The 121896-nt window shown below is 44.0% G+C and overlaps 1 protein-coding gene across 7 annotated transcripts; it reads right to left on the bottom strand.

Moving 5' to 3' along the window:
• Positions 1–1512: 1512 nt before the first annotated feature.
• On the bottom strand, positions 1513–70787 carry ACSL1 (acyl-CoA synthetase long chain family member 1). 7 transcript variants are annotated; one of them, XM_012784942.3, is made up of 21 exons: positions 70647–70787; positions 48711–48937; positions 34704–34818; positions 29884–29948; positions 26929–27030; positions 24312–24411; positions 23910–24088; positions 20178–20210; positions 19956–20007; positions 19349–19422; positions 16516–16593; positions 14059–14193; positions 12534–12668; positions 11400–11495; positions 10367–10439; positions 8333–8421; positions 7482–7598; positions 5661–5804; positions 4166–4267; positions 3976–4047; positions 1513–3200 (listed from the first exon to the last, which is right to left on the bottom strand). In XM_012784942.3, exons 2-21 carry the CDS (start codon positions 48903–48905, stop codon positions 3060–3062), a joined length of 2097 nt encoding a protein of 698 aa, XP_012640396.1. In that variant the 5' UTR covers positions 48906–48937; positions 70647–70787; the 3' UTR covers positions 1513–3059. The 7 variants fall into 7 exon arrangements, with proteins under 7 accessions (XP_012640396.1, XP_012640395.1, XP_075866796.1 ...); XM_012784941.3 differs by lacking the exon at positions 16516–16593 and adding an exon at positions 16368–16445; XM_076010681.1 differs by lacking the exon at positions 70647–70787 and adding an exon at positions 53755–53995.
• Between the last annotated feature and the right edge of the window lie 51109 nt (positions 70788–121896).

The following is a 121896-nucleotide window of genomic DNA, read 5'->3' as shown; positions in this document are numbered from 1 at the left end:
CCAACGGGCTGCCAAGACCTTCCCTCTATCCACTTGCTCTGCTCCTGTGACGGGGACAGACTGGCAGACTTCTCTTATGCTTATGCTGCCATGAAAGGAAACAGAAGCTGGAGATGTGGATTAAAACATAAAATGGACATTCCAGAGTCCCTGGCATTTATCTTCTTTCCTGTTATGCCATGACCCACTTAAAACTGCAAGCAGGTATGTCTGCAATGGAAAGTTTAACTGCACCTGAGGACTGGCTAATTAAGAAAACGTATTCAACAGTGACCGGATGCTCAGGGCACTGGGCATCACAGCATAGAGGGGAAGGAACAGCAAAAATGGTGACCTAGGCTCGGAGTCCAGCAAAATCCAGCTCAGCCACTTACTAGGCATCTGAACTTGGGTAATTAGCTGATCTCTCCAAGTTGTCATTTCCTCATCCATGACAAGGAGATAATATTTAGCCGAAAAAATAGAAGTATTCTGATAGAAACTCCCTAATCTTCCCATCCCAATCACCACGGGCCTACCTGCATCTAATGCACATTTTCCACCCCCTCTCCTGTTGCAACTCAAGTGTCTTATCAGTGGCCAGTACCCCACTTAACTTAGGTTCTAACCCTCCCACCCTCTCCAGACAGTCATCTTTCCCTTCTTTCCCAAATCATCACTTTCTCTCTCTCTGGATGGTTCCCATCAGCATGTCATTATGCTCTAGTACCTCCCATCCTAGAAACCACCACCACCTGCAAGGAAAACTCACCTCTCAGCCTCACCTCTCTCCAGTTACCACCTGTTCATGAGCTTCCTTCATAGTCAAAAAGAGCTGCCCACCCTTCTTCCAGACTCCCCTGGAGTCAAATAGGCTCCCTACCCAGCTAAGATAAGGATCTTAATAAATAAAAAAGGCAGAATGGACTGGACGCCTTACTGGAGATACTGCATGTACACAGGGCTTGGGCTTTGGAAGAAGAAAACAAACATCACCACATCAAACATAAATTTAAGAGATGACAACAGATCTAACTATGACAGGCTTGGAAGAAAGTGGGGAATTGATTAACACCTATGGAAAAAAAATCTTTAAAATGATAACATGAGGAGTAGCATAGGGATAGAGGAAAAGAAAACATTGGCTACTATAAATGAGACATCATCTAAAAACAGTTTTATGGTAAGAGAATTACTAAGATATAGAATTAAGTCTACTGTAGAACCACCAATTATAGCCAATGTCTCCTGAAATGTAGCTTTCCAGCAAAGAAGATGCATTTTTAGGACAAACTCTATTATTTACACCATGATTTTCTTCTCCATAAAACATTAGGACTGTTGCCAGAGACACCTGGTGGGAGTCTCGGGTCAGTGTCTGTTGGTGTCAGAGATGACCGAGTAGGAAGAGGATGACCTAAGTAAGGAGAGGACACAGTTGGGAAGACCTGGAGGCTGAGGGCCACTCTTGCTCTTTGTGCATGTCACAGGCTGTCTGGAACATTAAACCTGACATTAAAAGAGATGCTTCACTCACTCGAAATGCAGAAATATTTATTTTGGTTTCCTTCATTGTTTTTGGAAATTCTGTTTTGGTTTATAAAACATAGAAATAGCCAACACTTAAAGCAAACATTCAAAACCCCAATGTGACAAATTATTGACTTTTGTGCAATTAAGAATACATATGAAGTTAGGCTACCAAATAGTGTTATTACAATGACAATTCTTTAGTGCAAACCCTGTTGTGCTTGTATAATACATGTACTCTCACATATCTAAAAACAGTTGCTGTAAATGTATAAATGACAGCTCAATTCAGTCAAATGTGGCCAAGACTCGAAATAAAGTGAAACGCTGTTAATTTCCCAAATTAACGTAAAAAAAAAATCCCTTGAGAAGTTAATCCCAGGAAATGATCTTTTCATATTTCTACATCCTAGAATTTTGGCTTGTCAAATACATTTCATAGAAATCAGGTAGCATTATGCTATAAGAACATTTGTTTATTTCAGTCCATTTCAATAAGTACCCGAGTATATCTACTCCCTTAATATTTTTAAAGACATGCTTTGCCTGAGAGTTTATTTTGGGGGGGGGTGGGGGGGGAGAAAAGCAAGTTATTCACAACACGATCTTTTGATATGAAAACCACATTAAAAATCCATTGGCCGTTACGAACACAGAGTGAGTGGTTCAGTGAAGATAAAGTAGACAGTTTATTCAGGCATCACAGTTGAGCATGGTTCACCCAGGTGATTCTTTCCTTCTTGAAATGCTTGTCTTCACTGTTGAGTCTAAGGCAGATTTTTAAATAATCCCTGGGAAGGGATGGAGGGATTCGGGTCTGGAGAACAGAGTCTGAGAGCATTCTGCTGAGAGTGGGAATCTGTCGGAGGCTCCGTCCCTGCACTGTTCTGAGTTGGATCTGTCCTCAGGTTTACTGGAAACCTTATGCTCCAACAGGAACAAGACGGGACTGCGGGGAAGAGCATGAGTGTAATAACCCTACGAGCCGAGCCGGAAGGGCTGCGTGAGTGCCTGTGAGATGGGGAAGGGTCGGTGGCAGGGATTAAAAAAAAATCTCTGGTCCGCTTGTGACATTCTCCAGCCGGGACAGTTGTTCTTGTTTTTAAAGGGACAGCTTCCCTCCAGTGCACTGTACTCTGTAGAGCAGCAAAGGACTGCAGCGTTTGCAGCAAGTAGCAGACAGCTCAGAGATAGCAAAGTCCTAACCCCTTGGTTAGAAAAACAGGGAGACAGAAGTTTTAAAACCCGCCTTTTTAACTGAGGAAGTCTCAAATAACTTAACACATTTATAGTTATTTCCTTTACAATTTTTAAGGCTCATTTTGGGAATCGTATTTCACCATAAACATGGTCTACAACACGAGGTGACTATAAGGCAGTGTTCCATTACCTCTAATATTCCTATGACAAGAACCCCGAGTAGACAAGGTAAACGTGCACGTTTCCTTCCCTATGCTTGCTGTCTGTCGTCAAAATTACCAACGCGAAGGCCCTCAGCAGAACGGGAGACTGTGGAGGCGTGCCGTTTCTTCTGAGCGCTCTTCCTCACGTTAAACCTTGATGGTGGAATACAGTTCGTCTATCTGTGACCTGAAATAGTTCCGCAGCTCTGGCCTTTTCGCCTTCATTGTTGGAGTCAGGAGGCCATTGTCAATAGAAAATAATTCAGTGTGTATTGCAATGCCTTTGACCTGCAAATAAACAAGGGTATTAGCAGAGGAAACAGGGCATAGGCGACCCAGTCTAAAAAGCATGTAAGCCCCAGAGGGGATCAAGACCCTCACGGGCCATCCAACCCATCCTCTGGGTTCAGCCAAGCTGCGCTTTCTTTACAAAGGACGAGCAGCCTACTCTTAGGACAGAATGCAGGACTGTATCCTGACCTCCACAGGAAAACAGAATTCATACCCTTGGTTAAAAAAACTTTCCTTTATCAAACCATTCCATTTCTCATGCATGCCTGCCTGCCTGCCTGCCTGCCTGCCTGCCTTCCTTTCTTCCTTCCTTCCTTCCTCCCTCCCTTCCTCTCCCCCTCCCTTCTTCCTTCCCTCCCTCCCTCTCTCTCTCTCTTTTCTTTAGACGAGTCTTGCTCTGTCACCCCCCAGGTGCAGTGGTCATTGTAGCTCACTGCAGCCTCAAACTCCTGGACTCAAGCCATCCTCCTGCTTCAGCCTCCCAAGTAGCTGGGACTACAGGTGCACACCACTATGCCCAGCTAATTTTTCTATGTGTAGTAGAGACGGGGTCTCGCTCTTGCTCAGGCTGGTCTGGAACTCCTGACCTCAAGTGATCCTCCTGCTTCAGCCTCCTGGAGTACAAAGGATTACAGGAGTGAGCCACCGTGCCTGGCCTATTACTCATGTATTTCTTTAGGTCATCTCATCTGCTTATAGAATCTACTTATAAAAAATCTTCAATTCAAAAGTTTGTTTTACAGGAATTCATGCACTTGGATGAAAATCATACCTGTTCAAATGGTTTTAGACCAGAATCCTTCCCAACTCTCACCATGTCTTCTAGGATAGCTTTTTTGACATCCTAATAAAAAAAATAAATAAATAAGATACTTCCTCTGTTGAGGGTAGCTGCATGATCTTAGGTACATTTAATGCAGAGTTGAGACACAGAAGACAGACTGGACCCTTCAGAACCTTACCTTATTTCTGCACAATTCCTCAAAAGTCCCATCAAAGCCTTTCTTTCGGGCCCAGGAACATAATGTCTCAACATCCGGCACCACAACTGCTATGAGAAACGCCTTGAACACAGACAAGTGAGTTATTACATGGCTTGATCCAAATGCTCTAAAGTAGTGGTTCTTTATTTTTATTTATTTATTTTTTTGTATGGACCTCTGGGAGAATCTGATGAGAGTTACGGCCCCTTTCTTCAGAACGTACTACTCCCCTTGCCCAGGAGGAGTTCATGGAACCCTGATTAAGAACTGCCTGGCTCTAAAATATAGGTGGCTTCAGGAATTTTGCAATTAATGTTTTTTAAAGAACCACTAGAAATCAAAATCTAACCAAACTCTAATTTTTATTGACTTTTCTGTATATTTATTTTTATAAAACAGGGTCAGATAAAATAAACAAGGTGATAGATATAACTGCTTTAAAAAAAGGAAAGAAAATTATACAGATTCATTTTTTTAAATCTCTACCTTACTCTTGCCTGGTAAGATTCTAGATCAAAGAAAGATGGATACAATCTCAAAGAAAAATAAGTACACTTCCTTTATAAGATAATATGCTTCTAAAATAATTTCAAAATCTCTAGATTTGTCAAAAGATGAACTTGTAGGAAACTAGACCCCTTCTCTTCCTTGCCACCAGCTGCCCAACATTTGGGCCAGTTCTGTACATGTTTCACTGCAATATTGATTTTGATTTTCAACTTTGAGTATTCTTGGTTCACAACCACAATTTGCTCAAAAATGATTAGAAGGCACATCATAAATAAGCTAGGTTTAATGTCTAGAATTTTCAACATTCTTATAATCCATGTGCCAATATTTTCCTTCATAATTAAATTATGAAATACATAGCACCAACCCCAATATCTTTATTTTTTTTTTTTTGAGACAGAGTCTCGCTTTGTTGCCTAGGCTAGAGTGAGTGCCATGGCGTCAGCCTAGCTCACAGGAACCTCAATCTCCTGGCTCAAGCAATCCTTCTGCCTCAGCCTCCCAAGTAGCTGGGACTACAGGCATGCGCCACCATGCCCGGCTAATTTTTTATATATATATATTAGTTGGCCAATTAATTTCTATTTATAGTAGAGACGGGGTCTCGCTCTTGTTCAGGCTGGTTTCGAACTCCTGACCTGGAGCAATCCGCCCGCCTCGGCCTCCCAGAGAGCTAGGATTACAGGCATGAGTCACCACGCCCGGCCCAATATCTTTATTCAACTTTCCTTGGTACACCAGACCACTCCAGGTAAAATAAAAACATGGAATTAAAGCGAACAAACTTTTCCACGTAGGAAATGCCAAGCAGCGAAAACCAACAGTGGGTCGATGACATTCCAGCATGTTAGACATGAAAGCCAGTTTATGCTCGTCTCAAACTTTCAATCGCATTTACAGCCCCCAGAGTCTAAGGCACTAGCAATGCTTATGAACTGATTCTCACAGCCCAGAAAGCACATACCTGCAAGCTTTCTCCGTGGACAAACACCTGAGCAATAGGCTCACTTCGCACGTAGATATTTTCAATCTTTTCAGGCGCTATGTATTCTCCTTGTGCCAGCTTAAATATGTGCTTTTTTCTGTCAATAATCTTCAAGGTGCCATTCTGTTTATCGGAGAGGAGGGGGCTGTGAATGGGTCTATGGCTGGTTTCTACCCAGGATCAATCACAATACGGCACATGATATCTGATATGCACTATCATTTAATAACATCTCAGAGAGGCTGGTTATCATTCCATTTTACAGGGAGGGAAACTAAGGCTTAGAGAGACTAAGTAACTTGTCTAAGGCCATTCAGACAAGTACAAAGACAGAGAAAGGGCCCCAGAGCCCACGCTCATTCAGCTGCACCGCTTGGTGCCAGCGAGCAGAGCTTTGCTTCCTGCATCTCAGCCCACTTTGTGCAGTCTCCTATCTGGACTAGGCACACATGCCTCTGGCTCACCACATGGGGGCAGGGACACAGACTTTTCCTCCCACAGTGCTCTGCACAGAGTAAGGGTTCAGGAAATGTTTGCTACACAAATCCTTCAGCATTGTTTGGAGGGGGTGCTCCCGGCCCTTTGGGAAGAGTCAGTCACCTGCCTCATGCAGTAGCCATGAGATGCTCACTAGCATAGTCCTGCTTGCCTCGGTGAGCAAAACCCCATGCCCACCCTAGGGCCATTCTCATGCCTCCAAAAGTCATCTGTCGGAAAGTTTCTAGGGTTTTCTCATTCCACACCAGATCTCCATTTTCCAAAGGAGCAGACTGAGGCCCAGAGAGATTGTGAGATGTGTTCATGAGAGCCCAGAGCTAGAGTTAGAACTGATAGTTCAACCCTGCTGAACTTGAAGAGAGGGATTTAATTTCTTTCATTCATTTATTCTTTTTTTTTTGTAGAGACAGGGTCTTCCTATATTGCCCAGGCTGGTCTTGAAGTCCTGACCTCAAGCAGTCCTCCTATGTCAGCCTCCCAAAGTGCTGGGATTATAGGTGTGACCCACTGTGCCTGGCTTTTGTTTCTAAATAGCTTGGGTATTATGTAATCCGAACTAATTTTGAAAGGCATTTTTCTAATCAATAAACATTCCAGAGAATTAAGCATACTTATAGAATTAAATCTAAAAGAATCAGACAATAAAAATTATATTAACCATTTTTAGTGCTTGTAATTTAATAGAGTACTAACTTAGAAAAAGCAGTTGTTGTTATCACAGTAAATAAAATTGATCAAACCTATGGGTATGACAGACAAGGCTTCTTGCACAAGTCTCTCACTCCCAAGATAGACTCTTTGGAATTTCTCTACAGTAAATGATTCCAAGACTAAATTCAAGGAGTTGGTCTAATCCAAGAAACACTGTATTTTTAATGAGATGACAAACCTAAGGAACACATTTATTCCCGAATTCTTGCCCACTCTACATCCCTGGCAGTCTACCACAACTTCCCCCAGACCTTGTTTAACAAAGACCCCAACATCAGGGCACAGCATTGATATTGCAAAGAGCCCTAGTCTCTTTGGATTCCAAATGGGAAACAGCAACCAGAATTGATATTAAGCATCAAAACAAAACATATTTGCTAAAGTGAAAGTGAAAACCCTAAGCAAGTATGCAAAGAGTATAAACCTATCCCTGGCAGGAAATGGGAGTCTACATCCCACCACTCAACAAGGAGAAAGGGAAACAGAAAACTCGGGGTGCCGCTGCCACGTGGCAGCTGCATGCAGAGGGGATATTTTCTTCCCTACAGCAGTGGAACAAAACCGTTGTAGAACAGGGAGGCAACAACTTACCGGTAACCATTTCCCAATGTCCCCTGTGTGTAACCAGCCGTCTTTATCCAAGGCTTCTGCTGTTTTTGCGGGGTCATTCAAGTAGCCCCGAAATACATTTGGCCCTTTCACACACACCTAAAGAAAAGAAGACCATCTGTTAATGGCATTTACTGGGGTTTCGCCAAAGAAAACTGGCGTGCGTGTGTGTGTGTATGTGTGTGTGCGTGTGTGTGTGTGTGCGTGCGTGTGTGTGTGTGTGTGTGCATGCAGGAGCATGTCTCAACCTTTAGCTAGGAGGCCTGAATTCCATGATCCAGAGGGACTTACCAGAGCCCCTTTTTAAAAACAAATTTAATAGTATTATAAATTTTACTTAATTATAATTCTTCTTTACTTTTTTTGCTAGAGATTCCGTTTGTAAGAGCCCTTTCTTAATTACCTCGGCTGCAGTCAAACTGTAGGGCTAACATTTGCCTTGGGTTCCGGCTCAAAGCTGCCAGAAACCCCACAGGGGACGAAATCACTTGTAAGCAATGAGGCTCTGTCCAGTAGCCGGGGGCTCCCTGACAGCTATCCAGGGCAATTAGCAGCCGGAAGGGGCTCCCAGGGGGAATTAGGCAGTCAGAGCTTCACATACTCTTGGGCCCAAACCCCTCCCCTGCCAGGCAGAGGGAGGCAGGCTTCCGCATCCCTCCACCCCTCCTCTCGAGAGCAGCACGTGAACGATTTTCAGAAAGAAGCCTGTCTGACTTCAGGATCTCCTGGATGGCTTTAGTGAGCCGTGCTTGGGACGTGGCACAGCGCTCGCAAGGGCCAGCCATCAGTGGGGAATGGCAGTAGGGTTAAGTGACTAATGGGGTTTCGCTCACCTCACCCTCGCCCTTGGCAGCCATGTAATTCATTTCTTCCACATCGACGAGTTTTATAAAGTTGCACGGCATCGGGGCACCGACGTGGCCTGTGTATCAAATGAGCAAATGATCATCCCCAAGGGGGCTACCAATAACCCCAGGTCAAACTATTTTTATCACAAACACGTCTCCTCATAATAAGAACATCTGGTATAAACTGCTGGTTTCTGCAATCGCAGCCATTCTCTCCCTGATAAAATAATTTAAGAGAGCTTATTCCTAGAATAGAGACAAAAATATAACTCTCTGTAGGACCCCTCCCAAGTTTGATGCTCTGAATTATTTGTAAATAATTTGGCCTCTGATTTGGAGGGTCACTACAAACACCTGGAAGCAAGCTTTCTAAAACTTTTACCCGGCTTCTGCGATCTGACAGCCCTGTGGGTTTACTTGCCACTGCTCCCAGATACAGACTGCTTAACGCCCCTGTCCTCTGCAAGGAGAGAGAGCACATGTGGCTCTGCGGACCTCATGCTCCACCTGGTTCTTTTTTTTTTTTTTTTTTTTTTTTTTGAGACAGAGTCTCACTTTTGTTGTCCAGGCTAGAGTGAGTGCCGTGGCGTCAGCCTAGCTCACAGCAACCTCAAACTCCTGGGCTCAAGCGATCCTTCTGCCTCAGCCTCCCGAGTAGCTGGGACTACAGGCATGTGCCACCATGCCCGGCTAATTTTTTTTTTATATATATATCAGTTGGCCAATTAATTTCTTTCTGTTTATAGTAGAGACGGGGTCTCGCTCTTGCTCAGGCTGGTTTTGAACTCCTGACCTTGAGCAATCCGCCCGCCTCGGCCTCCCAAGAGCTAGGATTACAGGCGTGAGCCACAGCGCCCGGCCTCCACCTGGTTCTGATCAATGTGACCCTGGTTTCCTTAATGAATGAGCATGTTTTATATCTCAGCTTAGTGAGATAAGACAGTGCTTATTCCCACAGCTAACTTAACTCTCTTGCCAAAGTGCATTAAAACTGGGTTGTCCTTTCTAAAAACAAAAATAATATATTAGGTATGTTTTAAGTATCACAAGTGACCCTTCCTGTGTTTTCATAATTTGAGCTTATAGCGATCCCTACCCCAAATTCTGTGGCTGTTAAGGAACCTGGAGTTAAAAACTGCACATGATGAAGAAGATTAATAGACTATCTGTGTCAATCCCAGGAGAGTTATGTTACTAGATAATGCTACGTACTAGAATTTAAGTTACTAGATGGTGCTAATATTTATGATACACTAAGGTGGTCAGGGAAGTCATCTATGACAGCACAGAATGTACTACTAACGTGGCACAGAGGAAGCACAGAAGTTTTGCAGTCAGACCGGGCTGAAATCCTGGCTCTGAAGCATAATGCTGTGCAAACTCTTATACATCATTTACATGCTATTAAAGCAACGATCTATAATCTCCTCTCAGAGGTACCAGGACTTGTCTGGCAGGGATGTGGCTGCGATTACATTGTAAGCACCCATCATACACACGACAGGTGGACAATCAGCTATTTGTGTTTGTTCTCCCCCTTTGTCCTTTTGTGGAAAAGGACTTATATCTATTCCTGTCTATAATCCCAACAGCTAGCACAGCACACAGTATAAATTTAATAACTATTTGTGGATTAAGATTACCAGCAAATAATGAGACACTAATCAATCACTGGGAAGCTCTACTGGGCCAGGCATTCCCAATCTGGCACGCAGGGCACCCTCTCCCAGATGTCGCCATTAGGGTCTAGCAAATCTCTACGGCCACGACGCTTCACAGTCAGACCCCCAATTCCACCACCCTCAGCCACAAGGGGCATTTTCCCTACAGCGCCCTGATTTATAACATTGCTTGCCTCAAGGCCTAATTATCTGAGACACAGCAGTTATTTAAGTTATTAATGTTATTAAGTTATTTCAGTTGATTAATGAACCAATCAACGACTAACTCAATTCCTGTAACTCTAATAACCCAATGCAATTAATAAGACTCCAAAAAGGATCCCTGTGCCACTCATACCTGCCGTCCAGTCTCCAGGGAGGGTCAGGCAACACCCGGCAGAGCACTCAGTCTGTCCGTAGCCTTCATAAAACTGGGCACCAAGAGATGGACATTATTAAGGAGGGCACTGTCACACCTTTGCTGGAAGTGCACACTATAATCAAGTCCCACTAATTCCTGAATCATGGCTGACTCTGGTGCAATCTCGTTTCAAATGGTCCTTTTAGTAATTTCGTTCGATGGTCCGACATGCATTTGCACCTCCATGCCAAACGCCCACGTTCGCTTTCTACCTAACTTCCTGTGGACAAGCAAGGGAGAACCCCTACATGACAGGTCACCACCCACCCGGAGTGTACTTGCTCTGGCTGTTCAGGGGTGAGCCCCACCCACGTCCTGTCTGCCACCAAGTCTCCTCTGCCCACTTTAAAAATAGGTTCTCAGTGTGGTCTGCAGGTAGGTGTAGCACCTGTGGGCCATTCACCTGCATGCTTGACTCTAGAAATGCATCTTGTGTCTTACCCTAGAGAAAATCACATAAACGGTGACACAAACTCACATATCCCTGCCTGAGTCGCAAGCATACACGCTTCCTTTTCTAGGCAGCCTAGTGATCACGTATCATCCAAACAAAAATAAGACACACATGCAAAATATCGGGGATTGGGAGCATGGGGGGGATGTTGGTCAAAGGACACAAAATTTCCGTTAGGAGGAATAAGGTCGGGTGACCTATTGCCCAAGATGGTGACTATAGTTGACAGCAATGTATTGTGTACTTGAAAGTTGTTGATAGTGTAGATCTGAAGTGTTCTCATCACAGGAAAATGAAAAGCGTGTGAGGTAAGGCATATGTCAGGTAAGGCATATGTCAGTTTGCTTAATTCAGCCATCCCACCATGTAGACCTATACCAACACAGCATGTCGCATACCATAAATATATACAATTTTGTCGATTAAGAAGAAGACACCCAAAGAGAATAAAAAATGGATTTTAAGGGGACTTAGCACCCTAAATCTGGGGAATCCGGGGACATGAGGCTGCCTCACCTGACAGCCAAGGGCTGCTCTCAGAAACGTCAGCACGGTGGCAGACACGGGCGCGGCTCCTGTCACCATCAGCCGGACTTTTCCTCCCAGGCTTGACTTGCAAGGCAGAGAGAGCGGGAGGAAGCGAGGGTTACACATCTGGAAGTTGGTGGGCCCTTTAGGCAAGGACACCTGCTTGGGACCCCCGAACCCTAATCCCCCAGCTCCTCTGCAGGCCACATCAAATGCACTCTCGGGACAGCGCACAGAGAACGCACACCGTGTTCGTTCCTAACAGTGACACAGGGCTGGAGCGTGTTTCCACCTGCAGCTACCTCATTCCCTCTCAGCGGGCATGGACAAGCCGGCACCTCCGCTGACAGGCATTTTAGGGAATTAGAACAAGACCACGGTGGCTTTATGGCAATTACCACAATTTTGGCATTTTGGGGGGACATATTATTATACATCCTCTATCATTCATGCTTCAAAAAATTACCTCAAGAGTGACATACTTGTTCCAGAAAAGCTAAGCAAAATGGAGAATTATAAAGGCTGTAATACCCTAAATCCTTTAGCTATTGCTACAATATTGTTCAGATTTATCTTGGAGACTGAAGTTTGCTTAATGGCTTTGTCCTTTATCTTTAGACACGTGCCAGGATTATTATTATTATTTTTCTTTTTTTGAGACAGAGTCTCGCTTTGTTGCCCAGGCTAGAGTGAGTGCCGTGGCGTCAGCCTAGCTCACAGCAACCTCAAACTCCTGGGCTCAAGCGATCCTCCTGCCTCAGCCTCCGGAGTAGCTGGGACTGCAGGCATGCGCCACCATGCCCAGCTCATTTTTTTCTCTATATATTGGTTGGCCAATCAATTTCTTTTCTATTTATAGTAGAGACGGGGTCTCGCTCTTGCTCAGGCTGGTTTTGAACTCCTGACCTCGAGCAATCCGCCCGCCTCAGCCTCCCAGAGAGCTAGGATTACAGGCGTGAGCCACCGCGCCCGGCCCTATGGGCCAGAATTAAATCAAACGTGCCATTCTCTCCCTTACCTTCATATCCCTCTTCAGACAAAAAAAAAAAAAAAGGCCTCATAGAAACCCTGTAACCTAAATTAGTCTACATGAGAAATGGCAGCTGTGAGTCTATTTGTCACCTGTATTTTGTGGAAGATCAGTTTGTCCCACAGGCTGTTGTTTCTGATGATGCCGCTGCGAAGCTCCGCCTCTTTCCTCTTGGAGGCAAAGTCCAAGAGCCATCGCTTCAGCGTGGTGTTGGCTTGTCCAAAAATCTAGGAAGGCAAGAAGTAAGAATGCTTCCGCCCCTGCGAGGACGGCTAGAATCAAAGGTCAGACGGTGGTCAGTGTGGTGGGGATGCGGAGACGCGGGAACCCTCGTCCGCTGTTGGCGGGAGGTTAAACGGCGTGGCCTGGCCGTTCCCCTCACGGTTCACACAGCTGTCCCAGGACCAGCGGCTCCTCTCCTGGGCACGCACCCCGCAGAAACGACAACACACGTCCACACGGAAACGTGAAGCGTTATTAATAATAGCCAAAAGCTAGAAACCAAAAACCACCCAAATGGCCATCAATGAAGGAATGGATAAATAAAATGTGTTATATACACACAGTGGAAGATTACTTGGCTATTAAAAGGAGTGAAGTACTACATGCTACATGGATACGTGCTACATGGATGAACCTTGAAAATATGTTCATGAAAATGGACAGTCGCGGAAGAACACAGGTGGCATGACTCCATTCGCATGGAAGCCCTGAATGGAGAAATCTATAGATTCCGAGTCGAGATCAGTGGTCGCCTGGGCTGCAGGGGATTGGGGGATGGGAGGATAGCTGAAGGGCAGGTAAAGGGTTCTTTTTGAGGCGGTTAAGATGTCCTAAAACGGCCTGTGGTGGTGGCTGCAGAACTGCGAAAGTATTAAAAACCTTTGAGTTGTACACTCTAAGTGGGTGAACTGTAGACAGTGTGAATTATATCTCAGTAAAGATGTTTAAACTTTAAAAAAAAATCAAAAACCATTAAAAACAATAAGAAGGTTCTAAGAGATAACAGAAGCACTGCCTCAAAATAAAGAGTATCAATACTGCCCCGTGGAAACTCATGTGGAGACCGCCCAGGCCACACGCAGGCGTGGCTCAGCCGTGTGGTCCACACTGCGACACGCCACCGTGGAGGCGCTGGCCTTCTCTCGGGCCCACGTGGCCACGCGACTCTGTCAACACGGCTAAGTATCACTTACTGTGTTTTACACGTGCATGGAGATTTACGGTTAAGAAAGCCATTCCACAGTCGTTATTCTTACTTGGTTTCCATTAGTGACTTTAAGAGACAGGCAGCAGGGACAAGAGGGGATAGTCCACTTTGTGGATTGAGAAACAGGGGCTCAATGCATTTCTTGTAAAAATAAAATGCCCCACCACCTTACACTGTAGCGTGCCTGCAGCTTACAAAGCGTGCGCGTGCCTTTTCTCCGCCGATCCTTACCGACGACCCTGTGAGGCAAAGGTGCCCTCACTGTGCAGAGGCGTAAACGGAAGCTCCGCAGGGGTGAGAGGCCTGTGCAGGGTCACACGGGTGGCACACCGCCAAGCCCAATCCAAACCCAAGCCCCTGCCTCAGAGTCGGCAGTCTGTCCCCACACTTTGCCGCTTAGAACTTACTCGATCAAACATGCGGTTCAGCAGCCTCGGAACCACAGGAAAGATAGTGGGTTGAAGCACCTTGAGGTCATCCATAAGCAGCCTGATATCTCCTTGGAAAAACCCTATTTTAGCTCCATGACACAGCATCACACACTACAGAGGTGAAGAGAAACAACAGTTTATCTCTGCAGCACGGCAGACGGGCAAGCAACACACAAGACTTTGGTTTTAGCATTTCAGGCCAGTTTCCAGAAATCTTAAAAGTTCCTAAATGCATGTAGCTTTTAAAAACATGCATGTGCATTTACTGGTCATTGTACCACACGGAGATGTGGGATTTCTCTTGACCATCCTGAAGATACCAGAGTTAGTGTGAAACTAGGCTATGTTGCTTTTAGTGATGATCACAGAGGTTCTACTAATTCAGCTTCGCGATAAAAATTGTTGAATGAATGATGCAGTATTATATGCTGCAAATATTTTTAGCCTCCCAAAAACTTTAGATCTAACTTATTTTCAAAATAAAAACTTAACTCCTTGCTACCATCCCAGCTCATTAAAGTCTCATTTTCTTTTATTTGAATCTAACTAAAAATTTCTGAAAAGCCACTGAACATAAAGAAGTTGAGACCCCAGAATATTTAATGATGCCACAGTGGCTGGTTGTTCAGCTGTAATATGTGATGTTTTTTTTTTTTCCTGTCTAGCATTAACTGTACTGTTAAGCCATATGGACTTGATAGTTCACCATGGATAGAGTGCAGTGGCATCATCGTAGCTCATTACAACCTCAAACTCCTGTGCTCAAGAGATCCTCCTGCGTGAGCCTCCTGAGTGGCTGGGACTATAGGCGTGTGCCACCATGCCCAGCTAATTTTTCTGTTTTTTTGTAGAGACGGGGCCCTGCTCTTGCTCAAGCTGATCCTGAACTCCTGAGCTCAAACGATCCTCCTGCCTCCAAGAGTGCTGGTATGAGCTACCACACCCAGCCAATTGCCTACTTTCAATTTTAAAAAGAAAAGAAGATTCAAAAGATAACATGATGGAAGTACAAATGTTCTCTGGCTTGAAAGCAGAAACCATAAGAAAGGTACACCATGGGTCACTGTTTACAAATTAAAGCTCAGGAGGCTTTTGTTCGGTGTGGCCTGCCTCCTAGGCACACCTCTAAAACTAGTCAGGTACACAGGTCCATGAGCAACTCATTTGAGATTGCTTTATACACTCAAAAGATCCTGAGCTATGCCAGGAGCAGAAGCAACAAATGGAAGATGGGATCTAACCACCCTTGATCCTTTAGGGGTAAGTGAACCCTCCAGGGCAGTGGCCACCCAGTGTCGGCTGGCTGTCAGTCACTTCTGTCTCCAACACCCAGCGTGGCACCTGGCATACAGCCGGTGCTCAATAAATAGTTGCTAACTCAATGAATGGTGTCCATTGTTTTTCCTGCAGTATAAAATCCAAAATTGCCCAAGAAGGAAAAAAGGTGGTTCTTGGTCAGTTTTTAAATTAGTCGAACAGTTGTGCGACTAATACAGGGAGCCCAGGCAAAGGTCAACTAAAAGATCATCCTCCTTTTCCAAGGTCACTTAGCATACTGGTGAAAAAATTAGTCTTATGCCAACTTGTGTACTATGAACAAGCACAATCAAAAATGGAGACTTTTAAAAAAAATGTTTTTGTTTTCCTTTGCTTTTTTTTTTTTTTTTTTTTGAGGCAGAGTCTCGCTTTGTTGCCCAGGCTAGAGTGAGTGCCCTGGCGTCAGCCTAGCTCACAGCAACCTCAAACTCCTGGGCTCAAGCAATCCTGCTGCCTCAGCCTCCCGACTAGCTGGGACTACAGGCATGCGCCACCATGCCCGGCTAATTTTTTCCTATATATATTAGTTGGCCAATTAATTTCTCTCTATTTATAGTACAGACAGAGTCTCGCTCTTGCTCAGGCTGGTTTTGAACTCCTGACCTCGAGCAATCCGCCTGCCTTGGCCTCCCAGAGTGCTAGGATTACAGGCGTGAGCCACCGCGCCCGGCCTCCTTTTCATTTTTTAAAAACAGAAGACTTCTTACAGAATAGAAGCCTCACTAGGTTTTGTAGGATTGAATTAATAAAAATTTTACTTTTACAGTCAATCTTACTGGAATCATGCCCATAATTAGTATCCTTCAAAAGTTTGAGATTCTAATTTTAAACCAGATGATTAAAGTTCAAGTATCCAGTTCAGACCCAGGAAAAGAATATATACTCTTTCAAATAGTTTGTACCATTTCTAAAATGGGGCTGAGCAAATATTTTACCTATGGGGACGACAGTGTGCACATCAAACTTACCAGCATGAGCTGCTCATACATGTGTGCAAGTGGTAAAAACGAAATGTGTGTGTCACTGGCATTCAAGGCAAGTGCTTTCTGTAAAACACAACAACTTAGCAGAACACAAACAAACAGGCAAGCAAGGAAAACAAAACTAAATGCCTACCTCTACAACTGTCTCAAACATATGGGCCAGAGGTAAGAAAGATATCAAAATATCGTCTGGGGAAGGATTGACTGTATTCTGTAAGCAAAGACACCAGCAAAGCAAAAAGGCATTAAGATTCCCAGGAACTTTCCATTTTATTTCAGAGCACATAGTACCTCAACACTACGGAGAAACAGCTTTGGCTTATGGTGCGCAATTTTTTCTGGCCGAAGAATGAAATGAAAAGCAATACTTTAATTATTCAAATAGAGTGAAAGTCACTCCCCAGTGACAAAGTAAATCCACTTCAGGACTTTCATCAAAAGAAAACAGATCTGGCTCAAATTGAAATGTTAAGGGATTATGTGCTCTAAACAGTATTTCAGATTTATAGCACCCCGCTACCCAGCAAGTTCAATTCCACCTTAAGATAAGAGATATAAGATCCATTCCAACATAAGATAGCATATTATGTTCCAAAGGGAAAGGAGAGAAGATAAATTAGATTTCCAAGATCTTGATATTTATAGTATAAATGTATCTTGAATATTTGAGTTTCATCAACACTTTTACCTTAAAGCCTTACATTACTCCACAAAAAAATATCACATTTTATTTAAGACAACCTCAGATCTAGCACCAGGGAATTTGCTCTCCCATGAAATGCTAATCATGATGGGTCCAGAGGCAGATTAAATTTGGACATCTGGTTTCCCTTAGAACGGGCCTTACTTGGTGGCGGGCACAGTGAGGGTTTGCATGGACTGTTTGTGTTATTAATATAAAGCATTCTGGCCAAAACAGGGGGTGTCCAATGGCAGCTGTACTCCACTAAGAAACGAGGGCACTGTCAAGTTACGTAGGGGGTGATGGACTTATTTCTCAGCCGTGCCCTCCCTCTCCCCAAAGCTGGGTCACCCTTAATAATAATGCAACAATGGATAACAGTACCAGTCCTGGGCAAACACAGCTGCACCAGAAGTGTTGGACATAGGCTGAGCATGCTATAATCTTAGCTTGACTTTGTTCAAGTGTGACCTGCATCCTAACTAGTACTTCTCAGTATGAAACTGTTGTATAGTTAGGAAATCAGATTTGATAATACCTATACTTCTCAATTTTCTGATTTAGTACAAAGTTTATATCCATTATTATGATTAGAAGTTTTACAAAGTTAAGAATGCCCCTTGATATCATAATTGATTTTTTTAGGCCCCTGTTTTTTATACTGATTAATTGATTTTAAACAAAGTTCTGTAATTATTTGCCTCAATGAGCCATCAATGCATTTTAAGTTTTCTTTGAAGGCCAAATAGGAAATTAAAATTTCACTTTGGCAAGGTACCACATATTGAGCTGTTTACAAAGCACACACCTCTAAAAAAGGTATTTGGAACTAAGAAAGTGTGAGTGGAGTAAAGTAAGTGGCAAGATTCTCCAAAGATCAATCTCTTTGCAGCCAACAAAGATGTTCATTCCCCCAAATCATCAAGCACAGGCACCTGCCACAAAAATTAGGGCTACAGAATACTCCCAAAAGATTGCAAAAGCAAATTATGTTAAACGTGAAAAGAGTATGAGGGAAAGGCATTATATTGGTCAAGTACCTTATTTATTTAAAAAAAATTTTTTTTAGAGATGGTCTTGCTCTGTCACCAAGACTGGAGTACAGTGGCACAATCACTGCTCATTGTAGCCTCAAACACCTGGGCTCAAGTGATCCTTCCTCCTCAGCCTCCCAAGTAGCTGGGATTATAGGCATGTGCCACCATGCCTAGCCAATTCTTTTTTTTTTTTTTTTTTTTGGTAGTGATAGGGTCTTGCTATGTTGCTCAGGCTGGCTTTGAACTCCAGACCTTAAGCCATCGTCCTGTCTTGGTCTGCCAGAGGACTAGGATTATGAGCCACTGTGCCCAGCCTCAAGTACCTTTTTAAAAGGCAAGTTTGAATATAGTCTTGGGTTATGGACTGAATTATGTCCCTTTCCATCTTTTAAATTCACATGTTGAAGTCCTAACTCCAAATGTATTTGGAGATAGGGCCTTTATCTGACCATATTTGAAGGTGGATCCTGATCCGACAAGGCTGGTATCCTTAAAAGAGGAGGAAGAGTCACCAGAGCTTACTCTCTCTGTACATGCCCAGAAGAAAGACCACGTGAGGACACAGCTAGAAGGGGGCTGTCTGCAAACCAGAAAGAGAGCCCTCACCAGAAAACAAATCTGCTGACAGTCAATCCTGGACTTCTAGCCTCCAGAAGTGTGAGAAAATAAACATCTGTTGTTTAAACCAGCATTCTGTGGCATTCAGTTATGGCAACCTTTATAGACTAGGACACTGGGATAGCAAACTTTAAAATTATGGCAAATTAATTTAAGTTTGGGGCTTTAATCCTCCTCCTATGATGGGAGTCCAACTGACCACAATAAATAATAATTATTCAAAAACCTTCAGCAGCTTTTAACATTTCATCGACAATTTAAATTATTTTTCCAACACTGGGACAGTGGATAAAAGCACAAGAGAGTCCATCTCTTCTCTGTCCTTTCCTGAACATATTTATAGGGGAGTATCCAAATAAAGTTTTACTATATAAAAGCTGTAGTAAATTCCATCTGTCAATTCATCTTAATGGTCATAAACAAGAGTTGGAGATTAGGTCCACAATGAAAACCATTTGAGAGAAGGTGACCTCAGGCTGTATTAAAGTTCCAACTGTAATTCTATATTTCAAATAGTGTTTAAATAAAACATGGACCTCGCACAGTGGTGCTGCCTTGTCACTTTCATTCTCGAGGCCTAACGTCAACCAATGAATAGCAATAAAGATGGTAATACCCCAAAAAGTTACCTCTGTCATTTTCACAAAAGCTGAACAATCGCTCACTATATTTCGATGAGTGATCAGTGCTCCTTTGGGGTTGCCTGTGGAGCGCACACGAAGCAGAACAAAGTTAGAGTGCAGAGACTCCATCAAAGAAAGGCATACATGAAGGAATCCTGGAAACCCTTATAATTAGGGCCACAAAAACTCTACTGTTAGACACACCCGTGAAAGCCAAATGTTGAGTGACACCAGATTCCTAAGCAACCTGCAACCCTTCAATGACTTATCTTAAAATTATCTTAAACAATCTTTATTAACACAGCCAAATTTTAGAGGGTGCATGTAGCAATAAGAAAGGAAAAAATAGGAAATTTTCTTCCTGGGAACCACTGAGATAGTTTGCCCTAGGAAGATGGGTGAATCTAATGTCATCTTCAATTGAATGAGGACACATATGTCACTCTCAGATTCTGAGAGTATCTTACAGAGCACCAAGACAGCACTTGAATCACTTCCATTTCTTCTGCTTTCAGTCCATCTACAGTTAGCTAGTAAGTCAGCCAAAAACGTGGGCGGAGTGGGGTGGACTTCCAGAGAACACGCACGAAAGCAATTCAATTTCAAAATTTACCTGTAGTTCCACTTGTGAAACAAACTACTGCAAGATCTTCAGGTGCTGGAGGCTAAAGAATATTAAAAAGAAACAAAAAGTTGATATAAATGAGAACAGAAAAAGAGAACTATACGCCACAATGCATCACCCAAGATTTCTACTAGTCTCTGATCCAATATGACGAGATGTTGCAAACTGCGAAGAGGGTTGGTTGAGCAAGGCCTGACACAGTGTGCTTACCTTGGGCTTCTGCCTGTTGGCTCTTCCCAGGTCCTTAATTAGAGGAGAGAAAGAGAGAAAAAAATCTTAAATGGAAACATTATTCTAACTGTAACATCCAGTCAAATCACATAAAGCTGACTCTATTGTGAGGATCGCTCACAGCTGGCATAATTTTCAAATTAAATGAACTATGGCAATTTTAATTAACCAGAACCAAAATATTTATTGTTATATATATTGTTCTAAGAAGCCATGTTCCAGTTACCTCCTATCTAAAACTATGTAAGTGGTATTAGGACTGGCCTTTGAAATAGGATTTATTCAAAAGACAGCAATCAAGGGGGAAGGGGGAATGGGTAACACTTGTACCCCCATAATACGCTAAAATAAAAATAAAATAAAACAAAACAAAAAAGATAGCAATCAGTCTTTCACAGTGTATTTCTGGTCCCCACTCCCACTTGCAGTTCAGGTTGTTAGCAACACCCTGCTCTTAACCCCAGCCAGATACTGCAGACACTCTGCAAGCCTCCAATCCACGCACAGCGCCGGCTGGTCACCAGCTCTGCACACCTAAGGAGAAAAATCAATCTCTCCCAGATTCAAATGCGCCATTTTAGAGAGGCTCAAATATCTGCACTGCCCACAAAGAGTAGAGAAAGGACTTGGGAAGCCTCCAATTGTATAATAAAACAAGCCACCATAGAAGACGTAAGACCTCTTCCTACATGGACATACAGGTTAAGAATGGCAGATTCATTTCCAAGGGGCAGCATTTCCCAGCAGCAGCTTCAACTTACTACCACTGATGTGGTTCAGTTTTACTGCGTTACAGCAGTCTTGGTGACCACATTAATATACATTAATTTTTAAAAATGAACTATTTATACTCTTTTCTTGCTAAAATTGAAAAGCGTGAGTGAGCATATGGAATGAACATGCTTGAAATTAAATGGAAATGAGATGAGTGTGTTCGGGGCTCAGTGAATTTCTGCCTAACATATAGTTTTACACAGTTTTTTTTACTCTTATTCACATTTAAACCACACATGACAGACCACTGATTAAAAACGGGAATGTCGATGACTAATTAGAAGTCAACTAAGAATCAAAGCAATGATAGTTCTGCACATTTTTTTTCAAAATAATCTTTATTAACACCAAATGTCTACTCATCTGTTCAAAATTCTTGCCTAACTTCTGGAGATCTCCAATTCTTCAAAAATTAATGTTAAATAAAATAAAGCAATACCTACACGCAATTTGGCTTTTAATTTACTGGGAACAAACATTACCCAAATTAGTGCACTATTTGTCACGAAACTTTCACAGCCTTCAATCTGTCTTATCTTTCCACTTAGAAAAAATATGGCAATTATTTAAAAAAAAAAAGTTGTTTTAAAAACAACAAGTTGCCATCTTTGTTCCAAAAAAACAAAAAATAAAAAAAAATTATGAACAAAAACTGAATTCTGGTTAATGATAAACACACTAATGTGTTATTTATTTTGAAATCTTCAATTTATAGAAAATGCATCACAACAATAAGATGGATTAATAAATGGAGGGACAGAGTGATGGATTAATATGTGATAAAACAAATATATTTAAACATTAGACTCTTGGTGGTGGGTATATAGCCATCTATTATACAATTCTTTCAGGTGTTTATATTTTTGAAAATTATCATAACTAAAATATTTTTTAAAATGCAAATGTTCCAAATACCAATGTTTCTATTTTTGATCCTGTAAAAATATACATTAATATAAACTTGGATCACAAAATCAACCACATTGCTAATTTTAAACTCATTTCTTTAAGCCTTCATCTTTTGCTCACAACACTTTCACAAACTAAGTGTGAATTATATTAAGCAGGTATGTGTAAAACAATGTCTTTTTTAAATTAAGATTTTAACATAAATTTTATATTATAATCTTCAATCACTTATTCATCTGAATAATTTTTTAATTTTAAAAATAAATATAATACAGTAGTCAACAAAGACAGAATATTCCTCAGTATTTATGGAGGGGAGGGGAGAGAAGAAGTGGGGAAAGAGATTACATTATTGTGAAAGGGGATTATGAATGAAAAAAGAAAAGTGAGGAAATGCCAGGTAAAAAGCTAGCTAAAATCCCAATTTAACAATGACGCACACCCATTTGCGTTTGTGAAATCATGGTCTATGTTACTATGTGTGATGCATGACAAAAGGTTTTGTTAGGCTGGGCGCTGTGGCTCACGCCTGTAATCCTAGCTCTTGGGAGGCCGAGGCGGGCGGATTGCTCAAGGTCAGGAGTTCAAAACCAGCCTGAGCAAGAGCGAGACCCCGTCTCTACTATAAATAGAAAGAAATTAATTGGCCAACTGATATATATATAAAAAAATTAGCCGGGCATGGTGGCACATGCCTGTAGTCCCAGCTACCCGGGAGGCTGAGGCAGAAGGATCGCTTGAGCCCAGGAGTCTGAGGTTGCTGTGAGCTAGGCTGACGCCACGACACTCACTCTAGCCTGGGCAACAAAGCGAGACTCTGTCTCAAAAAAAAGGTTTTGTTAGAACAAATGACGGTTTCCCTATGACTACTAGGTTCCTTAGGAAAGGGTCTATAGATCCCTACTTGTAGCCTTAAATTCCTTAGAAGAGGAGAACTATAAATAAAAATTTAAAACCCTATTTATAAAAAAGTTTCAGAAAAGTATTCACGACTTCTTCAGAAAGAGAATGACTTACTACTGTACTTAGCCTACAAAGTGTACGTGAAAAGATTCTCCTCTCGCTAGCTTCCTTGGATTGAACCCTAACCCACGCCTACCCAGGGGTGGCAGCTTCTTACATCGTCTGACATCAAACAACCAATTTAAATATGGACCACACTCATTTGTAGGAAAGATTAGTTGTGATTAATGTGAACGCTAAGAAATTTAATATGGAAAGAAACCAAATCAAACACGTACTCTGGAAATTCTTCAGGACTCTACAAAAGCAACCTGAGAAAAAGAATGAGGAGGCAGATTTCTATACCGGGCTGAGTTTTAGAGACAAATTGGTAAGTAAAAGAGATCAAGGCCTAAAGAGGACACAGGAACTTAAATTTCCACCTGCGTGAAGCTGAAATTCACATTTCCGACGCTTACTGGCCTGGCCTGTCAGTACCCTGGAATAAATACATGAGCAGGGCAACTCACTTTACGAGAAAGTACCTCTGTAAGATATTAACACGTGGCATGCATGAAGAATTCTTTCCAGTAATAAGACGGGAATTTCTGCTTTGTGTCTTTTTTTTTTTTTTTTTTTTTTTGAGACAGAGTCTTGCTTGTTGCCCAGGCTAGAGTGAGTGCCGTGGCGTCAGCCTAGCTCACAGCAACCTCAAACTCCTGGGCTCAAGCAATCCTCCTGCCTCAGCCTCCCGAGTAGCTGGGACTACAGGCATGTGCCACCATGCCCGGCTAATTTATATATATATATATTAGTTGGCCAATTAATTTCTTTCTATTTATAGTAGAGACGGGGTCTTGCTCTTCCTCAGGCTGGTTTCGAACTCCTGACCTTGAGCAATCCGCCCGCCTCGGCCTCCCAAAGTGCTAGGATTACAGGCGTGAGCCACCGCGCCCGGCTTGCTTTGTGTCTTTTATGGCTTGCCGAGATGACAGAGTCGGCATTGCTGGTGGCACTGAAGATGACATCTGAGCCACAATGGCCTCAGGGGAACCTTCGGGGAAGTGTGCAGGGCAGATGACTCACCTCCATCGCCTTCATGCTGATAATTTCCACCCCACACTTCTTGCCTCGTTCCACCAGATCGCTACCGTAGGTGTCCATGACAACTATGATTTTAAGGCCCGGTGTTAACTTATTTTCTACACCCTCTAATAAGATCCTGGCCTTCTCTGGCTTGTCAACAAAAATCAGAGAGAGTTCGGCTGTAAATGAAGAGACACAATGAAGAATAAGCTCTGGGATACTAAAAGCTTGGCTCTACAATATCTGACACAAGGATATTTTAAGTACTACATTCTGTGACTAGAATGGTAGATAGATACATGTTTCAGCCTAAACCCCCTATCAAGTCAAAAATTAGCAAACGTAAAGTCACCGACCCCGAGGATAACGAGGCCAGCATGCACGCGAGGATCACAGACGTACCTTTGTTGACTATGAACGTGATGGCTTCGGCTCCCAGGGTGTCGTAAAGAGGGACAATCACCATGGAGTAGGTAAAGCATCCCTGTTCGATAATCACCCACTGCACAAACAGGAGGGGTGGGGAGGGGTAGAAAATGTCATATGGAAACACAAACAGAACAATACCCTAAGAGAGATGCAAAGTGAAAACATTTGACGTAGCAAGATTAACATTTATGTGTCTACTACTCTGTGCCAGGTGCCACGAGGGGCTCGTAATGAGAACAAAACACTCACCCCCTTCTTAAAAACAAAATATGCCTGAAGAATTGAGGTAAATACATGAAAAGATAATTAACAATGCAACAGTGGCTGATTATTAACAGTGGCTGATAATTAACAGTGGCTGATTCCGAGATGGGAGGGGCCAGCACGGGCTGAGGTGGCTGCGGATTCCTTTGACAGGGAGGAAACTGAGCTTGCCCCTTTTGCAAGAGAAGTACAATCTGGACAGAGAGAGGGAGCGAGACAAAGGCAAGGGGATTCCAGCAGAGGGGACAGGTCTGTGAGCAGCCTGGCCGGTGCAGAGGGCTCCCGCTGGGCAGTGGGGAACAGCCCCCGCGGGTTTCCAGGCAAGGCAGCGGCTGCTGCGGGATGTGAGGACCGGTCTGCAGCAGGCGCTGTCTGGCCTGGGAACAGGGAGGAAGGGAAGATATCCGGCTACTAGCAAAGTTGTTTTGGCAAGATCTTCCCAGAGAAGTGACCCAGCAACTGGTTACCTTGCCACATAGCGAGGCGTGTCTGAACTCATGGGCTGCCCAGCCACTGACCTACATGCAAGACAAACGTGGCAGGATCACTCTTACGCTCATGATCCCTCCTGCGCACCTCGCTGGCTCCCGCTGCACGTTTCAAACCAGCCTGCCCGCAGGACTCTGGCACCCGGCACAGCCGAGGGAAGGGAGCACAACCCACTCTGCCCAGAGGTCGGGCCCAAGCTCCTCAGCGGGGTAAGTACAATGTATAAGGCCCTCTCTTTCCTGCCACTCCATGCTCAACCACATTAAAATGCTTTATTTCCAGACACAGACGTGCTGTTTGACGAGAACATGTGGTTGCTCTTGGCATTTCCTTGGGCTCCCCACCTCTGTTTCCTCTGAGACCATACTTAGGTGTTGCCTCCAGGAAGCCCTCCTTGACTGGGTTCCCATAGTCCTTCTGCTCTGCACCCACACACCGACCACTTTACAGAAAAAGCATCAGATGTGGGGTCTGTCTTCCCTTACATGGTACCTCAGAAAGAGGGTCCAAGTCACTGTGAGCTTTGGTGCCCTGCACAGTGCCAGGCAAACAGTAGGTGCTCAACAAACTGCTGTTGCACTAACTCATAAACAGAGGAAGACATCTACTTCAAGTAAGGAATGTGTGTGGCAGTTATAGATAAAAATTTCGGATGTGTTCATTTGGAAGGAAAGGAACTAAATTCCACAAGCCCGGTCACAGTCTAGCTGTGGAAAATGCTCTTTTCCCCTTAGCAGAGCACACAACTCTAAGAGGCCACTACGATTTATAAAATAGTCAGTAGCACAAGGATTGAGCCAACATGTCTTTTGGACACATGTAGGTATAAGAATAAATTTTATTTCTTCAAGACACATGCTTGAATTTTTCCAAGCCAATTATACCACTGACCAGCTGACGAACATGCAAGCAATACCTCCAAAACAGCTCCCCGTCCCCATTCCCTTCCATACGCTGGTTTACAGCAGCACTACAGTGGGCTTAGAAAGCCAAAGAACAGATTGTCTAGACTGTCATGAAGGCTGTCTCATGGAGAGGTACCTTCCCCATTGCTCAAGGTATTTTAAACTTTGTAATCCAACCAGAGGGAAAGCCTCATACATTTCAGAAAGAGAAGAGCCTCTTTGCTTTGTTTTTTTTTTTTGAGGCAGAGTCTCACTCTGTTGCCTGGGCTAGAGTGAGTGCTGTGGCGTCAGCCTACCTCACAGCAACCTCAAACTCCTGGGCTCGAGCGATTCTTCCGCCTCAGCCTCCCAAGTAGCTGGGACTACAGGCACGTGCCACCATGCCCAGCTAATTTTTTTTCTATATATTTTTAGTTGTCCAATTAATATATTTCTATTTTTTAGTAGAGACGGGATCTCGCTCCTGCTCGGGCTGGTTTCGAACTCTTGGCCTTGAGCAATCCACCTGCCTCGGCCTCCCAGAGTGCTAGGATTACAGGCATGAGCCACCACACCCAGCCAAGAGCCTCTTTCTATTAACAAAATATACCTAAGTTTCTCTATAATTCATTGATGCTATTTTTTAAATCATAGAGGTAGCACTCAAAGTGATATGATTTCTGTGTTAGTTACTTGCTCTAAGGATTTTGTTTGGGAACCTGGTTTAAAAAAACTAAAACTAATAACGTAAAAAAAAGTGATTTTTTTTTCTCCTAAGGGCTAAGAAGGCCCTGGTTCAGGTTTTTATACACGTGTAACATGAAGCCATAGTCCTGGCAGGAATCAGACCACAAAATCTGGTCTCCAGCAGAAGTCAGAAGTGGACTGATTGGCTCTTCTATCCGAGAACTCTCAAAACCTCGTACAGACAGAAAGGGCCTAATGGTTAATACCTCAGGTCTATTTTGAGCAAAGATGCCAATGAATTGATCTGGGGCAGTCCTGAAGCCCTTCTGGATCAGTGCTGAGCCTATGCACTCTGCCAAGTCTTCAACCTAAAACGGGAAGGAAAAAAATCAGAAAGAAGATCAGGCCCCATCTCAAGGATCAACGCTTACCAGATGACAAGCTAGTGTCTTGGCCAGCAAGTGCTGCTGCACACAGAAGGGAAGAAGGAACAAGCAGATATTCCTGTATTTATACATTTTTGTAAAACACACAGTTTTATTCGCCGGAACTCAATGTTAAGAGAGAACTGACTGGAGGGTTCCTTCCACAAAGCAAATAAATCTCATCCCAACAGCTGCAGGTCACAGATGATTATAGGTCACAGTTTCTTACACATTTATTTTTTCCATTTTAGTTTTCTACAATTATAAAAGTAATACAGAGACGTAGATTTTTTTTTTTTTGTATTTATAAAGAGCAGCAAAGTGGCACGAACTTGTCATTTTGTATAAACACAGAAACAGCAAGTTTTTTGAGAGACCTTTCAAAAAATAAGAGCAGGCTCTTATTAGGCTCCACAATTCCATTCTTGAGAATTTATTCTTAGGAAACAATTCAATCTCAGAAAGAGGTTTTTAAAAGTCTATGTGCAGTAAGTCTATATGTATATTTTAAAATTATCTAAAGTCGAAAATCTCTAGGGGAAAAAAGACCAGTGGCTGGGTAGCTGAGTAAATGATGGTAAACCTCTGAGAAAATGCCACACGGTTGATCAATATTACAGTGATGAAAACCACATCACACAGGATAATATTATTAACAATAAGTAACACATGTAAATATAAAAATGCATATGATTATAATAACTAAGTAAAAATAGGTAGATTCACAAAATTAGGCAGGGCTATACACTCATCCCTATCCTCTCCCCGCTCCTACCCCAAATTAACTGAAATTTTAAAAAACTATTAAACTTTGGAGTTCTTTTCTTTATTCTCAGTTGGTGAATTCTCAAGAGTAGTCTTAAAGCACACCTGCACCCGCAGAAAGTAAGCCACACCTATCCCTGGCCTGGAACCCTACTGTTTTGGCACTGGGTGCGCTCCAGGCCCTGCCTAGGGGGACCAGACTGACCCTGGCGAGGTGACATCCGGATGACGTCAACAGGCGTATGACCCTACTCCATGGACAAGTTCACAACTCTCGGTTGCATTTAAGAGATCAGAATCTGAGAAAGGCCTGCAACTGTTTGCAGAGCTTATTGGATAACATGCATATATTTATAGCTCTCGAAAGACAGTTCATATTTTTCTTTAGAAAAAGCCTCAAAGGGATTCCTAGCACCCAAAAGGTCAGATTCACTGGCAAGTAAAAAAACCAAAAAGATTTAAATGTGCAAATTCAAAGTTGGCTTCAGTTAAGTCTAGTTTTATATCTTTGCCAGCCTCTGCCTGAAATGTACAAACCATAGGTTCACACCTTAAGAAACACCGGTAATTTTTAATCTGCCTTGAAAACTCCAATCTGCAATGGATGCATCCTCTCTCTTCCAGCCAATACACATCACAAGTAATCTGGAAAGAACCGGATGATTCCATGAGGCCTTAGGACCATCATGCAATGTTATATGCGCCCAACAGACACAAACTGTTTTTACACCACATGTGAAAATGAGGGATCTTGGAAACTACTATTTGGATAGGAAGTGACCATTTGGCTTTGGTGGGGCAAACTAAAAAAGGGGAATTCCCCACCGTCAGCTGAGCCACAGCCCATTACTCCTTCTGCAGGCAAGGTATAAGAAGTCACTTCACACCTTTTTACGCTCTTGCACTACTTAAGCAAAGACTTTTGCACTCTGTCAACCCTCAGAGGGCGGAAGGGAAGAAATCATGTGTTTCAGTCCAAGAACCAACAAGCCCTATTCCACAAGTGTGGCTCTGTGGCTCCAAATGACAATTCCCTTCACAGACACACCCCACAAATACACCAGCTACTAAAAGCACCTTTCATACAAAACATACAAGGAGGAAGTCATTTGTATTCACGAATGCCACAGGACAACTGCCCCTAGAGGGGCACGGCGCCTGTTCTGGACAGCTGCACTGGATACAAGAGGCAGCAAAGCAAAGTGACGTGCCCAGCTGTGCCTGCCTGCCCTCAGGGTGCCACCTGGACTGGGGAGAAGCAATGGCATCTAGATTTGTTGTAATCGTGATAAAAATAAAAATGAAAATCACTGTCTCCTTGCTCTGCTACCTACTTTTCACAAACTGCTATTTAAACAGGGGCAGACATTGACGGGTGGAGACCAGATCCCAGTTCCCCTTCTGTTTATACGGTACGCTTGGCAGCATCCTCTTGGAATATCTGTGCTCTTCCCTACACCTGCCCTGGGGTTAAATGCCACACAGGTGGTGAGTCGGCCAGGACAGCTTTGAGGATCTGCAGGGCACAACAGAAGAGCGAGAGGCTGCAGGTCCTGGCTCTGACCACTGCCACTAACAAGCGGTGACCTTGGACGGGTCACGTCCCTCCCTACAAAATGTTTTCCTCATCTACAAAATGAGAGACGCTTGATGTTCCTGCTTCTACGTTTTTCTAGGAAAACTCAGGCAGAGAGGCATAATCCTACCCCCAAACCCCCGAGGGAGAGGAGTCACCAGCTTCAAGCAGTTTCTAGTATTTTATTTTAAAAATTATACTTGACTCTACAATGTATCCACATCAGTTTTAAAATAAAAAGTGCTTTGAACTGCCAGTTAAATCACCTAACTTGTTCCCCCCAAATCCTCACATCAAGTCTCTCCATTTGGATGCTCCATGTCTATGGCAATGCTCTGAGCTAGTCCGGCACATACACTCTGTAGAAACCTCCCGGCCCAACATTCAAGAGCTCCCGGAACTGACACGTGCAAGCCTCCTGCAGCTCCATGGGTCCAGGGAGCCAGGAAACTCACCTGCTTGTATGAAAGCCATTCATAGGGCTGGTTTGGCTTCCGAGAGCCCAAACAAGGGCCATTATCTAAAAAGAGAAAAAAACAAGGATGGGCTTAATGTGTATAAATACCCCTAGATTTTAATTTCTATTCCACCTTATTCTAAAAACATCAGGTAGATTCTTACTTTCTCTCTCAGATTAGAAATGATGAGTTTCAGATTAGAAATGTTTTCTCCCTGGATTTTGGTCTGATTTTTTTTTTTGAGACAGAGTCTCACTTTGTTGCCCAGGCTAGAGTGAGTGCCGTGGCGTCAGCCTGGCTCACAGCAACCTCAATCTCCGGGACTCAGCGATCCTACTGCCTCAGCCTCCCGAGTAGCTGGGACTACAGGCATGCGCCACTATGCCCGGCTAATTTTTTGTATATATATATATTTTAGTTGGTCAATTAATTTATTTCTATTTTTGGTAGAGACGGGGTCTCGCTCAGGCTGGTTTCGAACTCCTGACCTTGAGCAATCCGCCCGCCTCAGCCTCCCAAAGTGCTAGGATTACAGGCGTGAGCCACCATGCCCAGCTGGTCTGATTTTTTGTTTGCTTATTTATCTCTGTTTTGTTTCTTCAATGGGGCAGGAGAGGAGGATAGAGAGAGAGGAGAAAAGGCAAATGAGACTTTGAAGGACAACAGCTCATTTGTGCATTCCTCTCCAACACCCTGCTGGAGTAGACCAGGCGTCAGCAGCTGAGAGGTGAGGAGCTGCTCAGGCTTTCAGAAAGAGGGGTTCCTCAACATTCCTGAAGAAGTTTAAAGCATTCTCACTCAGAAGACGAAAAGGCAAGTATAATCCTTTTTGTGCCCTGGAATCCTAGTTACATGGGTGAAGTTGTGATGGCAGAGAAACAAAAACGAAGAAAAGATGCAAAATCAGGGGAAAGGAGTGGGCATTTGTGAATGCAAGTTAAGAAATATCAGGATGTGTCCTGACTCTAATTTGGGTGCCCAGGAAGCAGAAAGAGACCATAATACATCTGGCTTCACCAGTGCAGGTCTGAGTGTCCATGAAGGTGTTCTGATGTGGTGGGAGGACATGGCAAGGAGGAAGGCAGGCACGGGGTGGCCCCTCCTGGGGCCGTGACAAGCCTGGGCCATCACACAGACAGTGCCCTAGAGGACAGAAGTGTGATGCACGTGTGGATGCAAGAATCAATCTTGGGGGTGGGGTGGGGGCACAGGCTGGACACACTGACCCCTTTGCTATCCCTAGGAACAGTCCTGGTGAAAACAGAAAGAGCCTTATTCTCAGACCCTCCTTCAGTATACACAGACCGTAATGAAGCCTGGACCGTACAAGCAAGTCCAATCAGATGCTGTTTTCAGATGGAAAAACAATACATTAGGGGCATGGGCAATATACATAACCTTAACATTTGTACCCCCATAATATGCTGAAATAAAAAAAAACAACAAAACAATACATTAACCATATGAAATGATGCTATTTTATTCCACACAAAAACAGAGACTGGCAAACTATAGCCAAGGAACCAATCAAGGCCCACTGCCTGTTTTTGTAAATATATAGTGTTATTAGAAAACAGCCACACTCATTAATTTATGCATTCTTTTATTTTTTAAAGCAGGATGTATTGTCTAAGGTTGCAGTTGAGTAGTTGCAACCAAGACCATATGGCCCCAACAGCCTAAAATGTTTACTATCTTGCGTTTTACAGAAAAAGGATGCTGACCCCAGCTCTAGAACAGTGGTAGTTAAGCCCCAGGCTGACCTGGGGAACTTAAAAAAATGTACTATACCCAGGGCTCTTTACTAATAACATTTCTGACTCAGTTAGATGGGGACGGGGCCTGAGCCTCAGTATTTATAAAAGTTTCCCAGGTGGTACTAAGCACAGGTAGGGATGAGAGCCACTGATAAACAGGGAACTCAATCTTACTAAATGGCTTCCTAGGTGCAGTTTTAAAATACTAGGTTTAACTCTGGGAGGCTGAGGCGGATCGTTCAAGGTCAGGAGTTCGGCACCAGTCTGAGAAAGAGTGAGACCCCATCTCTACTATAAATAGAAAGAAATTGATTGGCAAACTAAAAATATATATAGAAAAAGTTAGCTGGGCATGGTGGTGCATGCCTGTAGTCTCAGCTACTTGGGAGGCTGAGGCAGAAGGATCGCTTGAGCCCAGGAGTTTGAGGTTGCTGTGAGCTAGGCTGACATCATGGTACTCTAGCCCAGGCAACAGAGTGAGACTCTGCCTCAAAATAAAATAAAAATACGAGGTTTAAAAACTATAGGCTGGCTTCTGCCATCATTCAACAAACTTCTGACCACCTTATCCAAATGCTGGGTTTTGCTCTTCTATGAAAGTTTAATTCTATGGTAGTCTAAGAAAATCAAAGGTAATAAAAAGCTCCTATTGGGGGAAAAAAAAACCAGTGACCTTCAAAGAGTGTAAATTAAGAAGACTGAACTTATTTTCCTTCACCTTCTCTGAAGCATTCATAGGAGAACTTTCATTGTCCAAGTAGAGCAAAGGACCAAACAAAATTGTTACATGTTGTCTTAAGATTAGGAGACAGTTAGATGTATATAAATCACCATACTCCTAGAATCCAATCCATGGCTAACAATGGGAAAATGTGTATGCGTTTATATACAGTTGACCCTTGCACAACATGGGTTTGAATTACGCAGGTTCACTTAAAGGCGGATTTTCTTCTGCCTCTGCTACCCTCGAGACAGTAAGACCAGCCCCCCCACTTCCTCCTCAGCCTGCTCAATGTGAGACGAGGAGAACCAAGACCTTTATGATGATCTACTCCCACATAATGGACAGTAAACATATTTTCTCTTATAATTTCTTTCTTTTTTTTTTTTTTGAGACAGAGTCTCACTCTGTTGCCCTGGCTAGAGTGCCGTGGCATGAGCCTAGCTCACAGCAACCTCAAACTCCTGGGCTTAAGCGATCCTTCTGTCTCAGCCTCCCAAGTAGCTGCGACCACAGGCATGCGTTACCATGCCTGGCTAATTTTTTCTATATATTGTTAGTTGGCCAATTAATTTGTTTCTATTTTTAGTAGAGATGGGGTCTCGCTTCTGCTTAGGCTGGTCTCAAACTCCTGACCTTGAGTGATCCACCAGCCTTGGCCTCCCAGAGTGCTGGGATTACAGGTGTGAACCACTATGCCCAGCCTATAATTTCTTAATAACATTTCTCTAGCTTACTTTATGATAAGAATACAGCATATAAACACACTTAACATATACAATATGTGTTCATTGACTGCTTATGTTATTGAGAAGGCTTTCAGTCAACAGTAGGCTATTAATAGTTAAGTTTTGGGGGAGTCAAAAGATACATGTGATTTTTGACTGGTAGGGGGTCAGCACCCCTAACCCCACATTGTTCAAGGTCAATATATACACATGCTTTGCGTACACACACACACACACTCTTCCATGTGGCCTTCTATTAGGCTGCTTTAACTTATGGATATTTATCACAAACCCTGACCTTCACACCAACTTTCAGAAAGTTAATAAATTAAGTCTGCCTTCCCTTTGTAGTGGGGCTTCATGAACCTGCTATGGGGATACTGGGGCAAACACACTGAGATATCCAATTTTACCAGCACCAAGTAAAAAATATGATGGCACTTCTTGAGCACAAATTACATTCAGTATATCGTGGGGGACGGAGAAAGCAGTACCACACGGTCCCCAACTGTGAAGAAATCACAATCTGGCTAGCCATGGCAAAAATAAAAGCTAACCAACAAAAGATTTCAATAACAAAGCATGGATTTTCTAGAGAAGAACCTGGTATAAGCAAAGATGAAGTGGCTAAAACAAAAAGAAGGATGGGGGAACCAGAAGGTATTCCCTCCTTCACTGAAGGTGCATTAATGGAGCACCTACTGTGTTCCACTGTGTCAGTGCCATGAGAAGAGATGGCTGACAGCCACCTGGTTCTCAGGGAGCTGGGGCCAGTGGGGCCGCATGCCAGGTGAACACCTCCAGACCATCTAGGGCTATGCAGGATGTGGGACACAGTGCTGGGAGGGGAAACAGGAGAAATACCTCACTGGGAGCGACGGCATGAAAATAACAGACCAGAAAGGTTTTCGAGAAAAGGTGAAATGCAAAGAGTTTTAAAAAATTAATGAGAATACATCCAGCACCTAGCCTAAGGGTGGGAAGAAGAGGCTTTATGCTCTGGGGAGAAAAAGAGCACAAAGGCTTGGGGTCGGGAGAGAGCAGAGGTGGTCGTGGCTTTGCGGGAAGTTCACTGTGACTGGAGTTGCACATACAGGAGGCCTGGAAGGGACAAAGGCTGAAAGGAATGCAGGTACCAGATAACCTGAGGTCTCTTATGCCATGGTTAATAATTAAGGGTAATCCCATGAGACAACATTTCCAAAGTGTCTCAGACAGAACACTGACCTTGGGATGTCAGTATTTCTTTCTCAAAATTGGGGTTTCATGGTCAGGCAAGCTTGAAAAATGCTGGATTAGGGCCCATTAAACAGGTCTCTAGACTGCAGGTAAACATCTAAGCCCACTATGAGCTAATATACATGTGACTTGCCTTAAAGTACAGGACATGCTGAGAACATATTTAGCCATGGAGCCCCCTTGGCCACAGGGAGCATCTAGAGGGTGCAGCGAGCTTTGAGGCTGACTCTGAGAAAGTTCTGGGTGGAGGCAGAGAGGCTAGAACAATACTAAGTAGGCAAAACACAAGAGCAAATGAGCCTTTCCAAAAGAAAGGACGCCCTTAGTGAAAAACAGCAAGCGTTAGCCACACAAATGCAGTAAAATGCTTACTTGACACCTGTATACCCCTCTGGAAACACTCGTATAACGTTCTGACGTCATCATAGAAATACTCCAAGGGCTCATCGCTGTCCAGTAGCGTGGATCTTCGAGCACCTTCACCGCCCTATTGCAAAGACAGACAGGGGAGTGTGTTACAAGAAAGTGTGAAAGATAAAAAGCCTATAGCATGATGCTTTCATATATGCACACGCTGCTGCACGGCTAAAGCCAGCTCATTAACATACCCATTCCCTTACATGCTTGTCGTTTAGTTGTGGGGAGAACACTTAACATCCACTCTTGCAGGTTATTAGCTACAGCCACCAACTATAGTCAATACAAGGTCACAGCTGTTATGAACAATAGATCTCATGAACTTGCTCCTCCTATCGTACACCATAAATATATAAAATTTGTACTTGTCCATTAAAAATAAATAAAAATTTTTTAAATAAAAAGCCTAACGTGCCCCTGTGGCACCCCCAGCTCTCCTCCAGGAGGCCCTGTGCACAACAGCTATGCTTTTTTTATTTTCCTTTTTTATTATTTTTTATTTCAGCATATTATGGGGGTACAAATGTTTAGGTTATGTGTATTGCCCTTGCCCCCCTCTCAGTCAGAGCTTCATGCATGACCATCCCCCAGATGGTGCACATCGCACTCATTACGTATGTATATACCCATCCCCTCCCATATGCTCGATGCCCAATAAATGTTATTCCTATATGTCCACTTAGCTGTTGATCAGTGAAACCAGTTTGATGGTGAGTACATGTGGTGCTTATTTTTCCATTCTTGGGATATATCACTTAGTGGAATGGGTTCCAGCTCTGTCCAGGATAATATAAGAGGTGCTATATCACCATTGTTTCTTGTAGCTGAATAATACTCCATGGTATACATATACCACATTTATTAATCCACTCATGTACTGATGGGCACTTGGGTTGTTTCCATATCTTTGCAATTGTGAACTGTGTTGCTATAAACATTCTAGTGCAGATGTCTTTTTTATAGAATGTCTTTTGTTCTTTTGGGTAGATGCCCAGTAATGGGATTGCTGGATCAAATGGTAGATCCACTTGTATCTCTGAGGTATCTCCATATTGCTTTCCACAGAGGTTGTACTAGTTTGCAGTCCCACCAGCAGTGTAGGAGTGTTCCTATCTCTCTGCATCCACGTTCACATACTACACATCTGATAAAGGGCTGAAAACTAGAATCTATTTACAACTCAGGAAAATCAGCAAGAAAAAAAATCAAATAAGCCTATCAAAAAGTGGGCAAATGATATGAACAGAAACTTTCCAAAAAAATGCTCAACATCTCTAATCATCAGGGAAATGCAAATCAAAACCACAATGAGATATCACTTATCCCCGGTGAGAATGTCCTTTATCAAAAAGTCCCATGAGTGCTTGCTCAATGAACATGGCCCAGGATTTGCTGATGTGCTGATATAAATCAGTCATTCACCAGAAGGCAAGTGCAGGCTTCAGAGAAACAAGACCAAGACAACGTGGCTGGCAAAAGGATCCCTGGGAAAAGGAAACAACTGAAGAAGAAAAGAAAAGAGGTTCACAGACTGACAAGCACTGGTCCTGGCAGACAAGGCCGAGAAGAGCAAGAGGAAGACTGCAAACTGCCACCCACCTGGACACAGGCAACTCTCAAATGGCTGCCATCCCTAGCACAGATGTCTGAACCTGCTCAGCTCTGGTGGACATGACACACCACCTGATCATACTTCTGTAAGGTTGTCTATATTCTTTTTGAGATGATTTCCACTGTTTTATCTCCCTACCAACTGCACTATAATCTGTTATGAACTTCAGTTTCTCATAGAGCATCTAATAGCTAAAATCATCAGTTATAAAACATACGGATGTGCAGAGATAGGCCTCTATCAGTTTTATTTGCAACTTTTTTAGGTATGCACATTTGATGCCACTGTGCACCTTTCTCTGAGTAGTCTTCATCTGTTGTCTTCGTAAGTACACTCTATACAAGAATCAGATCAGATGATGGTTCTGATCCTCTTGCAGTAACCGTGGTATTCTTTTTTTTTTTTTTTTTTTTTTAAGGCTGGTTAAGTGGAGCGGTGGGAGTGGAGAAGGAACAAAGGAATCTGTAACTGGCTGTGATCACTTCGTTATAAACACCACTGCACTTGGACCAACCCAGTGGTATTCTTAAGAGGCAACAGTTCTCCACTGAGAGCTGCTGAACCTTCTGGGGCCACAGGGATACTTAAAGGGGCCTAGACAGTCACAGGAACCACAAAAGCACTCTTTAGACACTGATAAATAAAAGCTCAACCACTATGAAGTCAGAACCTACAATCTTTTTTGTTTTAGTTTTTGTTTTTAATTTCAGAGAAGGTCCTTTACTTTGCAATGGTCAGGAAACTCTTGGGGAAATTAGACTGTGATAGGAGAACTTCGGGTACCACAAGAAGAGGACTGTCTCGAGATGGAAGAAATCATTTCTGCCTAGAAGTGTGATGAGAGAAAACAGGAAACTCCAAGAAGAAGGGGGAAGGAGTCAGATCTCAAAGAGCTGACAGTGTGAGCAGGCAGCACTGGTGGGGAATGGATGGGGAAGAACTAACGTGGAGACCCCTTCTAAGGCAATGACTGCCAGATCTGTTTTCACGGACTCTTCTATTTTCATTAGGATTATCCACTCCTCTTCCTGCAAGCTCTTTTGCTTTTTGTCTCCTCCCACTCCTTAAGTTATACTTTATATATTGTTTTTAAAAACAGTTAAGTGGTTCAGAAGTATATCAAAGAAGAGTGACTACTACCAATAGTTTGGTAAGTTCCTCCCGGACTTTTTTTCTATGCTTCTACATTTATATACATTCTTGCAATATGCTACATATGTGTGTTTAACTTTTGATTGATCTAAAACTGCAAATAGTTTTCTGGAGTAAATATCTCCTAATCTTACCTTCTAATTATAACATCATCTTCTCTATCTTGGCAGAAACTTTTTAATACCTATAGCCATGATTCCAAACATGATTATTAACTATAACATGCCACTTTATAAAACAAAGAAGTTATTCTTTGTGTGAATAAGGATGGAAAAATCTCTTCACTTTAGTATCATGCATTACTATTACTTAATCTCTGAGTCTGTTTTCTTTTCTGTAAAATGGAGATGTTTAATACTATGAGTCTACTTCCAGGGTTATTTTTAGTTAAATAAGAACTTATCTGTAAAATATGAACACATAGAATATTACTCATGCACCCAATAATATGCCCTAAGCAATAATACAAGTCCTTTATAACCTATATCTTTACTCCAACAAATGGCCTAAAATTTAGAAGCAATTTTGTAGCTTTTCAGTAAGTGTCAGAAGCTTCTTCAACTCATGAAGCCAATGAAAAGACCCAGGGCACCAAGGCTAGGACAGGAAGAGAAAGAGGAGGCACAGCATGACAGAGAATAAGGAAAATGAGAAAGAGTGAAAAGAGATAATTAAAGAGGTGTGCAAGGTGATGAAGGGCCAAATGCCATAAATACCTACCCTCTGGCCACCGGCCCCTCCCACCCTGCCTGTCTCAGCTGGGCCTGGAGGCACAGGCAGCCTGGCTAGCCCACCAGGAGGTCTTCATGTCATTCTGCTTAGGTGTGACATGACATGGCATGACGTCCTTCTCTACTCATTCATGGTGTTTTTCAATGCTATCCCTACACAAGCCACACTGCTGAGGAGTTCTCAGAGCTACAAGTGGGGTGGATGGGAATCGGGTGGATAAGACATAAGCTTGCCCTGACCAGGCTCAAGCCTTATGGCAAAACAGCAAAATCGAAGTGAAAGAAGGAATTACATACCCAATAAAGCCATCATCTTGACAACGTAACCTGAGGACAAGACACTTATTGTTTTAATTGACAATTAGAGTCATTAGCAAAAGCTTGAAAATGAAGCAGCCAATGAGACATGCCAAAAAGAGAAGCTAATTGCAGGCATGATGAACCTGGGTAAAAGGTCAGATTGTCACTTAGTTGTAAAACATACTCTGTAATTTCAAGAGAACAGGTTGACTAGAATAGAGAAATGGCACAAAGCAAAAAGATCTGTGCTTTGAAATGTGTTGCTCTATGAGTAACCTAAAGAATCATTTTTTTTAGAGACAGGGTCTCACTCTGTTGTCTGGGGCTTGAGTGCAGTGGTGTCATCATAGCCCATAGTAACCTAGAACCCCCAGGCTCAGGTGATCTGCATACTTCAGCCTCTCAAGTAGCTGGGACTACAGGAACACACCACCATGCCTGGCTAATTTTTAAATGTTTGCAAAGATGGGGTCTCACTATGTTGCCTACGCTGGTCTTGAACTCTGGGCTCAAGCGATCCTCCCACCTCAGCCTTCCAAAGTGCTGGGATTACAGGTGTGAGCCACCATGCCTGGTCAAGAATCATCATTTTTTATGTGCACAAGTGCTACCATTCTTTCTGAACGAAAGTGCCATACTTAAACATTGGGTGTTAGCAGCCTCAGTTATATCTACAAACTCAAGGCATTGCACTCTGAGTGCTGGGATACACAACTATCACAACTAGAACCCAAAATGTCTATACATGTCACAAAACAGAGCCACTTCAAAAGCAGGAGATTTGATTACAATCCTGGGTCATTCAAGTACATGTGGCTATTTCTAGGAATGTCCATTTAAATGAAAAAGACCTTAAATTTGGCTTTCTGACATAACCTATGGATTATGGGTGGAGGTGGAGGTTTCAGTTGTGCTCAGGAAACAGGGCGAGCTAAGCAGACAGCCCCAATCGAGTGTGCAGAACATTATTAAGACTCTGAGTCAGGAGGGATTGTGGGTCTTTTATTTCTTCTGCTATAGAACTCTTTAATGTGGTTATATGGTTTTCCCAGTTTAAAAAAAAAAGATGGTGACTCAAACACACTACAGTCAAATTAGCTGTCACGAGTACATTCTGTAACATCAATGCAAGCTAAGGTTCTCCCTGGGGTCAGTCTTCCCACACAGGCTGAATCAGGAAACAAAAATTCAAGTTTCTCTGGGGGGCAGGAAGAGCAGGGAAACCATGAACACCAGCATGTATCCAGCAAGGCTCCCAAGGTCAGTATTTAACAAATAGGAACACTTGATGGCCAGTTATTTTGTGCCCGCTCCCCTATTTAAATGCAAAAACAAATTATGTCTTTGAGGATTTCCTTCCTTCCTTCCCTCCTTCCCCTCCTTCCCTCCTTCCCTCCTTCCTTCCTTCCTTCCTTCCTTCCTTCCTTCCTTCCTTCCTTCCTTCCTTCCTCCCTCCCTCCCTCCCTCCCTTCCTTCCCCTCCCTCCCTCCCCCCCTCTTTCTCTCTCTCTCTTTCTTTCTTTCTTTCTTTCTTTCTTTCTTTCTTTCTTTCTTTCTTTCTTTCTTTCTTTCTTTCTTTCTTTCTTTCTTTCTTTCTTTCTTTCTTTCTTTCTTTCTTTCTTTCTTTCTTTCTTTCTTTCTTTCTTTCTTTCTTTCTTTCTTTCTTTCTTTCTTTCTTTCTTTCTTTCTTTCTTTCTTTCTTTCTTTCTGACAGAGTTCTCACTCTCTTGCTCAGGCTACATAGAGTGCCATGGCATCAGCCTAGCTCACATCAACCTCAAACTCCTGGGCTCAAGCAATCCTTCTGCCTCAGCCTCCTAGGTAGCTGCGACTACAGGCATGTGTCACCATGCCTGGCTAATTTTTTCTATTTTTAGTTGTTTGGCTAATTTCTTTCTATTTTTAGTAGAGACGGGGTGTTGCTCTTGCTCAGGCTGGTCTCGAACTCCTGAGCTCAAGCAATCCTCCCGCCTCGGCTTCCCAGTGTGCTAGGATTACAGGCGTGAGCCACTGTGCCCGGCCCTTGAGGATTTCTTAGGTGGTAGAAAGGCCCAAGCTTCATAAATTGTGGTCTGATCCATCTCAATCTATAAATGGGTATCTACAGGCCATAGCAGTGAAATGCCCTTCCACACGCAGTGTACAGTCATCCCTCTGTTTCTGCGGGGGAGTACTTCCAGGTTCCCCACGCCCCAGGAGACCAAAACCCGTGGAAGCTCACATCCCTGTTATAAAATGGTGTAGTGTTTGCATGTAACCTACACACAACCTCCTCATCCTCCCTTGTACTTTACATCATCTTGAGATTACTGACAATACCGAATACAATGTAAATGCCATATAAGTAGTTGTTATACTATACTATTTAGGGAATAATGACAAGACAAAAAGGTGTGTACATGCTCAGTACAGATACAACCACCCATTTCTTTTCCTCCCAAATATTTTCAATCCTCGGATGTGGAAGCCACAGAGGGCCAACAGCATTCTTCCAGGCATTTACATTTTACATGCATCTTAGCCTGCCCAGGCCACCGTCATTTGCTTCTTTTTATAAACAGACACAAAATGACTTTTCCATCCACTGACCTTTCAGAGAGAATCTCTAGCCATCAATTCCCATATCTAGCAACACTACATCCTTGATATATTAAACTAGGTCTTTTAAAGGCCAACCTATAGGCAAGCCTCCCCTCTATGGTAATTTCTGAACATAGTGAACAGGCTATTTAAAAATACCCAGACTCCCCCAATACACCAAACTGTAAATGTCACAGGGTAACCATGGAGCTGCAGGCTTGCTACTCACGCTCACCACTTAACTAGCTGACTCCCCGAGATCCTCTACTCCCAGGTGAGCACGGAAAGGGCAGCCCCAACCTCACAGGCACTGCTGGGTGTTGACGTCCACACGCAGGAAAGACAGAAGGTAAGTGACTATTTACCGAGCACCTGCTAAAGGCCAGCCACTCTCCAAAAGAGGAAACTCAGACTCGGGGGGGCTGCATTCCCCCCTCGGTCCCACGTCTACAACGTGGTGAGCTTCAAACCCAGCTCAGCAGGTCATGCAGGTACGCTAAGATTTGCTCTGTGGTTCCCAAGCAGGTTCCAAACTTGCCCACACATTGTTCATCTTGAGGAGACAGGGTCCGGATCACCAGAGCCCAGCTGGGTTTTTTGATTCAACACTTTCCTGTAATCCTCAGATGTCTAGACCATCTCCAGTTGCCAAGTTCCGGAGCTCTAATCTATCGCAATCAGAGGATTTGTTTAAGAGGGGTGGGGTAGAAGGCTGACATAGCACTTAGCAGAATATCTCATCACCAGAAAATCAGCCAACCCGCAGGAGGGAAAATAGCACCCTCCCACCCCAATGAAGGGAAGTCACAACATCCAACCCCCCCTCCACACATGCACACGCGTTGTTCCAGCAAAGTAAGACTGCCGGTAGAATGTGTCACATGCCAGCCATTTAGAATATATGAGGCATTCTGCTTCATTCCGAAGGGAACCACATTTCTACTTTTCATCCTTCGCTGGCCTTTTGGACAACAGCGTGCAGAAGGGATTTTGCCAAGAAATGTAGACAGCCTGGCCTACCTTTGTCATTTTTTCATTTGGCACCAGTTGGCTCCATTGGGGGGAGGCTATTTTTAACCTTAAATAAATAGTACAGCACGTGTTTCTGTCATTTATGTGAACACATGTTCTTTGTTTAACGAAGGCTGTGACAAATTGAATTGTGTTTTCAGACCTGCTTTATTGTATTCCTATATACCTGTAGTGAACTTCATGGCTTTTTCTTCCTGGGGAAAGGGAACCCAGAAACAAATAGTTTTTTTAAAAAAATAACAATCCATCTTTCTTCCCTTGAATTCCTAAGGCAAGCACTTAATACTTCTGTGGCTTGGTCTTGCACAAAGATCAGAAACTCCGCCTTCAGCTTTCTGTAATACTGGGCCTCCGCCTGCAGAGCACCTGCCCAACAACTGCCGCTCATTATGGCCTGGGCTACCATCGCCACCTCATTCAGCCACCTGAGAAGTGTTTCTAAGTCAGCAGACAGGTCTTACAGCACCTGCAAGAGCAACTCAGTTGTTCCTATAATGAGTGAGTTTAGTAAGAAAAAGTAACTTAGCAAGGTCTTTCGTACTTTGTTATTAAGAAGCCCACTAAGCTTTCGAAAATGTGCTAAAGTTACTTAAAGGTATGAAAATGCCGATGTTTGCACACTGTCAGAATAACATTTCTAAACAAAAAACATCCCTTCCAAGTACACTCTCTCCATCCCACCCCACAGCCCCAACTATTAGGATTGCTTGCTGAAAATGACGTCAAATGCTGGAACACTTTTCAGGAAAATATGTCCAAGAATTCTCTGAGCACTGTGTCAGCACAGTTGTCACGGTAGAATTAAAAGGGTAAATCTTTGGTCACATCTTCATTTGGCCACTTGCACAATTATTGTGCAGTCAAGACCTCGGAAGAACAGGCCATGGGGAATAGTGACTGGGAACCTGAAATTCCAGATGCTAAGTAAATTAAAGCTAGTGCTAAAAACAGTCAAGATTTCCATAAGGATGACTGATGGGTATGAAGCCAGAGCATCACACCAAGAGATTCTTCCCAAGTCTCACATGCACTTCTAGTTGAATATGTACCTGGCAACTACTCTCTGTTCCAAAGCTTTCCAGAGATGAGAACTGGGCTTATATTTATAAATAACTATGGAAACAATATTTATTATGTAATATTTACGAATTACTGCAGAAACAACCAGATGCTACCATTTATTGTTTCTGACATTTCTCCCTTCCTCTCAGAGTTCACCTGCTACCCCCTCCTGATGCAAATCCATTAGTCGAATGCCCCCTTGTTCAGCTGGCACGGATACTCCTCCTGCAGGCCTGCCAGGCTGGCACCAGGGCGAGCGAGTGCTACCACCATCCACCCACCTGCCCTAGCTGGACAACTCTCTTCTTGTCCCTCCCTGGCAGCTTCCACTCAGGCTTGTCCCTAAACGTCTGTCTCGCACCAGCATTTGATCCTGCCCAACATGACAGCAGCTCCCTGTCCAGAGCCAGCCCCATCCTTCCAGCGCAGAAGGGCATCACCACCCTGTCTCCACCAGCATCAGCCCCCAGCGGGCACAAACTTGCTTTACCTCCCCAAGCCCGGGGTGAATCTTCATAAATCTTATGGATCAATGGCCCACTCTCCTCTCCTGCAGAAATTGCTTATGCCAGCTTGCAAGTGGGCCTTTAGACACATACACATGTGAAGTACGACCATGGGGAAAGGAGGGAATCCGCCAGCCACATAGGAAAATCCTTCTCAATACTACACATCGCACACACCCTCTAAATGGGGACACAGAATGCTATCCACAGTGTGTGTGTGAGCTGGGAGGTCTCGTTTGCTCATATAAGCATCTGGTAGACCACAACTTTTGAATTTTAAAACTATGCTCTTTATTGAGCAGTGCTTCCACAGGCTGGATATGCTCCCTTTAGTTTGCTTCTTTCAATGAACCCACAGATGCAGTTCTACGGCAGGAAAACAAGTTGCTCGCATTGCTCTTAGTTTGGGGATGGCTCTCACCCTCTGCCAAGGACAGGAGGAGGCCTGGCCAGTACTTCCCTCTGGATTGCTCGGCCCTGGTATCGTGCACATCAGAAGCTCTATAGAGCCCTCGCTGAATGAATACACACCTGATAACTATTCTCCGGGACTTATGGAAAAGCAAACCCAAAGCATCGCATCCTCTATATAGACTTTCTGAAGCACAGAATTAAAATGCCAAAGCAAGTCACTAACCATATATATCCCAACATGTGGTTGTGAAACTTTCAATCTTTCATGCAAAAGGGTCACCAGCCAGCATGGGACCCGAATGTCATGAGATTACTTGGTGTGGAATTCAGTCACCCACTTGGAAATAAGATGGTTATAACCCAGCTTCTTCATACTGAAAGATATAAATCCATGCTAGAACCAAGGTATGGTAACAAGTCTAAACAGTGACTCTGATAGACTAACTGGGTTAGTCACCATAAGTAAATTTTAATCAAAGTTCTCATATTCTTAAAATTAAGTCTTAGAGAATCTAAGGACTTATAGGTCTATAGAGATGTTTACTTGCTATAACTTATTCCCTTGTCTAATATTTAAAAGCAAACAAATAACAAATAACATGGGTTTTCATTTAAGTACTTTATAATCTACTTATTTTTGCAGTTGTCAAAAATCTTTCTGAACTAATTCGACAAGTGAGTCACCTCAATGCCATACCACCTCTCTCCTTGATGCCAGGAACTCACACATTCCTCCTACCACCTCCTTTGACAATAACAACGGTTCTCTATCCTTCATGATGGTTCCGGGCCTACATCTCTCGTCCTTGACAGGTGGGCCTACAAGCCCATCAGCACCAAGTTCTGCTCTGACCCCTTCTTTGTCCGACCTGGTTCTGGCGCGGAGGACACAAGGAGGGCAGAACCGCTCAGGTTTCCACAGCCCTGTGCACCCTCCCCACCCGATTCCTGGCAGTTTCTGATTCTACATCCAGCCTGTGTACACGGAATCCAGACTCTGTTTCCCTTTTGCTCCTTCCATTCCCATCACTACCTTCAGCCTCCTGAGCCTGCACGTCCTTTTTCAGAAGAGCCCGTTCGTGGGTGCAGAAGCTCTAGCCACTGACGCTTCAAACTGCCCTGGCCAGATCTAAACTTTCCTTCCAGCACACAACTTGCAACTACGATAATGAAGGCAGCAAGACAGAGTTCTAGATCTTCCACTAACTGTATAATAGAATTTCATCTCTTTGAACTCAGTTTTCTCAGGTATAAAAGGTGAGGGTTAAAAGAGGAGACCTTCAGGGAAGAAGAAAAATAACATTTACTGAATTAATTATTTCTGGCCAGGCAGCCACTGCGTAACAACTCAGCCCTCTAGGCAATGCTGAAGGAGGGAAGCACCTCGGTCACTCCTGTTTTCCAAACGAGGAACGTGAAGGTCAGAAACGCCTGGTGAACTTGCCCACAGCAGGTGGTCCAGTCTAGGTCCCATCTGTCTTCTCCCTGGTCCCTTCTGGCCCCACCATGTTCTTGTACTTCCCTTAACTGCAACCACCAGGGTCTGGGCCCTGACCAAGTCACCCTAGTGGAGGCTGTCTTCACCAAAGATCCAGGGGGCTCTCAACCTCAGAGAACAGACTAAGACAGGTGAAAACCGGAAGTTCTTGCACATCCCTTGTGAAAGTGACACAAAAACAAACACACAAACCACAAAACTTGCTTCCATTCACTGCCCAAAGTTACAGAGCAGCAGCAGTAAAAATCTTTAGAAAATGGAAGTTCTTCCTTGGCATGCAGGGAAACAGCCAGCCTTCAGGTCACTGTTGCAATTGGTGAGCAGTCACTGCAGCCACAGCAGCCACGGGGACGGACATGGCTCTCCAGACAGGGTCCCTCTCAGGCCATGCTCCAACACTGAGGAAAGACTTTTTGGATTCTGTTCCTAACCCTACTTCTCTGTCCCATTCTCTAATGTGGGTCTTCATTACAGGCTGGCAGCATGAGCACTAACCTCCTCTTTCCAACCCTGGTTGTTGAAAAAAAAAAAACTCTAGGAGGTGTAACTTGTAAAAGAACCTCAGTGCTGCTGCTTTACAAAAGGGTAGCTTGGAAACAGCCGGCGTGGGTTGTGATGAGGTGTGACCAAACCCCACCAAGCACAGATGCCTCTCATGTTCGTGTCCGTGGAAAGTTTCTGGGAAGAGGAGGGTGACAAAAGCTGCGTGTGTGAGATGAGGGGGCAGGGTGAAGGTGGGAACTGGAAAAGGTGCTTACTTGTTTTCAGACTAGGAACAAAGCAACAGCACACCTCACCCTGGCAGTCAGCCCCTGCAACAGTGCCGGAAACACAGGCTCCTCACCAACACTTTACGAAACGAGTTAAGTTCCTCCTTCCCTGCCATGGATCTCTGTGTGATGATGCTACTAGCTGTATCAAAGCATCTGCGATTACTAAGCACCATAATTCCAGGGCTACTTTTATTTTATTTTTTTTTTTTTTTTTTTTTTTTTTTTTGTAAAATATTAATACCTTACCAGGGCTACTTTTAAATTCAAAATTTTAAGTTCTTTTTAAAAAAAGGCAGAGCAAGTTTAGTGTCTATTCCAAAGACCCACTAATTCCGAAAATCAGAGCTAAACCTATTTCTATAAGCAAAAAGAAAAATCAGGGAACCTATATACCAGGTAGTAGGATTTTCTTTCTGCTTACCTATAGTTTTAAATTGTTCTACAGAGAACACGTGCAATTACTTTAATAAGGTACAGTAACTTTATGTTAAGTTGGAATTTAAAAACTACATTGTAAGTGCCCCCGGAATTTCTCATAAAATAAGAACCAGGCATTTCTCACAGTTTCTGCCAAATTAAAAATGTCTTAACCCTGCACTGGCCAGTGACTCTTCTCACAGCAATGGCAATGCTACCGCAGGTCTTCCACCAGAGGGAGAAGGAAAGCCAAAAACATCACGCGAATCTACTGCGAAAAGTTAAATTCTACTCATTGGTATGTGATTAGCTGAGGTGAAATATTTAGGTACCCTGACCTTCTAAATAAAGTAGATTTTCTCAGCAGTGGTTCAGTCATTCTATATTTATATTTTGGCACAAATTATGACATAGCTTTTACATATTTTAAGAGTTTCACATTAACGAATCCAAGAACTTGTCTAAAACAAAACAAAGAACTACAACCCCACAAATAACAAAAAAGCTCTGACTCCAGCCAGGGCTTTATTTGAAAGGACACACATTCTCCTCCTTGTGGCCATCCTGGGAAGTGGGAAAGGTGGGAAAGGTCTTTCATCTCTACTTCTAAAGCAGTAAAAAGAGGGAATTCTGGGCTTCACAATGTTCTTCTGTGTATCTGCTGAATAATCTATACTGAAAAGTAACTCTGACTTAGGTAGGGAACGCAGGCAACCACAAAGCAAAAGCGAGTGTAGGTGACGTGTCAAAGCATCAACGAGAACATGGCTTCATCTTTTCAACACCTCACCTTTTTTTTGCTAACCTTGAAAAGAGATTAAGAAGGGAAAGAAAGGAGGGCAGGAGCAATAAGAAAGAATCTTCCAGCCGGGCGCGGTGGCTCACACCTGTAATCCCAGCACTCTGGGAGGCCGAGGCGGGCGGATTGCTCAAAGTCAGGAGTTCGAAACCAGCCTGAGCAAGAGCGAGACCCCGTCTCTACTATAAATAGAAAGAAATTAATTGACCAACTAAAAATATATAGAAAAAATTAGCCGGGCATGGTGGCGCATGCCTGTAGTCCCAGCTAGTCGGGAGGCTGAGGCAGCAGGATTGCTTGAGCCCAGGAGTTTGAGGTTGCTGTGAGCTAGGCTGACGCCAGGGCACTCACTCTAGCCTGGGAAACAAAGCGAGACTCTGTCTCAAAAAAAAGAAAAAAGAAAGAATCTTCCTAAAAGGGTCTTCGGGCTTCCCCATGCCAGCCGACTCAAGAAGCCCTCACTACCTGCGTTCCGGTGAGTCACACACAGCCTGGGCACTCAGCAAGTCACTCAGACGCCCCTCTTGAATGTTCTTGTTCCTTCACATCTTGTCCTACATTCTGCAGCCACGTTATTCCAGCAAGTTTCTGCTCTGTCTAGCCCTCTTCTCTTTGAAGTCCCAAAGTCCCTTCCAGCAGCTTGAGGATGTGTTCTAAGTTCCAGATACGCTACCAGTGAAATCCTTCCTTCTTTAACATTTGTTCAGCAACTCTCATCCCCGCTGGAGTATAACCCCAGTGAGCATAGGGGCTCGGCGCTGTCTTTTTCCACTCATGGAATGAATCCCCTGGGACCACCACAGAGCCTAGCACAGGGTAGGAGCTCGCTGTACGTTCCAGAATGATCTTCTGCGACTGCGGGTAGCCACTCAGCCAGTTCCACCTCATCTGTCCCTGTGCCCTACGTTTTGGCCTATACCTCTGCTTACTATCAACAACTGCTGGTTTTTTTAGCGCACTGGTGTTTGTAACGTACCCTCATAACCAAATATGTGATTGTGACTGTGAGCAATACCATATCCAGTGGGGCTTAACTAACCTGGGGGAGGCAGAGGAAACCCAGGGGGCAGAGGGGACCTTCACTTACCGCCACTTCCACCGACTGCATGGAGAGGTCACATGGCGGCTTCAGGGCTTTGGGTCTCGTGGCGTACCAGAAAGTGGTGAGTGCTGCAAAAGCCCCGAAGCCCATAAGCGTGTTGGTTGGAAGAGTGCGCACGTATTGTCGGAAGTCAACCAGCTCTGGCATTCGAAAATACCGGAACAACTCGTGGGCTTGCATTGTCCTGTGTTGGTGGTTTTCTAAGCTGGATTCTGTCGGAAGAGAAAAATGTGTTCATTCCAGGGAGGCAGGACTTCTCTCCAGAATTCCCGGAGGCCGACCACTCTAGGCATTAAACCCACAGTCTAATGCTCCAGGCCTCTTCCTGGCTGTCAAATGTCATTTTTATAAAAACATTTTAGGAATTCATTTTCATTCAATTTCTCTATTATCTCGTGTTAAAAAAACAAAAACAAAAACATTATCTTCCTTTCATTAACCACATTAAAAAGATTTTATCCACAAAGAATTCTTCCCATAAAATGCTCAAATAAGCAGGTATAAGTTTCTATTTTCCTCTCTGATATTGTATCTTTGTTTTCTTCCACCTAATCAAACACACTCGACTCTCATTATCAAGGCTAATGAAGAGATGAGTGAAAAGGAACAACAAGCCCAAACCACCTGAGAGCCATCAGTGTCTATTTCTTCCAACAGATCTTAGAACAAGTTCCCAAACTGGTTAAACAGACCGATCTAAATTTCACCTTCCTGTACGCTTCACCATCAGAAAAGTGGCAATATAAATGCTGGGAAACCTGTAGTTGGCTATTTTGATAAGATCAATTTCTTTCACATTGCCCAAGATATTACAGCTAAAAGAAACGAATAAATAAATCAGTGTGCATAAACTTTAAACCAACCACCAGATGTCTAGAGAGAGATTATAGCACAAGTATGTGAAAGAAAGTATAGAATAGTATTAGACTCCAGAGCCAAACTCTGCCTCCCCAGCTTATGAGCTGTATGATTTCAGACAAATTACTTCACCTTTCTGTGCCTCAGTTTCCTTATATATAAGTAGAGATGAAAATAGTACCTAACTCATGGGGCTTTTATGACTGCTAAGTGATTCTCATAAAGAGGTTTGGTTGGTGCCACACACCAGAAAGTGCTCAAAAATGTTACATATTATTATTAATTTCCTCTATCAATGCTCTGTGATTAGCCCTGAGTACAGAACAGTGAGGTAACCAGGTAATAAATAATAATGTTTGCCTACAAGCAGTTTGCAAACAAAATTAAGAAGCAAAAACACACAGAAAAAATTAGATTAATACCCTGATACACATACATCAAAGCCCCAAATAGAATGTTACAATTCATATATATGTCAGCCTAAAAAAATAAATGTGCACTACAGATATAATCAATACGAATAATTCTAATTAGAAAATTATTAATGAATAACTGCTCTAAAGTTTAGCAGTAAAGGGAAGGAAATAATAGTAAATGATATGAAAGCCTTTTCTCAAAAATTCCCTGGCAATGCAACAAATATTAACATTTGAATATAAGGTCAGATGGTATTTGTGAGCTATTTACTATAACATTCTTTTTAATGTCTAGGTCACAAAGCTGAAAATAATTTTTTTTTCAAATATAGAAATCCCCTGTTTAAATTTAAATCTATGCTATTAAATAGTTTTTCACAAAGTAGCAGAATATCAAGCTGTTTCATTGGTCACCAACAGTACAGGAACCAACTTAATGTATTTGCTCAGCGCATTCAGTCTCTGCTATAATGGGTCTGTGTACGTGCATGTATATACACACATACATACACACACACACACACAAGAAACTTCAGGGTTTACCATGACAGCAAAAACAGTACAGATAAGCAAACTTCTTCAGGCCATAATTCTGGAGAGAAAGTACCAGCCCTTGAAAACCACTCACCATCTGTGCCACCAACAGCTGACTGTGGGGTGACACACCACTGCAGAAACAGAAAAGGCGGTGAGGGTGGGGGTGAGGAGGGGTTAGAAGGGCTCAGCTGGTGCTTACCCGCCTGCCAAGGTCTCTCGGGGCATGAGTCACATGCGAGTCCTACGCTGCTGCCCACTGGGCTAAAGGTAACTAGCAGACACAATCCATACTTGACTTCTCAGGAGAGCAGAGGTGGAGGATGGGCCAATGGCAAGCCAGGAGCAGAGTCACCCCACCGCACCACCCATGGGCAGGGACAGGCAGCAGCGGGTGTCGCTGCCTGGGCCAGTTCTGAAAACAGACACTGTTTTCTTTCTGCTCAGCTTCCCAAAAAGAAGAGACAATGGGCATATTTTTTTCGAACCATTGAAATGAAGGATCGGATGGATGTTGGATGGTATGTCTAACCAACCGAAGACATACCGAGAAAGAGACAGATTGCCAAGAGCAGCAGCAGGTTTACTCTAGACGGGTTCAAAGGAATCGAGCTACTCCCCTAAGTGCACATATGTGAGCACCTGGTGCACGAGCACCTGGTGCACGACGGGCACCGTGCTGGGGGCTGGGAAGACAGTGCTGACGGCCCGGTCCACGCTTTCAGCGGGCTGACCGTCTCATGGGGAGAGACCACATTGAACAGCATCTGAGAGGCATTGGGGACGTCCTCTCGGACCAGCATAAGTAAGTGGACAGATCATGTCCGGGTTCAACTGGCACTGAGAGGTAAAATTTCACAGATGGTATTACAACTCTACAAATGCAAAGCAACCTTACCAACAAAATGCATAAACTTGCCCTCAAATCCGCCCACCTTCTAGCTGTCTTCATTACCCTACAACACTCGAGTCTAAACAGGAATTACCCACCCCTTACACACACTCCCATGCTCTTCTCCCTTCTCTTCCCAAGGTCCCTGAAGCAGTTGCCATAAAACCTAGACTATGTGAATTTACAGGGGCTATTCCACAGAATCACATCCCTGAGTAAGAATATTAAATAAAAACATAAAAACTATATATGTCTATAAAAACACAGTCATACACAGGTGATGCATTAGTCTATTTTAAGCATCAGGAGTACCCAAGCTATAGATTGCATTATACTAAGAAAGTTTAAAAACTCAAGGAAACAATTTAAAAAAAAAAAAAAAAACTTCAGAAAATTATAGATTTAGTAGCATAAATGCAAGAGTATTTTATTAGAATACTAATCTGTATTGCTAAGGATTTAAATCTAGCCAAATTCCTATATTTAGTGGGTGATAATGATGAGCTATAGTGGTTTAACTCATATCTCTTAGCTGGCAACCAGGTAACAAGCTTAAAAGCAACTTCGCTTAGCAAATTGGTTAACCCCATACATAGGAAAACCATAGTCTAGGCATAAAGAACTAAGACAACATCTCATTTAGATTCATGTAAAGAACATCTCTTTTTTTTTTTTTTTTTTGAGACAGTCTCACTTTGTTGCCCAGGCTAGAGTGAGTGCCGTGGCGTCAGCCTAGCTCACAGCAACCTCAAACTCCTGGGCTCGAGTGATCCTTCTGCCTCAGCCTCCCGGGTAGCTGGGACTACAGGCATGCGCCACCATGCCCGGCTAATTTTTATATATATATATCAGTTGGCCAATTAATTTCTTTCTATTTATAGTAGAGACGGGGTCTCGCTCTTGCTCAGGCTGGTTTTGAACTCCTGACCTTGAGCAATCCACCCGCCTCGGCCTCCCAAGAGCTAGGATTACAGGCGTGAGCCACAGCGCCCGGCCAAGAACATCTCTTAAACATGAAACTTATAGCAGTATAAATCTTTTCCCTTCTATTTAACTGCTATTAGGGAAAAGGTACTTGAAGTATTTAAAAATGGAGGCAAAATTAGACGCAATAAATAGTCTTTCAATGCTGTATGTGAACATAAAAACAGCATGCTTTAAGATTCAATCCTAACAGGTCTCTAAGTATTAAGACTCCTGTACTTGCTAAACAATGGTTAAAACTCAGAGACACATTTTATTCTTATTCCAATACCATTCTAGTTGGAATTTTTTTTTTATTCTTTCAAAATCTAACTTCCACATCATCATCTAAGGAAGTTTATAGCATGGGCACATAAATCATGCTGCTGTGTGCTAAGAATATGATTCAATTAGCTGAAAAGCTCAAGAAGCCAGTGTTTCTCAGTGGGGAACACACCAGGCCACCAACAGCTGGCTTCTCCTTCCTCTACAGCTATTCCAGTGCACCCTTCCTATTCACACTTCCAAAAAGTGGGTTTGCTCAGCTGGGTTTCTGCAATTTGCTACAAAGCTGGAGTCTAAAACCACAGAATGACAAGGGATTTAACAACGGCCAGAGAAACCTGGCGCAAGCCCATTGTAAAGAACCAGCGCAAAGGATGCCTTTAAATAGAACCGGGTAGAAACAGAGGGAGCAAGGCAGTGTGGTAGAACCTGGATTGCAAGGCTGTCAGAAAACCGAAATCCTGGTAGCTGTCTACCTAATCTTTGTACAGAAGAGCTAAAAATGCAAATAGCATTTATTTAGTATTTTGGAAAGGCTTTCACATCCTGTGTCTTATCTAAACACCTCAATAGCAAAATGATGATAAGGAAACCAAGACTAGAGACTTAAAAGGCTTCCCCAAGGAAGGTGTCCCCAAGTTTGTCATGAATGGGACACCAACCTGACTCTAAATCCAATCTACACAAATGATTCTTAATTGTGCTAAGCCAGTGACCTTCTCTCCTGAAAATACTACACATAATCATCTATGCAAAGGGCTCACAAGTCCCCTTTCGCCCGACCGAGTTAGGAAACACGAGGCCAGGTTTCTAAGGGTCCTTCCTGTGCTAACACTCCAAGGTATTGAGAGCTCTGCACCTGAAATCCACCTAAACTCTCGTACCTTACATAAACCATAGCATTTATCCTATCACCCTGGCCTCTGAACATGTGGGTTCAAGGCCCACTGTATGCAAAGGTCCACCTCTTCCAATTTTGTTTGCACCGTGAAAAAAGCAGTTCAGAGCCAAAAGTGACTCATAAGGGCATCACTCTCTAAGGACACACACACCTCTTACGTTTCTGCAAACTTTTACTTACATTAGCATTTTGTTCTCTTCATGCCTTCTATAAATCAAAAAACAGGTGACCTGGATGTTTCTCTCCCTCTGAAGTTCCTCAAGCTTTCATCAAGATGAATAACAACAGTTGGATGGAATACTTCACTAGGAATGCAGCCCTCAAACAAGCCCACATAAATAGTACCCTTGCCCTGGCAGCAGCAAATTAAGAAATCCTGACATCTTTCCTCACTGCAGTGAGCCAAGCTGGCAAGATGCTGTCATGCCATGCCCCACCTCCTCCCCTTGTACAATAGGCTATTTACAGAAGGCTGAAAGCTCCCCCTTTGTCCTGTACTAGCTGGGCAGAGCTCAGGCCTCCGGGAGGAACAAGAGAGCAGCAGACAGACCATTTGCTGTTCTTTCAGTTCGCCACTCCAAAACCATTGGATTCATGCTCCTTAACCCTGGCTGGCAAATTACCTAAGGCTAGATTTGCTTAAGCCATCGCCTCTTGAACCAAAAGAGCAGTTGGGCCGTCCCTAGAGAGAGGGAGGTACAGAAGCTCCAAAGAGATGCCCGCATCTCCTAGTCAGAGAGGAAAGCAGAGGTCGCTGTCCAAACCCCACCCCATGGAATCCCTGTCTGTGGTCGCTGCCCTTGGCCCTTCTCTTCCCTCTGAGCACGAGAAGGACAAAGACCATGTGGGCAACTTTGGGATCTCACGCACAAATAAGCAAGTGGGTCCACGGGGAATTAATTATTACCATCCACTGCCTTGGGGCTTTTCTATCCCAACTAAGTCTAATAAACCTTAAACCCATTTAACTTTCATTAGAGTGATCTTATGGGTTACCCATTCAATTTCCAAGAGGATTTAAAAAGGGGAAACAAAGCAGAGATGCCTCAGTTTTATAAGCTTCATTTACTAAATACTCGACTTGAATGTTTCTAAACTTAAACCCTCCCTGCCCCTCCCCTCTAAAGTCATCAGAGAAAGAGTAAGACACACAGCTTTTAGAAACAAGTATAAAGCTATACTAATTTTTAATCACTAAGATTAGGGGTGTACTTCACCCATTCACTCTAGCCACAAGTCACAACTATCACATATGCTACCCTCCCACGTCCAACCCCCAAAATTAAGAGATCCCAAACATAATGTGTCCAACTGACCAGATAAATTTTTAGGGATATAGATGAAATGGTTAAATATCTATTACACTTCCAGCAAGCAGTTTCTATATCCATTAAACTATATATATATATATATACACACACATACACACACACACATACACACATATAATTATGTTGCATGACAAATTAAATTACTTTTAAAATACTGTTTAAACTCAAATTTCATTAATATTTTATTCAAATTCTTTGAACATGCATCTTCAAATAGGGTCTTAGGCATTTCTAAAGCCATCTTTTGAGGCATGTAACAGTTTTCTGTGGCATATCTGCACATTCTTCCCTTCTATTAAGTTGTTTAAGTTGAAGCATTTTTTGAAATCACATCTGTGCTCCTAGTGAAAAAATTCTCTCAAGTCACAAGAACACATTTGAATATTAGGTCAGTAAAAAATGTTGTCCTACAGGTCCACGTTCATATAACTAAACCTCATACTTTACTGCTTTTTTTTAAAAGTTTTTTACAATCATAACCAATGCTTGCCTCTGTAAGGTCAAACACTAAGAAATAATTACCCAGCTAGTATTAAATGTCATTGCCTTAGAAAAAGTCAAATTCACTTAGTTGACCTTTACAAAGAATCGACCCTGGGATTGGCAGAGATGACCTCAGGACAAGGTGCCTTTTCTACCTGATGTTATTCCAAATACAGTGGCTGAGATAGTGTCCCATAATATGAGAGCCTTGATAAGGCTTTGATAGGAAGACTGAAGGAGGGTTTTGCAGAAACCCTCTCCTTATATTGGGGCATATCAATGAATTGCTGCATATTCAGGTGGGGGTGCAGACTTGGAGGCTTGGAAGTAAAATATGTAACACAAATATATACACAAAATAGTGTATAACATGGAGGCAATAAGTGCAAAAGAAATTACAAAAGGAAAGGAAACATAACGATCTCAGGGAGAAGGCACAGCTGAGCTGGTCCTCAAATAACAAGTATCATTTAGCAGATGAACTACACTTCAGGCTGGAAGGACACAAACTAGACTACTAGAAGCAGCTCCCAACTCCAGTGCTCACATTTTTGGCTTTTTTTTTTTTTTTTGAGACAAAGTCTCACTCTGTTGCCCAGGCTAGAGTACCGTGGCATCAGCCTAGCTCACAGCAACCTCAAACTCCTGGGCTCAAGCGATCCTATTGCCTCAGCCTCCCGAGTAGCTGGGACTACAGGCATGTGCCACCATGCCCGGCTAATATATCTATATCTATCTATATCTATATTTTTTTTAGTTTACCAATTAATTTCTTTCTATTTTTAGTAGAGACGGGGTCTCGCTCTCACTCTTGCTCAGGTTGGTTTCGAACTCCTGACCTTGAGCGATCCGCCCACCTCGGCCTCCCAGAGTGCTAGGATTACAGGTGTGAGCCATCGTGCTGGGCCACATTTTTGGCAAATTAATCTAGAACAAATGGTAGAGTAAAATGAGATAGGAGGGGGGCAAAAAGACGTTCAGGGAAATTAGTTCAGCTATGATTTCTTAAAGAGCCACTGTATGTTAAGCACTCACCATGTGTCAGGCACTGTGCTAAGCAATTGCACACACGATTAAGTGCAGTCTTCATAACAGTCCTTACCATGTGGGGTTGTTATTGCTTTCCATGCAAAGATCAGGAAACTATGCACAGGAGAAAGTGTCCTGCCCTTGCTCTGCACCGGAACAGGGCTAGAGCCCAGCTCTGAAGCCAATGCTTATGGACCTTCAGGGGCAAGTGCTGCAACCCAGGATGCGAGGGGTGATTCAAACCTAGACAGTAGGCAATGCTGATAATGACAAAAGCCATGATACACCATGCTTTAAAAAGCCAGGTTCTGAACCCAAATGTCCATCAACAGATGAAGGGATAAGCCAGATGTGGTACATGCAAACAACAGAATATTATTCAACCTTTAACAAGAAGGAAATTTAGATACATGCCATAACATGGATGAACCTTGAAAACATTATCACAAGTGTAATAAGCCACACATAAAAGGACAAATATCATATGATCGCACTTATGTGAGGTACCCAGAATCAGCAAATTCAAAGAGAGGGAAAGTAGAACAGAGGTTACCAGGGGCTGGGGTTGGGGAGCAGGGAGGAGTGAGAGTTATTGCTTAAGAGGTGCAGAGTGTCAGTTTGGGATGATGAAAAATTCTGGACGTAGATACTAGCAATGGTTATACAACATTGTGAATGCACTTAATGCCGTTGTGCAACTATGCACTGATGTATGTATGTTTAAAATGATAAACTTTATGCTATATATATTTTATAATAAAAAATTTTTTTAATCCATGTTTAAAAGCCAGAAATTGATAACTAAGTGGATACAAATGGAAAAAAAGAGAAGTAATTGTGAGCCTGAGTGAATGAACAGTGAAGATAATGCATGGGGAGGGTGAGACAGGAAGGTGGTTTGAGAGCTGCCAGCCCAACTCTCCAGGGTCCTCCAGGCCTAGAGAAGGTTCATGTTCCAGAAGGTTCCATGGCCATCCCACTCAGCACTTCTCTGGGCAGGCTACCCTGCCGGCCCTCTGCCTTGGCACAGGCATCCTAGCGCATGCTACCTTGATTCCCTGATTCCCTGGGCACTTGGCCCTGCCCGCCCCATACCCACTGTCCTCGAGAAAGTCTTTCCATGACCCGGCCTGTGCTGTGTCCCCCTCACTGCGCCCTTTGCCTACCAAGCTCTTCCTAAGCCAAATTCTATCCAAATAGGCCAGAAGCCACTTTCTCAATAAATTCTTACACAATCCCCTCAGTGAGAAGTGATCAGTCTGTCCTCTGAACTCCAGGAGCACTTTATTTGCGCCCAGTGGTACTCAGCACCTCCTACTTTATACTTATGGTAGGTGGGACTTAGTACCTGTGTAGATGCTTCTCTCCCTCCGGGGCCAGGGATGCCTCCTATCCACCTTTATGTGCCCTTGGTGCCTAAGTCAGTGCCTGGCCCAGAGCAGGTGCTTCACAGATATCTGCAGAGTCACGAATGACCATCTGTGATGCTGACCATTTCTCTGCCGCAAGCCCCCGGAGGACGTATTTATAGAACAGGGACTCTCCAAAAAGAAACAGGGTATTCAAAGCATTTTCAAACTTCAATATTCTCCTTCTTCTACCCCCCACGGAGATGCTCTGAGTCAGTGTACCAGGAGCTAGTAAAGAGCATCTCCCAGGTGATTTGGAGAAAAAAAAGAAAAAGTTACAAGCCACCAATTTAAAGGCTACATAAGAATATCCTCTTGCCTTTATCCCCATGATGTTCTATATTTCTCAAATTGTTTCACTTATGTATAATGTCATCTCAAGAACCCTGTCAACTCTAAGGACAAGGGTTCTCTCTTTCCCTTAGAAGAGATTCAGATACACATCTAGACATGCGACTACTGATTGGTTTAAAACGAATCGAGCCACCCTTGTGGAGGGGAAGCGACCAGTCGAGTACCTTTCTTCGGTAGAACAGCAGATGCCAGAAGGAGTCAAGCCCAAAGCCCCACACCAGGGCTGGCCACCAACCTCTGTGAGTTTTCTACGACAGGAGAGAGAATCCTCCAAACTAGAGAAACAGACCAGGTTTCTTTCTTTTTTTTTTTTTTTTTATTTCGGCATATTATGGGGGTACAGATTTTAAGGTTTCAATAAATGCCCTTCCCCCCCTCAGACCAGGTTTCTTCTAGCACAAGAGCCAGAGTAGCATGTGAGGACTCTAGCGAGGGGAACGCTCACAGAAACGCCGAGAGAGCTGGGTGGGCAGCCGTCTGCGATGTGAGGAATGCTGGCAATGGGAGCTGCCCAGCACTCTGCAGAGCATGTGTGCCCATGCACGTGCGCACAAACACACACACACACACACACACACACACACACACACACACACGGCTCCTCCCTTCTCTCTTCACACACAAAGACCCCTCCTGTATGTCTACCTCGGAAAATGATGACTATGGATAGGACGGCTGATGCAGATACCCAGGTCATGTCAGAGCCCCCGTGCAGGCCAGCAAGGTTAAACTTCAGTGATAGATATTTCAGAGGGAAAGTTTCCAACCAAAAACATTCCTAAGAGAAGCAAGGTTATTCCATATGTCTTCCAATACTGACTGACTACTGCGAAGCAATTTCTGTAGCCATGTTGTGACAGGGCAGGAAGTCTCCCGGTAAGACCTGGAGAAGGCGGCAGGCTTAGACCGACAGCTAGCCTCAGTCCACAGCTGTGGCTGCTGGAGACAAGAAGATCTGCCAGGCTGACCCAACCCTTCTGGGAGGAGAAAGACAGAAGAGGTTCTGCAGATGATGTGCCTTCCCAAAAAGGCACATTATTTCAATGACATTCAGCACACGAAGAACCCTAATTATGTCCACAAGGCTGCATGTTGAAGAACACAACATGATGTTCCAAGGGTATCAGGGAAGAAAAAAAAAATGACTTTTGCCACTGAAATAATCCAGAACAGACTCCCCAGCTTCCTGGACTGGGATGAATCACAAAATAAGCCCTAAAGCGAGAGCCCTGATGTCCTTCCGCAACAGCCAGAGCTGGGCCCGAGCTTGGCAGAGCTCTTCTTAACTGTGGGCCTCGGGGTGGGCAGTAGGGTCCATTTGTTTGGAAAACTGTACACAGAGAAAGAAGGTACTTAAGTCCTGGGGTCCTCTCAGGTGCCTTGTACAAAGCCAGTATGTTCCCACCTACCCACAGTGACTATGGAAATACTCAGGACAGAAACATGGAAAGAACCCTAGACTAGAATACAAAAAATGAGCACATTCCAGGTACTAGCTGAGCCAGTGATGCAAAACCTGGCAGTGTGGGCTTCAGAGGGGACAGAGAGTGGGAACATAGGAAAGCCACACCCCCTTCTATCAAGAACACCAACATTACGTAAGAGAAGGCCAAAGAGGGTCGGGTAACCCTGGCACCCAGGACCAGATAACCAGGATTCCACCTACAGCCACAGACTCCAGGTAACAGAGACACATGAAGAAAATAACCAATGTTAAAACCCATCAATTCTGTGTAGTGAGCCTATGGCTATTTATTATTATTTTATTATTCTTTAAACTTTGCTATATTTATTTCCAAATTTTTTTATTGTGGCAAAATTCATATAACATAAAATTTGCCAGAGTAGTATTTTTTTTTTTTTTAAGTTTATGAAGATAAAAACTATATGGCTGGGTTGGGTCAGTTAATTTCCTCTTGTATTTATGTATTTCCCACCTGTTCCACAAAGGATTTAGTCAAGTCCCTTTCTTCTGTCCTTGTAACAGAATGACAGATGGGATATAAACCCCTCCCAGAAAATACACATCCAAGCTTTCACCGTCTGCCTGGGTTGGGCCCTGGCTTGGCCACCAACCAACCATGTGAGCAACTTCCACATGAGCGTCCCTTAGAAAAAGGTCCCACTGCAAATACACAAGCAATACTCTGAGGATCACAGGGGTATAAAAACTCTCCTTAGTCCCTTGCAAACAGAAGGCTCTCACCACGAGGATAAAGAACTGACGATGTTTTCCCCGCCCCGAGCAAGTTTAGGAGAGCATCGCAGACAAGTACACCTGCAAGAGCTGACCAAACTACAGCAGACAGGCCGTGATAATCACAGAAGTAAGTGGCAGGGGCCTGGTGCTCCAGGCCTCCAGAGGAGGGAGGAAACACCACGCATGGGCTGGAGACGAAGGTAAAGCTGTCCAGGCAGCTGAGGGTGGAACCTGGCCAAGTCTGAACAGGCAGAGACAGGTGGGGGTGGGGAAACACCAGCAAAAGCCAGACAGCGCTTGGAGCTCGGGGGCAGGGAGGGGGCCGAGCAGGAGCAGCAGGTGGATTGGGGAGCAGCAGTGTCATGAAGCAGCCGCCAGAAAGACTGCTCTCTCCCAGGACAGCATTCCTGACAACAGGCTGAGAAACAGCTGGCCGCAGGAGGCACGCCCTCACCCCTCATCCAGCCGTGTCCAGTTCATGGGGCCTTCCAGTCCCAGGCCAGGGCCTGGGCCCAGAGTGGGAGACCAGGAAGAGCAAGACCCAGTCCTTGTCCTCAAGGAGTGCACACCAGCCCGCAGCTCACAGAGGTCACAGCTATCAAATATCAGTGACCTGGATAAGGCTAAAGAGGACGCAGGTTGGGTAGAGTTACTTACACCTCTTAAAATAGATCGAGGTTTCAGAGTGACTGATAAACCAGAGAGATGCTTTAGTAGAACAGGGGTGAGAAGAAGACAGAACACGAAGACCTCTACCCAGGCAGAGGAAGCCCAGCCTCTCACAAGTCTAGAGAAATCCACTTCTGAGTTCAGTTTTTACAGATGTCAACGGGTACCCGCTGTTACTTTAAAAAGCAGAGATGAATGGAATCCACGAGGTATTTGTAAGCTGTGAGGTTGCTCAGGACTGAACAGAGCCTGTACAGAACGCGGACCCTGTTCCAACCTCTACATCGTGCCAGTTACCTGGTGCTGGAGCAAGCAACATGTGAAATAGAGAAAAGGTGAACCAGGATTTAGCTGATTGCACGTGGAGGGAGTAGAGAGGTATTGGTGACAACCACGGGACGTGAGCTAAAATTACACAAAGAGCTCGAGTAACTATAAGAGGAGGCGATTGGCCCCGGGGAAGCTAAAATCAAAACAAATCTAACAAGTTGCAGAAGATTATAGAATAATGACCCAGTGTTTAAAAGAGACAAAGAAAGAAAAAGAGACCATCCAGTCTGGCCATTACCTACTTGGGATAGGTGACACTAGTTTTGGGTCTCTATAATCCCTGTATGTTTTGTTTAAATGTTTATTATGAAAATTTCCAAATCCATTCAAAAGTAGACAGAGTAATAAAATAAAATTATCATATACTCATTATCCCATCATCAGCTGCAATAACGATCAACAGTTTGCTAATATTGTCTCATTAGATCTATTTCTTTTTTTTTTTTTTTTGAGACAGAGTCTCACTCTGTTGCCTGGGCTAGAGTGCCGTGGCGTCAGCCTAGCTTACAGCAACCTCAAATTCCTGGGATCAAGCAATCCTACTGCTTCAGCCTCCCAGGTGGCTGGGACTACAGGCATGCGCCACCATGCCCGGCTAAATATATATATATATATATATATATATATATATATATATACACATATATATATAATATACATATATACACATATATATAATATATATATATACACATATATATATAATATATTAGCAACTAAATATATATTTAGTTGTCCAGCTAATTTCTTTCTACTTTTTTAGTAGAGATAGGGTTTCGCTCTTGCTCAGGCTGGTCTCAAACTCCTGAGCTCAAACGATCCTCCCGCCTCAGCCTCCCAGATGCTAGGATTATAGGCATGAGCCACCATGCCCCGTCTAGAGCCATTTTTAAAAAATGATTTTAAAGCACATCCCAAACACCCTATCATTCCAGTGACACTTCTGAGGCCCCCACAGCTCTATGATTCTACAGTATTAGGAAGTCATTGGCAGGACAGCAAAACTACCTAGCACATACACTGCATCCTGCCAACTGCCCAAAGGTTTAAAAAACAGAAGCTAACTTAAATATTGACTTGAAGCATCAAACTCAGCATAATATTTATCATGCAGGGGAAAAGGTCCATGGTCATGTCTGCAATCCCAGCACTTTGGGAGGCCAAGCAGTAGGACTGCTTGAGGCCAGGAGTTCAAGACCAGCTTGAGCAACATACTGAGACCTTGTCTCCACAGAATTTTTTTAAAAAATCAGCCAGGTATGGTGGCATGCACCTATAGTCCCAGCTACATAGGAGGCTGAAGCAGGAGGATCACTTGAGCCCAGGAGTTTGAGGTGGCAGTGAGCTATGATGATACACTGCACTCTAGCCTGGGCAACAGAGTGAGACTCTGTCTTAAAAAAAAAAAAAAAAAAAAAAGAGAGAGCAAGAGAGAGAAAGAAAAAATAAAGATGTTCCATATATTCAGTTTGCAAACATTCATTGAGACCCACTATATACCAATCACAGCTCTAGCCTCAGGGGACACAAAAGTGAGCAAGAAAGAAAATAAATAAGATACCTATCCTAATGAGGCTTCCACATTGTCAGGTTTGGGAACCAAAGCCAAAACATACCTTAGATTTAACCTGGCTCGCCTGAAATCACAACCTAGTTTTAGAGAACAATCGGTTTCTATCCCCCTTTAATTGACAAATAGAGTTCCCTCCTTTTTAAAAATGGCATTCAGAGATCTCTGGCCATACTGGTAGTAGAGAAGGAGTTGACTTTCTGGTTCTCCAAACTTCTGGTAATGCGTCCCAGTAATAAATGCATCCCTAATATGTAAATGTTTTTGTTTATAAACTATATACATGTAGACTCTACAAATATATTTTTTTAATTTATTCAGGATATTATGGGGGTACAAACATTTTGGTTACATTTTGGTTACAATAATCTGCCTCGCCCAAGCCTGGGTTACAAGTGTGTCCCTCCCCCATATGGTGCATTCCGCAAGAAGGAAAAAAAAATAAATCTCTATAGATATCCTAATATTTCAATTCTGCACCCTAACGGATGGTCTAGCCACCCCCTATCCAGGGCACAGGTACCCCATGTTAGAGACTACCCCCATCTCCTGAGTAGTAGAGAGTTTCAACCAGTTCCCTCCTGCGGGCAACAATAAATGAAGCTGCTAACTGAAGCCACGCTGCAAAGCGTGCCACACCTAGCAGGCAGAGTGGCAGTGTCTGCCAAAGCCTGCAAAAGAGACTGTCACCAAGGAGGGAGACAAAGACATTCAGCATCACCTGGTGACAGAAAGCAGCATGTCAGAGAAGGCAGGACACCATTGGTGACCGTCACCTGGCCCCGTGTAAAAGGCCAAGTGGACCAGACCACTTTTCTGGAGGAAAGAGAATCAAGGGGCCACGCCAGGCACAGGGAAGTCTGTCCCAGGCACCTGCAGCTTCAGCCTCAACTACAAGGGCCAAGGCTCTTCACCTTGCCTGAACTCCAGAGAGGTCCTGGCATCAGTTTATCTCTGACTCATGTCAGGAGAGGAAACAGACCCTCTGGATCTCGGTTCTGTCCACTGTGAGGCGCCCGGGGGGACTGCCTGATAGACAAGGTTCCTGCTAGCTCCATGTTCTGGGACACCTCGCAATCTTGCCCAAGGCACAATGTGAGTAATTGTCCGACAGAAGAAACAAAGAGCTATTTGACCATTTTCCTAGTGGCACAGAAACAAGAGACGATTTTAAAGTAGGAATACCAGGTAAACGAAGCCTGTAATACAGTTATGTAAGCTTATCTGGGACTTGACACTAATCTCCTTCCCTCCCACACCCTGCAAAGCTCACAGCCACCTGCTTCTCAAACATAACTGAAACTACACTGAAAGCAGTACCGCAAATGTACCCCCAAACACAGAGTTCACCCCAATGAAAGCACAGGTTTTGGTCTAGAGATTTTCAATGTCTTGATCTTAGCTATAAGACCTAAGCGTTGCACACTATCAAAACAGACAAATCAGGAACATTACAATGTACATTCTTGCCAGGGACCCCTTCTACAAGACATTTGACCATCTGGCGTCTGCTGGTCTCAATCATCAGATAATTCTACGTGCTTATAGCAGTAAGGCCCTATGTTACTTGCTGCTGAAAATACAGAAATGACAATGACTAGGTCTCCTACTTAGAGCTTAGAGTACAACTGAAGTGTCCACCTGAGAAAGCAAGATACATGCATGTGAACAGACACATGTGTGACAAAGGCAGGGATGCTAGTCAAAACATTTAATAAGCAGTATGGCCAGGCACTGACCAGTCCGAAGAGACACAGGCCAACGTTCCAGAACAGGGTTCAGAAGAGCCTCTGCTGGCCCTTCAGTTTCTGGTTTCGGGGTGGGCACTTGGAGTAGCAGCTATTTCCTAACCAGTATGGGAGTATTTCAATATCTTAACCACCAGTATGGTTGCTGGTGCATCCAGCTGAGTGACTGTGAGCGCAGGGTTCCAATGAGTGACGTGGAGTCTGAGGAAGGGGAGTGTCACTGCGGACAGGTGCCTCTGAGGAGCAGCACTCTCCGGGGTAAGGAGCGGCATCCGGATGGGCAGGCAGAGGTGGGCATGCAGGGGCTGGGCGGCCCCTCCAGGACACAGAGAGCTCAGGCGGGCAGATGAGAGAGCTCATGTACAGAGCGGCAGGCGCACAGGCCCACTACTCCTGTGCCACGAGAGCTGACTCTCCAGGAGCCCCTGTGTGTGGTGCTCTGGAAAAGGCGTGGGACACAGCAGGTTTGGAACCAGGCTGTAGAAGCTCCCCACAGGCATTCGAAGTCCACACTGGAGCTGACAGACTCTGGATCAGGGTGGTGATACTTAGAATGTAAGGAAGAAATGGGTGTATGTTGGGCCACACTGGACAGAGAGTGGGTCAGAATAAGCGGAACCCACGGACTGAGTGGATTTCAGGGCAGAAATCAAGGACAACCCTGAGGTCCAGCCAGTCCCTGAACAGGAACAGGGCCCAGGAACAAACTCCACCTGTGTCCGTGGCCAGAGAGGAAGGCAGGTTGTGCAAGCTCAGCTATGTCGCCTCCTCTCCCTGCACCGTCATTACGATGTTGGCAAAGTGAGCAAGCTCATTTCAGTGTTCTGGGGAGCCCAGGGTTTGTTCTGAGCTGCCCCAGAGGCAACAAGGGGATAGAGCAAGCACTTCAGCCACCGCAGCCCTGCTTTTATGCAGTTCCTGTCTTGGGGTTCTGCCTAAAACTTCACTGGGAAAACAGCCCACAGGCGATGCTACTATGCATTCAAACACTGAAAATTCACAATTCTATTCTCTGGTCTATTGAAAGATTTCAACATGATCTAGAACGTGCTGAGAAGGTCTGTATCTGGTAACAAATACCCCAAGACACACAGCAGGAAGCAAAGCTACGTGCCACAGTGGGACCAATCGCTTACGTAAGTGACCACCACTCCACCATCTCTGCAGAGCCTGGGTCCCTGTTCCCACCAGAATGAGGTCTCTCCCGCCCCCACACTTGATGAGTTAATCACGTGTCTCGGTGGTTCTCTAGTCTTATAAGACAAACTTCCAGAACAGGAAAAGCCTTTTATTTTTTAATTCTCTAGAAAGTCATAGCTGTGTAGCAAGTGACCTTCTCACTCCCTGAACCAAGCTGAATCAAAATTTGTCATCTCTTCCGGCACCCTAATGGTACAAAGAGACAATTCAAGGCAGAGTGTAAATGAGGTGGGGAAACATCAAGCAGGAATGACACAGAAGGGGCCCAGCTCTGCCTGTCTTGCCACCAAGTAGATAACCTGGAACTTCCCAGGCCCTCCTGGACTGAGAGCCCTTCTAGCTCTGGAGGGGTGGTAGAGCCAAGCAATTTGCTTTGCAGGCCCTGAGACCAGACTGTCTGGGTTCAAATCCTGGTGTGAGCAGCTTAATCTCTGCACCTGTTCTTCTATCTTTTGTACAATACAGATAGTAGCAGGAACTACCTCCCAGCGTTGTTGGGGGAATTAATGACTTAACACATGGGCAGCACTGACAACAGTGAGTACCTGGCTCCGTTAGCTACTACCATCCCTGTCTTGTTCCTGAACCTGGCTGTACCCAGGCTGTGGCCACCAACTCTGTCAGCTACCACAGCCCAGCTTCACGGCTGACACCTTAGCCTTAAGGGAGAGGCTAGTTTCTGTGGCTACTTCCTCTTGGCTCTGCTTATTGAAGGGATAAATAGTGTTCAGAGTATTTCAGCCTTATTTATCTAGATATCTCTCCCACAACAAACCTAAGAAAGTGCCAATTTCTAAAGCAGCCAAAACTGTGCTAATGGATAGATCATACATTTACCAGAAGTCCCTCCCAAAATGAGGAAATGTCCTTCCTAAAAGTCAAGCCACATTTCCTCCTCTGATGCCCTTACTTCTTTCAATTTATCTTTTTAAACCATGAAATCCCTATTTCAACAGCTTAATCAGGCTACATGAACACAAGAGTTCGTTAAAACTCTTTCATTAATAAAGATAATTTTCAAGTCATTATCAATTTCAAGCAATATAAAGCAGAACATGCCCTAACTTCTTTTTTAAAAAGATATATTGAAATAGATAACAAAGCTTGGTAAACTGTTCTGAAATAAAATATTTGTTCCTAAATATCCAGCAACAGAGGAGAAGTAACTAACCTGCAGTATATCCCATTAACACATAATGCAGTCATCTTCAAAACTTGTTTTGTTTTTGAGACAGAGTTTTGCTCTGTTGCCTGGGCTAAAGTGCCGTGATGTCAGCCTAGCGCACAGCAACCTCAAACTCCTGGGCTCAAGCGATCCTCCCACCTCAGCCTCCCAGATTGCTAGGATTACAAGCATGAGCTACCATCCCTGGCCCAAACTTGTTTTTTGAAGAATATGTAACAATATGGGGAAAAGTTCACAATATAACGTAGGCAATTAAAGTTAAAATGTCAAATCTTTATCTTTAATGTAAATGTATGCTTAAATTTCTTTTTAATTTTAGAAAGAAAAGACTAGAAGGAAATATGCCAAAATGTCAGTAGTATTTAATCTCTGGACAACGTCAATTTTTATACTTTCCAAATTTTCTACAATAAGCTTACCTTACTATTATAATATGAAAAAATAAATAAATATAGCTTTTCTGGGGCAAATGGTTTTGATTTAGATATTAGCCAGCTTTCAAATTTTTATTCAAAACTTGAAGACCAGCAAAGAATTCATGAAGAGCATTAGTCCAGGCACCTATGTGGAGCCACCGGTTTTGAAATGTCAGATTTAGGAGACAGGACACTTGCCTCCAGACGAATATATCCTTCTGAGGCAGGCAGCCCAGGAACAGGGCCCTCACTCACCTCCACTGAGTTTTTGTCCAAAAGCGACACCCTCCAAGCCAGCCAAACTTCAAGGAGGGCCCCAGCGTATGGCGCCCTCCTCTGATGATTTCTCGAAGGTTACAAATGAACAGATACTGTGTTGTTTGTAATACAGTCAGGAACTTGAAAATGTTAGGGTGTAAAAAGCAGAAAAATTAACATAACTCAGTGACAGTTCTTCTTGTCACTATTATGTATCGCCCCAGACTTACACAAACTAAAATTTCTTATGAGTTGACATTCAGCATTTATGTATAATAAAATGACAATCTCAGAGTTGCTGCCACAAACACTGGTAAAACTGCCTCTGCCTTCTAGTTGATACGGTCCAGCTACTGCTCCAAGGCTTGTGCTTCTTTAAAAGTTCTCAGAAGCCCCTTGAAGTACCAGCAGGTTGAAACTCAAACTCAACCACTGGCAGCTTCAGATCAGCTCTGTTCACTGAGAATTCTTCTCCAGGCAAGAATGTCATAGGCACTTCATGACCCTGGCGTGTTTGTCTGCTACCAAGTTGCACTGACAACCTTCAATAAAAACTCAGGCACCTTAATCTATCTCCTGACTGACTACTGCCTGTCAGAGAGTAAGGCTTCTTAAGAAGGCTTTAGGATACCAACAGCTTTGAGCTGTCTGTCTTAAAGGAAATTCTTTTCTATTTTGTAGCATAGGAACATACACATTGCATCATCCAAACAAGACTGTCCATAAAATATTATTCATGGGTTCTAACTTAACAGAGTTTGGTTACAAGATACAATAAATGCAAAGGCATAATGGATATCTGTTTTAAATGGTAAACTTGCAAAATAAATTTAACTGACCTTAAAAACTAAACATTCCTCTAAGGTTATTGAGTATAAACACCTAGGAATAACTAGTATTCCTATAGTCTTGCTCTTTCCAGAAAAGTAAAAGTGAAACAAAGAGAGGGGGAAAAATACCTACTTAATATAACAAGACAACCTGACCTTTTCTCAAGCCCAAACATACAATCATTTTCCACAAGATTAAGACCTAGACATTAAGCATGACACTGTGGCATGCTGGTGCACTTCTACTTATCCTCAAACTCACTCAAAAGTAGAGGTAGCTATGAAAACTCTGCCCTGATTGTACAGACACCTGTCCCTACCTGCATTTGCCACCTGTATCTACCTCTTAAGTGTCAAAAATTTAAAAGCCCAGATTTCTTTTTAGTCAGGCTGCCTGCAATAATAATAAAAAATAATGCCAAAATAGGAACACCTGAGACAGGAAGGAAATATGTCAAAATGTTTATAATCATGGGGCAAGGGTAATTGTTTTTATAAAAAGGTATTCTCTATTTACAGTAAATTCGGAAGTCCTTAATATGGCTATATTATTCTAACGGGGGGAGGAGGAGAGGTATAAGGTGTGCTGCTGTTAATGATTTTCTTTTTCTAGGCACCGAATTTTAGCTCATGAAAGATTTCAGTCTAATGCGGTCTTTTCACAAATAAGGAGGCAGTCTTAGACTAGGAAGGTGTTTTCCGAGCTGAGCCAGAACAAGAAAGAATGTCTCCCGAGAAACCTGGTCCTGTTTGTTTTCCACTGTCCCACACTGCACCGTCTGGCTCCAAACGCAGGGTGAGCAACTATTCTTAAAAAGCTCCACCTTCGCAAGCCGACCCAGCGCAGACCCTCAATTCGAACTTTTACGTTTTAGCCAATCTAACCTGCCACATCCACTTGAAAAACAAACAAAAAAAAACCCCAGAAAAAAACAAAAAAACCACAGAATCAACCAGAAGTTTTTGGTTGAAATTTTTGCTTGCGTTAAGCCAATAATTGTTTTCTTTGGGATAATCACAGGTTAAATTGTGAAATGTGAGTCAGAAACTGCGCGATTTCACCAGTTTCTCCCATGCTCATTGCAGGTCAATAAATAAAAGGAAGAGTAGTGACAGTGGTACAGGCAGTGGGACTTCAGATACACCTGCACCAGGAAGAAGCTTAAAAGTCTTAACCAGGGCACTAGAGGGCACGTCTATAATGGTCATTCTTAATAAGCTCCATAACCTTGAAATTGGGCGGAGTGGGGAGGGGGGTTGCAAGCCCTGAGACACACGCTGATTAGGAGGAGGTCTGTCTCTAGGTCCTAACCCACGTGTTCATTCAAGTCGTCTACCACCACTCTCTGTCTACACCGCAAGGTGACAGACATCATCTTTGCTTCTCGGTTTCAAAAAATGCCAGCGCTCCTTAATCTACGACTGCTTCCTCCGTCGCGCGCAGAGGCCGTGGGCTCTCCTCCGGAGACACCGCGAGAACGTCTCCGCACGCGGCCGGCTTCGGTGCCGCGGGTGACCCTCCCGCCAGCGCTCTGCGCAGGGCCCGGCACGGCTGTGCGCGCCCAGCCCGCTCCGCCCGGCCAGGTGCGAGCGCTCCCCGCAAGCCCCGAGGCAGGAGGGACGCCCGCGCCCGCGAGGCCAGAGCCACCGGCCCGCGGGACCTCTGCGCATCTGACGCCCGGCGTCCGGCTGCTCCGCCAGGCCGGCCCGCCGCCACACAAACAAGGGGCCGGTCCCGCGGCGCGCGTCACCGGCCCGGTCGCGCACCAGCCCGGCGCCCTCATCCTGGCGCCCGCATCCCGGCGCCCGCATCCCGGCGCCCGCATCCAGGCTCAGGCACAGGAAGCTGCGGCGGCCCGGAGGCCTCCAGCTGCTGAAGGAAGCCGGGCCGCAGACCCGAGGCCGGAAAGGCGGCACGTCTCCCCAGCCAGGCGGTGCGCCTGCCTCCGCCGCGGCCGCCGCCTCCGGGCTCGGCCTGCCGGGCAGCCTGAGCCCCGCGCGTCGGCCGAGCCCGGGGCACCGCAACGGGGACAGGCGCGGGCGCGGCAGACGCACTCACCTCCTCAGCTGGCCCGGCCGATCCGTCGCCGGCTGTCACTGCAGCCCACTCCTTGCCCCGCGCCGGCTCCGGATGCTATTTAAGGCGCTGCCACCGCTACCCGCTGGCTGCGCCCCCGCCGCTGCCGCGGCTGAGCCAGGCTCTCTGGTGCGCTCGCCGCGCCGCCCCGCCCCGCCCGCGGCCCCGCCCCTCCGACCCCCTCCGGCCCGTCCTGCCCCTCCGGCCCCGCCCCTCAGTCGTCCCCCCCGGGGCCCCGCCCCTCCTGCCCCTCCTGCCCCTCCTGCCCCTCCTGCCCCTCCTGCCCCGCCCCTCCTGCCCCCTCCGACCCCCTCCCCGCCCCTCCTGCCCCGCCCCTCCAAGCCCCCTCCGACCCCCTCCCCGCCCCTCCTGCCCCGCCCCTCCTGCCCCTCCTGCCCCTCCTCGCCCCTCCTGCCCCTCCCCGCCCCTCCTGCCCCGCCCCTCCTGCCCCTCCTGCCCATCCTGCCCCGCCCCTCCGACCCCCTCCGGCCCGGCCTGCCCCTGTGGCCCCGCCCCTCCGACCCCCCCGCCCCTCCCCTCCTGCCCGTTCGACCCCTTCCTCTCCTCAGGCCCCGCCCCTCCTGCCCGTCCTGCCCCGCCCCTCGGACCCCTCCTCCCCTCCGGCCCCGCCCCTCCCGCCCCTCCTGCCCTGCCCCGGGCCCCGCCCCGCCGTGCGCCTACGGCCCTTCGGGTCTGGGCGCGCGTGTGGCCGGCGGGTGTCTGGCGGACGCAGCGGCAGGCGTCCGAGCTGCCCTCTCATTTCGTAATGAACCCGAGGAAGGACAAAGGGCAAAATTGTAGTGCCTCAACTCAGAAGCCCCGCGAACCCGGGGGCCCGCAGTGCCTTGGGGGACAGGAGGCGCCCTTGCGCTTGCACCAGCCTGCACCACGTGCTTTGCCGCCTACTTGGTGAGGGGCCTTGATGGCCAAAGAGTTTTCCTTTCTGTTTTTCTTTGGCACCGACTTACATGCCCCCCCTTTCAACTCGATTTCACCGCGGTCCCCATATGGGGTTTCGACACAGTCCCTGGCCGGAAAGACTCTTCTCTGGCCTTCTGCAATGAGCTGGACGCAAAGCAACCCTGGACAAATCAGGCCCGGGTGCAGTTAGAGCAGAAGCGGACTAGACGTTGTCCATGGGCAGTAGTCTCCTGCCAAGTGCGTGGGGCCTGTGTGCCCTGCTCAGCCTCGGCTGTGAGGTTTGGAGGGCTCCGCATCCTGCGATGCCCACGTGGGGGCTGTCGGGGCCAGTGTAATTGTTTTCAAGATCACATCCAAGTGCTACTCTTCTTTCAGCACCGGAGGCCTGCCAGCGTCCCCAACCTCTAATAACAGGGGTCCCAGTTGCAGCGGTGTTTGCTGGCAGGGCTGTTACCTAGCACTGCTTTGAGTTTGAAGAATGATTATTGTAATAGACGCCTTTGGTAACAATAGACACTGTTTACTGAGTGCTTGATACTGGGCACTGCTGTAAACTCTTCACACTCATTATTCTATTTAATCTTCACTAGAACCCTGTGAGGTAGGTGCTATCATTACTCCCCTTTTACAGAAGGGGAAAGGAAGTTTCCTTAAGAGGAAACTTAAGCAGGAAGGTTAAAAAAAGCTGGTGAGGCAATACTGCCCTTGGAATTCAGCCTGCCCCCAGAGCACGTGCATAAAGACCCCCACGGACTATGGACTATACTCAGGCTCACACTCCGTGAAACAGCACGTGTTCACTCCAGGCCTGAAGCACACTCAAGCTGACTCCAGCAAATAGTTATCTTCAGGACTTTCGTTGGGTGTCTCTCGCTTTTCTGGAACACCCGAAGGTGGCCGCGGTGTTCGTTCCCTCCCACAGAGTGCAGGACACAGTGGGACAGTGATAGGGAGGGCAACTCACACCAACAGCCTCTGTCACAGCTCCCTTCTCCCAGATCCCCGTCTAGAGCTGCATCTTCCAGATCTAGACCCTCCCATTTCAAAGGAAAAAAAAAATATCCACAGCTCTTTTTACTGGTCTCCTCTTGGCTGATACCCGGTTTCTCTCTCCAGGTCTCTCTCCCCACCCATGATTTCATCATCATAGCCTCTCCTTTCTCCTCCTGCTTCTCCAACCACTCTCGGCACCAGTGCGCCCTCAGGTACTTCCCAAGTTCTGTGGTGTATTAGTTTTCAAGGGGTGCTGTAAAGTACTACAAACTAGGCGGCTTCAACAACAGCAGCTTACTGTCTCTGGAGAGCAGGAGTATGAAAGCAAGGTGTTGTCAAGCTTCCCTCTGAGGGCTGTGAGGGAAGGACCGGCCCCAGACCTCTCTCCGGCTTGTAGGTGGCTGTCCTCTCCCTATTTCTCTTCACATCATCTTCCCTCCCTAGTGTGCACTTCCAAATGTCCCCTTTTTGTAAGGACACCAGTCATATTCGATTGGGACCCACCCTAATGACCTCATTTTCACTCAGTTACCTCTGTAAAGACCTTATATCCAAACAAGGTCACATTCTTATTGGATATCTTATTCTAAGATACTTGAACATATAAATTCAAAAGTTCCCACTTGTGATCACCACCGGTGAAGTCGGGATTATTACTGATCTTCTACATCCATTGCTTTTGCACGGAGTTATCTGATGTATAGTCACACCAGTTAAGAATGGCCGATATGCTGTTAATTCCAGAACTTGGTAATTGGCTGGTTAAAGGAAGAATTAACATCATGGATCAGATGCTTGTTGCTCAATACGTTTTGGGGGCTGCATCTATTTTAGGTATATGTCCATGTCCCCATGAAACTGTAAGTGCCTGGAGGGAGGAATTGCATTTGGTGAATCCTTGAAAACCAGCCCTGCCCTTCCCACTCCCCTGTAAGGCCTAGCATTGTATTCACAGATAGTAGGTATTCAGTGATTCCAACCATTCACATGTGATTAATGGCAACCAAGGGTGGATCCAAGTTTTGTGGAGCCTGATTTATATAATTTAGGGACTCTCCTTTTGAAAATTACAAAGTTGGATACAAAAGTGCATGTTTTTTATAATGAGAACTGAAATCACAACAAAATACAAATTTTAAAAGCTTGGGCTCTCTTGGGCCGTCAGCAGTAACAAAGAAAAAAATGTTTTCCATTATAATTGTACCACGCATTTCACAAAATACCCTAAAAATTGTATTCATTCTTTTTTCCTACTCTCTAATAAGTTTTGCCCTACGTTTTGGGCTACATATACTCATGAATTGTTTAATAAACCTTACTTTTTAGGACAGTTTTTGATTTACAGGAAAATTGCAGAGTTCCCATAAGCTCTTCACCTAATTTCTGCACTGATTGACATCTTACATTAGTATGGTACATTTGTCACCGTTAGTGATCCAGTATCAATATATTTTATAACTCAAGTCTATCTATCTATTGTTCAGATTTCCTTAATTTTTTACCTAATGTCCTTTTTCTGTCCCAGGATCCCAACCAGCATATCACATTACGTTTAGTTGTCGTGTCTCCTTAAGCTCCTCTTGGCTGTGACAGTTTCTCAAACTATACGTGTTTTTTAGGACCTTGACAGTTTTGAGGAATACTGGCCAGGTATTTTGTAAAATGTCCCTCTCCTGGGATTTGATGTTTTTGTCATGATTAAACCAGGGTTATGGATTTTGGGGAGAAAGGCCACATATGACATTTTTATAATAATTTTGTGCAGAAAGAATAGAAAGAAAATTCAGTCTTTCCTCTAACATGATTGATGTATAGTATAGTATAATTTTCTTAAATTAGTGATTTTGATTTTTTTTTTTTTGAGACAGAGTCTTGCTTTGTTGCCCAGGCTAGAGTGCCGTGGCATCAACCTAGCTCACAGCAACCTCAAACTCCTGGGCTCAAGCAATCCTACTACCTCAGCCTACCGAGTAGCTGGGACTACAGGCATGCGCCACCATGCCCGGCTAATTTTTTTCTATATATATTAGTTAGCCAATTAATTTCTTTCTATTTATAGTAGAGACAGGGTCTCGCTCTTGCTGAGGCTGGTTTCGAACTCCTGACCTGGAGCAATCCGCTCACCTCAGCCTCCCAGAGTGCTAGGATTACAGGCATGAGCCACTGCGGCTGGCCTTAGATGGTGATGAAAATCAAATCTATTACTTTCCATTTTAATATTTTTTAAAAACTGTTTAACACTCCTGAGCTAGAGACAGATGCTTTCCATTTTAAATGAGTGTTGATTGGAAGAATTTTCAGTAGTATGCCTACTGGCTATGTCCATCTCACTCCATATATCTTTTCTCCTGTGCATGTATCTGAAGATGCCCTAGGACATTCAGGTTGATAGTGAGATATGACCCTTGTCCTTGAGCCTCCTCCCAGGATGCTAGGAGAGTTGGCAAAGGGTGGAGAAATAGCCCTGAAGGCATGCCTATGCAGGGAAGGCTAGAGATACGCATGCAAGTCACTGCAAATTCCATAAATATATGTTCCCCAAACCCAAAGAAATGTATGTCCACCTCCAGTCACCCCTACTTGGGTTCCAAAATGACCTCAGCCACTTCAGCACTACCATGGAAGGGAGTGGTGACAGAAGAGACTTAGAATAGAGAGTGACAACTGTATCAACTGATTCCAGCTACATTGTCTTACTTTTGCCAATTTTGCAGAAACGTGTAACTATGTGAACTTGTTGACAAAGCCCCTGCCAAGTTCTCACAGGGGGCTTCTGTAAGTGAGCAGCCCTGAAAATTAAGCTATATTGGCTTCACAGTAAATCTACTCCACTTGGCAATGCTTTCTGCACCACTCTTGTGCTACTGTTTGGGTTTGCTGGTACAACTTTCTCGGGCTTCCAGCAGTAGGGAAGAAGGGGCATTTCCATCAGACTGACACTGTTCTATAACGACTGATAACTATAACATGGTCATCAGTGATCCTAATGAAGCCACAGCCCTCCCTTTCCCCCCACCCATTTTATATTTTAAATGTACTCAATCTACTGGCTTCATCAACTCTATGGGGCAGAGCAGTCCACATGTGCCCAGTGACTTCCTTGTGTTTTCCCCTCCTCCTCTGGCTCAGAGGCCACCAGCCCCCTGGACTCACTGTCCATGCCCTCGCCTCCTACTGCAGTTCTGCTCCAACACAGAGGTGACAAGGCCAGGGCTTCCGGACCCCACCCTCCGCCCCCACAGCACTCTACTTGCTGTTTCATAAAGTGATATGAGGATTTTATTTAGTCAATGTCAAAAAGAGATTATAAGTACTTCATCTTTCCAACTCAACTGAGGCTTCTTATGCTCAACAGTAAAATCCAAACTCTTTATAAGGGTTCTGAGAACCCGTCATAACCTGTCCCTACTTTCTTCACCCACCAGTTCATCTGTCATTCTCCTCACCAGCTATTTGCAGGTTCAAAGCCAAAGGTCTAGAGTCAGACTGCTTGGATTCAAATGGCATTACTTACTATTTACAGACCTAGGGCAAGTTACCCTCAAACCCCTACCTTTCTTATCTGCCAAGTGAGTATAATACTGTATTGCATCAAATCTAAATCACAAACTATTTTGTAAGATGCACAATTACTTTATATATCCCAGAGAAAAAGAGTGTGACTCTTTTTAATTGCAAGAAATCATCAATTGGAAGAGGCACCCTATATCAATTAGTTTTTGCTGTATAAAAAATTACACCAAAATTTAGTGGCTTAACACAACAGTCATTTACTAGCATATCACTTTGTGGGTTGGTGCTTGGGCTAGGTTCAGCTGGGTGGTTTGTTTGCTGCTCTCTCCTGGGCTGTCTCCTGCAGGTGCCGTAAGCTGGTGGATCAGCTGGAGCCAGATTCTCTGGGATGGCCTCACTCATATTTTTAATGGTTGGCAGGCTTTTTGCTGAGGTCCCTCAGTGCTCCACATTGGCCACTCCAGCAAGCTAGCTCAGGATGGTGGTTTCAAGGCTCCAAGTACAGCCAAGGGGACAAGACTAACTGTAGAATTGCTTTTCAAACCTCTGCTAGTATCAAGTTTACTGCTATTCCATTGGCCAAAGCAAGCCACATGACCAAGTCAAGAATTAGTTTGGGGAGGAACTACTCATGCGCATGAATACAAAGAGAGAAATTATGTTGGCCATTTTGCAAACAATCCACCATACCTCTGGATTCCATAGATGTTAAAGTCTGAAAAAATATGTATCCAAGAATACACAGAATGAATAGTAATTAACTCAAAGGTTTGCTCTATGAAATAAAATACTATAAATGCACTTAGTATAGTGCTTAGCACCTAGTGAATGCTCTATAAATACCATTACTACTATTTTTGCTTCTCTTTGGAAAGTCTTTGTATCTATGCTTCCTTCTACTTGAAACCTGGTCAGTTCTTCCCCAGGACACACCACATACATGGTTTGTTGCTCCCAGAGCTGTGCCACCCTGCACTTTAGGCACATTGCCTTTGTTATAACAAATCATCACTTCTGTGCTCCTAGGCCTGTGAACTTGGCTTTGGGCTCTTTCACAGCAGATATTTTGTATCCAGACACCTTGTGTCCCCAAGCCAATACAGTGTCTGGCACTTGATACATGTTTATTTAATCGAAGTGACATGTCACTTCCAATAGAACTGCTCTCATTCCCTTGGGTATAATCTTTCTTTCCTCTGGGGGAACTCCCACAGCCCTTTATCATGTTTCTGGTATAGTCTTGTCACGCTGAGTTGGGATGGCTTATTTGTGTAACATGCACACGTACAGAATGCCCCTTATTCAACTTCATATTACACAGAGCTCCCTAGCACCATGCCTGGTGGGAGCAGCTCTACAAGTATCTGTTAAATCCATAGAAACAGAATTTTCAATCTCTCTGTTATCCCCTCTTACCTACAGGAAGGCCTCGACGTCCAGAGTAAATTAGATTTAACATTTAATTCATCAATAGTTGCTTCTGACTTCATTCCTAAGATCTGAGCTCCACTGGTTTATCTCTCCTTTTTAGATCACAACACAGCTAGTTCACCAAGGGCTTGAGAGAATAAATAATTGCAGGCGTAGTCCCTGTGGCCTGACACCCCACCCCCAACACACACACACACACGCACACACACATGCACACCAGTGTTCTAAGTTTCTCCAAGTGAGTGGAATGTGTATATAAATATATGAAGAGTGGGTGGGACTGGATCAGGTTACTTGTCACCCTATGCCGCTGGAAGCAGGACACCAGTACTCCCTTAGAGTTGACACATCAGCTCAGGGATGTTGAAACTGGGTGAGTACAGCAACATGCAACCCTCCTCCACTTCTGCTCCCATTATTTCCTTCTCCACTGCACCAGGCAAATGCCAACCTGCCACCTGCATGTGGCCATAAGCCCACATCTTAGCCTTTTGGAGGCCATGGGCCACCTTGAGGATCACATGAAAGACATGGATCCTGACCTCATAAACATTTCCCACATGCTTTCTATGGGTTTCCTAGGGTCCCTAGTTAAGAGACCTAGGTAGACTAGAAAGAGTACTAGATTTGCAAAGATCTAAGTTTAAGGCCTGATTCTACTTCTTACTGGTTATATGATTGACCTCTCTGAGTCTCAATTTCTATTATTTCTGGAAACAAGTATAACAATAGCTAGCACTGCAGGTTGTAAGGGGCCTGCCATACAATAAGGCCTTGGTTCTGGCTTCCCCCCTCCCCAGCCTCCCAGATATGTTGTAACCATTTGCAAGTGCCTGGTGCTCACAATTTGGCACATGTAGTCAATAATGGGTGAGAGTTTCATTCTAAGTTCAAGTCTTCATGCATTTACTTAAAACCATTTCCTGGCCATTTGCTGTGTGCTGGCCACCATGGTAGGTGCAGGAGTATGCAGGGGTGTGTGATTGTGTGTATACACACCTGGTCACGAGAGGTGTACGGAATTGAATACAATGTTGGACCTCAGAGAGCTCACAGAATGATGACCCAGTGCCTCTCATTCCTAAAATGCAATCTCTCCTAAAATTTTTAGCACAGAGTGTTTTACCTAACTGACCCACTAAAAAAAAACATGGTGTTTTTGATACCTCTAACATTTTGGCTATGGGATCATGGTCTTTTTTGGCACCTACATATTTATGCAAAAATACATTCTGTTCCTTGACTCTGCTAAATTAAAGTCAAGAGTGTCCATTATGGATATTCCTGTGTAGTCAAAATTGAGTGAGATGTCTTTGACTATATGAAATACATGGCTTTCGAAATAATTTTGATATGATAAATATCAGTGTTCTCATGGACTGAATAAAATTGAGTACAATATGGCACTCTGCACAGATAAAGGTTACTAAAATGTGTTTTAGGGGGTTGATTTTGTCATGGCTAAAAATCCATATTTTTTATACTGGTCAGGCCATTCTTCAACATAGTTCTCAGTTTAAAACGCAAGCAGGTGACGGCAACCTGGTCATTTGGACTCACTATTAAAAACGTCTGGATGGGCCGGGCACGGTGGCTCACGCCGCCTGTAATCCTAGCACTCTGGGAGGCCGAGGCGGGTGGATTGCTCGAGGTCAGGAGTTCAAAACCAGCCTGAGCAAGACCCCGTCTCTACCAAAATATAGAAAGAAATTAATTGACCAACTAAAAATATATATACAAAAAAAATTAGCCGGGCATGGTGGCGCATGCCTGTAGTCCCAGCTACTCGGGAGGCTGAGGCAGGAGGATCGCTTGAGCCCAGGAGTTTGAGGTTGCTGTGAGCCAGGCTGACGCCACGGCACTCACTCTAGCCTGGGCAAGAAAGTGAGACTCTGTCTCAAAAACAAACAAACAAACAAAAAAAAACGTCTGGATGCCTCTGCTCTCATGGGCTCCTCTTCAACTCAATGGAGAAGATACTGTCAGAATGTACTAAGCTCCAGCCTTGCCAAGAACCTGGCTTTTTGGTAATAATCTGGAGAGATTCCTGAAGGCTTAGATAATTGTAATTTTCTGAAATCTCTGCCTCCTTGGTGTCATTCCTACTGGGGTTCTGTGTGCCATCAAGTTTCCATAATTTGGGCCGGGCGCGGTGGCTTACGCCTGTAATCCTAGCACTCTGGGAGGCCGAGGCAGGCAGATAGCTCAAGGTCAGGAGTTCGAAACCAGCCTGAGCAAGAGCAAGACCCCGTCTCTACTATAAATAGAAAGAAATTAATTGGCCAACATACACACACACACACACACACACACACACACACACACACACACACATATATAAAACTAGCCGGGCATGGTGGCGCATGCCTGTAATCCCAGCTACTGAGGAGGCTAAGGCAGTAGGATTGCTTGAGCCCAGGAGTTTGAGGTTGCTGTGAGCTAGGCTGATGCCACACCACTCACTCTAACCTGGGCAACAAAGCAAGACTCTGTCTCAAAAAAAAAAAAGTTTCCATAAATTGTGTGTTAAATGGGAAAAGGAAGGCTCAGTGGTCTAGTCCAAACTTTAGGTTAACGGGTCCACTTCAATGTGTCTCCTTTTCAAATATACTTGTCTTTACCATCAACTCACACTTACTGAGCACCTGCTGTTTTGAATGGCACTGGGCCAGGAACTGTTGTGAGTACGAGACAGTTGGCTTCTTGATTTAAGCAATGGAAATCAACTATTAGTGTTTTAAGTAGATATAGAATTCACTGGAAGGAAACTGGAGACTTTCAGAGTGTGAAAGACCTGACCTGGTCCATGGACCAAGAATCGAGAAGAACCACAGCCATCTGTTCACAAGAACAGTCCAGTCAGCAGGCTGTCGCCAGCACTGCAATGACTACCACCACGATGAATGCTACTGGACACCGTGGCCACTGCCATGAGAACATTCCAACCTTCTCTTTATCTCTGATAGACTCACTCAAGAGTCAAAGTCCTGGGCAAGAGCCCCTGGTTGCCAGTCTTTGGCCCCATGCCTGTCCCCTGGCCACCAGGGGTAGAGAGAAAGAGGACCCCTCTGCATTGTCATCTGTAGTTGCAGACAGGGTGATGAGGTGATATGACCCCAAAGTAGGAAGGGGTTAAATATTGGATAATAAAAAATGACAAATGTCCACCACGTTCTGTATTCAATGATAAGGCAAGAACTAGACTTAGTTTAGAGAGGGAGAATTAATAACAATAGTGTACTATGGAATAATGGTAGGCCTCACACTAGAGTAGACTCTTAAAAGTCTTGAAGGAGAAATGGGTAAGAATCACCTCACAGGTAGTATCAAGTCCAGACATAAATAGCGGGTAGAGGAGCCCAGATGGAGCACGAGGTTAGAGGCATAGAGAAAGAAGGTTAGGCAGAAGTGGCGGCTCTTCTTAGCAGCATAGGTGACTGAACTGGGGGACAGAGAGGCAGGTGACATTTGCTTGTTGGAAAGATCACTTTTATTGCTCTATGTCAGGAACTCAAAGGGGTTGGGGTCATCCTGGAATAGGCCTGGGGAGACCAAATTTCTCATTCTGAAAAGAAGGGTGGTCGCAGTGGCTCACGTCTGTAATCCTAGCACATTAGGAGGCTGAGGTGGGAGGATCACTTGAGGCCAGGAGTTCAAGACCAGCCTGTACAACATAGCGAGACCTCATGTCTACCAAAAATAGAAAAATTAACTGGGTGTGGTGGCACGCACCTGTAGTCCCAGCTACTCAGGAGGCTGAGGCAGGAGGATTGCTTGAGCCCAGGAGTTTGGGGCTGCAGTGAGCTATGATGATGTCACTGTACTTTAGCCCAGGTGACAGAGCAAGACTCAAAAAAAAAAAAAAAAAGCAACTATCTAATAATATAAGGTGGTAATATGTGCTGTAAAACTAAGGAAAGCATGGTAGGGGAACTAAGAGTGACAGAAGAGAGAGGCACCTTTTACGTGGGCTGGCAGGGACCGCCTCTCAAGGAAGTGAAAGAGATTTTGAGCAGAGATTTAAAGTGAGGGGGGAGTCAAGTTTCATGAAGATAGGAAGACTATTCCAAGAGGTATCAGATAAATGGCAAGTGCAAAGGTCTCAGGAGGTATATGTAAGGAACAGCATGTGGGTTAGTGAGGCCAGAACACAGCAAGAGAATTGTCAGGTGCAAGGAAGAGCAAACACTAAGGCTCTGAGTCACAGCTAAGAAAAGACAACAAGAACAATATAATGGAGTGAGCCAGAAAAAGAGTGGCAGTAGGTAACTTCAAAGAAGTGGCCAAGAGCCAACCTTCCTCCCTGGCTTGTTTATTATTTCATTCTTTCAGTGTGGAATGCCCTGTGCTAGGATCTGGGCATGCAACCACGAACTAGCCATGCCTTCAAGGAGTTTCAAACCTTTCTACTGGACTCAGCAGGACATCAAACATGTCTTGAGTCATCAGTCTCATTTTCCATCACTTCATGTCTTGCCAACTCTAGTCAAGCTCCTTTGGCCCATTAAGCGTTTGCTCTGGATGTTTGCTTTGCCAAGGTTTGCTCTTGTTATCATCACACACATCTACATGTTCCTTAGCCTTTAAGGTACGGCTCAAATACCCGTTCCTTAAGGAAATGTCTCGTTACCCAGGCTGGAAGAAACCTCTGTTGCTGTATGTTGCTCATCCATCCATTTGTCCATCTATCCAGTTAGCCATCATTCCACCCATCCATCACAGTCACTGATCTTGTCTCCCTCTAACAAGTAGAAGGCCTGTCCTAGCACTGTTGATGTGGCAGTGGACAAAACACAATCCTGCTTTTGAGTAATCAGAAGGCAGTGACAAAGATGAGAAAATCAACCATTCATATATAGGAAAGTATTACAATCAATCATTTTTTCAAATTAGGCACTTACTGTTTATTCAAAACCATATTAAGCACAGAGTAATAACAAAAAGTGAAATATAACATTTTGACTTTAAGCTCCTGTTTTACAAACAGAGTTTGTAAACAGTTTTTCAGCGTAGAGAATAGATATCAAATATCTGTTTATTACAGATCAAACCTAAAGTTCAAATAATAGAAATTCAATTGGACAATCTGGTACAATGACAACAATAATGTAATGGTCTAATTTCCTCCTAAATGACTTTCACCGACATAACAGAGTAGTTCCCCAACATAGTAAATTTCTGCATAAATCAGTCAATTCATCAAAATATTGCAAGTGCTGTACTAATTAGAACCCCAAGGTTTCTATTTGTACCTGAGTGTGGGGATAAGACTCTCGCAAACGGAAAGGTAACTGCATTGAAAAAAATAAGACACTGGAGGATAGAAACCAAATGACAGTTGTACAGAGGGTGAATGATGTGAATTCAGATAGTATTGAGAAAGGAGGGTTTGAATGGTCCTTTCATGATGAGCAAAATCCAGAGGATGGAAATAAGTGGGGAGGAACTTCACACTGGGGAAATGATGAAAGCAAAGGCCTGTTTGAGAGCCGGCGAGGTATTCAAAACCATACAGACAGGAGTGGTGTTCATTCAGACTATGGAGTTGGTGCTAGACTGCTTTGTTTATCGTTATCCCCAGCACCTAGCGTGTGGCCTCGTATAATATGTGTTGGGTGGGTGGACTTTAAATATTGAATGAGTATGCTATAGGGAGCAGATTCTTATTGAGAATAGCTTGGAGAAAATAGTGCTTCTGATTTCTCCTTCATTTTCCTGTGGTCCTGCACATGCAGGCTGGTTTTTATGTTGTATATGTTCTAAGTAGGGGTGAGGCTTCTGCTTTGTTTGCTCTGAGCTGGAGAACACCCTTGGTGAAGTCCCCAAAGGCAGCGGGAAGACCATTGCAGTGGAGAGTGATGCCTGCTGGGGCCATCGTGCCCACCCCTGGGGAGGGCTACACAGCAAATAAATGACGCGGTCAAAGCCTGGGCTTGCCTGTCTCTGGACCCCACATCTGTGGCGAGGGTGGATTTCTGTCTGGACCTGAGTGAAGACTTGCTTGAAGGCAGGTGTGCATTTAGATGACTGTCTCCAGCTGTTTCCATCCACAGTTTGTGTGCTCTACTGATGCACATTTTGTTAAGTACAGATAAAATTCATCTTATGGCAGAGTTCACTGGCATCCATTTTTTGTCTCTGTCAAAAGGATAACAACAGCTCACAGAATTCCTGATGGCTGTGGCAGCAAAGCTTGGACAGTGAGGACAATAGTGCAGGTGAGGGACAGAGCCAGCTCATGCTGAGATGGTGACATGACAGAGGAGAAAGTGGGTATTTCTGCAATATATTTTGCAATAGAAGCAACAGGACCGATTCTTGATTGGGTGGGGTTGGGTGGTGTGATAATGGGGACGGGAAGGAGTAGGAAGATAGAGGACTCAAGGATGACTTCTATCTAGGTTTCTGCCCTGAAAAACTGGGTGGATCATGGTGTCATCAACTAAGATAAGAAGGAAGACGTTTGCAGGGAAGATAAAGAATTCTGGTTGGGAGATGTTAAGTTTGAGATACTTATTACCCATCTAAGTGGAGTTTATAAATAGGCAGTCAGATACACACTCAGGGGAGTTTAGAGCCAGAGATTCAAATTTGGAAGGTAGATTTTTGCAAATTTCCTATCTCTTTAGACATTAGGTTAATATAAGGAGAGAGTAGAACTGCTTATTGACTTAAGAGAAATGAATAACTGATGTCCATTTGTTCATTCATATTTTCATTCATCCTTAAACATTTATTGTTTTTCAGTGCCAGGTATTGTACTAACTTTTTTGGCTTGGATAAGCAAAAAACAGATACAGTCACTGCCCTCACTGGGTTTGACACCCAGAGTAGCACCATGCAATCGATGTGAGGCTCAGACATAAGTTGAAATGTTATGTGACCACATTCAAAAGATAAAAAGAAACAGGTGAAATTAATTTTAATATATTTTATTTAACTAAATATATCAATATTAGCATCATTTCAACATGTAATCAATACAAAAATTATTAATGAGATATTTTATATTATTTTTTTCACACTGTCTTCAAAACTTGTTGTTTACCTTATACACATGGGACACCTCAATTCAGACTCGTCACGTGCAGCTATTGGACGGCACAGATCTAGAGGATATCGTGTAACTGTTTTCCTCGTTGTCTACACCCTTCCCTTCCACCCACCGGGAATCTCTGGACATCAGGGGCCTATGGGGAGCTGTAAAATAGTGAGGTTTAAACTCTGAGGATCACAGCCCCAGAGACAAACCACCTGCTCATGCTGCCCCAGGGGCCAGCAATGGCATCCTGATGATACAGGTGTGTCACCACGCAGATCGGTAGCCAGCTGTCCCTGCCCACACCTGGGTTAATTAGTGACCGGAGGGTAATTACTGTGTTTTCAAACAGAGAACATTGCCACAGTGGTAAATATCTTTGTTAGCAAGGTTAAAAAAAAATTTTGGTTTTCAGTAAAGGCTGCTTCAGTTCTGGAGTCTCTCAGATGACGCCCCGAGACACGTTTTTCCCTGGCACCGGGTGCTGACCGTTAGATGGTATTTCTTCTCCGAGTCCCACCACCTGGGCACGGGAGGGCTCCGAATATGCTTGGTGGATGAACGAACCCGAGAATGCCAGGCTTGCTCCATGACTCATGGGAGAAGAGTGTGTGGGATTATGCGTTCGGCATTGGTTCCTTCTTCAAATGACAGATGACAAACAACTAGTGCCTTCTCTGACGTCTTCCCATCAGGAGGAATCACACGGATGTTTCTTTGTTTAACAATGGACATCCTCATAGCTGGCTGTCTCCTCCCCATAACAGGCAGTCTGGAAGTCAGCCAAAACAGGTCCTGAGGACAGCGGCTCTTAGGAACCTAGGAGGACATAGAAGATCAGACGGGCACGTGGAGCTTCTTCAGCAGCAGTTCTCACTGCTCGGGAACGATCGTCTCCCACTGCACGTGGCAAGAGGGCTGCCCAGGCAGACGTGCTCATGGCAGTGACGGTTCCCTGGCTGACTTTGCCTTGGAAGATTCCTCCGTGTCTAAGGGCAGACCCAGGCCAGCGCCAGCACGCATGCTGAAGCTTGCCTGACTGTTCTGTCTTCTGCCTTCTGAGTTCATCTGCCCCTTCACTAGAGAGTCCGAGCACTGGGTTCTCTGTTGGGTTCCTGAGCCTGCAGAGATGCCTTGCAAGGGCATCAGTAGCAAAGGAGCAAGGTCACCTGGGTCCTCTGAGAAGCAGCAGCTCAGGATTTTATTAGGGTGCTGGAGAAAGGTGGCACCGCCATCAGACTGCAATGCAAGTCTGACCCCAACTGGAGAGGAGGGAGGGCTGAGTGGATGCTTCCTTGGCTCCCGTGCAGTCTGAGGAAATTCGGGCAAGGCAGAAGGGGGGTGCTGAGACAAAGTTCCAATCAGAGGAGTCCCATGTCTCTGAGGAATAGGGCTGCCCCAGGGCCCCTGCCATGCCCAGCCGTTCTCACCGTGGGGAGGGTGGCCTCGGCAAAGGCAGCGATGGATTCGGAGCACCGTGCAGCGGCTGGTGCCCTGGGCCAGCGTGCTCCCTGCCAGAGCTCTGCAAGGTGCTTTCTTAGAACCGCCACCCAGGCCCGGGGCCAGGTCATCTCATGAACAAGCCGTGTGGGCTCTGCTTGGCACATACATAGAGTAAGACCCACATGACATGGTGGAGTGTGCCCTGGAATTGGCACCCAGGTCCTGGGTCGAGTCCCTAACCTGCCACTTACTAGTTTACCGATCTTAGGTGAGTTGCTAAACCTCTCAGAGCCTCACTTTCTTGATCTTAAAATAATACCTATCTCACAGAGTGAAATGAGCTCATGCAACAAAGACTCCTTTGTACAATGTAGATGCAAACGCCCACGTAGTAACAAGGTCAACAAAGCACACTTATTAAGGACCTCAGGACAGGACTTCTGGAACTTTGGTGTATGGAGTATCTGTGGCAATGATATGGATTTGTGTGTCTTTGTGGATGTATTTATGATACTGGACCCTATTCCAGTATTTGAGGTCTACAGGGTCTCAGTCACTTAGTAGGCGTCAGTTGCCTTGACTATGTTCTGATCAGTTATTTATAAAAATAAAAACATGCACAAAGATTGGGGAAGATGAAGAATATTTCAGAAAGGCCTCTTTTTTAAACAAAAGATGGCTATTCTGCAGCTGCTGAATAACTCACAGTTGATGGTAATTCGTGGTGAGTCAGCAGTAGCTGCTCACTGCTTCCTACTGCTTTTTGCCTTTTGTGCCTCTAAGATGAGGAAAACACTGGTGATGGAAAGGGCCAAGCTGTTTTAGTTCGCAGACGCTCCTTGGTTTTTATTCTAGAGAAGTACCGAGCTGCGAAAGGCCGTGGAGCAGCCTGCTAGAGCTTATGGGCTGAGACCATGGGCACAGGCAGTGGCTCTGGCTCCTCATCCAGAGACCCAGACCCAGGGCAGGTGCCAGGGGATGGGGAGAGTGACACTGGAAGAACAAAACTGGAAAGACTCCGTGGGTTCAGTTCTGAATAGCTGAAGGATTCAGAACTAGGTAGATTTTATGCTGGAAAAACGGGTGCCACTGTATGATCTGGTGTTGGACTCCCAGCACAGCCCGGGGTTGTGGTACATGAAACGAGGCGCTGGGCTGGTAGGAACCAGGTAGCCAGGGGTGGTGGCTGAACCAGAGCCAAGTGATTCACACCATTAACGATTCACTGGACTGCGAGGAGACACGTGACTTATCTGGGGACATCCCGGTGGAAGCCACTGCATACAGGCTACACGCCTCCCTGCCGATATCATGGAAGCTCCTGTTTGCTTTCACCACCACCCAAGGATCAGAAAGGCAGTGATTTCTCCTCCAAAGCCAGTGTCAAAGTCATGTCTTTCCTGACCTCTTCTTTCTTCCTGGCCAGGCTACTTTTTCCCTCCACCCTCCACCCCGCCAGGTCATCTGGCAGCCTCGTCATGTGTGGATAGGGACACGTGACTACAGTACGTGGGGACAAACCAGGCACCAACAGAGGGGGCCTGACTACACCCGGGCCTCTGAGGGTGTGGTCCACAGACTGCCCATATTGAAGTAGGAGAGGTCACCAGCCCCACCCAGACCTGCTTACTCCAAACATCTGGGAGGGGAATCCATAAGCTGCCCCTTCCTCATCTTCCTCTAGCGACTTTTATGCACACAAAGGGGTGAGAACCAATTAAACAGTCTCTAAGCTCTCGGGTCAAAAATCCTATGACTTCAGGTTGGAAGCGGTGGCTCATGCTCCTAATCCTAGCACTCTGGGAGGCCAAGGCGATAGGATCGCTTGAGGTCAGGAGTTCGAGACCAGCCTGAGCAACAGCAAGACCCTTGCTCGACCCTTTGTCTCTACAAAAATTAGCCAGATGTGGTGGCACACCTGTAGTCCCAGCTACATGGGAGACTGAGGCAGGAGAATCGCATGAGCTCAGGAGTTTGAGGTTGCTGTGAGCTAGGCTGGTGCCCCAGTACTCCAGCCCAGGTGACAGAGTGAGAGTCTGTCTCAAGAAAAAAAACAAAAAAAACCCAAAAAACCAAGAGAGCCAGGAGTAGGATGTATCGTCATTTATGACCTAGTCTTGGGAGTCACAGTATCATTTCTGCTGTGGTCACAAGACAACATCCAAATTTAAAGAGAGGGAACAGAGACCCTCCCTCTCAGTGGGAGGAGTGTCAAAGTCATAATCGCAAGAAGAGAATGTGGGAAGGGAGATGTTGTTGCAGCCAATTTTGGAAAATACATGTGAGAACAAACTCTAATGATGCATTCACAATATGAAGTGTCTTTTTAAAAACACATGATTCCATTATGTAGCATAGCAAACAACCTTTTGAATAGGCAAAACAAATACTATTTGTATTTTCAAATAAAGAAACAAAATTCATAGAGGTGCATTTGCAATGAATTTAATGAAATTTTAGCTTCAGAGCCCCTCATTAGCACTGACATCTTCTTCCAAGGCCCTAGAACGGACCCCAAATTGTGTTCTCACAGTCAGAGGCTAGAGGTAAGACTGAATCATCTTTCTACACTCTCTCTGACAATTATGCAACAGAATCATTGTCATACGAAGAGCTTAAATACTATAGAGCCGTAGAAGGCAGTTTATTTCAAAATATCGTGTTACTTTTCCTGGATATTGTGACATTTGTCAGCTTTTGATCAATTTTTAAATAATCACTTTTGTACCTAATTTTGTATTTGTAATTTTATTTTTATTTTATTTTTTATGTTTTTAAAAAAATTATAATTCTTTTTTTCTGCTTTCTCTTTCCTTTTTTTTTAGCCAACTGCACTTGTCAAGAAGTAATTTTATATTCTTTTTTATTTTCTTTTAAAGTAGATCCTCTCCAATTATAAATATCATCCCCACAAAACCTGGGTCGGTCTTTGGTAGAGATTAACGTGTCTGCAGTCACATGGTTTCTGTGTCAACCTCTTGGTACCTATAACAGGTCTTTAGAGTAAGGCGTTTAGATGGGACTCCGTGACGGTGCTTGCGTGGAAATGGAATGTTCTAGGAGCAGCTCCAGAAGCCTACACTGCCCATGGCGCTCTACCCCAGAGTGTGGTGAGCGGGCCTCAGTTGGAGACTGGGGAAAAGGAGGTGTCAGTGAGATTTGAAGGAAAGGAAGAGATGTGACGGGTGTCTCAATGGAAGAGGAATCAATAGAAAATGACAGCCGGTTGGTTTGGGATCATGGGGTTGGGATGGAGGTTTTCCAGGGGAGGGAAGAGTCTTTAGGTTCTGTGGTTATTCTGTTTTGGTTTTCAGTCATTGGAGAGGGACCCTGGAGATTCCGGTTAATGGAGCATTGAATGCCAAGTTAGGGTGCTTGTACTGTATCCTGTTAGTCACAAGGAACCACTGACTGATTATGAGCAGGGAGGTGACATAATCTGGATGCTTTAGGAAAACCGGTCTGGCTGCACTTGCAGCATGGGTTGGAGGGGTAGAAGCTGTAAGTAAAGTAACTAGGTCAGATTCCATGTCATAGAATATTTCTGAAAGGACACACAAGAAAATGGTAATTGTGTTTGTCTCTGGGATGGGAGACTATGTAACTAGCTGTGTCACTGGGAGACTGGCAATCTAACACTGGGAGAGAAGTTACTGCTACCTGGATACCTTTGATAAGCATGCTCATGTGTTTTTTAATTTTAATTTAATTTAATATTTTTTAAGAAGAAACTATTGGCAGAGCTGTCATGCCGGGAGGATTTCCCAAGCTTCACACATCTCTCTCCATGGTTGAGACGACATGACCTCCACCCATGTGCTTAGCCCTGCTCCAGGCTGTAGGACGAATGTTCCTACCTGGGTGTCCACGAATCCCTGGGGAATTCACAGATGAATTTGTGAGTGCCCTGAAACTATACGCATGACATTGTTGTTTTGTGTCCAGGTGCTTTTCATGGGGAGAAGATCCATATAGCTTTTAAAACATTCTTCAATGTGTAAAAGGCTCCCGAAAGACCATAAACCATTTGCTGCAAGTCCAAAATAGCTTGGCCAGCAGGAAGGGACTTGAAATATCAGCTTAATATTTCAGGACTCAAGTCACCCCAGATGCCACTGCAATCTGGCTTTGGTCTCATAACTGAGTTCTTATAAATGACCTTCTACCCTGTTCTTAAGACATACTTCCCATCTGGGTTCCAGGAAGGTTAGAGCCAACGGAGGACAGATTGTATGATTCCTATGACTCCATTTATATGAAGTATAAAAATAGGCAAAAACTAATCTGTGCTGTTAGAAGCTATGGGGTGAATTAGGAACTTGAAGAGAGCAGGGAGGGGTCTTCTAGGGTGCGGTAATATTTTGTTTCTCAATGAAATTACGTGGACAAATTCACCAAGCTATGCACTTAGGCATACACACTTTCCTGTATGTATGTTGTACTTCAGATTTTTTGTTTTAATGGTTAAATAAATGTGGTGGGTATAGTTAAATATGATTATTCCTTCCCAAGTCTCCACGACCTGAACACTGTGATGTGGTATAATGGGAGGAACACGAATTTTGGATTCCACCTGATCTGAATTGGAACCCTGGCTTTATTATTTACTAATTGTATGTCTTTTCTCAATTGTCTTGCCCATGTCTGAGCAGCTGGGACTACAGGCAAGACCATGTCCGCCACCCCCCTTTTTTTGAGACAGGATCTCTCTCTGTTGGCCAGTTTCTTGCCTATGTCTAATGCAGGTGTTGGAAAACCCAAACGTTGACTCTTCCAGCCAGCCATGCAGCTAACAATGGCCATGTGCTGCACTTCCAGACAATGAGAAATTTGCAGGGAATGCCAGGGGAAAGACAAACATGGCGGGCACCGCTCTTTTGCCTTCTTCCTGCCTTGAGTCTGGGCACTAGCTTGGGTTGCAGTGGCCATCCTGTCACTGAGAGGTGGCAAGCATGAGGGAAAGGCTAAGAGAATCCTAGAGCTATTGTTGAGTTGTGAAATCAAAAATAACAGCCACCTGTCTCCATGTTTCTTGCTATTTGACTGTTAGGCTGGTGCAAGTGACTTTCTGGTCAGGATGCATTCTTAACTAAAACATACTTTAAATGACTGGTGCCATTTTTAAACATAGCATAAACTTTCTCAGGCTTTTACCTGGCCACGTCCCACTGCTATCACATACTGACCAGTGGTCAACTAAATGTGGCAGCCCGTACTGGCTGCCTTCTGATACTTGTGGAATTTGTTCAAATATACACTCAGGACTCACCTTGTTAAATTTTATCCCATTAGGCCAGGCGTGGTGGCTCACACCTGTAATCCTAGCACTCTGGGAGGCCCAGGCGGGTGGATTACTCAAGGTCAGGAGTTCAAGACCAGCCTGAGCAAGATCGAGACCATTTCTACTATAAATAGAAAGAAATTAATTGGCCAACTAAAACTATATATATATATATATATATATATATATATATATATATATATATGAATTAGCCGGGTACAGTGGCGCATGCCTGTAGTCCCAGCTACTTGGGAGGCTGAGGCAGGAGGATCACTTGAGCCCAGGAGTTTGAGGTTACTATGAGCTAAGCTGATGCCATGGCACTCTAGCCTGGGCAACAGAAGTGAGACTCTGTCTCAAAAAAAAAAAAAAAAAAATTATCCCATTAGCTTTTTTCACCATCTCTTTTCAGAGATTTACAATTCAAATTATTAATAGCATTTTAAGCTCAATAAATATCTCACTGTGGAAAAGTTGGGAATCACCTTCCCCTTTGGAAAGCTTAAGAGAGCCTATAATTTCATATTATAATAAACCTCTTCTATCTCCTTCTCATTTGTGTTAACATCTCTCAGAAAGACTCCATCTTTTTTGACATGATACTTGAGTCCACCATTTCTTTTGGGGAACTGGAGATCTTTTCAGTGGTAGAGTGGAGAGTGTGCACCACAGGGAATAGTCACCCAGAGCCACTACAATCATGTCCATGTGTCACGCTCTGGTGAAGGCTGGGCTTTACGCAGATCTCTCTGCTTGCTGGCAGAGATTCTCCCAGTGAGATGAGCAAGGGTGCTCTGAAGTCAGTGCTGAAACCCCAGAAGAGCAGAAAATAATTGTTGTACCTGCCCAAAGGCAAAATAAAATGTAAGGAAAGCAGGAAAACATTATGATACAGGTATTGAGAGTGACCTCTAGCTAGACAAACTGAATTAGACACAGATTCTGACCTGTATGATATAAAGTGGTATATTAAAAAAATGAAGCTAATCAGGTCAGCTTATTGGGCAAAACCAACAACAGAAAGAAAATAAGAAATGACTTATACAATGCAGTAACTGTATCTATTAATACATTGTTCATTGGCACACAATGTTTGTAACTTGAGATGAAATGCAGCAAGCATGTTTGGGAGAGAGGTATTAATATATGGATGCAATCATAGAAGTCTATGCTTAATCAGGGCAGGAATTAGAGGAATCCGACTAGATAAGCTTTATGGAGGCAGTGTGCTTCTAAGAACTGCTTTCAAAGTGGTATGGGCCAGTGAGGTTATTCCTGGCGCATACTCTAAAAAAAGAGTTGAGTAACAGTTGGGTACAACTCACAGTGGAATTATGGTAAAGAGGTGAAGGAACTTTGAATGTGTTTGAAAGGAGTAATACGAAATCCACAATGATAACGATGACTGCTATCCTTTTTTTAGGCACCTGTGTCAAATAAGAAGAAAATAACTTAGGTAACATAATCTTCCTTCCTGATGACATCTTTGAAGGAGAAATGGACAAGCTGAGGTGGATTTGTTAGAGGTCATTAGACCCAGGACACTGTCAGAAATGGTGGGGTTGGGGTCAAATGCAGTGGTCCCCAACCTTTTTGGCAGCGGGGACTGGGTTCATGGAAGACAGTTTTTTCCACAGACAGGGGGTGGGGGTGGGGAGATGGTTTTGGAATGATTATATTTTTTGTACAATCAAACCTCTCTGCTAATGATAATCTGTATTTGCAGCTGCTCCCCAGCGCTAGCATCACCGCCTCAGCTCCACCTCAGATCATCGGGTGTTAGATTCTTGCAAGGAGCACACAACCTAGATCCCTCACATGCACGGTTTACAGGGTTTACAGTAGGGTTCTTGATTCTATGAGAATCTAATGTCCCTGCTGATCTGACAGGAGGCAAAGCTTATGCGGTGATGCGAGTGATGGGAAACAGCTGTAAACACAGATGAAGCTTTGCCTGCTCACACACCACTCACTTCCTGCTGTGTGGCCTGGTTCCTAAGAGGCCATGGACCGGTACTGGTCTGCAGCTTGGGGCTTGGGGACCACAGAAATGGATCAGGTTGATAAGTGTGTAGCAACAGTGAGACCTAAAGAAGAAGATAAGAGTTGACAGAGATCAGGCTAAGACCATGGCAGTAGCAATGGGAAAAGGGTGTAGATTTGGGAATCAGTCCATGAAGCTACGTGTCATGTAAGGGGTAGAGATGAACTGAGCTCACTCTGAGGATTATTGGTGGTATTGTCCTCTCCAAGAACTTGCTACTACTTCTAGCAACAGCCTAGCTCTCTCTCCGAAACTTACATCCCAAATGAATAGGCGGAGTCTGCTGTCTTTGATTGCCACCATTTCCCCCAGTCTGGGCTCCATGCAGGAGCCTTTTCCCAGCCCCCAGTCTTTTCTCCCCTCGGCAGCCCTGGGCACAGGAGACCTCCCTCGCCTTCTGGAGAATCTCTTTCCTGTTTTGTGACTGCTGTGGTCTGCATTCCATCTTACCTCTTCCTCTGCTCCTTCCTGTGTCTTTCACTGACTCCTCTCCAGTACCACGTTCCCCAGCTGTGGGCACCCCTGGTTGGCAGTCCCTGTTCCTGGTGTTCTCTTGTTATACCAGGCTCTAGCTCATATTTATTTGTCAACAAATACACTTGTTAGAATGAACCCCAAATCTGCATTTCCAGAATCAAGTATTTGGCCAGGATATATTATCTAGGATATATTATCCTTGATGTATTATCATCATTTCAAATTCAATTCATCACCCATACCCCAATACGAACTCCCTTCCTCACTTCCTAATTTCTGATTGTGTTATTATATCAACATTTCTCAAATTCTCCTAAATTTGTAATCTTTGGGCTTTCCTTTTCCTTTGTCTCTTTTATCAGTCACCAAGTGCTGTGGACCCATCTTTGCCATACTTACTTACAAATTCACTCCTACCTGTCTCTCCCTCTCCTGGGAACCCCACGCCATCTCATTGCATCTCTCCAGGAAATATCTGTTAGCTGTTTTTCTCCAGATTATCTTCCTTAAACACTATTGCGGTGGCAGTGGTAGCAGTAGCAGTAACAACAACAAAAACATCTATCATATATTAAATGCTTCCTTCATCTCAGGTACTTTAGTAGAAGTTTTAAACACATTATCTCATTTAACCCTTTCAACTTTATAAATTGATACTACTGTTGAACACATTTTTTAAAGGAGAAAACTGAATCTCAGCAAGTTTAACTGTGGTTCCCAGAGTCACACAGTTAACATGGGATGTGGCCTTGAATTCAGATCTTGTCTAACTCCAAAGTTTGTCATTTGCCACGTCCAGTCCAGCATCTGCGTTCAACATCCAGCATCTCCACAGTCCAGCTTCACCCATCTGCCTAGTCGACTGCCTTCTGCTCCCTGGAGCGGCACCTTTGTAACCACCCCCACCTTCGTATGTAGTGGGTGGAGCACAGACCTTGAATCCTGGTTCTGCCATGCAGTGCTTCTCTAAAACTGAGTTCTCTTATTTGTAAAATACCCACTTCATCTTCCCAGTGTTGCTATTATGGGATTAATAGCAACACTGGGGTCAGATATAATGAATGCGAAGGGCCTGGCATGGTGCAAGGCACATAATAGGTGCAGAATAAATAGGACCCACAGTGATTGTGAGTAGTATTTCTGCTTCTGTGCCTTTGTTCACGATATTCCCCACATACAAAATGCTTGTACTTCCTGCTGCTCTAGCCTAACAGTCCTTAAGGGCTAAGTCCCATCTTTGTTCAACTTTCCCTTGGTTCTAGCACACATTGATCTCTCCCCTCTACCTGTCAGAGTGCGTTTTCCATATACACCAGATGACTAACCCTGCTTCCCCTCTTATTCTCGGAAGGTTTCATGTGAGTCTCACAAGTTACGTGTGAGCTTGCTTGTATTTCATCTGTTCTCATCTCACAGCTCCTGATAAAGTGTACCAAAGCATGGCTGGGTGCAGTGGCTCATGCCTGTAATCCTAACATTCTGGGAGGCCGAGGCGGGAGGATCACTCAAGGTCAGGAGTTCAAAACCAGCCTGAGCAAGAGCTAGACCCCACCTCTACCATAAATAGAAAGGAATTAATTGGCCAACTAAAAATATATAGAAAAAATTAGCCGGGCATGGTGGCGCATGCCTGTAGTCCCAGCTACTCGGGAGGCTGAGGCAGGAGGATCACTTGAGCCCAGGAGTTTGAGGTTGCTGTGAGCTAGGCTGATGCCACTCTACCCCCGGGCAAAAGAGCGAGACTCTGTTGTGTACCAAAGTGTACCAAAGTGATTTGTTCATCGATGGATGCAGAAATTTAAACATTAAGACAAGTGTGAGAGGGGAAAAAATACACATTGGACACTATCTTGTTTGATTTGAGCTGGGAATTGGTGGCTTGTGTGCCAGTCATCCTGTAAGGGGTGAACTAGAGGGGAGGTTCAGGAAACAGTAGGCGGCAACTGTGGCATAGAAGAGAAACAGATCTCTGCATTACTGAGCTTTCTCTTTAAAATTCTTTCTCTTAAAGACGAGATAGACCCAAGAGGAAATGGTTTGCGATAAATTTTCAGGAACAGTTACAGAGCCTACGGGAGACGAAGAGATACTCAGAGCTGCAAAGAGGCATTCACATCTGTAAATCTCATAGACGAAGAGGAAGCACGTTTAAACAGAAAAACCAGAGGTTACGCTAAAGAAGTGAGATTGTGGCTGTCATAAGAATGAAAGGAAAAGTCCAAAACGAGCCCAGGAAGCTGGTGAGTTAGGTCATAGGAAGCCAGAGGCGTTGCTTACCCAGCCGCTAATGAAGGAAATTAGACAACTAAGTTCTTTCTTTCTTTCTTTTTTTTTAAATAAAAAATGTAATCATTAGTTTTCTTCTTCTTTTGTTTTTTCTTTCTGTTGTGTTGAACAATTTCAATGCAATAAGTTATTTCTGAAGAAAACCAATTATGTTTATTCAGTGATCCCGGAAGAAGAGAAAAGGGCTGGGTCTGGATACTTTGTTTTGGTTTCTGAGCTGGAGTGACACCAGGGAGCCAGCCCATTTTCTATATTCACGAAATGCCAATATGAGGAGTGATGTTGACAGGTTTACGGGCTCTGACTGGGGGGCTGGCCGGCAAGGATGGGCAGCAAAGGCAAATCGAGAGGAGGGAATGTATTTCTGACTTTGAACCCCTTTTCTCTGGACCCCTGTGCTGCTGAGGAGATGTAAATGATGTCGCTTGAAGTGAAGGCAGAGTCAGTAGCAGGAGTGTTGCAGATCTCTGGGAAGCACCATCTTTGACCACGCCATGTATGCAGCAAGGTACTCTATAGCTCCGGGTCCGATTCGTTCGGCCTGAAGGACAAGAGCCACGTATTAGCCAGGGCCTGCTAACTGCTCCACCGAGCTGCCCCAGAGCTGCAATGAATCACCCAACAGCCCACACAGGTGTTTGGCAGGTGGCCTTCCACGTAGTGAGTCAGGCACACAGCTCCTTCCATGCGGTTCTGCCGTCTTCAACACGTGGTTTCCAGGTCGTCTTGGTATGATCAGGTCAGAAGACAGGCGGGAGGGGAGACAGTTTCCTTCACCAGGACAGGCTCTCATTTCCACTACATTCCACTCATTCCACTCGCCAGGACTACTCGTGCTGCCCCACCTAGAAGCAACGGGGACTGGGGAATTCATTTGATTGCGTTTCCAGGAAAAGGAAGTAGGCTCAGTGAGTCAACTTCTCTAGAGGAAAATATCCAATTGGGTTGGACCAAAAAAAAAAAAAAATCCACGTAATGATTCATACTTTCCTACCGACCAAAATGTGCCTATAAACACGGAATGATTTAATTTTTAGTTTCAAATAGATGTTTTGGTTGTGAAGACCTCAAAAGCCTATACGAGTCTCTCTTTCTTTTTTGTTGTTTTTTTATAGAAGTATACAAGTCAATGGGGATTGCAGAAGTTCATTTGCTCAAGGACTGCATTACTGAATTAGTGAAGCTTCCTCCCACCCTGAAAGAGGAGTATAAGAGCATGACTCGTGGTCATGTGGTGGAAATAATTCTGCTCACCAAGAAACAAAGACATTTTTTAAAAAGCTAAGAAGCAGAAATGAGAAAGGAACTATGGAAATTAATCACTTAGCCAACAGTTACGGCACATATTGAGAGACAAAAAGTACAGAGCATTGAAATAGCTGAAATGTAGTCACTTCAGTGCTCCCTAATAGCATCCGGGTGATGTTGCATTTTAAAGGATATTCGTATTGCTTTGTGTCTCCAAACCATTTTCAGATGGAAGGAAAGTATCATGGTTGTCACGCCAGTAGCTTAATATACAAAGCTGATGGGAGTTTACAAAGTACCAACGGTGGATTTTAAAGTTAAAAAAAAAAAAAGGATCAATATGATGGAGCTTACATAGATGGAAAAGGTGATTCTCAAACAAACAGTAGCATGAAGATATATGGTGAAAATAAAGGCTATGGTGAAAATAAAATCTTTGTGATGGAGAAAATTTTCAGAATCTCAGCCTGGAAGACAGCCAGACCTACATAAAGGCTAAAATGGTGTTAGCCCCATAACCACGTTTTCCTTTTCAGCATCCTCAGGTAATAGAGGACAACTCTAAATTTGTAGAGCTTTATAGCATATTAAAAGGTCATATATTTTAATGCCCATTTTAACTAGGAGGAAATAAAGCCTCAGAGTGGTGAAATGATTTGCCCAAAGTCACAGCTGGAGTAAACGGTCCAATCCCACCCCGTAAAGAGACGTTAGCAAGCCTGTGGTTTGTTGAAATTGAGGCTACTTGGATACAAAATATTGCAGCTTCTTGACGGAATGAGTGGTGGCAAGTAAGAAAGTAAGAGGGCCCCGGTTTGCGAAGCTGCAGGTGACGGGAGGTGTCTGTAGCAGGCTGCAAGGCCGGGAGTGGGGGCCGCAGGCAGCCTTGGGGTGTCCAGGCCCAGAGGAAGAGGCACTGTTCCCTGAAATCTGTTTGCGGCAGGCACGACACAGGCTGGTGGCCAAGGCCAAAGACCCGAGGCCCCTCAGGGAGTCCCCCGAGCCCAGCAGTGGTGGCCAGGCTGTGGCAGGGCCCCTGGGCTGCCAGCTCATTCTCAGACCCCACCAGCTATGTGAGGAGTGGGGAGACTCGTGCTTTGCACCCCTGGAGTCCAGGACTGGCTCAGGGGCTGGGGTGTCAGAAGCAGGGTAGATTTCGTGGAATTGTGGTGGGTTAAGTGGAAATGAGGAACAACCCCAGCGGCTCTGCGTCTCCCAAAGGTCCCAGATTGGTCCTCTGTAGACCTGGCATCACGTCTCCGCTTTGCCACTTACTGATTGTTCAACGTTGGGCAGATTGTTTGTACTCCCAAGGGTGCAGCTTCCTTCTGTTCATGGGGTAGCATACAGGTGACAGGTGGGGTGCTCAATCCCAGGGGGCCTGTGCTTTGCTAAGTTCACTCTTTGAGAGCAGAGGGTCGAGCTGCCAGACGTTGAAAGGCACTGAGGCACGTGAGACAGTGTTCAGGGTGGAAAGTGCTGGCAAGGGCAGCTGTTACACTTCTCAGCCACCTCTGCTCTGCAACAAGCAACCCATTCTTCCAGATTTTTCCTCGAAGGTCAATTATATATTTTCTCCTCTCATGATGAAGGCTAGGGTTGGACGAAGGGCTTTAAGAAAGGATTGCCAGTGTAGATGTTACTAACAAGGAACATTCATGGAGTTTTTCTTCAGCTGCCAGGTTCCATGACATAAGGTTTACCTTCGTCACCCCTCCCCTAATAGCCCTACAGCACAGTTTCTATCATTAGCCCCAATGTGCAAATGAGGGTGCTGAGGTTCACAGAGGTGCCAACCAGCCAGGGGAGCACTCAGGATGTGAACTCAGGCAGCCTGTGCTTTATAACCACCAGACCACACAGTCTTCCTCAGGGGAAGCTTCTAGATCATGAACTCTCAATGGGAAGAGCAGATCATTGGAGATTTGGGGGATAGGGAGATGAAAACAATTGAGATGGACAAGAAGAAAAGCCAGTTTTTTTATGGGGGAAATGCAGAGATTAAAATTAGTCTTGGGAATAAGATTAAAATGAAGCCATCAAAGTTGGTTTTATTCATTCATCATATACTCATAAATTAAACATTCATCGAACAGCTAAAATTAAACATGCGATCAGCCTTCAGGGGACTCACAGTCCAAAAACCAGATGTTCCTACACCTCCAAAATCTAGTTCAATAACGAGAGAGGTTTCTGACAGAGAGGGAGAGGAAGTTACTGCCTAAAATAGATCCCTGGGCCAAAGGGTGCAGAAGGAAAACAGAGGGTTCTAGCCAAAGACGCCGGGATCTCATCTTGCAGATCGCTTTCATCTCTGCCAGCGTGAGGCCCAGTGCTCTGCGAGAGGAGAGGAAGCCCCAGGATCTGAACTGCTCCTCCTGCCTCTGCACAGGGCAGGCGGGGGGCTCTCTGCACCCCATGCTGGAGAAAGCAGGGTTCCATTCATCTAGGGCAGGCTCCCTCCCTAATCCCAGCCATGATCAGTCAAGAATGAACAAGAATTTAAGGTCAATCATCTTGGGGGTTGGAGGTGGAGAGAGCATGTGGAAATGAGGCCACTGGGGACTTTTTGCATTGCAAACCCCTGAAATTATTTTCAGTTTTGCTATGTTGTAAGAGGAGCCCCGAATTAGCAATGATTTCTTGGAGGAAATGTGCTGAGCTGGTGCATTTGTGAACCCCTGCCTGGTTATTTTCAGATCAGCTCTGTGGGTCTCTAGAAGGAGTCTGATGGCCTGTTGTAAGTAGAAGGAGGGTCAAAGCAATTATTCAGGGGTTATTGCAGGACCCTTGTTAAAAGGATAAAAATCCTGGCACCAAAGAAGAGAAGCACTTACTCTTTTGAACACTGGTGTAACCTATCATTGCACACAGGGAGCGGGTTGACAGCCTCACTGCAGTGTAGACGCCTCTGGAAGCCAGAAAGCCCAGCACAGACCAGGGAGAGGTGACTGAGCAGGCACCACAGGTGTCTCTCGCTCTTTAAGTTCTGATCCCCCCTGCACTCCCTCCCCGTCATCAGACCTGGTTCCTCTCCCTGCGGATGGGGCATGGGATGGAGCGAGCACCAAGGGAGAGAGCGCGAGAGCAGGAGAATGAACAACCGTCTCAAGCCAACGCTGAGTTTTGTAACTGTCTCCCTTCTTCCACTTGCATTTTTCCCCAAACATAAAAATATCATAGAATACCCACTGAGAAGAACTTGAAATATAGAAAGGGGCGAAAAGAAAGAATTTTCTTATAACGTCAATATCTATTACATCCTCCCTTAGGGTAAGGGGCCATTTGTCTTGTTTACCAAGCTCTGTCCTCAGACCCGGCAGAGTCACTGGCACAGGTAGGTGCTCGACATAATCCTCTTTGGAATGAATCAACCAACAGCCCAAGATTACGTCTTAACATGTAATTACATCTTAACATGTAACGTCACTCTATTGCCTGGGCTGGAGTGCCGTGGCATCATTGTAGCTCACAGCAACCTCCAACTCCTGGGCTCAAGTGATCCTCCTGCCTCAGCCTCCTGAGTAGCTGGGACTACAGGCGTGCACCACCACTCTCAGCTAAACGAAGCATTCATTTTTTAATAAACGTGTGTAACAGTTTTTTAATGCACTTTTTATTGTGGCAAAATATACATACCATAAAAGTTACTATTTTAACCATTTTCAGGTGTATAATTCAGTGGCAGTAAGTGTATTCACAATATTGTGCAACTATCACCACTATCCTTTTCCAGAACCTTTTCGTCATCTCAAATTGAAACTCTATATCCACTAAAAATAATTCCCCATTCCTTTCTCCTCACAGCCTTTGTAGTAGAATAACCTCAATTCTACTCTGTGTCTCTGTGAATTTGCCTATTCTAGGTACCTCACATAAGGGGAATCATGCAGAATTTGTCTTTGCATGTCTGGTTTATTTCACTTAGCATAATGTTTTCAAAGTCCATTCATGTTGTAGCATATAGCACAATTGCCTTCCTTTTTAAGGCTGAATAATATTCCATTGTACATATATTCCACATTTTGTTTATCCATCTGTTTGTTGGTAGGCATTCGGGCTGTTTCTATATAGTTTGACGTCTCCACTTTTCACTTTATAACGTGTCATGAGCATTTCTCCATTTTATTAACTTGTCTTCAGGAAACATTTCATCTGAAGGAGTCCCAGTCTCACTGTAGGCGTATATTTGGTAATCGAATCATTCTCCTGTGCATGAACATTTAGGTTATTTCAAACCCGTGCCATGGGAAATGAGGCTGCAGCACCCTCAGACATAAAACTTCGGCCAAATGTGTGATCAATATTATTTTCTTACAAATTCCTAGAAGGTGAATCGCCGTGGCGGAGCACATGACATTCTAAACATTTCCATGTCTTCTTTCCAATTTGTTTGTCCAGTGGCTTTCCAGAAGGGCTGTCCCCCTTCCCACTCTTCCAGCTGTGCATAAGAAAGTTAGTTTATTACACTCTTGCCAACCTTGAGTGCTATCCTCTAACATGTCTTTGCTTTCCAGAAACTCTTGGTCCTGAAAAAAAAGAAAAAAGAAAGAAAGAAAAAGAAAATGTCTTTGCTAATCTGATCATTGAAAAAATGGTGTCTGGTTGATTTGGTTTGCATTAAATTGGTTTCTTAACCTCTCTCCAAGGTACTCTCTAATATGTACGAGTTTCTTCACGACTGCTTTCATAGCAGCAGCAGCAGCAGAGGAGCCAGTGATGGGGAGGGAGGGTGAAAGCTGCCAGGGAGGTGGAGGGTGCAGAGGGGGACGAGCTGTCCTGTGATCATGTCGGAGATCTGATAAGTTAGAGTCCACCTGCGTTTACAACTCACTGAGCACTCACTAGGCTGAGGCCTCCGCTGCGAGCTCTCTCATCACAGACGGAATCTCTCAGTCGTCTCTAGGGCTTGCAGGCTGGCCGCAGCTCATCTGGAGTCCTCAGTGATTTCTAGAATGCTCCCTGGGCTTGCCACCAATAGGTGTTACCATCCATCTATTGGTAACACCAATAGATGTTTTGCTGCTTTTTGCAGATGAGAAAAATCAAAGCTCACACAGGTTAAAGAGCCTTCCAAAGAAACTCAAGTGGTAGGTAGACCCCAAGTGACCATCTGAGGCTGACTGTAAATCTATGTTTTTTCCACTATGTCCACTTTGTAGAAAAGTTTTACATACTTGAAACGTACTGTTAGTTTGTGTTGGGTGTGTAGAAAAGAATACTTATTTCTTTCATTTTACTTGGATGCAGGTTTTTTTTTTTTTTTTACAGCATCTTTTTTTATAGATCATGAATTGCCCACATGAATTGGTAAATGTTGGAATTTTCTATTGATAACCTTTTGATTTTTTTTTTTTTTGAGACAGAGTCTCGCTTTGTTGCCCAGGCTACAGTGAGTGCCGTGGCGTCAGCCTAGCTCACAGCAACCTCAAACTCCTGGGCTCAAGGGATCCTCCTGCATCAGCCTCCCAAGTAGCTGGGACTACAGGCATGAGCCACCATGCCCGGCTAATTTTTTGTATATATTAGTTGGCCAATTAATTTCTTTCTATTTATAGTAGAGACGGGGTCTCGCTCTTGCTCAGCCTGGTTTCAACTCCTGACCTCAAGCAATCCACCCGCCTCGGCCTCCCAGAGAGCTAGGATTACAGGCGTGAGCCACCGCGCCTGGCCAACCTTTTGATTTTGAAAGGATGGTGGAATGCAGCAAACCCCAGGATAGGATCCTGGCTCTGCTGTTTGCTAGGCAAAGCTGTTTGCCTTCAGGCAGTTCACTTAACCCCTCCGATAATAACAATTACGTCCTTATTTATCCACAGAGCTGTTGGTGCAGATTAAATGTGACCATATATGGAACTGAATCTCGTGAAGTACCTGGCATGCATTAGGTGGCCAATAAAAATGGTTAAAGACTCATAGTGAGATGGCGGTTGGCAAAAGGAAACAAATTGGGGGCAATTTAGGAGAAAGGGAACCAATGCATTTATTACTATTCTATATCTATAAAGCAGTTCTATTTATATTTGCTAAAAGTCCTAATCATAAATGTATATTCAATTTTATCAAATTCTTGTTTGGCGTTTATCTGAAATAAGGTAGTATTTCCCCTTTGTTCTGTCAATGAGACGATTTTACTGTTTTTCAAATATTTAAAGATTCTTGCATTCTTCAAATAGGCCAATTTGATCACAACATATTTATTTTTCTAGACATTGCTGCATTTGTTTTGCTAGAACAAAAAAATACTCCAAATTTTAAAAAGTTGGTTGGAGGTTTTTTTAAAAAAAATTAATGTAAAATATTATGCAATATTGACCTGTAATTTTCTAGTTATCCTTTCTTATAATGTTTGTGTCAGGTTTTTGTATCAAGGTAACACTGGCATCCGAAGGCAAGATGGGAAGCATTCCCATTTTTTCTGTTCTCTGAAAAAATTTCTGTACAATTGGCTTTCTTTCTTTCTTTTTTGAGACAGGATCTTACTCTGTCGCCTGTGCTAGAATGCAGTGGCGCGATCATGGCCTCAGAACTCCTGGGCTCAAGGGATCCAAACACCTGGTCGCAGGCCTGCAGGCTTCCAAATAGCTGGGACTACATTTTTTCTGAGTCCAGTCTCGAACTCCCCAGCCTCAAGCGATCCTCCCACCTTGGCCTCCCAAAGTGCTAGGATTACTGGTGTGCACCCTGCTTCTTTCCTAGGTATTTGGCAAAATTTACCAGCAAAGCCATCTGGATCTGGAGTTTTCTTTTGGGGACGTTTAAAATTATGCGCTCTATTTTTTTCATTGTTATAGAATAGTACAGATTTTGTGTGTGTCACTTTAAGTAAATTGTGCTTTTCTAGGAAATTATCCATTTGGTGTAAAATTGTAGTTATTCATATAACATTGATTGTAGTATTCCCTTATCCTCCTATAATATCTTAAATATTTGTTGAATCTGAAGCCATGTCCCCTCTTTCATTCTTGATTTGGTTATTTTTTACCTTCTCTCTTTTTTCTTGATCCATCCTGCCAGGTACTTACGACTTTATTAGTCTTTTCAAAGAACCAACTTCTTGCTTTGTTGAGCGTCTCTAGTGTATATTTGTTTATATTCCATTTGTTCTCCTCTTATCTTCTTTTTTATTTCCTCTCTTCCACTTTCTTTAAGTTTAATTTGATATTTTTCTAACTTTTAGAGACAGGTACTGTGATATTATCTGTACCTATATTTAAATAGACGTACCTATGTATATTGATTTACATCCACAGTTCCTGGCTCATAACTCCCAGAGCATTTGTTCCAGTCTTTTATTATTGTGCCAGGGCACTTTAGGCCTCAGAAAACAGAATCTCTCTCTCCCTCTGATCTTTTTCTGACCTCCTTTCATTTGCCCAGGGCAGGACTCTAATCTTCCCCTACCTTCTCATTCCAAAAGGGGTCCTGTCTCTACCCTGGAGGAAGGATGCTGCACAGAGAGGCCAAGAAAAATCTGAACAGACAGACCATGCTGGGTTTCCCACTCAGTCTATTAGTATTAGATCATATGCTTTTTATTCAAGCACATTTCTACATGGTTGTCAATTATGTCTGCCAAATGAAGTCTCCATGAAAGGAGGATGGAGTGTGGGGAGCTTCCGGGATAGCTGAACGCGTGGATGTTCCTGGAGGGTGGCACGCCCAGGGAGGGCGTGGAAGCTCCGCCCCTTCCCGCATACCTCGCCCTATGCATCCCTTCATCTGTGTCCTTTGTCGTAAACCAGTAAATGGAAGTATTTCTCTGAGTTCTGTGAGCCGTTCAAATTAGTTGAACCCAAAGAGGAGGCTGTGGGAACCCCAGCTTGAAGCTGGTGGGTCAGAAGTTCCAGAGACCCGCACTCGCCCCACGTGCCTGAAGCTGGGGCTGCCATCTTGGGGACTGAGCCCTCCACTGTGGGATCTGAGGCTATCCCCAGGTAGCTAGCATCAGAATTGAATTGAATTGGAGGACAGCCAGCTGGTGCCTGCTGCAAAACTGCTTGCTTGCATGATGTGTGGGAGAAACCCCACATTTAATCACGGAAGTCTTCTGTGTTGATCATTGTTGCAGAGGAAAAGAATAGGGAAAAGAGCACGTTGAGCGTGGGTTTTCCACTCTCAGAAGTTGCTTAGATCATCATTTTTTTCAGTCTCCCTCTTTTTCTACTATGTGCATAGTGAGGGTATAAATTTTCCTTTGTGGCTTTAGCCACAACCAACATGCATTTTCATTTTCTGTTTCTTTTTTCTTTTGATTATTATTATCTTTTTATTGTAGCATATTATGGGGGTACAAGTGTTAAGGTTACATGTATTGCCCATGCCCCCCTCCCCCCTCGAATAAGAGCTTCAAGCGTGTCCATCCCCCAAACGTTGCACCTCTTACTCATTGTGGTTGTATATACCATTCCCTCCTCCCCCCTCCCACCCTCCCAACACCCGATAAATGTTACTCCTATATGTCCATTTAGGTGTTGATCTGTTAATACCAATTTGCTGGTGAGTACATGTGGTTCATTTTCATTCTATGAAAAATATTTCCTAATTTCCATTGTTATTTCTTCTTTGATTTATAGATTATTTAAAGGATAATTCTTAATTTCCACACATGGAGGGATCTTCAAATTATCTTTTTATACTTTATTTCTAATGTAATTCCACTATTGCCAGCCAACGAACATTGCATATTGCAAGCCTTTCATATTTGTTAAGATTTGATTTAGACTCAGCATGTGATAATTTTTATAACTATTACAACTGTACTTTGAAAAGAATGAATTCTGCAACATCAGGTGAAATATTCTTTAAATGTCAATTAAGTCAAGTTTGTTAATTATAAAGTTCAAATCTATCTTTTTTTGATCTCCTTAATGAGAGGTATGTTAAAATCTCACACTATGATTATAGATTCTTTTTGGAGTAAATGCCTCACACATTTTGAGGCTATGTTATTAAGTGCATACATTTTTAGAATTACTGTATCTTTCTGGTAAATTAAACTATTTGTTATTATAAAATATTCCTCTATATCTCTAGTAATCATTTATGCCTTAAAGTCTACTTTCTATTATATTTATATAATAACCCTGGGTTTTTTGTTAGTGTTTTACATGATTTATTTTTTGCTATTCCCTTACTTTCAATACTTCTGTACTATTCTTTTGTCTTCTGCAAGCAGCATAGAGTTTTTTTCTTAATCCAGATCAACTATCTTACCATTTGCTTCCTATTAGCCCACCTATTCTAAATTTCTTTTCTTCTTTCAAATTGATTGTCTATTTTAAAAAAAGTAATTCCATTTTTCCAATTATTACTTTGGTATTTATAAGTTACTTCATCCTTCTTTTAGTGGATACTACTAGATATTACTCCATGCACCCTTTGTATCTCAACATCAAACAATTTTATATTTTCCTGTACAGTGCCAGGACCCTGTAGCACTTTGACCAACTTTGATGCCATTTTTTCAGATATTTTGTAAATGTACTTAACTTATGAGGTGTAGCTGACACTTAACAAAATGCACCCATTTTAAGTGCAAAGTTTGACAAATGTATACACCCATGTAACCATGGAGATCTATAACATCCATTTAACCCAAAAAGTTCTCTCATGTCAGTTCCTCCACCTCTTAGTAACCACTGATCTGCTCTCTGTTACTGCAAGCTTGTTTTTGTACTGCTCTGTGTTTGGCTTCTTTGGAACAGCATGTTTTGAGATTCATTCCTATTGTTGCACATATCGGTAGTTCATTACTATATATAGCTGAGTGATATTCTATGGTGCTGATATTCCACAATTTGTGTATACATTCATCATTGCATGGATATTGGAATTGCTGGGTCACATGGTGATGGATGTTTAACTTTTTAAGAAACTACCCAATTGTTTTCCAAAGTGATTTTGCCATGTATTTTGATTTATATATAGTTAAAACCTCATAAAACTTTAGTATTATGACTTCAATCATCACTATTCATTTATACTTCCCTTTGTGATTATATTCTCTTTCTTCATTCTTTTCTGCATCTCTGAGCTGCCATCTGGGATCATTTTATTTCTGCCCGAAGATCTTTTAATATTTTCATTAGTGCTGGTCTGCTGCTGCTCAATTCTCTCCATTTTTGTTTGTCTGAAGATGTATTTATTCAGCTACATTTTTAAGGACATTTTTGATGGTATTGAAATATAGATTGCAGTCATTTCCTTTCAGTATTTTGAAGATATCATTCCATTGTTTCCTGGCCTTATTGTTTCTATTGGAAGGAAAACTGTCAGTCTTATTGTTGCTACTTTGAAGATTATTTTTCTTCTTTGTGAGCTACTTCTAAGACATTTTTGTCTTTGGCTTCCAGCAGTTGTACTGCAGTGTGCTTAGGTATGATTTTCTTTATATTTACTTTCTTGATTTTGTGGTGCTTCCTGAATCAGTAATATGATATCATCCATCCATTTTGGAAAATTGTCAGCTGTTAACTTGGCAAATAATATTTCCGTCTAATTCTTTCTTCTCCTCTGAACACAAAATGATTCATATTTTAAAACTTTTTACTGTATCTCCTGTTCCTTAGCCTTATTTCTGCTTCAATCTCCCTATGCTGTTGATATTTATTACTGACCTTTCAGTTCATTAATTCTCTTTTCAGCTGTAAAACCCACTATAGAATTTTTCTATTCTAGAAATTTCATTTAAAAAATTATTTTGAAGCCTGGTTGTGATGGCTCATGCCTGTAATCCTAGCACTCTGGGAAGCCGAGGCAGGAGGATCACTCAAGGTCAGGAGTTCGAAACCAGCCTGAGCAAGAGCAAGACCCTGTCTCTACTACTAAAAAAATAGAAAGAAATTAGCTGGACAACTAAAAACAAAACAAAACAAACAAACAAACAAACATATATATATGTTTAAATATGTATGTGTATATATATATATATACATATATATATATATATGTATATATATATATATATATATAAATTAGCCGGGCATGGTGGCACATGCCTGTAGTCCCAGCTACCCGGGGGACTGAGGCAGAAGGATGGCTTGAGCCCAGGAGTTTGAGGTTGCTGTGAGCTAGGCTGACGCCACAGCATTCTAGCCCTGGCAACAGAGTGAGACTCTTGTCTTAAAAAAAAAAAAAAAAAAAAAAGAAAGAAAGAAAGAATTCCATGAAAACACCTCCGATATTGCTCCAGAAATCCTCCTCAAGAGCAATCGGTTGGTTTATGCTTTTTGCTTTTCATCAAGCGGAGTTCTGCGGCACTTGTGAAGCTGTTGTGCCTTAAGTTCAAACTTCACCTTCTGTGCCCTGCTCTGCAGTGCTGGGGCTGAGACTCTACACACATCTTCCCTTTGCCTGCTCGCTCCCTCTTGGACCCTGCCAACAAGTGGCACCAGAGGAAAACTGGCAGGTGGGAAGAAGGGAGAGGGACTGTCCCTTTTTGCAGCTTCTTGTGGGATTCCTGTCTGGCCAGCATCGGGCGTCTTGCTGCACTTGGTTCCAGGTGCAGCAGTTTTCAGTTCCCTAACCTTTGGAGAACATGCCTCATTGTGCCCCTTCAGGGATACTAACCACTGTCACCCAGTCCTCGAAGGGCTGGATTTTTGCTCTGCAAGCTCCATTTCGACACTTCCAGGTTTTAAGCATTCCAACACCTTCCCTTCCTCACTCCAGTCCTAGGGGAGATTGCTACTTCCTGAAGCTGCTGATTCAGTCTATAAAATATGACACTTTATCGTCCTACTTTTGCCTGTCAGTTACTCTAACAGGTAGAATAATGGTCCTCCAAAGATGCCTGCTTCCTGATCCCCAAAAACTTGTGCATAAGTTACCTTACATGGAAAAAGGGACTTTGCAGGAGGGATTAAGTTAAAGATTTTGAGACGGGAAGGTTACCCTGGGTTTTCTGCATGGGCCCAGTGTAGTCGCAAAGGATCTCAAGAGAGGGAGCTAAGAGGGTCCGAGTCAGAGAAGGAGATAGGACAACGGAGGCAGGGGCTGGAGCTATGGGGGCCTCGAGACAAGAAATGCAGGTGGCCTCCGGAAACTGGAAGAAGCAAGGGCACAGCTTGTCCTCGGGAGCCTCCAGAGAGAATGCATTTCTGCCAACACCTTTATTTAGCCCAGCAAAACTGATTTCAGGTGTCTAACCTCTAGGAATGTATGGTTATAAATCTGTGTTGTCATAAGTCATTAAATTGGTGACAATTGTGTTACAGCAGCAATAGGAAACTGCCAGCTACTCATGCTTTATATCAACTTCTCTCTGTTAAAATAGTTGCTGTGGTTTGTATCTCCTGACTTAACCCTGATTGATTGGAATAGAATCTGCATGTCTAATTCTGTATTATTAAAAGTTTAAGTACTGCTCAGTTATTTAATTTGAATCCTCAAGTCTCAGTTATATTTTTCAAGGTTAACATTAGTTTTCAAGGACATAGTGAGCATTGAGTTTTTTAAAGTCATTTTCCAATTTGTAAAATCTTGTCCTTCTCATTAAAGCCATTAACATTATAGAATATAAAATTAAAATATATGAGCTACAGCAAAAAGCACTTACATTTCAGTTTGTCAGGTTGTCATGGTGATCAGGAGGAGCCAGTGTAAGGTCTGTGGCACTCGTGATGTGGGGAGCAAGGCAGACTGGCCTGGACTCCTGGAGGCTGGGTGTCTGGTTAATGACAAAATGAGTGAATGGAACTTACCTCGGCATGAAGGCAGAATTCAGGGACTGGAAAGTCCAGAAAGGCTGATATTTGGAGGCGAGTACAAGTGCTGGGATTTAGTGAAGGTGTGAAGTCGCAGCTGTGCATGGTGCTGCAGGGAGTTGAGCTGAATCCAACATTTAGGAAATGCCCAGTGGAATAGAAGCAAGGCTGCCATCTTGGGTTTTAGTACACACAAAGAATTGATAGTCCAAAGGAGTCTTCAAAAGGGGTAATAATGAATAAATGGATCCACAAAAGGATGTCTAGATAAAAAATGTTGACCTCTGTTCCCAAAGCAGATGCGTGAATACCTGTAGAGCAGCCCCTTATCCTCGTGGGATGCCTTCCAAGCCTGGCAGTGGTTGCCTGAGCCATGGGTAATACCAATATTATGTTTTGTCCCTTACATACATGCCTATGATAAAGTTTAATTTATAAATTAGGCACAGTAAGAGGTTAACAACAATAACTAATAATAAAATAGGAAAATTATAATAATATGCTGTAATTAAGGGTATGCAAATGTGGTTTCTCCCCACCACTCAAAATACTGTAATATTTTCGGCCGGTGGTTGATGGTTTCAGGTGGGTAACTAAAACCACGGAAAGTGAACTGGTGAACACAGGGGAACAACTGTGTTATTGTTTACTCTGATTTCTGTAGCTCCTCAGTATGAAGATTTGTAACTTCTCCACATCAATTTTGTGTTTTCTTTTTTAAAAGAGGAAAAATAGCATCGGACAGATCCCACTATAACAAAAATGGGAGACTGATTATGTTGCACTGTGCAAAGTGTAGCACGCAGACTTAATAAAAGTCCTTTTATCACCACCGAAAGAAGATGGTTCAGAATTATTCCAGATATGTCAGAGACCAAGGACTTCTACTTGCTGCAGAAGCAGTTGGTTGAGTACCATTTTCTTGTGCCAGTTTCTTGAGCCCCACATGATGGCACAAAGAAAGGCAGGTGACACCCTGGCATGCAGTGAATTGCATTACAGGTGGGAAACTCTGAGTTTAGGGAACCTGAATTACAACAGGCAGTAAGTCTGCCGGATCTTTGCCCCCAGGGCACTCCAACATTTTGGAGGCCAGATTAGATCCGTTAATACATGACCCTGAAGCAATTGGTTAAATTAGTTTAATCAATGTAGGGAAAAATTTGATTGAATGAGTCCTCACAGTTTATGTAGAAAGGAGCTTGCCCACCTAGAACATATCTAAAGCACATTCTAGCCCATCTAGCAAATCCAGGAGACTCTAACATAAATATATTAAATTCATGAGCTGTGGTGACAACTCCTCAATGCCTGGTTCCTCCTTTCCAGGGATCCTGCTTTCCTACACATTGACTTCTCCCTTTTCTATCCCTGCAATGGTTAATTCTATATGTAAACTTGACTGGGCTAAGAGATGCCCAGATAGATATTAAAACATTTTGTTTTCCTGGATGTGTCTGTGAGAATGTTTCTGCAAGAAATTCATCATTGAATCAGCAGGCTGAGTAAAGGAGATCCATCATCATCAATGTGGGCGGCATCACTCAATCCACTGAGAGCTTGAATGGAACAAAAAGGTGGAGGAAACGAGAATTTGCTTTCTGCATAAGGTGAAACATCCATCTTCTCTGGTCCTTGGACATTGGCAGTCCTGGTTCTCAGGTGTTCAGGTTCAAACTGAAACTATATCACTGGCCTTCCTGGGCCTCCAGGGTGCAGACTGCAGATTGTAAACCTTCTCAGCCTGCATAATCATGTGATGGAATCCCTCATGATAAATATCTCTTTAGATAGATAGATAGATAGATAGATAGATAGATAGATAGATACAATCATTTCTGTTTCTCTGAGGAAACCTAATACCCCTCCCTACTCCACTAAGACTTTAATTCTTTGTATCTGTAATTCACAGCATTTAAATGAATGAAGGCTGCTGCTTAAGATAAAACCAACCTTGACAATTTACCCCACACGTTAGTAATTATACTTTTGGTACCTAGTGATTAAAAAAAATGCAAAATAATCAAAAGTTGCTATGAATTCAGTAACATTTTTAAATGAACTTGTATTTCATTAATCATAATGGGTTTTTATCTATATTGAAAGACAGGACTACTTTATTACCTATTTAGCCATAAAACTATGAGTTACCACATGTTTTGCTTCCATCTGGCATCTATCACAACAATCAGGGAACTTCTGAGAACCAAACACCTTTTGGAACTCAAAGCAGTAAAACAACCATTCTGGGATAGCAGGAGTCAGGGTTAATATTTTGATAGCAAGCTCCTTGGCCTACATTGGTTTCAGAATGGTTCCCAGGGCTGTAGGGAAAAGTTCATGCTGAATTGAGAAGAAAGGCTGATTAGACAGCACATTATCCCACTATATTTCTATTATTTGTTCTATTTGTCTATTCCTCTCATTAGATTTGAAGCCGAGAAAGGGTAAGGATCAGATCTTGTTGTATGCACAAGCCCTAGCATTGTTAATAACACAGGGTGTGTCTCAACAAATATTTTATTTTTTATATTTTATAATTTTTATTTGTTTTATTTTATCAACAAATTTTTTTTAAAGAAATGAATGAATAATGAATTTAGTCTTATGCTACTGAGGCTTAGGATATTCCTAACTAATTATATTATACCAATGCCATTGGTCAAATCATTGACTTCTTGGAATGGCCACATCCTGTTTTCTGACTCTACTCTCAGAAGAAAATAAATGAAAGCTTGCTTTAGTCCCCCTGAGAAGTTTCTAACTTCTGGTATAGGCAGGGTAAAGCCTTGGTCCAAAGATTCATATTACTGGCAGAAATCATATTGTTATGGAGAATAACCGTAAACACTGCCGAAAATAACTCTGTTGGCTCTCTGTTTCCTATCTGGTAAAGTCTAAAGTCCTTGGCCTTCCAAACCAATCCTTCCCTTCCCCTCTGGTCTCCTGGGCCACTCTTCCCTTCACTGGCCTTCTCCTGGCCTCCAGCTAAAACAAACAGCCCTCTGGCTTCAAATAGGCCACTGTCCCTTACCCCTCTTGATAGCTGCATTCAAGTCTCACCCTCCTCCAGATCCCATCTCCTTTGGCCTGGGGCTGCTCCTTGTTTGCACATCTGGAACCCATGTCAGGTGTTCGTTCTTCATTTTGCTCCCTTTGCAAGCAATGCCTAGAAACATGCCTTTAGATTCAAAGGTCAGTATTTAATCAGCAGTTTATCATCTAATTCTCCAGCTGCACTAATTTCACTTTTCATCAAGACTTTTTTTGTGTGAAAAAATATTAAATAAGAAAATACTCCCTCTGTAGAGTCCTTCAAGGATGACAGTGACTATCCAAGGATGAGAGTTGCAACAACACAGTCCATCTACTTTTTCCCTAATGGAGACTTGGTCTCCAAAAGGACCTCTGAGTTTGATGTCATTAAAGGAACTGGTAGTCTTCCTTGTACTCTTTTATTGAAGCGGTTATCAACGGCACTTGAACTCTCAGAATTCTGATGTCTATTTAGATGGCAGTGGCATAGGAGCACTGGCTGTTTACTGATGTTAGCTCATCATTACAAAGGGAAGGAAAAAACAGACAAGAAATATATGCAACAGAAAAAAAATCATGGTGGAATATTTTTATGCCAATAAATTTTTTACAACTTTAGAGATTTCTATTTTATGTCTTTATAGCAACTCAATCAAGTTTATATTCTTGGACATTTAATTTTTACCTATTATGAACATTGTTTGTAGATAGTTTCAAACTTTAGTCTGATCAAGCTGTTAAAGTTGCAACAAGAAAAATGGAACCTGGTGCCTCTTGTTTTTTCCAGGATACCTGATAAAATGACTGACTTCATTCAACAGACTTCCACCAAGTGGTCTGAATACCCAGGTGCCTGGAGGGTCACACAGCAAGGCACTGGCCAGGCTGAGAAATACAAGCTTTGTGTCCCAATCCTTCTTGCACTAAAACCATGGTCTTTCACAAGACATCAGTGGTGTCTTAAAGCTGAAGAAATAGATCTCTTTAGACAGAGTTTACCTAGTAATAAAAGACATTGGCTAATAGAAATGTATTGGAGTAAAGAGAATCTGTCGAAATCAAGTGTGAAACTGTCAATTTCATGAAGAGCGTTTCCAACAGCAATAAGCCCTTTGATAGATGGGCCAAAGATCAGTCAAGAGCCTAATTTTTCAATATCCCCTCTGATAATTTAGTAGACAACATTGTAACTCCAAAACAATTAAAAGGTTTACTTGGGGGTGCCTGTGGTTTGGGTCTGTAGTTTAATCTTGTTATCTCCTTGCTGTCTCCCTTACTGATGCAAAATGCTGTGAGCAACTGTTGAAAGTACTTTGGGTTCGCCCATTATCTGTTTTGCCACAAGACTTGTCTAGGTCAGAAGGCTTTTAGGATTTTAGAGCACTATAAATGATAGCTTATCATGGCTATAAAACCATAAAGTAGCATTTTGTAACACAGTTAATGAAGTGCTTGGGTTTTCTCCATAAGAATAGAAATTATTATATTGTGCATGGCCATCTTTTTCTTTAAAAAGCAAGAAAAAGATCTACTTTCAGTTCAGGCAGGATATTGAGGTTTGCAGAGGAGTAAGCGCTTTTTGGAAGTTAAGTGGTTATATGGGAAATGAGGGCAAAATGCTGGTGAATTTCAGAAGCCAAATGTATTCAAGGGTGGAAAATGTCTGGCAAAATATTCAAGCCCTAACAACGAGCAGAGACAGGGAAAAACCTGTCTCTTAGAGCCAGGAGGGACCTTAGACTATGCCTGGCATAAACCCTCATAGCAGGATAGCACAGCCAAGAGGGCACGCACCAGACACCCAGGTGGGCCATCCTTCCTCCAATATAACCTCCCTCCACCTGCTCTGGGGCCTCATCCCCGCTCCTCTCAGCTGTGCCTCTATGAGAGCAGGAGGAATTCCAGATATAGACCACAATATATTTCCAGATGGAAAATACGATGCCTGGGATTTCCAGGGCTTGGGGGACATGGGTGTGGCTATAGATGAAACAAAATTGGTCATGTGTTGATAATCATTAAAGTTGATGATGGATGATACATGGAGGTTATTATTCTTTCTACTTTTACCTATGTTTAAAATTTTTCATAATAAAACATTTTTTTTTCAAAAATCATGAGACAGTAAAAAAAAAAAATAAAGAAATGTTCTCTAAAAATCAGGGTTAGGGGAGCTAGGAGGTTCCTACAGAGCATTGGCCTGGCGTCCAGCACCTTTGTTCCATCGCTGTGGTCATCCATGATGACGCTCAAAACAATGGCACGTGAAGACGCTGGCGTGGAGAGAGCGGGGAGATACAAGGTGCAGTCCAGGAATCTGCCCTTTAACATGCACTTCAGATGACTCAATATAGGTGGCCCAAGGGCCACAGTTTGAGAAACTCTTTCCTACAGTGTTAAATAACATAGCCTCATTTTTAGCTTTTAATTGGACTAATTTCCTACATTCTAGCAAGGCCACTGACAGCAAGATGTGGGCAACTGATCTAACTTGTTTGTTAGCCTGAAGGGTTTGAATAGTATGATGATAGGTAAGTATTTACCAAATGCTACCTACGGAGTTACTGTAATTCCACACGGAGTTACTGTAATTCCAACATATTTGTTGATGGGACAGTCTTCCATAGTTATGATCAATCTTCTTTATGCATCAGACTAAAGAAGCACCACTGGAGTGCTTCTTTGTTAGGAGATTGTTAGGAGATTTAGTAAAAAACTGTTAGTCATTGAAAAGATAGGAAAATATTGAAAGTTCTCTGTGTTGATGAAAGCACTTGCTATAAAGAACAGGAACTTAAAAAAAACAACAAAAAACTGTCCGATGAGATCACTATTGGAACACACCATTAATGTGCTAGCATTTCTTTGGCAGGTCTAGGCAGCCAGGTCTGGTTCTGGGAAAGGTATAAGCCAAGAGTATTCTCTTCTGGGTCATAGTTTCTAATTTTGGATCAAGTCATGTAGTCCCTGAGGCACTTAAGAGCAAGGTTATAGGAAAGCAGTGATCTCTCATAGCTTCTTTTAGAATTGAAGAATGTCCCAACCCCAGTGGAGGAAAGTTTGGCTATATCTATCAAAATCACAGATGCATTTGTATCTGACCCAGCAACCCCACTTCTGAGTGTGTTCCTAGAGACACAACTCCACACGTGCAAACGAACAGCATCGACACACTGATTTTAATAACAAACACTTGACAATAACCCAATCGCCCATCAGGAGCAGACTGGTTAATAAGCCATACTCATTTACTCAACGGGTGCCATGCAGCTGCAAGAAAAAAAGAAAGAAAGAATAGATGAGGACATCTCCATGAAAAGGGCTCCCTGTTGTTAAGAAGAAAAGCAGGCACTGAAAAGAACACACAAGGAAGAGGGAAATAGGAATATATGTTCCTTATTTGCTTGATTCTGCAGAAAGACAAGCTTGAAGGAAGTAAAGTGGTTAACTACAGACAGAGTAACTACACACACACACACACACACACACACACACATATATTTTGCTTAAATGGGATACTTTGGGAGTGAAAGGGTCACTGTTAGTATTTATACCAAGACAACAGGCACAGTTCGGAACTGCTCCAGACAACCAGTTCCCAGGATCACTGTAGAGGGGATGGGCGGTGGGGCTTGGGGACTAGGGTATGTGGGGACAGGTGGGAGTGAGACTTCCCAAAGTGCACCTTGGTATATCGCTTTGACTTTGGAATCATTCCCATGTGTTACCTATTGAAAACCATAAGAAATACAATTTGGAAAATTTGGGGGAGTGCCATGGTCATTGTAAGATTTGTTGCTGGATTTTAATGGGCTTTAACGGTGGATAAGCATTTAATGGTACCCGAACTCACTATTAACAGTGTTTGAAGACAAGACTGGAGAATGCATGAATACAGAACGACTTTCTCACAGGTGAATTTTCTAATTAAGAGCTGAGGATAGTTGGCCTTCACATATTCATCCATCCGTTCAGTCATTCATTCAACTTCCAGCAAACATTCACGGGGCACTTTCAATGTGTTGGGCGCTGGCCTAGCACCGGGGCCTCTCTGGTGCTACGGATAGATCCACACACACGCTCCCCATGGAGCCCTTGGTCCAGCAGAGGGGACACACAAGTACACAGGGTGTCAGGACGGCATGGCAGAGTGCAGTCACTAGAGAGGTAGCCGTGGTGTGGGAACATGGGCTCCCCTGCTATCACTGGCCCATTGACTAAGCAAACAAACGAATGAATGCAACAATACAAAGGGACCTCTTATATCCCTTCCCAACCTGCAATTCTCTTGTACAACACACACAGTTTCTAGTATTTTGGAAGAACAGGAATGAGATAAACTCAGATTGCTCTGCTTGGTTAAGGAGAGGTTTTGGTTTGCTATTTTTACATATAATAAGCACTTTTTCTCTAAGAGAAAGAGTGTACAGAATGGTAGAAAATTTTTGCAAGCTACACATCTGATAAAGGGCCGATAACTAGAATCTTATTTAGAACTCAGGAAAATCAGCAAGAAAAAAATCAAACAACCCTATCAAAAAATGGGCAAAGGACATGAACAGAAACTTCTCAAAAGAAGAAAGAATAAATGGCCAACAAACATATGAAAAAATGCTCAACATCTCTAATCATCAGGGAAATGCAAATCAAAACCACAATGACTTACTTAACTCCATTCTTACTTAACTCCAGTAAGAATGGCCTTTATCAAAAAGTCCCCAAACAACAAATGCTGGCATGGATGAGGAGAGAGAGGAACACTCCTACACTGCTGGTGGGACTACAAACTAGTTCAACCTCTGTGGAAAGCAATATGGAGATACCTCAAAGCGATACAAGTAGATCTACCATTTTTTTTTTTTTTTGAGACAGAGTCTCGCTTTGTTGCCCAGGCTAGAGTGAGTGCCATGGCGTCAGCCTAGCTCACAGCAACCTCAAACTCCTGGGCTCAAGCGATCCTTCTGTCTCAGCCTCCCAAGTAGCTGGGACTACAGGCATGTGCCACCATGCCCAGCTAATTTTTTCTATATATATTAGTTGGCCAATTAGTTTCTTTCTATTTATAGTAGAGACGGGGTCTTGCTCTTGCTCAGGCTGGTTTCGAACTCCTGACCTCGAGCAATCCGCCCGCCTCGGCCTCCCAGAGAGCTAGGATAGATCTACCATTTGATCCAGCAATTCCACTACTGAGCATCTACCCAAAAGATCAAAAGTCACTTTATGAAAAAGACACCTGCACTCGAATATTTATAGCAGCACAATTCACAATTGCAAAGCTGTGGAAACAACCCAAGTGCCCATCAATTCATGAGTGGATTAATAAAATGTGGTATATGTATACCATGGAATACTACTCAGCTTTAAGAAACAATGGTGGTATAGCACCTCTTATATATTCCTGGATACAGCTGGAACCCATTCTACTAAGTGAAGTATATCTTAAGAATGGAAAAACCAGCACCACATGTACTCACCAGTAAATTGGTATTAACAGATCAACACCTAAGTGGACATATAGGAGTAACATTTATCGGGTGTCGGGAGGGGGGGAGGGGAGAGGAGGGGATGGGTGTATACAACCACAACGAGTAAGATGTGCAACGTTTGGGGTGGACACGTTTGAAGCTCTTACTTGGGGGAGGGGGGCACGGGCAATATATGTAACCTTAACATTTGTACCCCCATAATACGCTAAAGTAAAAATAATAATAATAATTTTTAAAAAGAGTGTATGTGTGTGTGTGTGGGGGGGGGGTGGCATGCACAGCAGAAAGAAGAAAGTTGGAGCCTCTCAGAAAAATAAATGAACTTATGTCTTTTAAAAAGCCTTCATAGTTTATAAGGCAGGGAAAAAATTATTCCAACAGCAGAATTCCTATTAAGAACAGAAATACCATTTATGAAAATACCTTGACAATAAAAAAATTCAGTTAAACAGGAAAAATCAGTTCAAGAGGTTTATTGTACAATATGGTGAGAGAGACAGAGACAGAGATAGGGAGGGAGACAGAGAGAGAAAGGGAGAGAGAGAGTTTGGTAATATAAAGTACTCCAGAATTCTGAGTTCTGGTTTCCCTCTTTCATGGACTCGCTGTGAGACTTTAGGTGGGGGCAGTGAGCCTCTAAACTTTAGAAAATATAACTAATGGCATTTGGCAAGTTGCTGTCTTCGAGTTTTTCTAGACTCCTAATTCTCTGTCCTACTTGTGAATTTTTTCTCTATATTCTCCTCCATGTCAATAGAAGACATTTGATTTCCCATCTCAGGACCTTGGCACAGGCTGTCCCTCTGCCTGGGTTGGCCTTGCTCTTGGTCTCTACATGGCCAGCTCCTCCTAACCTTGTGGGTCTTAATTTTGTCTTTTCAAGGAGGCCTTCTTGGGCCAGGCACAGTGGCTCATGCCTGTAATCCCAGCACTTTGGGAGGCCGAGGTGGGAGGATCATTTGAGGCTGGGAGTTGAAGACCAGCCTGGGCAACATAGTGAGACCCCATCTCTAAAACAGACACACACACACACACAAAGAAAAACCTGAGAGGCCTGATCACTCTATCAAAGTCAAGTACTCTTGTTATTTTCTGTCTCTTTCACAATTCTTATTGCAATTTCCCACATTTTACCTGAAATTATTAGCTCAGTGAAGCAAGAACAGTGTCTGTCTTACATGTCCAGTGTCCACCACCTGGGAGCTAGGAAGTTCCCATAAGGATTTGTTGAATGAACTGATGAAATATCCTTCTATTGGGTCATAGTCTAATTTCTTGAATGGAGTGGAAGTTTCCATCGATAAGCCCAAGGTCTCTGTTTCTGGCCTAAACAACAGCTGGGTCTTGCCCAGACTGTTCTGGCACAATCCGCCCCCCAACCCCATGCCCTCACCCCCCCCCATTAGGCAGGAGGGCAGTGCTTGTCCTTAGGCTGCTGCAACACTTAGGCGATTGCAGGCTGTGGGGGCGGTTAATTGTTTCCAAATTTGGATATTTCGGAGATGTAGCTCCCATGGGACGCTATAACCATGTCTGTTAAGCATTTCTACGAGCATTTGTGTTATAAGCATTTCTGTCTGGTTATAATTTTTTGCAAAGCCAATAATTATTTATAGCACTTTGTACAACTGACATATAATTCCACTGGGACTGAAGTGGCAGAGCTGACAAGAAGCTGGCCAAATGTGCTATTCGGGGCCCTTCTGCACCAATCTATTCTCTAACAGACCAAAGTCTCTTCCTCTGGGCCTCTTTCTTCCTGTGATTTTTTTTTTTTTTTCCTCTTCTGCTTTTCAGTTGAACTTACGAGGCCACCGCTAGCTTAAGCGGGTGGTTGTCTCCCACTCAAGTACTGTCTCGTCTTCCTGTCCGTTTTCCAACGACATCAGCCCAGGTTAGAAGTAAATGCGGAGGAACCAGCCAAGGGGAGCGCACAAAGTTTGTACATTGTCGAATTGGGCTCTGCCGATTGATAGTCATTTGGAAAATGTGCTCGTGGTCACTGTTCCACCAGGCGTTCTCTCCCCCTGCCTTCTGCTCCCGAGCAGACCTGTGAGAATCCGCAGACCGGTGGGACGCGCGTGCGAGCTGGAGCTGCGCGCAAGACCTACGCCAAACGCTCGTTTTGCAGGTGACGACAGAGAGTCTAGAGGGTGGAGGGACGTGCCACGCACCGGGCTCGGCCGCGGCCAAGCGGGGAGCCGAGCAAAGCCGTGTCTGCCCTGCCCCGTCCTCTCCGAGCTGCCCTCTGTCCCCAGAGCGTTCACCTCCACGTCACCCCCGCCAGCATCAGGGCAAGATGAGGTCTGGGTTCTCTATTTCCTGCCCACATCAGGCCGACTGCCTGGTGGCGGGGAAGGTCCCCAACTGTGTTCGCGTCCTAGCGCTGCTGTAACAGGACCATGAAAACTGCGTGGCTTAAACAACAGAAATGTTTTGTGCCACAGTCCTGGGGCCAGAAGGCCAGGATAGGTCAGGTGTGGGCAGGGCAGGGTCCTCCTGAGGGTGGCGAGGGAGACTCTGTTCCAGGCGTCTTTCAGCTTCTAGTGACCCCAAGAATTCCTTGGCAGTAGCAGAATAACCCCAGTGTCTCTGCCTCGGTCCTCACACGGCTGTCTCCTCCCTGTGCGTGTCTTCCCCTTGCCTTCCCTCCGCGCACGTCTTTGCCCACACTGCCCGTGTTTACAAGGACACCTGTCACCGTGAATTGGGGTCCACCCTAATGCCTCATTTTTTTTTTTTTTTTTTTTGAGACAGAGTCTCACTTTGTTGCCCAGGCTAGAGTGAGTGCCGTGGCGTCAGCCTGGCTCACAGCAACCTCAATCTCCGGGGCTCAGCGATCCTACTGCCTCAGCCTCCCGAGTAGCTGGGACTACAGGCATGCGCCACCATGCCCGGCTCATTTTTTGTATATATATTTTTAGTTGGTCAATTAATTTATTTCTATTTTTGGTAGAGACGGGGTCTCGCTCAGGCTGGTTTCGAACTCCTGACCTTGAGCTATCCGCCCGCCTCGGCCTCCCAAAGTGCTAGGATTACAGGCGTGAGCCACCGCGCCCGGCCCCTAATGCCTCATTTTAACTGGACGAGCTCTATAAAGAGCCTATTTTCGAATAAGGTCACATTCTAAGATACTGGAGGCTAGGACTTCATAACTTTTTGGGGGGAATACAATTGAGCCCATAACATCTTCTAAAACCCTTTTACCATCAACTGAACTGCCAAACTGCCACCTGACAGTGGAGAACAGGGAGAAGACAGGTAATGAAACACAGCTAAGGGGAGACTTTGTAAACCAAGGTGGAGTTTAAACAAATGAGCAGGTAA

This window comes from Microcebus murinus, chromosome 15 (assembly GCF_040939455.1).
Source record: "Microcebus murinus isolate Inina chromosome 15, M.murinus_Inina_mat1.0, whole genome shotgun sequence".
Taxonomy (NCBI): Eukaryota; Metazoa; Chordata; class Mammalia; order Primates; family Cheirogaleidae; genus Microcebus; species Microcebus murinus.
This window is presented reverse-complemented; position numbering and strand designations above follow the sequence as displayed.

Excerpts from the sequence above, each read along its gene's own strand:
- ACSL1 (XM_012784942.3), bottom strand. The coding sequence starts at position 48,905 with ATGCAAGCCCACGAGTTGTTCCGGTATTTTCGAATGCCAGAGCTGGTT. Across the intron at positions 7,599-8,332 it reads CTGCCAAGGGCGAGGGTGAG|GTGTGTGTGAAAGGGCCAAA; the intron begins GTGAGCGAAACC and ends TCTTTTCTTTAG. Across the intron at positions 3,201-3,975 it reads GTCTAAAACCATTTGAACAG|GTCAAAGGCATTGCAATACA; the intron begins GTATGATTTTCA and ends GTTTATTTGCAG.